General features: G+C 29.7%; 8 protein-coding genes and 1 long non-coding RNA gene across 13 annotated transcripts in view; 5 read left to right on the top strand and 4 right to left on the bottom strand.

Annotated features, from left to right (window-relative positions):
• Positions 1-29,832, bottom strand: part of LOC111686515 (flocculation protein FLO11) — a 49,847-nt gene extending 20,015 nt beyond the window's left edge. For all 4 annotated transcript variants that reach the window (XM_046953651.1, XM_046953652.1, XM_046953653.1 and 1 more), the window contains exons 1-2: positions 29,153-29,832; positions 8,329-8,694 (exon numbers count right to left, since the gene is read on the bottom strand). In XM_046953651.1, coding sequence (XP_046809607.1) covers positions 8,329-8,515 — 187 coding nt within the window. In that variant the 5' untranslated portion in view covers positions 8,516-8,694; positions 29,153-29,832. The remainder of the gene's footprint in view (positions 1-8,328; positions 8,695-29,152) is intronic.
• Positions 29,833-36,065: 6,233 nt separating this feature from the next.
• LOC111686704 (nucleolar protein dao-5) lies at positions 36,066-42,028 on the bottom strand. The gene is made up of 7 exons (XM_023449071.2): positions 41,820-42,028; positions 41,595-41,751; positions 40,892-41,533; positions 37,664-38,648; positions 37,484-37,601; positions 36,746-37,412; positions 36,066-36,663 (listed from the first exon to the last, which is right to left on the bottom strand). The coding sequence occupies exons 1-7, from the start codon at positions 41,886-41,888 to the stop codon at positions 36,470-36,472; spliced, it is 2,832 nt and encodes a 943-aa protein (XP_023304839.2). The 5' UTR covers positions 41,889-42,028; the 3' UTR covers positions 36,066-36,469.
• Positions 42,029-44,504: 2,476 nt separating this feature from the next.
• On the top strand, positions 44,505-53,053 carry LOC111686572 (peregrin). The gene is made up of 4 exons (XM_023448945.2): positions 44,505-45,835; positions 45,958-47,213; positions 47,287-47,720; positions 50,956-53,053. The coding sequence occupies exons 1-4, from the start codon at positions 44,728-44,730 to the stop codon at positions 52,631-52,633; spliced, it is 4,476 nt and encodes a 1,491-aa protein (XP_023304713.2). The 5' UTR covers positions 44,505-44,727; the 3' UTR covers positions 52,634-53,053.
• Positions 53,054-57,570: 4,517 nt separating this feature from the next.
• Positions 57,571-109,389, bottom strand: LOC111686666 (electron transfer flavoprotein beta subunit lysine methyltransferase-like). Of its 2 annotated transcripts, none has more exons than XM_023449035.2 (4): positions 109,260-109,389; positions 58,352-58,552; positions 58,157-58,287; positions 57,571-57,928 (listed from the first exon to the last, which is right to left on the bottom strand). In XM_023449035.2, the coding sequence occupies exons 1-4, from the start codon at positions 109,343-109,345 to the stop codon at positions 57,591-57,593; spliced, it is 756 nt and encodes a 251-aa protein (XP_023304803.2). In that variant the 5' UTR covers positions 109,346-109,389; the 3' UTR covers positions 57,571-57,590. The 2 variants fall into 2 exon arrangements, with proteins under 2 accessions (XP_023304803.2, XP_046809338.1); XM_046953382.1 differs by lacking the exon at positions 109,260-109,389 and adding an exon at positions 63,631-64,452.
• Positions 77,262-80,395, top strand: LOC111686553 (trichohyalin). The gene has a single exon (XM_023448922.2). The coding sequence runs from the start codon at positions 77,394-77,396 to the stop codon at positions 80,157-80,159; it is 2,766 nt and encodes a 921-aa protein (XP_023304690.2). The 5' UTR covers positions 77,262-77,393; the 3' UTR covers positions 80,160-80,395.
• Positions 90,390-91,879, top strand: LOC124420487. Its single transcript, XM_046953380.1, has one exon. It carries the CDS (start codon positions 90,491-90,493, stop codon positions 91,787-91,789), a length of 1,299 nt encoding a protein of 432 aa, XP_046809336.1. The 5' UTR covers positions 90,390-90,490; the 3' UTR covers positions 91,790-91,879.
• LOC111686564 (odorant receptor Or2-like) lies at positions 105,696-109,450 on the top strand. The gene is made up of 7 exons (XM_023448933.2): positions 105,696-105,992; positions 106,063-106,201; positions 106,262-106,529; positions 107,964-108,063; positions 108,123-108,224; positions 108,450-108,557; positions 108,871-109,450. The coding sequence occupies exons 1-7, from the start codon at positions 105,696-105,698 to the stop codon at positions 108,973-108,975; spliced, it is 1,119 nt and encodes a 372-aa protein (XP_023304701.2). The 3' UTR covers positions 108,976-109,450.
• A 12,708-nt stretch (positions 109,451-122,158) lies between these two features.
• LOC124421003 lies at positions 122,159-122,457 on the top strand. The gene is made up of 2 exons (XR_006941472.1): positions 122,159-122,204; positions 122,271-122,457. It is a non-coding gene; the product is annotated as an uncharacterized LOC124421003 (long non-coding RNA).
• Positions 122,458-137,824: 15,367 nt separating this feature from the next.
• LOC111686594 (growth arrest and DNA damage-inducible protein GADD45 alpha) lies at positions 137,825-139,414 on the bottom strand. Its single transcript, XM_023448967.2, has one exon. It carries the CDS (start codon positions 139,020-139,022, stop codon positions 138,483-138,485), a length of 540 nt encoding a protein of 179 aa, XP_023304735.2. The 5' UTR covers positions 139,023-139,414; the 3' UTR covers positions 137,825-138,482.
• Positions 139,415-144,179: the final 4,765 nt, after the last annotated feature.

The following is a 144,179-nucleotide window of genomic DNA, read 5'->3' as shown; positions in this document are numbered from 1 at the left end:
GTATATATAAGTTTGTCATTCCAAGTGTAACACCAATAAATATTCATCTGAGACCCAACAAAGTATATATATATATTCTGGGTCCTTATCAAATTCTGAGTCGATTTATAAATGTCCGTCTGTCTGTCTGTCTGCCTAAAACACGATCACGTTTTAACTAAGCAAAGGAAGTCAGCCAAATTTATCGAATATATTCACTATTATCCTAAGCAGTTTGGTATTGAAAATGAGTAAAATCGATTCACATCGGGAAAAGTTATGAATAAAAATTTAAAACAACCTCGAAAGAAAATAAGCATTTTTTACACATTCGGATGTAATTTTCTCGAAAACTACACAGAGAAAACAGATTCGTTGTGATAACCGAATTTGTTTCCAATCGAATTCAGTCGGTTCTAACAACTATCCCAAAATTCGATTGTAATTATTGTATAATTCGGTTAGTATTACTGAATATATCTTGTACACAAAAATTTTTAATTATTATTCGGTAATCTGGATTGAAATTATTGGTATTAGCAACTGAAATATTATTTATAGAAAAACAATTTGTGGATTATGTGTATTTGAAAATATATTTATTTTGTGTAAAGTATTTACAATAAAATATAAATATGTATAAACTTACAAAACGTATAAATATAAAATAACTTCTCCCCTTTTGCTTTGAGATTTTCATGGTAATAAACAGCGATTTTGCTCTTGATTCTGCTCAACATTTTCAAAGGAACACTATCTTTCCACGCCTTTCCGCTGCTGTAAAATTATTAAAAATTATAGAAAGATAACACAAAATAGATTATAAGATATAAAATACACCAAACATTACCTTTTTTATCCAAATTTCTGCATTAATTTATCCTCAAATGTAATTAGGTTTTTTTATATTATAAATTCGTTTTATTTTATTTATTTTTGTATACGTCAACTAAAATTACCAATTAATCGGTTGTGAACATCGAATTTGGTTCCTTTAACCGTAATTAAATTTTAAATAATTACTTCAATTGATAATTGGTTGCAGTGCTCAATATTTTTTACTTTCTACTGTTTTTCGGTTGTAGCGACTAATATTTGATGTTCTTACGTTTTAATCCTAAATAAAAGTCGGCTGCATTTACTGAATTGCCAAATGAATTTATTAACCGATACAATTCAGTTCAAATTATTGATTTAGAAATTGTTAAAACCACAATTCGATTAGTATTATTGTTTTTTAATACTGAATATAGAAAATCAGTTAAGTATACAGTTTTTCAATAACAGCGATACAATTTTAATTAGTTTAACTAAATATTTATCATGGTAACCGATTTCCCATCGATCTGTTTTCTGTGTGTTCACAAAATTTTACAAATTCAAATCTTATGCCAATAGAATTCATTCAGAAAAAACGTTTCTTGATCGGCCCATAATTAGACATAGCTCCCATACAAGGTCCCCTCCCGAAAATCACTTAAACGCACATAATTCATTATCAAAATAAGATATTCATATAAAATTTGGTACAAGTATTGCTCTCACATAAAGAAATATTACTGTGAATTTTTTTTCGATCGGTCCATAATTGGTCAAAGCTCCCATACAATTTCCCATCCCGAAAATAACTTAAAGGCGTATAACTAATTACTTAATTAAGATATCCATATAAAATTTGGTATAAGTGTTGCCTCATATCCATATAAATATTACAGCGAAAGGTTTTTCCAATCGGTCCATAACTTGTCATAGCTCAGCTCAGCCGAATATAGCACTCTAACTTGTTTTTTTTTTTGTGGAGATACGAGTACATAAATCCCTATTCGAGGTTTAGTTGTATAGGAGCTAGGTGAAATAGTGCTGTAGCTGTAGGTGAATAGTTCGTCCCTGGGAAAATACAATACCAAATTTTATTGAATTATCTTCAAAATAGCGACCTGTAGTTTAACTACAAGGTGTCAAAAAATTTATCTAAGCCGATTGCTATACCTTAAGGCAGGTGTATGACCAATATTATTGTGCGTTATAAACATCAGCACAAATTCAATATACCCTCTCCACTAAAGTGGTGTAGAGTAAAACGATCTACAAAATTTTTAAGTAGAACTTTAAAAAATAAAATTCAATTTCACTTTTTTAAATACAAATTTAAACGAAAAAGTACGTGCAAAGTGTATCTCATAAATCTTTATAAGATGATCATAAACAAAGATAAAAAGAAATAACATTTTATTTTAAACAAAATGCATATCAAGTATTAACAAAACTCATTTTACATTTAACAAAATATTTAAAAAATACACTTCATTGTAGAAAACGTAACTGAAATGCAATAAATAAAATGAAGTGAAATAAAATGAATAAATTTAATCAGGAAAAGTACCGTTTACAAAAAGTACTCATATATAAAAACTAACAAACCAAAACCTAAATCTTAAAGCAAATTAATTATGACAGCATGTATTACGAATGTATTAGAAAAAAATAATTATAAATAAATGCAGATAATATGCAGTAATTAGAATATTCACTAGTCACTACTAAAGCGAATATTACAGAATATACATACATATGTACATATGTACATATGCATGTGTTTAACTACAATAAAGTTAATTAATTTAAACATATTTAACTGTTTCAAGTTATAGTACAAAAACAATAAAACCGTTAATAGGCATAGAGGCGAGCATAACATAAATTAATGTTAACGTTTTTTTCATTATTTATTTTTAAACAATAAAAAAATTTTAGATTTCTTAAAACAAAAACCTTTTTCTGGTATCTAATGGGTAATACTTACACACACATATATATATCTAACAAACATAATTGAAGAGTATTTTTCTTCAACACATTTATGTTTAATAACTTTTTCCCAGTTAGCATTTTTTTGGAAATTTTCAATCCGAGTCAATTATGACTCTTCTCCACGATTAAAATGATCACATATTTTCGGAGAAAATCGACTCTTCGAAAAGAATCTTTGTTGAGTCCCAATTTTGATAATTTTCGACTAATTTTTTTATATATTTTGTGTATGTTGTGAATCATAGTTTCGAATCATATTTTAGTTTTTTGGAGCCTTTTGTGAGTATTTTTTAAGTAAACAAATACAATAATATAGAAAATAGTTTGCAAAATACACATATGTAATTTAAACTAAAATATGCAAAAATATGCAACAACAAATCGATGCCATTTTGTAACAAATTCTTTGATTCGAAAAGATAACTAGTTAAAATTGATTTTATTGACTACAAACATACATTTGCATAGAAATCCTTGCCCTAATAATCGCAAAACAACTCTGAAAACTATCATATTTCAAACACCAGGATGATCAATTTATGAATGCTATACATTTTATTATTGTTTTTTCATATAATCGGTTTTTTATCATATATTGATAACTTTCGAATAATTTTTTTAGGATTGCAACTTATTAACCACTTTTTAATCATTAAAAGGAGTAAAAAAAGACTCAGTTTACAGATTAATCATTAAACAATCTTCCAAATGCTAGCTGGGTTTTCTATGATTTTCTTCCAAAGAGGTGTGAGTGTGTAATTTGTGAGATAATGAACATTCTTTGTGTTCTAAAAAAACATCCGTAAATAGGTTGTATTTGCTAGTTTTCTTCTTTTTTGTGAAACCTTTTTATATGTGTGAATTTCAATGTCTAACCGCATGAATTCTATGGGTTCATTTCTCTTACACATTCTTTGAATTACCTTCGTATATGTAGAAAAAGTCAATATTTATTTAGTCAGATCAGAATAAAGAAATACCTGTAGCCTAAGTGGAAGTAATGTACCAAATAAAATAAATAGAGAAAAATTTCTTTTAATATCTACATACTTTCCCAAAACATTGCCAAAAAATACGGTATTATGATTTTGTCATTTCGTTTGTAACACCTAATGAAATTTTATGTTAAACTAGCTATTTTTATTTGTCTGTCAGATTCTAAAGGATGTGTTTGGTTTAGTTAAATTCAATATACATACATATAAAAAGTATTACCATGTAAATATTCCTGTTTAATTTAAATAATTAGATTTTGTAGTATTCACCATCGGCAAAGAAAAAACTAAACATTGATGACCTAATAAACCACTTTGGTCACAGCAATAACTTTACACTCTGCACAATTTGTGTGTGTGTGTTCGGGAACTTGTTTACAAGTGGGTCAAGTTGTTGCCTTTCCTAGTTGCTACTATAAGATCATATTGGAACAACAAACTCTTGAATAATAAACGATTTAAGACTTCTGTCTTTAACTAAATTTTATTTAGAAGTAACGAAAATTTTCTTTCAACAAATTTGATATACAAAATTAATGAACACTAGATTAAAATAATAACAAAATTTATAAAGTTATTGAATTAAACAAAGTTTACATATTAACAAGTTAACACAAACACACCTTGCCACAAAATTAAAAAAAAATTAAATAAATAAATATTTACAGTTTTTTTTTTTCAATGGCTAGGTTATGTCCATGTAGTAATATTTACTATTATCAGCTATTTTTAAATAGTTTCCATAAAAATCAATAATGTTAATAAACTTAGGAAAAAAGAACAAAACTGTATTACGAAAACTGGTAGTAAAGTTGACAAATACTACAAATGTATAATATACATATGCAAGTAAGTATTGACGTAAAATTTCAACTTCTTATGGTTAAAATTAGACAAACTCTATTCAATTTAAAATCAATATCTTTTGTGATTTATATAAAAGCAACCAAATTTTAATATGATTTTGTTTATGAAATGATTTTTTATATTTTATTAGAATTTGCACATTTTTAACCCTCGGCAGCTTTATTGAGGTCGTGGTGGACATCTATCGATTTTATATAATTTTTAATCATTGATCGTTAGTTTGCTATCTTAGTTAGTTAGTTAGTTAGTTAGTTAGTTAGTTAGTTAGTTAGTTAGTTAGTTAGTTAGTTAGTTAGTTAGTTAGTTAGTTAGTTAGTTAGTTAGTTAGTTTGAAAGGAGGATGTATACACATCAAATTCGAAGAAATACACCTAGGCCTCTATCGGGCCTGTTGTTCGCTCCTTAACCAGTGCCACGGGTGGGAATCGAACCCACCACCTCCGGTCTACCAGACTAGAACACTAACCACTAACCTACCGGAGGCCACAGTTTGCTTAGTTATTTTATTGTTCACCCAATAATGGTTTTCGCAAATGCGTTTGTTTGCTGAATATTTAGTAACATTTAAAAAAAATAGTAGTTTTTGAATATAGTCCATCAATATATCTTTAAAGAACGAAGACCAATTTGTAGCAATTTGTATATAGTTCAAAAAAGTCTGTAATGGTACTAAATTAGGGTCTTTTATGTTACATTCCATCAAAAAAAAATGGCTCCAGACTTTTGCTGTCCTCTCCACATGCTCTACATTCGACAGAATCCTAACGGCCAATTTTGTATAGATGTGCTCGTAATCCTGTGTGTCCACGCAGAATATGTACCATCATACTAACATCATCATACTAACATCAGACTTGCTTATTTTTGGGATATTTCTCGTCATATTCTCATCAGGGTCACCCCTAAAATCTTTTTGATTCAACCCAACGTTTCACTATTTTAAAAGGCCTTATGGGATTCTCTCACGCATATTTTTAATTCAGCGTTTGTTGCGTCGAATGGTTTTGCGTTTGTCGGATTAATGGTCGGACTTCTGCCTGGAAGCTTGTGTTATTATTAGGTGATATATTTCTTTATCCCTCAATTTAGAGCCATCCGTGTAACAAAGGATTCCGGCTGGTATTTGCTCTAGTTTTTCGCTTGACCAAGACTGGGATCAGCGTTTCAAAGTTTCCGACATATTCTGCATCTGGTATGCGATCAGGCACGTCCGATGAATGTGTATAACCATTCAATGTGTCCAGAATATATTGATGACGTTCGCCTAAAGTAAAGAGCAGTTCGGCTGTGTATAACCATTCAATGTGTCCAGAATATATTGATGACGTTCGCCTAAAGTAAAGAGCAGTTCGGCTGTAACCGCCGCCTCATATCTTAAATATGTTTCAATGGGTGGAATATCTAGCAACGTTTCCAGAGCTTTGATTGAATTAGATTGAGCTCAGCTCAAGGCCGTATTTGGAGCCTTCTCCCTTTTAAAGTAGGAGACAGGTCCTTTCTCAGTTAGGGCCCTTGGAAAGCTTTTAATCCTGGTAATTTAGAGTATATATGACAAAATGTCGTATGCCGCGAAATACCTTATCCATCAACATAAAACTGGTCTAAGGATTGGATAAGAGTATCAGTATGAACGTTATTGATTCGATGTCAATGCATACCTGTGTGTACAGTTTGCTATCGAAGCATTCACCTATGTAATAGACTACTTCTTTTAAAGCGGTTTCCACCAAACGTCCCTGTTTAAATTGTAGATCTTTGTGTGGCATACTGCTTTTAACCATACTATCGACTATCTGTTCCAAGGTTTTAAGTAGGAAGGACGTAAGACTTATCGTTCGATAGGACTTCATCTGTAAAAGTACAGGAAAAATGTCTTCTTGGCCTGCAGCTTTATAGGAAGCAAAGCTCTTGATTGCTCCTTTAACCACAGTAATTAAAATTTCTGTATAAGCCTCCCCAATTTCGATTCATCTATGTTTTTCAATATACCGGGTGAGAAATGAGAATCCATTAGGAGTTTCATTGTCTCCTCCATATCCGCCAGGCTCTTGCCCGTATCATCAACCGTAGATTCCGGTTGGACGTGAGTTTTGGATAGGGATTTTTTATCTAGATTCATGCGGTTCTTTAGTAAGGTACCGAACATGATCCAATTAGACTTTTAGACTTATTCCGAAATTTTATAGGCTTTGTTGGAGGCCGTTGTGTTTTAAATCTTATGTAGCGATGATCAGAAAAGGAGTGCTCGTCCAAAACTCTCCAATACTGAATTTCGTTTAAAATATCTTCTGAACATATAGCAATATCTAATACTTCTTCTCTGATTCTATTGGAGAAGGTAGCTTTATTACCTAAGTTCAATGTGCTCAATTATTTAGTATTAAGAAAATCCATGAGACCTTGCCTTCTGCGATTGGTGTTTGTCTTACCCCAAGCTACATGATAAAAGTTGGCATCACAACCTACTACATCCGATGTGGATAATCCTGTCGAGAGAAGAAAACAAAAGTTCTTGTGGCATAGGATACATGTTCTCGGTCAAGACCCAGCATCAGCTTAGAAAAGTTGAAAATTTACGTGATTTTTAAGTTTATCGAAAGTTTAATCTAATATTTATTCAAATAAATAGGTAAATATTTGTTTAAACTAAATTTAAATATAAAAATATAATACGTTTTTTACATTTCTTTTTCTTATATTTATCATACATAAGTGGGTAAAACTTTATTACTTTTTTTTACAAATAGCTTTTGAAAGCTATTTGCATATTTACACACCCAATATTGGCAAAAGAGAAATACATCATTGAAAATTTAGCATTAAATCGATGATAACAAAAAAAAAATACCGTGAATAATAAAATATTACACAATCATGAAAAGGCAAATATGGCAAACTACTTATATTTATAAAAGAAACTGTTAACCTATTAATATTTTTATATAAAATAATTTTATTTTTTTTTTTTCATCTTACAAAACTTACAAACACGCTTGTGAATCATGGTTATTTTAAACAATTTCTTTAACAATTTCTTTAATTTCTTTAAGCACGTACAACTTCTTTCAAGCTTTTATTTATGAATATCAAATACTGTATGCAGATTTTTTAAAGAAATACAATCTTTAAAAAAAACAAAACTGGGACATACTCGTAGTATAGTTTGATCTATTGTACTCGTATTGAATTTATGAATTTTTATAATTTCTAAACAAACATGTACAAGACACTAAAATAAATGTGACTTTAGAAAGATATAATAAAGAATTGTAAAGAATTCATATATTTATTACAATTGCTGCTTACAGAGAATTTGTTATGCTAAAAACATTATTTAGTATTGACAACACCTCAAAAAGAAACGAAAACACTTGTTCATTTATACATGCAGCTTATCTGCAATTGTTTTTGTTTTTTAACATGACAGAATGGAAATAAATAACAAAGTATGTCAGTTGCTCAATATGTGAAGTTATAAATAATGTCAACATATGGATAATGATTCTTATTTAGACACCCACCCAAAGAAACACTTTCTCATCATATAACATTGGTATAATACAGGGAAAACCCCTCCTAAAACATATAACCTACAACAGGGCTTATTGAAAATATAGTTTAATTTCAAAACTAAACCACCAGCAGTTAAAACAATTAAAAAAATATATTTACTTACCAGCAAAATTAGCCAACACCAGCACAATCAGGGTTATTAAAACAGTCATCATTTTTGATGTCGTCCAACTTGTAGAAAACTTTAATTTGCTGTTGCTGCTAATGTTTTCGCTTAAACGTTTCATTATTGAACTTTTAAAGTTGAGATTTTGTATAAAATTTAAATTTCGTTGAGGTTTTCGACGCATTATGTTTCTTTAATTTTAAATTATGTATTTTGTAACTTTCTTTAGAATTTCTTTTTATCTTTTCCTTTAACTAGTTTGAATAAAGTTTAACTTTTTCTATTTATTTAAGTTCTACTTTTATGTAATATATTCAACATATTTATAAATTTATTAATTAACAGTCCCCATCATTGGTCATGCTGAAATGAGAGGAAAGAGTATAAAAACAAAATTAATAATCAAAATAACAAGTTTGTTGCTTAATTCTTTTCATATCTTAAAAAAAAATAAAAAGTTTATTTCTTAAGTCTTTTGTTATTTTCTAAGAATTTTTATTTTAATTTGCGATAAAATGTTAAGAAATATGTTTTATGTTTATCAGAATTATCTGTGTGGTCATGAATTTTGTAATTTTATACCTAGTAGTAATTATAAATAATTCTACAGTTTTTAGCCAAGTTTAAAATGTTTCATCAAGTCAAAAATGTAACAGTTATTTATACCCTACACCATAACAATGGGGAGGGAATTACAAGTCGTAATTTGCATAAATTGTGATGAACCCATAAAAATTGGTACATTATTTCGAATAGCCCACATTCAACTCATATAAATAACACTTCACCTTCGTGAGAAGGCTATTTAAAGTCGAAGTGCTTTGCGTGAGTAAATGGCGTGTAGACCTATCTTACGGCAAAATATGAAACAACTCACCACTGCCCCTTTGTGTATCTTACACGCAGGTTGCAATTTACGTATATGGATGGCACGGTCCATATTCGTGCACTTTGCTCAAGTACTCGGGCTATCATCTCTTGCTATTGTAGTCTCGTTGAGAAAAGACAGATATCATGAGCAAGCTCAATTTATAACAACAATGTCGCTCAACACAATACTAGATAGCCCTGTTGTTTCGGCAACAGCACCTAGACGGACGTAATTGGTAGTCCGAAATACGGATTACATTAATTGACAAGACTTTATTTCAGTGGTCACAAAAACACACTGTGATAAATTGAGCATGTTTTAGAGTAAACTCAATCATGGAGGAAAATCCATCCCTCAAATCCATCAAATACCTCATTCTCTATATAAACACCAGAAAACTCAGCCTCGTATATGCAATCTTCCCGCGATTTGAGATACTACGTACATCCTAAAGAAACCTTAACTAACTGACCAGCCATGACAAAGTCCTGTGGGCAACTGGCCACCCGTTGTACCAGAGTATGTGGTTCTCTGATTTCAATTCATCCTTTTCAATTCATCCAAGGTCAAGCCAAAGATTGTATTGTATACAGCAGTTTTTAGTCCGGGAAGAATTGAGGTACTGGTAGCACCTCTTTACCTAGGTATTTCTGTACACCATGATGTGACACTCATCATGGAAACATGCCCCGGGGGGTCGTGAAAAGGGTTTGTCATTCCGTTTATAATTTCTACAATATAATTTACCGACCCTATAAAGTATATTTTTTGGATACTTATAGATAACGGAGTCGATTAAGCCATGTCCGTCTCTCTGCCTGTATGTCTGTATGTCTGTATGTTTGTTAAAATCAGTTTTTAGAGGACCCCAGAAATCAGCAAAATAGGCCTATAAATAACGAATATATGAGCAAAAATACGAGACAACCTCTGAAAATTTCATCATAATTTAAGGTTTTTTATTTATACTCGGACAGAAATTGCAAAAAAGTGGAATTTTTAGTGCTTTTTCGTTTTTCAAAGGTACTATTTGAATTTTTTCAATATTGAACCTAAATACATGAAATTAGGTTAGTAAAACCCGGATCAGCCGATAACACATGAAGGGAACATTTTGGTACTTTTTCGTTCTACAAAAGGTACTTTCAGAATTTCTATAATATTGAACATAAAAACATCAAATTAAGTATGTAGAGCCCGGATAAAGTGAGAACCCATAAAAGAAGAAATTTTGATAATTTTTGTTTTCCGAAATTGATTTTCTATAATATTGAACCTAGAAACTGAATTTAGTTTTAATAAAAATAAACACTAAAAAACACGAATTGTTAGTATAAATTATAAAATTCTATGAAAATAATAAAAGAATTTGCCTAAAAACAAACAAATTAAATACTGACATAAAAACAATAAGTAATTATATTAAAAATATTTCAAATGATTCTCTCAATTCTATTAATTTTTTTTCTATTTTAAAACATTATTTTATTAAATATTTAACAATTTCCAAGCTATTGTTTTATGTTTCTACATGATTAGCTTTAGTAAAGCATTAAAAATTTTAATATTTTGTTTTTTTTTCTATTAAATATTATATAAACCACCATTAACATATAAATGACTTTTTAACAGAAATATTTTTGCTTTTGTTAAAAATAATAGAAAAGAAAAACCAAACAATTTTCAGCGAAAGTTTTGTTTATTTACATGATTAATTTGCTGTTAACTGTGATATTGTCGACCTTTTGAAATACAAAATATTATTTTATTATATTTCACAAAATCAATATTTATTTTTGTTTGAAATAGAAATAAAAACAAATTTAATAGAAATTTATGAAAATTTTGCCTAAAACTGCGTGAGTGTTAATTTTGGCAAATAGTTTTAAAAGTGAAATTTTTTTGTAGAAAAGTGCTAAAAATAACTTGACAATTAAGTTAATTTCGTAATGATATTATACGAAACGTAAAATTAAAGAACATTTTGAAAGCAATTTTATTTTAATTGTGTTTTTAATAGTAAAAATTTTAGTTTTAAACGTTTTAAATAAATTTCTCACTAGAATAGCAATTATTTTTTGCAATTTTTATAACTCATTTTAAAATAAATATTTTCACTTTTAACAAAATTTCCAAAATAAAAATATTTCCGTTTATAAAATATAAATATAAAACTTTATTTCCTTAAAAGTGTTAAAAGAAATAACATTTTTTATTGTTTTTTTTATATTTTCGGTTGCATCATTAAAGCTTAAAATTTGGGAGATAAAAAAAGAAGCCAAATCCATATAAAATCTCTTAGAAACCAAATTAAGTTTGTTTCTTAAGTCTTTTGTTTCCCATACCCACAAGATATAATAAAGATTTTGCTTAAATTTAATGAAACAATTTATGTTAAACTACTTATTAACACTAAAACTAAGTAATAATAAAAAAGAGTTAACAAAAATAGTAGACAAAATGACTGAGAGACTGAATGAACGTCAAATGAATTGCCCTCATGATTAATCAACACAAACATAAACAATTCCCAAAACATTATTACAAAATCGATGAAAGCAAATGACGAAAACGACAACAACAATGAAACAAAAAAAACTTCAAGAGAATTAAATAAAAATTACATAATAATACTCATTCATACAAGTACGTAAATATGTTGGGATTAAAATAATAAAAAACCCAAAACACTCATAGTTGTATTTTAAAAACTGCCTGCAGATTTTTACAATAACAAACCCTAAAAAACACATTCGTAATGAAAATGATTCATTAAAAAAAAACAGACCAAAGTTAACAAAAATAAAGAGAGAAAAGGTTAAAAACGTATATCTTTTGACATCCAATTCCGTACAAACAAACCAACATACATATATATTTAACTACATGTAAAGGTTTAAGGTATTTAAGTTTGCCTTTTGTTAAACAAATTCAACAACAATTTGTATTTTAACAATGGAAATGACACGACAAGAAAACCAGTTTCAATTTCAGTTACAATTTTAAATTAGTTTATAGTTTAAAATGTTTTTTGTTGCTTATTTGGTCTCCACTGGGACCTCACGGCATAAATAAGGGGGAAGTGTAAAAGTACTTAAACATCAAGAAAACATAAGGTAATTTTTGATAATAAATGAAATGGAATGAAATGTTATTGTCATAGTTGGGTTACCGCCATAATTAAATTATCAAGAAATCTCCATTTTAATATAGAATTGTTTGTGTTGTCTTGCATTTATTATTATTTTCTGAAGTTGAATTTTTCAGTGTAGTTTTTCTAAATGAAATCCTAATGAAAAATGCAAGTTGTAAGAAATTCTAAATTTTGTCATATTTCGTTTTAATTGTTTTATGTAAAACTTTTCGAATAGTTTATCGTCTAGTCTATAGTCTAATCTATCCTCTATAGTCTATAGTTCAGTCTATAGTGTAGTCCATAGTCTAGTCTATAGTCTAGTCTATAGTCTAGTCAATAGTCTAGTCTATAGTCTAGTCTATAGTCTAGTCTATAGTCTAGTCTATAGTCTAGTCTATAGTCTAGTCTATAGTCTAGTCTATAGTCTAGTCTATAGTCTAGTCTATAGTCTAGTCTATATTCTAGTCTATAGTCTAGTCTATAGTCTAGTCTATAGTCTAGTCTATATTCTAGTCTATAGTCGAGTCTATAATCTAGTCTATAGTCTAGTCTATAGTCTAGTATATAGTCTAGTCTATAGTCTAGTATATAGTCTAGTCTATAGTATAGTATATAGTATAGTCTATAGTGCCGTTTCTATTAGGTCTCTTAATATAGTTTATAGGATCGAAATATTAATTTGTAGAAATTACAAACAGAGTGAAGAAAATAATAATAAACATACACTACTGTAATTTAAACTTACATTATAAAACCATGTAATATATGCCAAACTAAATTTCTTAGAATACTTTATCATTAAACTATTATCGTGCAACTGGGCCTTTTTAATCTACTACAATGTGCAAAAAAAAAAATAAGTAAAGAAAATTTTGAATACATTGTGGTATATGCGACAATAATTTTCTTTTTAACTTAATTTACAAAACTAAAATAAAAAACAAACTATAATAACAGACTTTCTGTTGAGTTTAGTTTTTTAACACAAATATAAAAATTCATTCAATGGAACAAAAGACACAAGACAAGATAAAAGAAAAATATTTATGAAAATAGAAAATAAAAGTGATGAAAAACATGCATATTAAAATTTTAACTTTCTATTTCGTTTAACCAACAGTCGTCGGTTAACAAGCGCCACAGAGTCAGTCTTTTAATCAGACGCTCTGTTTAAATAGTGTTGATCTGATTGTCAGTAAATATTAAAATTTTATTTACATGGTTTTTGTTTTTGGTAATTTAATAGTTTGTTTTAGTTTGTTCAATATTTTTGTGTATTTTTTTGTGATTTGTAGGTTTGGAAAAAATTTAAAATTCAAGGTTTAATCTGCAGACTGTGAATGATGAATAGACATTTATTAAACATCTTGTTGAATATGTTTATATGAAATGCAAATATATTTTTAACTAACAATTAACAAACAAACAATGTTTAGCATTTCTTTTTACAACAACTATAATCATTTCGAATTTTTGTTTATTCGTTTTAATAAGATGTTTATAACGAAATTAATTAAAAATATGTTTTGCTAGTTGAGTTTGTTTTAACAATTCTAAAGTCATGCGATATAATTACATAGGCCGACAAATTTTTAACCCTGTGCAGAATCTAAATTTCTCCGTCACATCATGAATTCGAGAATGAATTTGGAAAAAGTGTCATTTTTGGTTCTTTTTGAGACGTTATAACACGGCCAAATGTCCAGAATCCAAATTTTTCCGTTACGTATGGGATTTGAGATATCGTCTCCCAACGTTTCAAAAAGCACAATTTTGGCACTTTTTTAAAGTGTTATGAATCTCAGACAACTTTATTTACAAAATTCTAAAGTCCGCATTCCATTTTTTCTCATAAAAGTACTTGTGAATTATTTAAGAATCTGCTGTTATTGCTGAGATATCGTCTATTGAAGTGATAGAAGGACAGACATCGTTAAATCGAATCAGAAAATAATTTTAAGTCAATAGGAACTTCCTCATATAGGTGTAGATCCGTTATTTTTGTTCGTTATTTAAAAAGCCTATAAATACCATCACTCCGATGGTAAATTTTTAAGTTTTGGGTGAAGATATCTCGAAAATGAAAGAAGATGTGTAAAGTTCACAGAATATACTTTCAGATGGCATACTGCAACAAATAAAGTTGTCTTTGTAAAAAAACTCGAAACGATCCAAATGGTAATGGAGAAAATCTGATTAGCATGGCTTAATCCTTTAGAAAAGTAATACTATAACTCATGAGTATAAAGTATACCTCAGGGTCTCGACTTTTATTATATTTGGTCAGACTGTGCTACGCAGCAAAGCTTGGTAATGGATTTTATTTACATAACCACATACTTTTCCATGGTTACCACTTACGGTCTGCATTTTTTAGTACTGTTATAATGACTTATATATAACGAGTCGCGTAAGTACTTTATTTTAAGTTTAGCCAACAACTATTTAACTCCTTATTAGTAAGTACTTATTTAAGTAGTGATTTGTAGGTGTCATTAAAATTATGAGTTCAAATGCTAAGCTTCAATAGCATTAGTAAAAATCATAGTAAAATTTCCCAGGATATTTACACTTTTAGTTTAACTTATGTATATTAAAGTTTGAATTTAACAATTTCTATAATTGGCCTTGACTTGTCAATGTACGTATGTATAGATCCCATGCACATTACAAACATTAAACTCTTGATTGGAGTTGATTGTTATGTCGATGGAAACTACACCCCATACGTATACTCCAATAATTATTGGTCAATTAAAACTACAAAATAAAAAAAGTAAATTATTATTTTTTTAACCTTTCTTTAACGTTTGTAAGTATTACAAACAAATACAACAAATTGTATATAAATAATATTCAAAAGGCTTTCACTTTCATTTTGCCATTAAAAAACATCTGAACTCTCAGCTGAAGTGATCTCGTAATTGTGTTTATTTTTATATATTTCTTATTATTTTATCTTCTATTTTTGGCCAATTTTATTGTTTCGTACTCCAGCGTTGTTGAGTTGAGTTCAATGAAGTGGAGGTGAATGTATTTATAAGGCCAGACAAGATGGAGAGACCACGTACTCTCGTATGTAAGTTGTGCTTCTAACGAAATTTTGAGGCCAATGCATCTATGAATAGTTTAGTTTGTTCATTTGCAAAACTTTTTTTGGAAATGTTTTAAAACGTACTCGCTTACTATTTGCTGTACTTTCATTTTAAATAGACACAAAAAAAACTATTACTGGTAAAATGAAGTCATAAGATAGAAAATTGTATCCAGACAATAATGAATGGTACCTTTTTTTCTTTGCCATCCTAGATGAGTTTAGTTACTTTGATTTTTTTCTATAATGTGTTTATTTACCTGTATTTAAGTATATAATATGTAAAATGTAAGTACATGGTTGGGTATTAAGTAATTGGCCGGTTTTTATCTGGTTGTTATAGTTGTTGTTAGTTTTTTTTTGTACATAATGAAAATAATTGTTATTACATTTTCATTGTCGATTTGAAAGGTCTCTGAAAAAGGTTAATGGACTTTTTTCGTATTTTAATTTAAATTAAATAAGCTTTATATTATAGGATGATAGCAAAATTTAAAAAAGAAACATTTTCAAAAATTTATTTTTTTTTTAGTTGTTATAAATAAATGAAAAAACTATACTGCAATCTTAAATCTCTTAGTTTTTCTGAACTTTATGAAAATTTGGAATCATCCTATAGATCGATTACTGCACTTATTGTTTAAAATAGTATGTGTTTTTCAAAGTTTTCAAAGAAAAATCACAATATTAATTAAACAGTCATACATTTTTTGGATCACCAATTTGGATTCTATAAGATATTGTACAAGAAAATAAATACCTATTTTAAACTTAACAAAATTCCATAGAGTTTTATGGAGTTTAAGCTAAATTGTCAAATAATAATCAGGATAACTTAAAGCTTCTCGCTTACATATGTATATCAGTAGGTCAAACTTCCCAGCAGTTCGACGGGACAGTCCCGAACTGACCACTTAACCTACCACTTGTGGTGGCCCCTAGCTACATGACTACCCAGGTGATCAACCATTTTAACAAGGTCTTGTCTACGAGGAAGTCAATCGTCACTCTACACCCTACAAAGAAACAGTCAAAAATAGTCAAAGGGTTGGAAGTCAGTCACATTACTACCTATTTAACTGGCGCTACTTTTCTTGCTATAAAACTAGAACATTCACGTGTTCTAGGATAGTGACGATTTACTTTTATTTTTGATGAATGGCCCAAAATATGCGAATTGGAGCCAAAAAGTGGTAAGATATTAATGGAAATAAAGGTTAAAAATTTCAAGTGTCTACTATCTAGAATACTATGGGACATCAATGTGACGGTTGACCCGAAAGATATAAATTTGAGTCAACCAGATGGTGGCATATTAGTAGAAAGTAATAATCATGGATAAAATAACTACTTTCGGAAGTTCAATATAACGAAAACAACTTTTAAGAGTCTAATCTCTAGATTACTTGGAGACAGTAAAGAGCCGATTGCCTTCGCTCTCTCTCACAAAGGGGGTATTAAAGCTACAATTTTTCTGTTTTACATCATTTTGCATTTGTACTAAGCGTGTTTCTATTATTTACTTTTCTGAAGTTACAAATTTTTGGCCAAAATTTTGGATTTTCTCAAACTTTGACCGACGAGCTGCATGTGTGTCAGCTATCTCAATATTTGGAAAGGAGAATAATTTTGTGAGGTTAAGACGAACAAGATTTCGAATTTTTTTTAGTTTCTGTCGATATCAAATACATACCCAAAAGTAAAACGAAGTACTTCTAAAAGAATAACATTTATCACCACTTCAAAAGTTGCACTACCTTATGTGGAAGTGTTGTTTATTGACTTTCAAAGAAGCGAAAATAATCCAATTTTATTTTAAACTAAAGGTTTATTTTTTGTACTGGTTTTTTTTAATTAAATCAATTTTATTTTGGAGTTAATTAATAAATATGTAATTTATTTATGTATGTTAATATCATTTGACTCAAATTTGTTGTATTCTATAATACTACAATTTCACTTCCCAATTACTTCCAAAAAAAGAACATAAAAACTTTCTGAGAATGACTTCAGATGTAGTGAATTTGCAATCAAGTAAAAAAGAACATCGCTCCTATGACAAGCCTGTGTTTATATCATTACTTCTTTAGGTCTATTTCAGTACTTCCATGAAGTAAATTCTACTTCTTTTTCGCTTCTTTGGAAGTTCTTTTTTTTGCTGGTTAGTAATTAAAATAGATAGAAAAAGTAATAAACGATAAATATTTCCCCGGATGTAAGACAAAAAATATTTCAGTATATTTCGGCAAAATTTTACTTGTATGTATATTAACTCTAGTTTAAACTTAAACTTTTCTTTTACTCCATTTTTTCTTACAACACCAACTACAATTATAATTTCCCGTATAGCAAGTCTAGTAAAGAGATCAAAGTAGAAATATTACAATTTCTACGACATAGTAAATTAATTGACCTAATTGGTGTTAATGGATAAATTATTAAGATTTATGCTTTCATACATATTCGTAGCTGTTTATTTGCTAAATTATTTGTTTACTTCTTGTCAATTTGCCAATTCTGGTTTTTTGTTAAAAAAAAAAAAAAAACATTAGGACCTTGTTTTAATGATTCTTTATTTCTTTCATTTTTTATATTCATTTCACACATGTTTAGCATTATTTTTTCAACTTTAAAGTGAAAAAAAACACATTAATTTTGTATTCAACCTGCCACAAGAAAAGTATTTAAGCAACTTTCTCAAAATATAAAAAAGTAAAAATACTTTTTTTCGCTGTTGTAATTTTGTTTTTGTGTTTTTTTGTAAAAATCTTACACATACCTTTAATATGCAGCATCGCTAAAAATACAAAAAAAAGTAAACGCTAACACAGACGGTAATATGTAGATACATTTATTAGTACGAGTATCTGTGAGTATGAACAGTTTTTAGACGAATGAAGAATAAACAAAATCTTTTAATCCGCCAGTGAAACAAGTGAAGAATATTTTAATTCCACAACAACTGCAACAACAATAATAAAATGTACAACAATTTATTTAAAATGATGTTGTTGTTTAATATTGTAGAAGTGTAAGTAGTTTGTAGCTGGTCGTATTTATGTTCCAAACCACGTTGTATCCAGTAGTTTGTACTTGTATTTTAAAGATAAAGAGTGATAATGTTTTCGATTTTTTGTAGTTTATTGTTACAAACAAATAATGCATGCAAAATATTCAGGTAACGTGTGAATACACACTTTTTAGTTTAGTTTCGTTTAGTTTTTTTCTTGCAAAAAGCAAAAACGTTTAACAAAAACGTAAAAGTCAAAATTTATTAACTTTTTTGTTGTTGCCTCTTAACAATATTGATTGATGTGCTCTATAAAGTTTTTAGGGGATTAAATAAAAATTACAATTAGTTTTTTTTTTATTATTTTGTTGTAAATAATTTTCTCTTAATATTGTTTAATAGGTAGAATGGTCAAAGTAATTTTTAATAAAATGTTGAAAATGAAATATTGACCCAGTTTCGATTAGTGATAGGTATTTTAAAAGATGTGTATTTAAGTAGTGAATTTTTGTTTAAAAAACGGTGAAGTGTTTGTCAATTTGCCAATTTCCTGAGTCCCTAAAATAGTGAATATTTCGGGCAAGCTTTCGTAAAATGCTGTCAATCACAAGTCGTCCAAAGCTTTTATCAAAATCACACGTTAAATAGGACAACCGGAATTTAAATAGACGAGGATGTTATTAAATGAACAATACCTTTGATCCATACAAATATCCAGGACTGGACTGCAGATCTATAAAACAATTATCCCATTGGCTGCGAGAAATGTATAAATGGTCCTGACAAATGCATTAGATGCAAAAAACTTTCATTTATGATCATATCAGAACGGCATTAAAACCTCTCTTCTACCATATCATTTATATATATTGCCTATGCCGAAGACGTATCAAGAAAGCTGGAAAATGCACTCAAAATACTAAGTCGAAGGAGCATTGATAGTGGTTAGGGTGTAAATCCACCACTAAAAACTATAATGAAAAACCAACATCATAAGAAGACATAAGGCGTAGCATAAGAAAGTTATAGGAGTAAAATGGAGGATAAATGCCGTACGTGTACAATAAAGAGGGCATCGAACTAATTCTGTTTTATGAAGTTTTTTATTTAGTGGAAAGAGCTTTCCAACTCATTGACAAAGTTCAAAGGAGAATGTCGATCCTTATAACAGCATCAATGAGTACAACTTAACGGAATCCCTCTTTGCATTGCTTAACTACATTTCAACAGAATTGTTGGCCAATAATATGGCACTCACTTTAGCATTCAGATTGAATGCAATAAATGCATGGTTTTACATATGATATGGACATGCAGGGATAGAAAATCTACCAGACAATATTGACTATTGGATCCTCAAGTCCCTTTTCCCGAGAAACATTGGTTTCGTCACCTCGGAAAATGCGTAATTGGAGAAAGCTCCCCTCCATAAATCCTATCCAAGTAGGGTGGTATTTTCATTCCATAATTTGAAATCAGAACTATTTTTAGAATCAGCAATGATTGTAGCCCAATACAGGCCAAGATATCAGCTATAAAATGAAGAACAAACTGCCTCTGGCATCAAAATATGTTGAACAGAGCTATTCTAATTTTGTGCTCTCAATTCGCTGAGGAATATGACGGTGTGATATTTAAATATCGTAGCCGTATGGGTACGAGGACACGAGGAAACTGTATAGCTGAAGAGTTCGCGAAATAGGTTAAACCATTTATAGGTTGACCATTTATGTGGTACTATAAAAGTCCCTTCCTTTAAATATAAATACATAAAGAAATGAGAGATTGAGATGAAGAGAGACTTCATCTCAATCTCTTATTTCTTTGCCTCGTATTTTTGTATCTTACTACAACTCCTTGTTTTCCTAATTTGCTCTCTTAATTTAAATTACTGTTAAGAGACTCAATTTGGACGCCTCGGAGCTCTGGAGTATCCGAAGTTCGATTTAAATTAAACGAAACTTTATTAATATTTTTACTTAAATATTATTAGCAATTTTCATGACACGTTTCAAATCTTTCAAATATAGTTTTTGCTTTTTATTTTTCCTACCGTTAAAATGCCAGCAAATAGAATTTCATTTTAAATGAAACCAAAAATGGCACATTGTCATAATCTAAAATTTGAATGCCACATGTTTTTGTTGGAATTCATTTGTTGACTGAAGGCTGTTGTTTGTTTAGTTTGTGGCACATTTACAATGATTTCCACACACTAATGGCAACTTTTGAAATAATCCTGTTGTTGCAGTTATTTGATGACCAATTTTATTTTTGTTTGCAAGTGCGTCCGTTAAGAGTTGCAAGAAAAATCAACATAGATTCACATAAGAAAATAAGCAAAAGCGACGTTGCAATAAGAAAAAGTTGATGGACAGGTTTATTACGAGTATTGTTTGTCGGTCTATGTGTCCGTCTGCTGGCAACATTTTTTCTTTTATTTTTGAAATTCAACTTAAAGCCAAACGGATTTAAATTAAACTTGTGATTTTTTTTATAATTTTTTTTTATAAAATGTTTGTTATTATATATTTTTTTGTGTAAATCCTATGTAGGTGAATGTAATTTTAAAGTAAAAAGTCAAGTGTGTATAATGTTTTTACACTTTTGCTTATCAATGTAATAATAGTAATTATGTGTGTGTGTGTATCTAAACACTTCATTTGTTAAAACATTAATTAATAAAGTTGGCTAATTTAGGAAATATACGATTTCCCCTGACTTAAATTAGGACATTTCTTTGAGATTTTATTTTAATTTGTAATTAAACTGAAGAGTACCGAGGAAGTTTATTTATTTGGTTTGTTTTTTACTTCTTCAAATTGTGACCATGTTTAATATAATAAACACATTAATTAGTTTTTAATAAAACTAGTTATTAACTAATACATTAAGGTGTCCAATCCATATGTTCAAGTTTTAGCTAAATTAGGCTAATGGTTGACCAAAAACGCGTAACTAGTTTTCTTTAGTTTGACACTACAGGCTTACATATTTCTCATTTACTAGAAGACTGGCATTATCAAAAAAGTGGTTTCGAATAAAATGGCTTTGAATGTTTGAAGACATGTTTCTATTTATTAAATATCTAAAATATGCCCTGTCTCATCATACCTCCCCCTGGGGGCATGTTACCTTGGCGAGATCTCCGCCTTGGTGTTATTGCTATCCCGGGGTATAAAGAGGTGGCCAATACCTCCAATCTGACCGGTATTGAAAAATTGGTTACAGTCTACTGTTTGGCTTAGTCCTTGCATAGATTGCCAGAGGTCAGACCAGAGCACCGCATAATCTGGTAGTACGGGTGGCCAGTTGCCCGCAGGACTATGTCCTGGCTGGTCAGTTGGTTAAGGTTCCTTCGGGATCCACGTAGTGGCAGTGTTTTAAACCCAAATTCGCGGGGAGACTAAGTGCTGTTGCCGAGAACAACAGATACCCGCAGTCGAGTGACTTTGGGACTAAGCGTTGGAAATGAGTTGGTATTAATTGTATATGGTACGGGATGAATGTGAGGTTTGGCGGCCCTTACCCAACACGTCTACCTAATGGATGTGTCGTATGTTTTTCTCTTATGAATGTGTCGTATAAATGAGATGTGTGCTGTATGGATGAAAGGTATCATATACATTTGATACCATTGAATTTTCCCTGAACAGATATGTTCAGGGTTCACTCTGTTCATATCAGAATTACCTCAGTGTGTCCCTGTGAGTAAGAACAATGTCTACGGCTTATTGATGATCGTACTTCGGTCTACCGGTTACGTCTCTAGGTACTGTTGCCGAATCAACAGAGGCCATCCAATGGTCAGGAGATTAGATAGCTCGAGTACTCCAGCAAAGTACTAGTGCATGGTCACCGGTCAGAACCAATGTACAAAAATTGCCACCGGCGTTCTTCATTGAAGAACAAAGGGGCGATGGTAGACCGTTCTCAAGTCTACCCAGTGGTTGAAAAAGACCACCGTGGGATAAGGCCGTCAAGGCAGGTGCTCACGTTAAACTCTCGACATTCCTGTCTCATCATACCCGAAATATTTAAAAAGTTTTTGAGATGAAAATCTTTATTTGTTACTGTTAGACGCCACAGTACCACCACATTGTGTATTTTCTCCATGTATAAGCATTTTTCTCAAGTACTTAATCTATCTAACCTCTTGACCATTGCTGTCCCGTTGCATAACCTCTGGTACACAAAAACTTCATTTCCGTTTACAGCCACGCAGATAAGATGACCTCTGCTGATTTGTTAACAGCATGAAGAGACGAAGAGACATCGAAAAACATACTGTTGTAAGTTAGGTTTGATCGAAACATACCTAAACAAAGAAATTTATAGGTGTCATACGAACAATATAACATACAACCATCGTCATTCAATCTAGTGCCGAGAATACATTTGACGCTACCAGTTTAAAGCCCCATCAGACTACTAATACCTCTTTTTCTTCAGAATATAATTACACCTAGATGGTGGAATTTCATCAAGTTAACATACCCTGAGGGGGAGAAATATAATAATAACTTAGAGCACGATTAGACATATAAAATACATATCTTGAAAAAGTCGTATTCCGAATCGTAAGGCTTAAAGTCTGTATTGTTCTGATGGAGAGCAATATACAAATACCTTCCAAGAGGAAAATATCAGAAAAGGAAAATTAACCAGATAAATACAAAACCATTAGGCGCAATGCATCCTGAATTAAATATATGGTCGAGAGAAACATATAAAGCTATTTAGAATAATAAAATGGAAAAGATGCAATGAGATAACTCTGACGAGGAAAGGACTAGAATTATTATAATGAGCATTTAAAAGGCTATAATATTCCTCTAATACCGTTTTTCCGAATCGTTTTGTACATAGAAATCACCCTCCGACATTTTTTTCGGATATTGCCGTTATTAATCATAGCTCCCATATAAAGTCCTCTTTTAAAAATTACTTAAAATCACATATTTCATTGTTTAATACAGCTCATTATACCACATTTTGTTCGGATCGGTCCATAATTGGTCACAACACCCATATATGGACGATTTCCGAAAATTACTTAAACGCACATTGCCAATTAAAGTTATTGTTATATTGTATATATTATCTTAGGAGCTATATAGTTCCTCTTATTGTAGGAATAATAAAGCTTCTAAAAGAGCGCACAATGGGTGCTCTAGGTATAATTCTTCGATCTATACACTTCAAAGATTAGTTATAAGTTGTATATAATTAACACCTCTAAACATTCTATTAAGCAATTAAAACTAGACAGTAGTTGTAAATGTAAATCAGAGTGAAAATTAGTTAATTAATTAGCAAAAACTGTAAAAACAATACAACATTATATAAATGTGAATAATACAACTCTGCAAAGTTTTCCCAAAATAAAAATCTATTTAACACCGGATGTTGATCTGCTAATTGCAAGTTTAACCTTCAGTCCACTTTCTTACAAAGAAAATATTACACAACTTGTAGTAATAACTTGAACAACTCAAAATATAAATGTCTTTTACACTAATTAGTGGAGAAAAAGAAAAACCTCCCAATTTACATTCTAAAATACAAATTGATATAATGACAATTTTTAAGAAATTACAAAAAATTAAATTTAATTATCTTTTTTAAAAAGAAAAATCTTATATAATTTATACTATTTGCAAGTTAAACCTTGAAAATGTTCTTTATCTAAGAAATCTTTAACTATCTGCCGTCAGAGTTAAAAAAAAGAAAGAAAACATTGTACCATAAATATTTGAAATACAAAACAAAATTGTACATATTTATATAAATTACTTTTTTTTCGGTTCGCCAATGGTAACCATGACCATTATCAACAACCATCATTAAATTAATGTTCTTGTATTTTTCTTTAACATTGTCTTTCTATTTTCAAGTACACACTCAGGAGGAGCACAACACTCGCCGACAATCCAACTCACAGAATAAGGCAATAGCAGATGAATGGTGATCATTATCATCAGCAACATCATTAAATACAAATAACCTTGACGATATACTTATATTCTAAGTGGAGTGAGTGTCAGTATGTATCTATGTATGTAAGTACAAGTATCTTTTTGTTAATTATACTTATGTAAAAGAAAATAAACATTTCTTTTGGCCACTTCTCTTTGACTGTGAGTTAAGTTAAATTGAATTGAGCTGATCATGATCATGACCATGATCTTGCTTACAATAAAATAAGTTGATTTTTATACTAAAATATACAAGAACTGGCAATAAACATACAGGCAGACAGACAGACAAGTGTATTACAAATGTATAAATAAATAAAACAAGATTTATTAGCATTTGGTGCAACCAATATATAAAGATTTGTTTTAATTTTTTCCCTTTAAAACTCTTCAAGCTCATTACCTAAAAACTAAAATAAAAACATACAAAAACCAATAGTTTCAGATGTTGTTCTTGTTGGTGGACACTAACAAATACAGAAATACTACTCTTGAATTACTATTTTTGCCACCAGGTTTCTTTCGCTCCTATTCCATGGTGAAAATTGAGGCTACATACAAGTGTGACTGACTGACTAAGTGACTGGCAATGAAAAAGAAGAAGCAAATAAATACAAGTTTCTTTCTGTTCACTTTAGAGAGATGATCATATTCATAGTTTGTATATATCCGTGTTTTTGATTTCCATGAGTTATTTAATTTCCAGACTATTGCTTTAGCAAAAATAAAATTGCTTTCTATATAATTTAATACCGATTTAATGCGATGATATACATAATCAGAAAATTATTTGTAAATTCATAATTATATGCCACTGAATTATTTCATTTTCTTACAATTCTGTCATGATATAATTTTACATTTTTAAAACTAGTTTTAATAGGTTTTTTTGTTATTTGTTGTAATCAAAAATTAATAATCCAACACAATCTATTTACATTATGTAGTTCTATGTATATTTATATACTATGTATATCTTTTATATATATTCCATATCCTTATTAGATTCTTAGACGACGAAAGAAATTTGCCACAAGTATTCTTTATTAATTGGAATTGTTTGCGACTAAATTTGAGCAATATTGGTCAGAGATTTCAACTAGGACCTATTCTCGAAGATGCATTGTCTAAGTATAAATATATTAATATAGTAATTCTAATCGCCTAATCGGTTCTTTGTATGTAATCAAAATATAGGTTAAAGCCTTCGTAAACCAGACGATGAAATGTCCCAATAAATGCCCTACTCGGATCTCAAAGGTGATCTGACAGAAGACCATCGTAACTTGGATGCGGCAACTAACAACAGAGTGAAGTTAAGCATTGAGCAGGATATCATGATAATTGGAACTTTCTCGAGGAGTTAATGTATTTATAAAAATATTTGATTTTTAAAATAATCAACATCGGCCAAACAGAAAAATAAAATAAACAAGTAGAAAAGTATAGTCGGGCATGGCCGACCATATAATACCCTACACCATGAGTATATTTTTAAAATATTTACTTTTTATAAAATTTTTATTTTTTGTAAAGAAACTTTTATGTTGAATATTACCATAATTCCAAAATATTTAAGCCATTTATTGATAAAAAACTAAAATTTCTAAATAAGGCTTTATATAGGTCAAATATGGGCCGATCCTCGGTAAATTTGGGAAAAGGATATATTTCTAAATAACAGTTAGTTTTGTTGAGTTTCATTGCGATACAAATGGTTACAAGTCAATTTTAGACGTTTAAATCATTTTTTGAAGGGGGGTTTGTATGGGGGCTAGTGTCAAATATAAGCCGATCCTTACGAAAATCTGGAGCGTCATTTATACTTATATAAAACTTATTTGTGCCAATTTTTAGAGAGATAGCAGAATATTTGACGTAATTATAGCATAAAAAGTTCAAATCGGGAGGTACGGTTGTATGGGGGCTAGGTGAAATAATGGACCGATTTCAACCATTTTCAATAGGCTTCGTCCTTGTGCCAAAAAACATGCTTGGTCCAAATTTCATCAAATTATCTTGAAAATTGCGGCCTGTACCTTGCGCACAAGGTTTACATGGACAGCCAGCCAGCCGGACAGACGGACGAACGGACATGTCTTAATCGACTCAAAAAATGATTCTGAATCAATCGGTATACTTTAAGGTAGGTATTACCAATATTTTTGTATGTTACAAACATCAGCACAAACGTATAATACCCTCCCCACTATAGTGGTGTAGGGTATAAATATTATATATCAATGGATAGGAAATTAAGATAATAGATATCTTGTCTATGTAAAAATGTATTTTTTTTTTTTTTTGTAAAATAACATTTTTAAACGGAACTTGAGAACTTGTTTATAACAAACAACAATATTGGATCCATACCTCCAATCAACTCCATATTACTTTTTAATTCGATTTAACAATGTCTGCCAGTCTATAACTTCAACAGATGTTATGTCATTATGTCAGAAACTACAGCGGATTTTTTAACAATTCAGAAAGTTTTTTCATAGGACAAATTTAAAAAAGTTGGAATGTAAATTTTTTTTCAATCTTCAGTACACAATACCTTAAATCCTGGATTTAATAGAGAAAATCTCTCAATTCTTAAGGAAGATCACTGTGTTAAAAATGTTTCCGAAATTAAAATTTAAAAATTGAAGTCTGTAATGTATACCTAAAATAGGTTAGTGTTCTAGTATGGTGGTGGTGGGTTCGATTCCCACCTGAGGCACTGGTTGAGAAGCGTGCAACAGGCCCGATAGAGGCCTATTTATATATCAATAGTTTTGATGTATATACATTCTTCTTTCAAATTAACAAACTATGTTAACTATAATTGGAAAAAATTCTATATAATTGTTTGTTTAGATAGTTTGACACAAAAAGAGCCCACGAACATCACACAATTTTTTTTATTAAAATATAATAAAACAAAATAAATTTTAATAAAAATAACACTATAATTTTTTTAACATAATTATAAATATTTATAAAATTAACTGTTTTGTGATAAATTAAATGTAATAAAAAATGAATTTTAAACACCAATTTAAATAAATAAAAACTTTAGCACATATGTTAATATTTTATTTTTTTCCATAAAGTTATTCTTTCTTAGTTTCTTGAATTATATTCTAAAATAAAAAAAAAAACAAAATTTAGCACAAAATTCTTCTTATTATATGCAATTTTATTTAATTTAAAAAAGAATTTCCTCAGATGCAATGAATAATGGATGCACTTTAGTTGTTTTTCTCTTTACTTCACATACAATTTGTCTTCTTTTTCTTCTTTTTGCACTAGTCTTAATTTTTTCTTTATTCTTTTTATATTTTTTTAATTAAAACTTTAAATGTATTTTTTTAGTTTAAACAATAAGTTTAACTGGGGAGATATTTTTTAATTTACAAAAACAATAACAACAACATACATTCACATGATTTTTTCATATTTTTTTAATATTTATATATTTTTTGCATAAATAGTGGTGCAAAGTTATAAAAGACCTGGTATGTAGTTAATGGTACAGAGCAGAGTGATGAAGAGAAAGAGGGAGAAAAAAAAGAAAGTTTTTTTTTTTTGTTATATTAGCTATGTGTACACATATGAGGGCAAACTCAAAATTATTATTTTTCAATTGAAGTATCGTTGAGAAATTAGCTATTATCCCAAAAAGTTTTTGAATTATTTTGAGGACCTTATTTCTGAAGATTATAAAAATTCCTAAGAATTTTTGAAAATAATTTTAAAACTTTTTTGAGTTGTAAAGTATTTTCAAAATATAGGCATTTTAAGGTATCGAGAGATTAAACAATTCTTTTGAAGATTAAAAAACTATTTATTGCAAAAAAACGAATTACTAAAAAGTACCCAGGATATGATGATTTGGTCCAAATTCAATGGTTTAACATTGATTGATATCTCGAAAACCATGAAATTCATGTGCAAAGGAAATAGAAAATTGTAAAAAGTAATAGAGTTTAAAACTCCTTTTTAAAAATTTCGATGTGGAATTTTTTCTCAATATTTTGTCACCATTAAAGTGAGAGATAGACCTCGATATGTTCAAAATCGAACTTGGGTCAATTGGAGACTTTAGAGCACTTTGTTATATGATTGCCTTAATTTTTTTAATATACATATTTTGGATGGCACTGGTTAAAGTTTAAATTGGTACTGAAAATATCGTTTTACAATTTCTTTCATATGTAAAAGTGAAACTTTAGAAAACTGATCTAATACTTTCAAGATTTATGGCCCATTTTTAACCTTAGAACCAACCCATATAAGGTCTAAGAAGTTTTATAACAACTTAAAATCGCTATTTAAAGTTTCCTGAGGATCGGATCATAATTGATCGTACCCTATATAAATATAGATAATATATATCAAAAAAAATCACTCTTTTACATTCTATACGGGTCAGTTTATAATCCTGATGTTTATATCAATATATATAAATACAATTCAGCATAAATGTAAAGTAAATCTATTTATTGGGCATCTGTACCCCAGTAAAGAAGGTGATCTGAATTAGAACCACAATTTTTAGTTTTTTTTAAACATCAATCCGATCTCATACTAACATAAAATTATGCAATTTCCTTTAATGTTAAATATTTTTTTTAGACTGCCCTCGTATGTAAGTGTAAAGAAAAATATTTAAGTATGTAAGTTAGTCTATAGTATTTTGAAATAACTTTAAAATATTTTCATTTCAAGTTAAACACACACGTACAATTTTCAGTTTTAAAGTTGATAAATCCACGCCATTCATGCACTCCAATATTGCGATGTTGTATTTGTTGTAAGTATTATTGCGTTTACTCCATACACACAGACACAAATAAAAAAAAATTAAGCACTCTTATTCATATAACAAAAAAAAAAAGAAAAGAGTGCTCCAAGTAGATAGAGGAGATAGATACTTATTCAAGTAAATATGTAGAGAGTAGTTAAGTTGTTGTTTATTCACTTTTCATAGTGAACAAATACACTTTTAAGTTTAATACACAAACACTTAAACACTTTTATTATAGTAATTTTTACTTATGCTTCTTCTTTTACTTTTTTCCTTCTTCTTCTTTTTATTGATCAAGTATTAAATTACATTCTCTCAGATATGAGTATTATAAGTATTATGCACTTATACTCTCTCATTCACTAGTTACTCTTTTTCATACACTTGTTGGTGTTAATTTTTCATTTCTTTTTTGGTTTCTATCTTCTTTGCTTTCTTATATTTTTTTCTTATGTTGTCGTAACTTAAAACCGCCGGTTATTTGTTAAACGCAACTTGTTTTTTTCTTCAATTCTCTTTAATTTATTCTTTTTTATACTTTTAGCCGCGTTGTCTTACCACTTGTTGTTTGGAGGAAAAAGACGTTGTTAACTCAAGCACGGTTCGTTGTAAACTGTTGACTTGAGTAAATGTTGGCTGGAATCGGAGTTGAAACTGCCAATACGCTGGCAGTGTTACGCCAGAAGTGGTAAATTGAAATGTTAAAAAACAAGAAAGTGTGGTGAAATTCTTTTACTTTGCCTACTCGTTTTTAATATTTTTTATTTATTTCTCTTTATTGGCTTTGTTTTTGTTGTCTTAATTTTTAGCTTTTTTCAATGACTTTGAATTTAAGACAAATGAGCTTTTTTTCGTTGGCCATGATTGTGGTGGCATCTGTTGTTGATGTAATTTGCATATTTTTCTGTTTTTGTTGTTGATTATGAATAAATGATCGGTTTCGATTAGTAGAAATTTCGTTTGTTATTTTTTCATGTTTTTAAACGAAAGACTTAAGACACAAACTTGCATAGTTTTTGTTTGCTTGTGTACATGTGTGTTGAAACTGTAAATCTGTATGAAAGACTTAAGACACATACTCGAAATTTTAAATCCCATAAAATGTTTCAGACAAAAACAACAAAAACACATAAGTAATTTAACAAGTATAGGAAACCTTATTTATAATAAAATTTGTCATTCATCAAAGTTTTAAAAACTAAAATTCAAAATATTTTTGATATTTGTTTTTATTGTACAATATTAAAACGGGTGCTCATGCACATTTAATTCATTATTGTTATCTGCACAAACTATAGCGTATGTCAAAAAGTTAAAAGTCCTAAAATAAGTCTAAACTCTTAGAATATTAAGATTTATTAATATTACTTGCACCAAATACTGAGGGGCCTTGGGCATAGTGGAAAAATGCCGAAAATAAATCTGTGATTTTCAAAGTTCATGTTTAGAACTTAGACGCAAGGTCCATTAAAAAATAGTAAATTCTTTCTTTTGGACTCAGGGGATAACTTTTATCTATGAAATGCTTTATGACAGAAAGTGACAAGAAGATATCAGATTGGAGGTTTTCCCACCAACGGACAACGAATGTAAAATTGCTTTTCTTGAACACCTGCCTTGACGGCCTTATTTCACGGTGGTCTTTTCGAACCAATGAGTAAGCTTTGCAACGACTTACCACCGCCCTAATTGTGTATCTCACACATCGGTGGTAATTTATGTACATGGAATTTTCGATCCAGTATGCGTGTACTTTGCTAAAGTATTGGAGCTATCTTATCTCTTGCCATAGTAGTTCCGTTAAAAAAGTACAGGTGCCATGAGCAAGCTCAATCTAGCCCCGGCAAAGAATAACCTTATATGTCGCCGAGCCATACTGCTGAGAAGGACCTGTTGATTCGGACGTAATTGATAGTCCCAAACACGGATGATTTTACTTGACAAGACTTATTTCTGTGACCACAAAGACATATTGCGATAAGGAAACAAGTTTTAAAATAAACTTCAATGGAATAACACTAGTTCTACTAAAGAAGTTCTCTCGTAGAGCAACACTAACGAAAGATTATTGTTTTCATTTCTTCATGACATTGGACTTTTAACTGTTCTATTTTTAGGAATTGGCGTAAAAATTAGCAATCCATGAAAACTTACCAACTTAAGCATACTGAAAGTTTAGCTAATGGGCTGGATAGCACTGAAGAACACTGCCTTAATACTAGTGCTGAAAAATTATTTGTCAAAATACATAGTTTTATTTTTAATCGACACTAAAAGTGAAATCATTATACCGAAATCAAAAGACCTTAGAAACAAGTGCAGCCATTTAATACTTCTACTTTTTTCAAATTTAAAAAATTATTTGCCACAAAAAATCCATAAAATTGTACCACATACCTTAAACATATTTAACGGTATTTCATATTTGATACAATTCAAAAAATAACTGACATTAATCTTTTTTTATATAGAAAACTTTTCTTTTGTAATATTAAAACTCTTAATCATTAAGGTGTTATAATTGACGCCACTCTTAATGAAAAAAATAGAAATTAAAAATAAAAATTAAAGCACCTGAAGTTTAAGTGAGATACAAAATGAAATAAAAATCATATTAATTTAATAAAATAGAAACAGAAAATAATAAAGATAAAGATGAAATTGATATGTCTGATGTGATAGAGAGCTAGGCAGGCAGACAGACAGACAAACTTACAGCGAACTAAATAAATAAACAAGTGAAATAATTTCACTGGTCATGGTTGCGATTTTTAAAATACTTAAGATATTTATATATACTATGTTAGCTTACATACTAACATGTTCACATATACATGTGTGTACCCGCATAGAAGAATTCTTCAATGCGGCACAGTGGGTGAATTTTTTACTAAAATTTAATAAAACTGTTATGATTCCAGCGAAAACCTGGTAATATATTGTATTAACTTAACAACTAACTTTTTAATTTCTACTACATACCTTCAGCATAACTTAAAATAAGTCTAGTTATATCTTTTGATCTGATATTAGTACTAATTTTCGGTTTTGTAATTTTATGTGGTCGCGAGGTATCAAACTCAAAATTGTCACAGAACATAAAACGGTTAGATACAACTTGGAAATGTCTTTCTACTAGTACCAAATATTAACAAGTAGAAAAGTATAGTCGGGCATTTCCGACCATATAATACCCTACACCATGAGTATATTTTTAAAATTCTTATTTTTCATAAAGAAACTTTTATGTTGAATTTTATCTTAATTCCAAAGTATTTAAGCAATTTATTGATAAAAAAACAAAATTTTCTAAATGAGGCTTTATATAGGTCAAATATGGGCCTATCCTCGTTTAATTTGGGAAAAGGATATATTTTTAAATAATAGTTAGTTTTGTTGAGTTTCTTTACGATACAAATGGTTACAAGTCAATTTTAGACGTCTAAGACATATTTTGAAGGGGGGTTTGTATGGGGGCTATTGTCAAATAAGGCCGATCATTACGAAAATCTGCAGCGTCATTTATACTTATATAAAACTTATTTGTGTCAATTTTTAGAGAGATAATAGAATATTTGTCGTAATTATGGCATAAAAAGTCCAAATCGGGAGGAACGCTTGTATGGGGGCTAGACGAAATAATGGACCGATTTCAACCATTTTCAATAGGCCAAAAAACATGCTTAGTCCGGACGGGCATGTCTTAATCGAAAAATGATTATGAATCGATCGGTATACTTTAAGGTGGATATTGGACCAATATTTTTTTGTGTGTTACAAACATCATAAATCTAAGAAGTTATGACCAAATGAGGATCCCTTATTGTTCTTGGGTTTATTCTCGGTGTTTAAAATTGCCTAAGAAGTGGTTAAAGAAAAGTTTGATATACCCGTCGAAATGCTCTAGTCTTGACACTTTTGAAGCATATGTTTAACTTCCTTCTCTGTAAGAACTCTCACCTATATGTTTTTGATTCTGGGACTAAATAAATAATTGGTTTTATAATATTTTCTATAATATAATTTAAAGCCCGAAAAAAATAAAACTAAACCCTAAAACTGCCTGTGGGGCACATTTGCAAAATATGTGTAATGCTTGTGATGTAGAACAAAATTTGATTAAAATATAGAAAAAATCAGTAATAATTTGTTTTAATTTTTTTCCTAAGTTATGTTAAATAAACAATAAATATCTAGTTTATTATATTTTGTTTAGTGAATTCAAATATAATATAAAACATCAAAATAAGTTTTTTTATTTTTTAATTATTTTGGCTTATATTTATGTCAAATCTGTCACATCACCTAAGCGTATTTACCCAATGGATGGAGCGTTATCGCCGTTTTTGGTCAGTGCGTAAAGTAAGAAAAATATGTACATGATGTAAAGTGGTTTTAATTTGAGGCCGCCTCAAAAAAAGTGTGTTCCCCCTTCTAACTTACGCCTTCTAACCTAGCACACAGTTGTAAATTTTACCACTGTGCGCTATTGTAATATTGTTAAATTTAATACAGATCTTAGTAGGAGTTTAATATTAAGCTATGCCGAATAATCAATAGCCGCTATAAAACCAAGTGTATACATTTAAAGTGAATTCTGAAAGTGAAAGTAGGTACTTTTTTGAATCGATCCTTTTGTAATATGTTCTGCCAATTCACTCATTTAATAGATTTTATTATCATATAGCGATAGTAATATAAACATCAGAAAAATTTTTGGAAGAGGGCCTCTTATGGGACGTGAAACATATGATTTTTGTTGAATTTTATTTTATCAGCTGTAAACGTAATAAAAACTGATATTGACCAATTTTAATATCAAATAAACCAAATTCATATGGTATATACCTGATCTTACAAACAAATTTTAAGATTTAGTAAAGTTCAAAATATAGTTAGTGTAGGGCAACAGCAAGAATCTAAAAAAACAAATAAAGAAGTTAAAAAAGTGTTTACAGTTCATTAATGTGGTATGTCTTTGAAAAGGCAAAACATATTGGTTGAATGAGGTATTATAGTCAATCGCATGCTTATGTGGTAAAAACAATGGCAGAAGATTTTATAAGTCTAGCGACACCAAAAATGTATAAAAACTCAATCATTATACAAACAAACAGACAACATACTGAGATTTGTACAAGCGAACAATTTTTTAGTATAAATGTATGATATATTTCTTAAATTGTAAATAAAAAAATTAAAACAAAAGAAAATTAGAAGAAATCTTATTAATGTACTTCTTTGATTTTTTACTTCATACTTACTGTTTTACATTTTAGTTGTGATTGAAAAGAAATTGAAATTTGTTGAAAGTCTTTTTTTCTCACTTTATATCAGATATTCGTATATAAACATATGTATATGTACGTACATTCATACATACATACCGTGGTTCATATTTCTGTTTCTTCTTCTTAAATCAATGTATATTGTTTGATCTGATCGAATGACTATAGATCAATTGTTTTGTAGCTTTTGCTGATTGCTGTTTGATCGTTGGAGAAAATGTAATGACAGTCAATGAAGATTGTGGAAAAATCACATGGAAATATCAATTTTCATTTCGAATGGGAATTCAATATTCGTGGTAAGTTTAACCACAATGTAATTGGTTGTACTTCAAATTGCACCCTAAAGTCATTTGTCGTTACTTATTTTTTGTTTTTGTAAAATTTCCTTTTTAACAACTATTCCAAACAACTTCTGTTGTAGTTAAATGACAAATAAAAAAAACTTGCAATAATTTTCTTTTTTCATTACAATTTACAATTATTACAATCGCTTTTTGCAAACGCCTATTGAACAATAGGGTGTCCCGTGTACTAAACACGAAAAAATTTAAAAATAATTTTTTAAAGATCCTCAGTTTCCTAACATCGATTGATTATCTTGATTCACAGTATACAATTTGTAATTTTGAAAAAAATTCCAAAAATTACACTGATTCAGGTTTTTCAGTCGTTGGTAGGCAACTGAGGATCATTCCAAAAAAAATATTTTTTATTATTGTTGTGTAGTACATTAATAAGCAATAATCGAGTGGTTTTTCTACATGAAATTCTTTAAAAGACTGTTACTCGGGACACTCTATTGAACAATTATGTAATTTCAGTTAGACATTGCGAACATTATATACCCTACATCAGTGATTTTTGGAAGGGTTAACATAAACAAAGGAGTCAACTACTAAAAGCGAGGAGGAAATCACTGACTCGATTATCTGATGGATAAATAAACATTTACCTTCTGAATTAATTAATGTAAATGTTCAACTTTTCTACGCTGATAAAGGATCTTGCCCGATAACATGTAACTTATATAACAAGAACTTATATTTTCTCCTCACAGGAGACCTATGGATTTTATTACAGGGCTTCTAAGGGACAGTTCCTCTTGGGATGTCATTGGCGGAGTTATTCCAACTTTAACATCACACAGATGTCAGAAGGGATCTTCGTATATAGGAGGAGAACATACGAAGGTATGTGAAGGATCCATTAAAACATTCCTCGCATACGACAGCTTTAAACGACATTCATAGACACGCTATCGATTTAGCGGTCGCAGGAAAGCCCATGAAGAACGCCCATAGCAAATACAAAAGAAAACCTGCTGCGGGAAAAACGTAGTTCAAGCTTAATGCCTACATGTGTTCATGATACCTATAACATATTCAACCCTACTTTACTTCGTCCAATGGATTTATGGACACATCCAGTTAAAATAATACTTCTGAGAAAAAAATAGAATACAAATTACTTACTTAAGGTCGTCTTATTGAGTTTAGACACAAGTATTCCAAAAGTTAAAAAAGCGGTACAACAGGGCGGTGAAATAAAACTTCCACGGGTAACATTTATTTAATACTTGAAATATTTTTTATTAAACAGAAAATGATTTACAAATTCATAAACAATGTACAACAAGTACTACACAATTAAATGAATTATGCTGTTTATTCCTGCATACGAATGTATGTATTTATATTGATGAATAAATGATGAACTATAAATAAATTTGATAGTGACATCTCTTAGTATTTCACACAAAATCCTTTAACTTCCAGAGGCATTAATTGATCTCTACTGATTTCTCCAACACAAATCGACAAGTCCTAATTCCAAATAAAAAACATAAATTTGTTTAAACATTTTATAACGATGATCAAGGCTGATCTCCGCAAACAAAATAAGAATGAACTTAAAACAAAGATAAACGAAAAGAAAATAAAACGCATCAGTACGAAAGTATGACTCAGTATTTGGGCAGTTCTGAGTAACGTGGTGGTGTAGACCACACAGCACTCGAGTTTCGTTTCAAGTGACGAGCATCTATGTTGGGGAAAATTATTTTTAAATCAGGAGTCATTGGTTGCACAGAGAAGAAACTGTCAATAATCGCCGATGGTATATACTCCTGTTTTAACATAAATGGACCACGTACATGACCTTAAAGAGAGATGAGAAAGATGACAAAAATGATATTAGAATATATACACGATTAAGAAAAATAATACAAAAATATAATTACTTCTACTCCAAGTTGGTGGTGGTGGTCGTTTGTATGATACTTTATCTTCATCATCTGTTGAATCATCTTCGTGCAACATTTCAAATGTATATTTTGAGGATGTTTTTGGTGGCGGAGGCATCATTCTCTGCTTGGCCAACAGTTGCTGTTGTTTCATTTGCATAAGCATTTCACGTTCTTTGGCCGCCTTCAATTTGGCAGCTTCTTCTTCCTGCTGTTGACGCAACTTTCGTTGTATTTCTTCCAATTCACGTTTCTTCTGTTCCTGTTCTTGTTGCTTCTTCAATTGACGCTTCTCCTCACGCTCCTTGGCTAATTTTGCCATGCGTTCAGCACGCTCACGCTCCTTGGCCTCCCTTTGTTGAGCGGCTAACAAATGTTTCTGCTCACGTTGTTTTTTACGTTCTTCTGCAAGATTGTGCAGGCCTTTACGGAAATCATCGGCACTATTTTCACGTTGTAGTGTTTTTGTTGAAGCTGCTGAATTACTGCGTTGCAAACTTGAGGCGCTGGCAGATTTAGGCATTGGCAATGCTTTCGAAGCACTTGTAGGGCCTTTCTTAGCGATAGCACTATTAACAGTAGCAATATTTGAAGATTGTGTAGGGGTAAGAAAACGACCCAATGCTGGTGCTGGTAATTTACCAATAACTGGCGTTGTAGCAGACTAAATGAAGTCGTGATAAATTCAAATATATTGTAAAATATTTTGGAAATTAAGTTTGAAATATTACTTACCGTTGGTGTAACATTTTCCTTTTTAGTACGCAATGGTCGTTTCGATTGTTCAGTTGCTGCAGCTGCGGCATTTTCAAATGCTTCCACACGCATTTTCACGGGACTTTGAGCCAAAGGACTAAAATTAATTAAGCCTTTAGATATCTACATGCATTAACAGAAGAAGCTATTAATACTTACTTGAATAATTCATTTGTACGTGTTGGCATTTTATAACCAGCAGCTTTAGCTGAAGTCGAAGTTTTCGCTGCTCCTTTCGATTTAGATTTAGCTGATGCTGTTGACACTTTTGGTTTTGGTTGTAAAATTGGTTTTTCCTGTTCATCTTCTTCCGTCAAAAGACTATCGTCATCGTTAGGTATAGAGGAATCTTTAGCAGTTTCAAATGAACGCTGGCCAATCGCATCATCATCTTTAGTCGATTTTGTCACTTGGTTAACATCAAAGGTGACATCCCCTGGAGCACCAGCTCCCGAAAGTTTATTTAATGTAACTGTAGAGTTTGGATTTGAATCCATAACAAATGTCGTTTGACCGGGTGCCACTTGAAATGTTGTTTGAGCTGGATTAGTACAAAATGTTGCATCACCCGGTATGGGACCCAAATTCATAGTAGCATCATTGGCCGGACCAAGATTAACTGTTTCATTGACAATACCACCAGTAACAGTTATAGTAGCATTATTAGTTTCCTTTGAATTACGAGAAGGTGGAGTCTCAACTGCGTCCTCATATATAGATGCAGGACGTTTCGATTCTTTAGTTGGTGAAGTTTCCATATTTTCACTTCTACCCAAACTACCTTGACGAGTTCGCGAAGCGATTGGCGAAGGTTTAGGATCAAGATCACTAAAACGTTCAACTTTAATGGGTTTGTGAACGACATCCTTTTTCTTGCGTCCTTTCTTGGCTGGTGCAGCAGTTGTGGTATTTGTAGTTGACGATAATATACTGCTGGCCATTGAAGTCTCTTCCATAGTCGTTGTTGTTTCATTTTTAGATAAAGCCATGGGCAATGGCAAGGCATTTGGTGCTTTAAAAACAGATTCATCTGAAGGAGACTCTGTTGGTGGTAATTCTTCTTGATTACACAAACTGACTTTTTCACGTTTAATTTTAATGCGTATTTCACGAATTTCACTTTCCGTTGATTCAGTACTTTTTTCTGTAATTTAAATAATCCGTTTTATTAAGTTTTTCATAATGGTTTTAACAATTTTTACTAGCTAATTATTAAAAGTCTTGTAGTTAATTCTAAAATTTATTTCTTTTCTGCTTACAGATTGATATTCCACCAAATAGATAATAATTCAAATAACCAGCCAAAAATATTTTTTTAATAGAGATTTATAATTTTACAATAATTACCTAATTTTTTGTTATATTGGCAAAATAAAATCCCTTTAGAAATGTCAATGTAGAACTATTAAGAGCTAAAAGTGGTATATCAACCATAAAACGAGATGAAAGGAGAAAGTGTTCCCGTTTAAAACAGGGAATGATAAACAATAAATAAAAAAGATCATGACATCTTTTATATACAGTATTGTTCGAAACCTCAGCAACTTTTTTTGGCATTGTATACAATGTGCTATAATTTCTTTTTTAATTGATTTATTCAAAATTATATAATTGATAATAATAATATTATGTGTCTACATTATACTAACAACAACAAAAGTTTAATTCCATTTTTGGCCAACAAAATGAACCATAGGATTAAGTACATTGAACAGAACAACTTACTTTATTGCGATTTTCAGCATGATAATGAACCAAAACCTTTGGCAAAGTTGATCTAAGAGTAGTTATCGAGTTATGGGACCCAAACTCATTGATTGTCCATCAAAATCTCCCGACTCAAGTCCCTTAGAGATGCTGTTCGGCATTCTGAAACGCTGGGTCGAAACTCGCAGTTTTAGAAAACATTGCAGCTTGCGAATGGCTTAAAATCCGCTTGGGATTAATTACGAACTATACTAGTAACTAATATATTCCATAAAGGTGTTTGGAACTCAAAAGGACCAAAGATTTTCATAGGAAGATCAAAAAGTTGCTTAAGTTTCGAACAGCTATTTATGGAGTTAATTCAGTTATTATTTTCTTGTAACTCACAGCGAAATGGAATTAAAATTTATTGTTGTTATTATAATGTAGACACATGTTATTATTATCAATTATATAATTTTCAATAAATCAATTAAAATAGAAAATATAGCACTTTGTATACAATGCCATAAAAAGTTGCTTAGGTTTCGAACAATACTGTAAATATTTTAAACAAAATCCTTTAACTTTTAGAATTATTAATTGATCTCTACTGATCGATAAATCCCAATTCTAAATAAAAAACATAAAAACTAAATAAATTAGTTTTTATAACGATGATCAAATTTTACGACCAGTAGAATGGTGAAAGTGTCCCCGTCAGCCTAATATATACTTAACGAATATAGTGAGAATCAGTTCACAAAATTATCCTGAGTGTTATTACCTTTTTCTACTCATCATACACCCGAACATCTATAGCAATATACACTGTATTCCAATTATATTGCCATGAACTTAGACTACTCATTCCTCTGCGGGGATGTGAACTCATCCTGAAATATTGACTATACCATGCATCAGTCCTTAAACCTCAAACAAAATTACCCTCATCTAAGGGTCTTAAGGGAACATTTATTAACAGGAAACATTTTCAAAACATGTAATCTAGATAGCGTATCCTATTTACGACTTATCAAACTTCTAAATGTTAGACGGACATAATCAGATTGGAATGCAAAAATCCTAATACGCCTCATTATTTTTTTAATATATTAATTCTTTATACTGCAATTATTCCTGAGTTGATGCTTTTTCATAGAAAGAAAACATACAGCTAAATTGAAAATAAAATGTACAATATGTTTGTTTCAATATTTGTCTATTTCCAGCTTTTTGGTTTAAGGGAATACAATATTCCCAGCTGTTGGACAGTCTAAACATTCTCAGTTTGAATGAAACTAGAGCTCTTATACGTAATTCTGAGACGCTCCTCGAGGATATTTGTCAACTGTCAGTTAAGTTGAAAAGTGATTAAAATGCTGGATTAAAGAACAAAAAAGTATTAAAAATAGTCCTCGATTCAACATCCCATCCAATTAGCATGTTTAATATTACTAAACTTCTATTTTATATCACCATTGGCTCAATGGGTTTAGATAACATAAAAGTAGTTCTTTCTTTTATTAAATATGTGCCTTATAATGCAATGAAAGTGCAAGAAAACTTTTGTATTTGTAAAACTAAATTATGTAAAACCTAGGTAATGGAATTTACTAAAACTCCAAGATTATACTTATATGTTGTCGCTAAAATAAATACATATGTATCAAACTTTATGAAATATAAAATCTTACTCACTTTTTTCCTTTGTATTATCATTGACATTTGCAATCGATGGTACATCTTCAATATCAGAATTTACTGAAACAATTGAGGGTTGTTTTCCAGGCAAAACGACGACCGAATCGTCGGATTTTTGGCTAGATAATGAATCCTTAACAATTGTCTCATTACCCGAAACTGCTGATGATGTATGTTGTACAGTTGCTGTTGTATTAATGGTGGCTTCATGCATTTGTGAAGCTCGTTGTTCATGTTCTAATTTGATTTTAACTTCGTCGATAGTGGGACGACGTAATTTTTTATGCAAATTTGGCTCCTTAAGGTTCTTTTCAGATTTAAGTTTTGCTGCCCGTTGTGGACGCCGATTGAGCGTATCATCGGCAGAGGAGGCGGTAGGGGCAGGAGGTGGTGGCATAAGATCAGTAGCATTTGAATTTATGTTTTCATTAGCAGCTACATTTTCTTTGTCTTCAACATTTGTTGTTATTGTTGCATCTAGTTTTCTTGGAGCCGGTACAGGCGCTTCAACTTCATTCTCTTTGTTGGAATTTTCTATTGCCTCTGCTGACGCTAATAGTTCTGCATTAGATCGCTTACTTTTTCGTGAAAGCGACTTTTTATCATTTGTATGAGCTGGGGCCTGTTCTTGTATTTTTTCTATTTAAAAAAAAAATAAATGAAATCAGCTATAAAATTATTTATTAGTTGCTAAACCTACCTTCTGTTTCATTATCTTCACATAATGAAGTCAGACGTTTGATACGCTTTTTTGTCTGTTGTGGTGACGCCACTGGTAAATCTTTTAATTTTTCCTTATTGGCTGTTGTTACAGCTGCCTGACCCCACAAAATCACACGCAGTTTCAACAGAAATTCCTTTAAATATAAAAATATTTTTGATAATTATCAATTATACTCTATTGGCATTTTTTTTCTTTGCCTACCTCTGTCATTTGTTCCAACTGCATGGGATACGTTTCAGTCAACTGTAGCAAATTATTTAAATCTTCCATGATTTTATATTAAATAATTATTGACAAAAGTCACAAAGTAAAATTATTTTTTAACAAACTAAATTAAGGAAATAAATAAAAATTTTTGAGCCAGGATAAGATGGCGTTGACTGAATTAGAATCCACTTGAAAGACTTTTTGAATTATTTAACCGCCATATTTAATAATTTGTGGATGGTGGATTAAATGGAAACAGGGTTGTATTATTAGTACTAAAGTATTTTGTAGTAGAGTTGTATTTTTTAATACAGGGTTGTAAGAAAATTACAACATTCAATAATTTATAATGTTTTTTACAACTACATAAATATATTTGAAATAAAACCAGTATCAGTATTTTACTAGTTTGTAAAAAAATTAGTACTGGCTTCCAACTATAACTTTCCTATATTATCTTAAAACTACGTTCACAATGATGGAGTACTTCATCATATTGCATTTCTATTCCTTTTATCTTAACAATATTTTAAATTTGACTATCTTGTTTTAATTCACGTTTCGTTTTAATTTAAGTGAAGTACTCAACTTATGGGCTAAAACATTATTAGTAAAATATTAATTCAAATTTTGTATTAAGAAATTTTTAAAATTATATAAGTATGTTCTAATTAAATATGTGATATTTTATATGAAAATTTTCACATATTTATTAACTTTACTTTTTTCAAACAAAAATGCTTTCAGTGTGTAATTGGTGCCCATAAACTAGTACATTTAGAACTAATATTTTTCTTAAAATTCTAGTAATAGTAGAGTTTTTAGACAATTAACAAAAAATACTATTAAATTATTTATTTTAAACTTTTCCCTATAAAAAATAAAAACGTGTTTAATAACAAAAAATGTAAATTTAGGTTAATTTTTATTATATTACAAATATGTATTTAGAAGTTGTTTAAATTAGATACTCTAATAGAAATTTAAAATTTTATTTTATTTATCAAACAAGAAAATTTATAAATTTTTATATATATGTATATATATAGAAGTAAAATAAAATCATGACCCAATTCCTATTTTTTTATTTTTTGTTTCTGTTACTACAAAGTAAAAGAATAATTAAAATTGGAAATACTGTTTATGCGATCTCCTTGACTTAATAAAATTTTTGATAGTTTTATATTTTTTCTAGATTCTTTATATTATTTTAAATCCATTTAATATTAAATACAGGAAAAATAAAATACATAAATAATTAATTATATCCTTAAATTTTTTAAATTGTAAAAATATGTTCAAATATAAATTCGATTAAATTTAGTTATTAAAAAAATATTTTTCGTAAAATTATTGTTTTTCAAAAATAACACAAGGTTCTGAACACATTTAATATAAATATTTTTGTATTACAAATATTTTTCTGTTGAAAATAAAAATTCGCTTGATAGAAATGAAAAATCCCACATTTTTTATTACAATAAATATTTTTATTACAATAAATATTTTCAATAACATCTTCACAAAAAAAATTAAAATTTTTTTATGAATATGTACTTGATTTTACTTAAAAAATATCCAAATATTTTATATGTACATGTGAGTTATTCGATGTTGTTTAAATTTTTTTTCAACTGTTAAAAAAGTTAAAAATTATTTTAAACTTTACTAATAAGTATCACAAACGACAAATTTGTTTTTGATTAAATTGAAAAATAAGTTAATTATTTTTTATACAAATGTATAAAAAAGCAAAACCGAAATGTTTTTTAAATAATAAGTAAGTTTTAAATATTGTTTTAAAAGTATTAAAATACGTCTCTGTATAAAAAATATTATTTTGAAATATTTTTATATTATTAGTAAGAAAATTAGTATGTTATACACATAAACATCTTGATGAATATATAATTTTAAATTGTGCTATTAATTTGTTTTTCAATATTTGCAAACTTAATATTTAGTACTTAAAATTATGTATTATAAAAATACAAATTATTATATTTACATATTTTTTTTTTGCCTTTTTTAAGTTTATTTAGTTACATTATTTATTTATTAAACTTTTAATATATATATATATAATATATATATATATAATATATATATATATATATATATATATATATATATATATATATATATATATATATATATATATATATATATATATATATATATATATATATATATATATATATATATATATATATATATATAATATATATATATATATATATATATATATAATATATAATATATATATATATATATAATATTGTTATTAATTAATATAATTGTTATTAATAATGGGGTTTTAAATTAAAGAAACGAAAAATATTTCTAGTATTTTGATTGAATTAGTTTGAATATGTATTTGCAAAACTCTTAAGCGTCTTGGCCAAACAAAAACTTGTTAACGTGAAAAATAAAGGAACATAGGTAATTCTAAAAGTATTTATAAATTAATTAATTGATTATAAAAATATTAATTTATATATATTTATTCCCTTCATTTTTCTATTTGTAGCAAAATACAACTCTACATTTAAATGCTTTGTATAAATTCTTATCGGTTATTGGTTACTCAAAGTTCACAACACTAATGACTTTAGCGCCATTAATATGACAGCGAATTTGCGTGGAAAGAAGGAAACAAGAAGAAAAACGTAAATTAAGTGAATTAATAAAAATTCTACTCCAAAAAATTCTGATTTTTCGAATGAAAAACACAAACTATATGAATAAAATGCAAATTTAACAAATAAAACAAAAAGCAGCGTATGCAGCAATAAACAACAGTAACAACAAATAATTATACACAATAATTTGACAACAAGAAAACTGCAACAGCAGAAGGAAGCAGCAGCAGTTGTACGAAAAAGAAAAACACACACATACAATGGGACTTGACTTCGATGCGTTGGAATATTGCAAAAGTGTGAAAGTAAAACAATCACAACCGCCATACGCGTGTCCCGTACCAAAATGTGATCGTAGCTACAAGTCGGTAATTGGTCTGCAATACCATTTGCTCAACTATGATCATGACAATCCACAGCCACTGACACCGGTTATCACGCCAAACCGCAAGAAAGCCCGTCCGCGTGGTGGTACACATTCGACACCAAAAGGTGGTGCTGGAGCTGGTGGAACAGGTGCAGGTGATGATGAACAGAACGGCAGTAAAGGATGTAATAATCGCAATATAACAAATCCTGAATCCTTAGTCTCGTACAATGATGAAGAGCAAACAGTGACGTTTAATATAGAGGGAAAAAGTGTACGTTTAGGTATAAATGATCCGTTGCCGTTTATTGAGGAGGAAGAATATGTTGAATTAGTGGAAAGGGGCTGCATAGTAAATGCTGATGCTCCGCCGTTAGAAGAGAATGCGCCATGGGCAAAAGTTAAAGTGCCAGAGGCTCGGTTTCAAGAAATTCCAGATTACAATGTACCAGATGCACCACCTAGACCCTTAGCCTACTATCGTTTCATTGAAAAGTCGGCCGAAGAGCTTGATGGTGAGATCGAATATGATGTCGATGAAGAGGATTCCGCCTGGCTTGAGTGGATGAACGAGGAACGTGAAAAAACCGGTCATAATGCTGTTAATATCGATACAATGGAACTGTTAATGGATCGTTTAGAAAAGGAATCATATTTTCAAGCTGCCGCCAACGGTACAGCTACTGGAAATGAGGTTGACGACGATGCCGTTTGCTGTATTTGTATGGATGGTGAATGTCAAAATACAAATGTAATTTTATTTTGCGATATGTGTAATTTGGCCGTACATCAAGATTGTTATGGTGTCCCCTACATTCCCGAAGGACAATGGCTGTGTCGGCGTTGTTTACAATCGCCAAGTACGCCGGTGAATTGTGTGCTTTGTCCCAATACGGGTGGAGCATTCAAACAAACAGATAGGGGTCAGTGGGCACATGTTGTGTGTGCCCTATGGATACCTGAAGTTCGTTTTGCCAATACGGTATTTTTGGAACCAATAGGTAAGTACGATTATTTATAATTTAAATTTTTTGAACATTTTAAATGGTTTGAAGCATTTAAAATTATTACCTATTACATTCCTTAGAGTAATTTTAATTTAAAAATAACTTTTTACATTCAGATTCCATTGAAACCATACCTCCTGCTCGCTGGCGTCTAACGTGTTACGTTTGCAAAGAGAAAGGTTTGGGCGCATGCATTCAATGTCATCGCAACAGTTGTTACGCGGCTTTTCATGTAACCTGTGCACAGCAGGCTGGCCTTTACATGACCATGGATGTAAACGAAAATGCTGCTCATAATGACTCTTCTGCGCATGTTCAAAAGTATGCATTCTGTCATGCGCATACTCCTGATCACGCCAAGTCGAAATTGAATCTTAAAGATTTCGAAGATGCTCGTCATAAAATGAAAGAGGCACGTAAGGCGTTGGCGAAAAAGCGTTCATCGGCACCAGTGGTTCTTATACCGACTATACCGCCCGACCGTATACAAGAAATAGCAAGTATGGTACACATGCAAAAGAAAAAAGAATTTCTAGACCGACTCGTCGCCTACTGGACGATGAAACGTAAATATCGAAATGGTGTGCCGCTCTTGCGACGACTGCAGTCGCAAGGAAATCACCATGGTGTAATACAGCGTAATGGCATAGAGGGAAGCCCCGATACTTCGGAATTATATCGCCAATTGAAATATTGGCAATGCTTGAGACAAGATTTGGAAAGGGCTCGTTTACTGTGTGAGTTGGTTAGGAAAAGAGAAAAACTTAAAGCGGCGTATGTGAAAATATGCGAACAAGTGGTTATGTTAGAAGTAAATCCATTAGAGGCAGTTCTTACCAAGCTCTTAGATGCTTTAGAAGCTCGTGATACCTCAGAAATATTCCGAGAACCTGTAAATACTAGTGAAGTACCCGACTATTTAGATATTGTTAGTCATCCAATGGATTTGGGTACAATGAGAGCGAAACTTAAAACCTACACACACCTCGACCAACTGCAAACCGATTTTGATCTTATGATACAGAACTGTTTGGCCTATAACAACAAGGATACGGTTTTCTATCGAGCTGGTATACGAATGCGTGACCAAGCCAATCCATTGTTTCAACAAGCCCGAGAGGCTCTGGCCCGTGAAGGTCTCTTAGATACGAGTCAAACGGACTCGACGGACCATGTCGAAAAAGAAATTGAAGATGAATTGCATCAACTATTGGCAGCCACGCCATGTGAGGCTATTGTACAAAAACTCCTTATACTGGCAGATAAATCTCAGGTTTTAAAGAATCCCACGTATCGCACAAAGAAAATCAAGCAAATCCGTTTAGAGATCTCGCGCATGCGTAAGGCAATACAAAAAGCAAGAATGCAAGCTGTAAGTACATAACTGTTTAACGTACATTGATTTCTAATTTTAAATAACATTTTTTCCATCTTTAATTATTTAGCGCCACAATGTCAGCGTGGGAGCCAACTCACAAACAGAAGAAGATGAAGAAATGGAGGAAAATCATAATGTAGAAGATATGGATGTCGATATACCAACGCCCCCCGTTAAATCTCATACTATCAATCTTCTGCAGCAACAAGATAAGTTTGTACAATCAACACCAAAACGCAGTCGAAAAACCGCTCGAAATCCGCCTCGTTCTCGTCAACAACATCATCCTACGCGTCAGAATCATCATAATCTCAGCGAAGATGACGATGACGACGATGACAGTCTTCACAATCAGGCAAACGGCAGCGAAGATGAAGAAGATGGTGATGATACAATGGGCGAGGAGTCAAAAGGCGCTAGTAATAATACAACACAAACACCACCTTGTAGTCCAGTTAAAAGTCTAAATAGCAGCGCATCACCTGTGGGCGTCAATAGAAGGTGAGTGTGTATTGTCTATTGTCTCTTAACATTGTTGGTAAGTTCATTCTCATGCATCTAATAACATTTTATTTTAATTCTTAGTTATTTATAGTTGTAAACCAAATTTAATTTGAATTTGGATTTACGTTATACGCTTCTTTGGAAATGAATTTTAGAATTTTTCTTAAGAATATTAATTTACTGAATAAGGAAACTTTTGTTTTGTTACACAAAATTAGTCTTAGATTGACCAAATATACCGAAAGACTTAGAAACTTTCTCAGTAAATAAACAGTGAATTTAAACTAGTGGTTTTATTTTTGTTGAAAACACGGGTCAAAAAAAATTTGAAAAATTCGAGACCCAGATTTTTTTGTCAGAGTTTCTTCATCAAATTTTTGATTCGGAAACTGTTTATACACTTGACACTGTGTTATCATAAGACGTTAAAAACCTATTACAAATAGTTAAATTCGGTAAATAGTTGTTTCTAGCCCCATACAACTGGAGCCTTGAAGAGGTCATGCTATAAATATTTATAAAAATGGTGTAACTAAGTTTAATTAAAGTAAGTAAGCTCGAATTATATTATCGATTTTCGTAGTGATCGGTTTTCATTTGATCCTATCAGTTATAGATTTCTCACATTTTCTTGAGAATGTTTAGAATAATGTTTAAATAGTTTGCATTTTTTAATTTTTATTTAATGAAAGTATAAACTGAATGCATAAAATTCATTAGCTATAGAAATCTCATAAAGTTCAATATGTGGCATGTGTAGATTAGTTACTTATGGTCCTATCTATTTTATTATAGAATAGAAAAACTATTTTCTCTTGAACTTTCATATTTATTGTTAAAATTCCTATAGTTTTAATGAAACGTATGTCGTTAATCAAGTTATTCAAAATTATGTATTTATGATGCGATCGAAAACGATTTCGATTTGACATATTTCTAAATATACAAATGCAAGTTTGTATCTGTATATAGATAGATAGATAGATAGATAGATAGATAGATAGATAGATAGATAGATAGATAGATAGATAGATAGATAGATAGAAGATATATAAATAGATAGATAGATAGATAAATAGATAGATAGATAGATAGATAGATAGATAGATAGATAGATAGATAGATAGATAGATAGATAGATAGATAGATAGATAGATAGATAGATAGATAGAACGATATCCGATGTTCATTTTCAGTTTCAGATTCTTTATTAATTGATTGCGACATAGGAATTCTTCCTATAAAGAAATTAGTAACCAATTTTGGTTAATAAAGCTACAGCTAAGTTGATTATATATTCCTAACATTTGAAACAATAGCACAATAAATCAAAAGAATTAATAATAATTTCTTTATTAAAATCTTTATGAAAAATATTTTTCAAATATATATCAAGCCAATAGTTCGTCTAAAAGAACCCGTAAATGTAAAAATCTCAGTTTCATCTAAATCGAATTATTTCAAATACCTAAATAAATAAATAACATACATCATTGTGTAATGATTTGCAGGGTTGTGTAATTGCAATAGTATTTTTAAAAGCTTTTATTTGTTTGTTTTAACTGAATTTAGAACTAGTTAATGGCATTCACGAATCCACCCAATGATAAATCAATACTATGTTCGAAAATTCGTAGCGGCTTGACAAACATAGTAGAATTTTACTTTTGTGCAAATCTTTTGTGAAGTGTATGAGGGTGTTTTGTGTTTGTACAAAAGCTTGTGGTTGGCTTGTAAAAAAACTAAAATTTTTTATTTTTACGCAAACATATTGAATTTTTGTGGTTTGTAGTGTTTATATTCATAAATATCCAATTTTTTACAAAATTTATATTTCGAACATGATACAACCATAGAAAGGTAGAATCATTAGGGAGAGTTGTCAATTCTCTGCCAAGTCAAACAAAAAAGAACAAAAAATGAAAATCACGAATATTATGAAAAAAATAAATAATCTCAGCAAAAATTGTTTTAGTTCCACAACTAGTTCTAGAACGCATGATTATAGCCCGAACTCGTTCTACTTTGGCGTTGAGACCAATGATTTTTGTTCTAAATTGTCACCTTTGGAGCTGGTTCTGAGTAAACGTTATGGAGTCGACACTTGTCCTTTGGAACGGTTCCGGAACTAGTTCTTTAATCAATTTTGTTCGAATTTGTCAATTTTGGAACTAGTTCTAGGGGAGCTTTACAGAACGTATACTTTTAATTTATAAGTAGTACATTTTTTCAGCGTTTTTTGCTCGAATATTTTAAAATTAAGTCTAATTTTGAGAAACTGTTGAGGAATTATTATTATTGTACCATATTTTTTAGAAAAAATAAAATTTATCTGTTAAACTATTTCTTGTATAGGATATAAGAAACTATTAGCAAACTTCCCCGTATCCCGGTACAATTCAATTAGGGTATTTTCAATTCCGTATAGTTCAATTTTATGCAGAAATAAAGATATGAATTTTTAATTTTTTGAATTTTTTTCAACTGATTCTATGAACTAGTATAGTATCAACGTATAACTAATGTCAAAGAACTAATTCCTTGAAAACTCAATAGAAGTATTTTAGATCCATAGCAATGTTCCGAGGAACGGATTCCAGTAGTAGTTGCGACATCACTAGTTCCAAGGTTGTTATTTAAGAATCTGAAGTGGTTTTCTTTGAATTCGTTCTATATCTAGTTGTTTTTAGAACTAGTTCTAAATTTTTTCCTGAGATTTTTTTCAATTAATATGTATTAAATGTGTTTATTTCACTTTATTATATTAATATTTAAATCACTGCCAAAAAAAGGCCATAAAAATTACTTCTTGAGAATGAGTTCATATTAGTAAATTTGGAATCAAATAAAATGTCATCCCTCGTTAAAAGTGTAAGTTGTTGTTATAAAATATAGACTGCGGCCGATACTGTCACAATATTTGTCCGAGTTGTCCTGGAAACCTGTTTCTGCAATGGTTTGTTATTAAAAATGTCTTGTTGTTTTGGTTAGGTTTGTTTTATAATTCCTTTGTTTTAATAAGGTTGATTAGTTCCTTTTTAAAACATGTTTTTTATGTGCCAATACTGATTAACAGTTATGTTTCATTTGCTTTAAAACATCAAATGATATGTATATATATTTGTTTATATTTAATATTTTAATTTCCCTCATTCATGACATCACTTAATTTATTCATCTTGAAACGAGATAAAACAATTTTTAAATATTTCTAACGCACATGCTATTACAGAACTGCGGTGCTGTTTACACGTAAAGCGCAGGCCGCACTTAAACGACCCACAGAGACGACAACGACCACTACGACTACAACTCCCGTTAAGGAGGAAATTCATAACTCTGCCATATCAACGCCAGTCTCGACAATGGGTTCTCTCATAACATCTGCTAACAATGCTGCGGCATCTGCCGTAGCTCCAGCTTCTCTTGTCTCCTCAGCCTTATCGTTAAGCAATAAACTAAGTGGTGGCCTTAATCAACTGACGCCGCTGTCGGCCAGCATTAATCAGGTTTCTGCAACCCTGTCATCAGGAAAATCACCGAAGCGTAATGCACGTCATAAAAGATTAAACGAAATGCGCAATAGTTCTTCAATGTCACCGAAAAAGTCTCCAAATCGGACAGGTGCGCCACCCGGATCTGTTACTGGTCTATTGGGATCGACAACAGTAACAAACACTGCAACTTCGTCAATTTTAGGAGCAGCACAACAATCAACATTGCTACCATCAGCATCAGCGCCGCCAACAATAACACCTTTAACGCCTGCAACTAACTTAAGTAGTTATCAACATATTCCTGATAAATTTCGAGTTTATCGTACGAACAATGAGCGTGATGTTAGCGAAAGTGATGATGATGACATGAGTGATATCTCTGGTAGTCCATGTAGTAGTTGTTCTGGTTTTAGTGTAAGTGGCAGTGGTTCAGATTACGACTCAAGTGACGACGACGATGACGAAGAAGATGAAGATGACGACGATGAAAAGAGCGAGCCAGAGGTGGAAGAAAATAATACCCGTGACAGACCAGACATTGAAATGAATGATAGTACTACAATAGGAGCTGATGATCAAGCCAACAATGGCCAAGCCATGAGTTGTAGCGGTGATAGTGATGTAGGAAATGTTGATGCTGATTCCGATACTCAAACACGAAGCATTACCCGGCGAACACCCACACCTTTAGATAAACGAGCACGTAATACAATACGTTCGAAACAAAGGCGGAGATTAGCATCAGCCCAGCCCAATGCAGACTCAACGCTTGCTCACAATACCTCTCCTGCTGTTACAATGGCTGCTAAGACGGCAACACGTTCGTCCATTAAACAACGAAACGCTACACCCACACCAAATAATGTAAATAATACAAAGACACGTAAAAGTCATAGTGTAGCTTCGGCGGAGGCGGCCGCTTCAGCTGTTTCAGCTAACAGTAATGGTAAAACGAAAGTGAACAATACAAATAATGAGTCCCCCGACTCAAATAGTACGACACAGCATTTGATAAAACCTCCCCTTGAGCCGTTACAGCTGGTCTGGGCAAAATGTCGCGGCTATCCTTGGTATCCAGCCTTGATATTAGATCCAAAAACCCCTAAGGGGTTTGTTTATAATGGCGTGCCATTACCTGCTCCTCCTACCGATGTTTTAGCTTTGCGCAAAAACTATCCTCACGATATGGAGGTATTTTTAGTTTTATTTTTCGATGCCAAACGAACTTGGCAATGGTTACCCGCCGTCAAACTTGAGATACTAGGCATTGACAAGGAATTGGATCAACAGAAACTCGTTGAATCCCGTAAACCCACAGAACGTAAAGCTGTTAAGAAAGCCTATCAGCATGCTTTACATTATCAAAGTCAAGTTTCCGATTTAGAAGGTCAAGGACCGGATCCGATTATGTGAAAGTTAAATTGTTTAAAAATGGTGGCAGAAACGGAATAAGCAACACTTACACAGACACACACACACCCACAAATATAAAGAAAAACACATATGCCTCATTTTTTTCTATTTTACCGCTGTGCTCTTTTTATTAATTATTATTATATTATTGATTTATTATAAATATATACATACCCACACACATATAGATTCATTATTATACATATACTATATATAATAATGATGATTATTATGATGATGATATACATAGTTGATGTAATTTTCCCATTTATTTTTAATATTTCTTAATTTGTTTTCTTAAATTCTATTCTATTCTCTTCAATAACTATTATATATTTAGTTGATTTCTCCTAGAATTAAAACAAACCTATAAATAAGCTCTCATTTAGTTTTTTATTTAATAAATGTAAAATATAAAGTGTCTTTGTTTTTTATTAAAAAAATAAGAAAATATAAATTTCTAAAAATTCTTGTCTTTCTCAATTCAAGGCACAAATCTAAAAATTAAAACAAAATGATGGAAAGAAGATTTATATAGAAAATTATTGAACAAACTTCTGTATGTATTTATATAGCATGTAAATTTTCTATATTAGAATTTTCAATATTAAAATATTTAAAGATTTATTTGTCCATTTCGATAAAGAAAAGAAACAAAATGTTGTTGCACTTTTATTTTTATTTTATTTTTTTCTACAAATAATTTGTTCTAAGTTTTATTAATTGTTTTCTGCTTTTATTTGTAGTTCGAATATCTATAAATATTTTTGTTTTATTAATTCTATTATTACTTTATTGGTATTCTATAACATTTGTATTATAAAAAAACACAACGTTTAAGTAATTCTATTTCTTTATTTCTCTTAGTACTTTTACTATTTTTAAGATTTTTTTTGGTAAATAAATATGTACTAATTACGTTTTCCTGTTAAATTACATTTGTTTCTTAAATTTTATATAAAAAAGAGAAAGGTCTGTAAAAATGGTTGAAAATCATTTGTTTTGTTTTTGCTTAACTTTTTTTCGAAATTTATTTTAAGAATAAAAACTATTTTCATTATTTTTTACAATGAAAAATGATTTTCTTTTCTTCCTCATTTTTTTTAGTTTTGTTGGAAGGAAAAAGATTTTATTATAATTTGCAGTTTGAAACTAAATTTTCATTATTTTCTGTATTCTGATTCCTTTTTAGAGGGATCTTGATAATTATAGAATTATCCATTTAAGATATATTTTGGGGCTTAATTAAATGAAAATTTGATTCTTGATCAGGAAAGAAATAGTTATATTAAGTCAACACAGCGAATATTTATATGAAATTCGTTTTTAAAATTGTACAAAATTATATGTATTCGTGGATTTTAATAAAACTGTCTGTCTACAGAATCTAAGGTTTCAATTTGTGTAGATAAATTTTAAAATAATCCTGATCAAAAAGTGTGCAAAATTCTGAAAAAGAAAAACATTTTGTACAGGAATTTGAAGTTTAAACAGTTTCGCTGCTATTCCTGTGGAAAAACTTTGTAAATTAGGTCGTTACAGTATGAGCATCCAATGACCGTGGATATGAAATGAATTTGGGGCTAAAATTTTGCATTTGACTTTAATTTTCTAAATTCAAGAAATATGGAATATTATTAAAAAATTGAAAATAGTGTTTTCATTGCTAAGGTTTATTTTTGGGTTGAATCAATTACGGGTCAGATTATCGTTCTGTGAACCTATTTCCAACATAATAAACAGCATTCTAATCAGGCGATTTTTAAACCTTAAAAAGCATAAAAGCTGAAAGTACTTTAAGAAATAGTTGGCTTTTCTTTTTTAGTCAATATATAAAATTCAAAAATTAAACTTTTCTTCTAATATAAAATTAATTTTTAAATTTGTTTAATCTATTATTACTTTTATATTGTTTAAAATGCCCTCCATTAGTTTAATTTAATCTTTAGTAGTATTGTTGAAAAAATATTCAAAATTTCATTCTTAATAAAACTTCAAGAGCTATTAGTCTTATTTTTAATTGTTTCTTTAAATTTAAGGGATCAAAAAATTTGATCCCTAAAATAAACAAAAATTTTTGTCTTTTAATATCAAACATATTCTTTTATATTTGCAGATTTATAAATGTATTTCAAAATTTAAAATTCTTCAAATTTTGGCGCTAAATTAAAAAATTAAAATTTTAATTTCAAAAACTCATTTTAATTTAAAATAATAAAATATTTTCTTTCTAAATTTATAAGAAATCAACTGTAAGTTATTTTGTTTATTAAAACTAATTAACATTAATCTAACATTAATTACTTATAAGTCTTATATTATAAAAATAATATTAATATAAAAAATGTAAACAAATTAATTGTAAAAGTAAACATTTATTAAGTTTTAAATGTTTCCTTTTTTGTTTTTAACTATTTTTTTTGTTTGAAATCTTTTTCCGTATTTTAAAAATTGTGGTTATTTTATTTCACACAAAACAAAACAAAAAACTAATAAAATCATTTGTAATATATTATTATAAAAAACTATAATAAATTAGAATTAAGCTAAGAACATGTTTAAAAATACAAAAACATTGTAGTTGTTTATTGATTAGAATTTAACGTAAATACTCGTGAATAAATAAAAAAAGAAAAAATATTTAAATATTCACAAATAGTAAGAAACCAATTGAAATTTGATTATTAATTGTAAAATTTACATTCAAGATGCTCTTAAAATGCAAGAAAATAAAAAACAAAACTAAATGTTAACGATATATTTTGTGCTTTTTTATTGTATTTGTAACTAGCCAAAGGGACCTGACCTAAGCGTTTGGATAAGTGATCCTAATAATGTGTTCTTTCATAATCATTTACTCGAACTAGTTTAGAAGTTTTAAAATTAATCATGTAATTGAACCTATAGCCCTAAATAAAACATATTTTTGGACTTTTGTTTGGAAATATATTTTCCTAGACCTCAGTGTAAGATTAAAAGCACTTTTCTGGAAGTTGAAGAATTGCAGCAATGAAAAGCTTTTCTAAAAGTAATTTCGAGTTACAAACTAGTAAAGTGCTGCTATTGGCTGGTTTCTGTAGGACATGGTCTATCCACTTCTATTTTCGTCCTGTTATTTGCTGTGCAATGGTATCCCCTTTCGTCACGGGTTGAGGTCGGTATTTCCTCAACCCGTTGGATACGTCATCTTCTCCTCCTTTTTAACCGACGTCACACGGCCTAAAAAACAAAAATGTATTACTTAGGAAATAATATTGTTGTTGATTATAAAGTTATTGTTATTGTTATTGTAGCAGCCACCGATTGTCGTTCCACTTCGCACCAGAACGACTCGGAGTTCAACGAACAACGACCAAGGATTGTTAACCCAGCCACACACCGACTTTACACGTATAAAGTTATTTGTCGACACTGTTGCCTTTGTTTTCTCCTTGTTTATTTCCAGGCCTACATTTTTAGCAAATACAACCAGGTCGCTTAACACACTTAACATACTCAATATTATATGCAAAATCCAAGTCTTCCAATCTTTTGTTGAAAGTCCAGATAATTCCCCTTCAGGGCATGGGAGAGAGGGGCAGCACTGTTTGACTCCTACATTGGCGTTTTATTAAATCAAATGCTTTTTTTAAATCAATAAAAACCAAATAGAGTGGTGTTCGGGATACTATCAATTGTATTAACCTGGATCGTCTGATCCAGACAGTTTCTATGTGGTCTGAATCCTGCTTGTTCATCCCTAAAGAGCTCTACGATATTCTGCAAATAATTGATGTCATACTTTATAAACTATATTTTAATCATGCGATTACATATTTACTTTTATAAACCAAATATTTCTTTACAAATGAAAACCCAGTTAAAAGATAAAAAAGAGAAGTAGAAAAGTGATTGCAAATAACATATTCGAGGTAAATCAAGATTTGGTGAAAAGAATAGTAAAATTTTCATAAGCGTGTCATTAAGGGAATATGTTATATAGGATTTCTACTGTTTCTAAAACTAAGATTTAAAATAGTTCAGAGCTGCCAAAAATTAATAATGACACGCTAATGTATTTATGATGAATTTTATTGCGACACTAGTCTTTTTAAGCGAATTGTAGACATTATATTATTTTGTACCCTACACAACTTTAGTGGGGAGGGTATATTGGGTTTGTGCTGATGTATGTAACATACAAAAATATTCGACCTATACCCACCTTAAAGTATACCAATCGGCATGGAATCGTTTTCTGAGTCGATTAAACTATGTCCGTCTGTAAGTCTGTCCGTTAGTCCGTCTGGCTGTCCATGTAAACATTGTGCGCAAGGTACCTATTGTAATTTTCAAGATAATTGGCAGAAATTTGGCACTCGCGTACTTGTTTTTAACTTTGTATGGAGGCTAGGGCTAAAAGAAGCCCTTTCATTTCAAAATTTATCAGGGTATTTAAGGACAGTATGAAACAAAAGCCCTTCTCGGGAGAAACCTAATATACCATACCACTAAAATGGTGTCGGGTATAAAAAGTGCAATAAATAGGCATTGTTACTATAAGATATCTAATAGGTGTATTATAATATATAATGGCAGCCAACCTTTCAATAAGATGGCGAGATGATAGTTCCCTTATTTGATGAAATTGATGGTACCTTGGAACTACTATGGCTATACTTGATAAAAACCATTTAAAAACATATATCCGATATTTTGTTCAAGTCGAATGGTCACATGAGTACACTTTATCAATTGCTAAGGTGCTTTATGCAGCCTCGTATGGATCCTTATAAAAATAATTGCGAATATATCAAATGCATCTTCTCAAAAGGAAACTTATATATTGTATGAATAGCTTTCGGTTTCCCTATCCCTACCTCTACCTAATTGGTCTTTACCGTTACACAATGAGTGATCTATGATTTATAAGTTAAACTAAATAAATAAAATTGCAATATAACAATGTTCTTAAACTTTATTGAAATCTCCAAACATTTACATACTTAAAACCTCTATTTTCAATACAACAATTTTCAGTTAGTTCGTATGTGGCTAATTTTTTCATAAAATTCAAACGATTCTCCGTTAAACCATGACGTCCGGGATCACCAATAAAAATTAATTTACCCTCACTGCAACACTTGTGCAACCATGGCAAAAGAATTTCAGCAATTTCTTCGTCATAGAAAAGGTCACCTATGAAAATGATATCTTCGGAAATATTAGAACCAATTAAATTATCACTTGAAGTTTTTAACTTTTCTAGACTTATTCCATTTAATTTTGCATTGAGCAGAACAGCGTAGCTGGCAGCTAAAATAAAAGAAATCAATATTAATAATATTATGGATGTAGGATGAGTTTATAATTATTATAAATATAGGTTGGTTTATGGGGATTTTTATCAATTATGGATCGAACTATATCGAAAGAGATCAGTTCTTTAATAAGATAATGAGAAGAGAGGAAATTAAAAAATATTTAATCTCTCTAATAATAAAGTGTTTACTAAGTATTTGGACCTTTCCATATTATACTTACCATCATCAATATCATTGGCTACAGCATATTTTGCATTTTTCATTATGGCTGCTATAGAAGTGGCACCACAACCACTGCCAACATCTAAAACGGACTTGTTCCTAACAACATCTGGGTTTTCCAAAACAAATCTAAAATGCAATAGATCATTTAAAAACATAAAAATTTTAATTTATAAAATTGTACGCTAATTACTTGCTTAAAGCTTGACCTCCCGGCCAATAGAATGCCCAAAATGGATCATTATCAAATATACGATTTTCCACCTCCAATTGGGGTTCGTGAAAAAGTCTACATTCAGGTGTTATTAAATGCAGTGATATTTCCGGTGTCAAATGTTCACGTGATATTTTTGTCTCTTTCAATATATTCTCTTCGATTTGTTTGTTTTGTAATCTAGAATTAATGAAACAGGGAAATGTAATTGTTAATACTACAAATCGTAGATGTTTTTTATTGTTATTTTAAAATTTAATTAAATTTATATTAAAAAAAAATCTTGTTTATTTGTTGTTCAAACGCAATAACAAACAATATTGAAATACTCAATAGACGTACTTAATTTGATGGATTGTCTTGTTGGCTGTCTGGTCAGTAATTCTCGAAGTGCGTATTTTGTAGTAATTATTGTTGTTTTGCAAATTTGTATAAAAGCAAAAAAAAAGTAAGATCATTATGTGATAATGACTACTATATTACAGCCTTTTGATAAATATGTAAGTACAGTTGCATATTATTTATATAATTATGTATTATTACATACATATTATGTGAAAATTTGCAAAGTAATTTTTAATTCGACCTAGCCTAGTAAGGCTAATTGAGACAAACTAACAAATCTGGTATGCATAAAGATATCAATGGCAATTTTTTGGTTTATTGAATAATTTTCCCATAAAAAATGTCTGCATTTATTAAAAGGTTAATATTTTTATAAATTATTAGAAAATTTTTACTGTTCCCACGGTTAAAACCGAGTTTCCCATGGTTAAAACCGAGTTTCACCTTACCCATCTTAAAATATACCAAACGAACCAGAAACACTTCCTGAGTCGATTAAAGCATAGGCGCCGATGTATGTAAATCTAGTAAACAAATCTAGTAGTTATACCCTACACCACTTAAGTGCAGAGGTTATATTGGGTTTGAGCTGATGTTTGGGTATAGGACAAATATTATTGTACGTTACATACCACCTTAAGGTATACCAATCGGTAATCAAGCTACAAGTAACAATTTTGAAGATAATTCAATGAAACTTGGCGCATGATCTTCTATTGTACCAGGGTTGAAGCCTATTGAAAATGTTTAACATCGGTCTATTATTTTTCCTAGCCCACATACAATAGAACCCGCTGAATAGGGCTTTCAAACTCTAATTAATATACTCGTATTTCGACAAAAAGATGCACAATCAAGTTTTGTATTAGCATTGATGGCTCGGATGAATTTTGTATTGATAAAACCTCCTTTGACCCTAGTCCCTATATACAATGGAGGTATGTATTTTTGTTATTCCTAATATGCCATCGATTTTACATTCCGTTACGGAAAAAATAGATCAAAACTAAAATATATTCGTTAAAAGCGCAATTTTAATAGTATTTATAATTTGTTTTAATTGTGAATTTAATCCGATTTAGCTAAATGTTGTACGTCGTTATCATCTATAATATGTGCTCAGTTAAATGGTAAAAAAATTACCTGTCGATTTCTGCCTGAAAGCTTTCATTCAAAACATTTAGTTGCGAAGTCTATCACTAAAATTGAATTGTTAAATGTTTGTTACTGAGAAGAAACCCAGTAAAATATTTATTATTTCAGAACATTAGTTTTCGACAACAATATGTTTATTATGAATTGTCCAACTACTTAATTTAGCAGTTGTAGGTAACATATAGTCGAGCATACCTGTCAATATTCATTTACTATTTAATTATTTGTGTAGGAATAAATAGCTACATATTAGACGTACGTTATAAGTGCGAATAATTGACCGTAATTAAATATTCATTATTTTATTTCAGACACTTTGATATACAAATTGCAATAAAATGTATTTAATAAAAAAATAAAAAAGTTATTGATTGTTTAAGATATATGCAAAAATAATTATACCAATTTAAGACCGACTGTAAGATAGCCTATGCTAGATACACAATGATCTTACAATGATGTCAGAATATGTTTAACAACAGAGTCAACTTACAAAAATTTTAAGTTCATAATTACAGATCTTATGAACATTTTCTGCTAACTTTTTAAGATACATGGCCGTTAAAACGGTACACCTTAAATAAACTTGTGAACCTTAAATAAACCTGATCCACAAATTGAGGACGAGTTCACAACGATTTCAGAAATAGGTACTTCATGGTGTATTAAATATTATACACTGAATGTAGAATCACCAATTATGGACAAATTTTTTTCAATCATATTGAGTTAAGAAATATTTTATAACATAAAAGAATCTAGAGGTGTATTACCAGAACATTACCTCTCTGAAAAGCTTTTATTCAGTTTATTCCAAATCACTGATATAACTAAAGCACAACTTAAAGCTTTTAATAAAACTTAAAAGCCTCCTAAATCTATAAAAAAATTTAGTAATTAGACTTAGTAGTAATCACTTTTATACATAGATGGGCACTTTGCAGTACCAGTAAAATTGCAGTAAAAATAAGTTTTTACTGTTTACTGAAAAAATTTTCAGTATTCAGTAAAGTTTTACTGATTACTGAAAAAAATCAGTATTCAGTAAGTTTTTACTGGTTACTGAAAATATTTTCAGTATTCACTAAATTTTACTGATTACTGCAAAAAATTGCAATTAATTTACTGGTTTCTGCAAAAAAAAAATGCAGTATTTTACTGATTACTGAAAATGTGTTTACAGTATTCCGTACAATCTAATAATTTACTAAAAATTATATTTTCAACATATTTTTGAATATAAGACATATTTATAATCAAAAGTAGCTATAGTGCGATAAATTTTACTTTTTGGCATTGTCAATCTTTTCAGAAGACAAGAACTTAGCTATGTACAAATTAATATAATAAATCTAAATCTTATATTATTTTGTCAGCCAATAAAAAGTTGTTGGAAACAATATTATATTTTGTAATATTACATTATTAATAGAAAAGAGAGTAAAAGAGATTAATATAATAATAGTTGTTTGAAAATTTTAGTTAAATATAATATTTTTTTACTAATAATGCATTTTGGTTGAAAATTTTACTGATTACTGAAAAAAATTTCAGTATTCAGTAAGATTTGCATTACCAGTATTTTTTACTGTTTACTGAAATTTTTTTCAGTATTCAGTAAAATTTTACTATTTTCAGTAATCAGTAAAAAGTTACTGAATACTGAAAATTTTTTCAGTAACCAGTAAAGATATACTGAAATTTTTTTCAGTAACCAGTAAAAATTTTCTGATTACTGAAATGTGTAATGCAGTAAAATTATACTGCAGTGTGCCCATGTATGCTTTTATACTAGATTTTTGAAGAAACTCTCTATTGGGTAAAACAATTTATAGAGGGGTTAAGACTGATTTTGATCGCGATAATATGTAAAAGTCAATTAAAGACATTTTCTAACAGGGACTTTATGATTTCTGCATAACTTATCAATGAAATTACGACTTTGGTTCGATATAGTAAGCATTTGTCAAGTTATATTGAAAATTGGTAGCGTGTGGTGCTAAATAGTGTCTGATTTTAATACTTTAATGTAGTTGTAGAATCATTATATTTGAGAATTACAAAACTTGAGCATAAACGCACAATACGCTACTAAACTACTGTTGTAGGGTAGATGAATGGCACAGTGCTTTATGTGAACACCTGCCTTGACGGCCTTATTCCACTTTGGTGTTTTTCATCCACTGGGTAGACTTGAGAATAGTCTATCATGTGCCCCTGAATCCCTCTACTTGGCTAAGACGCTTCATGTATAAGCACTTTGCTAAAGTACTAGTGCTATCTAATCTCTTGCCATTGTAGCCCTGTTGCGGAATGACAGGCAGCATGGGATTAATTCTTATGCAAACTTTGACAAGGAAAAAGCAATCACTCAATCTTTCGGTATACCGGAAGGTGACCACGCTTTTGATCTCATGGAAGATTGAAATATCTATAATGAAATATTTATAATGACCCATTCCAGTGCATTCTTTAACCTCAAAAAGCCCGCGCAACCACACTACTAAGATTGATCTTTTGCTTTGGCAACAGCACCTAAAAACGTAACCTGACAATTACCCAGCATATACTGACACCCCACTACACAACCGGTAAGAAATGCCGATCGGTTTCAGGAATCGAGAATATTCTTTGTACACAGATCTGTGTCATTTGAATAGAGAAAACCCATTAGGTATAGGATATATTAGTATTTAAACCAACATTATCTCCCCGCCATTTTGGGTTTAAACCACAGCCACTACGTGGATCTCGAAAGAACCTCAACCAGCCAGGACATAATCCTGCGGGCAACTGGCCACCTGTAGTACCAGATTATGTGGCGCTCTGTTTAGACCCCACGTCAAATCATAAAAAGAATAGCCAAGAAGTGAAGTGACATCACTAGTTTATATTCCCGGCAGACTAGAGGTACTGGTAGCACCTTTTTACCCTGGGTTTGCTATAACACAAAGGAGGATATTTCATCAAGGTAACATACCCCCGGGGGCTTTGAAGAGTACAATTAAATGACAACTTTGTACTTATATTTTTATAAAAAGTTGTTATTTGTCATTCTGTTTGTAAAAACGATAATGGGTCGTTAGCCTCTAAGCTGTTTTAAGGGTTATAACAAAGTTGAAAAACGGGATGCCAGTGATTAAAGAGCAATAGTTCGAAGAAAATATTTTAAAATAGATTTAATTAAAATTCAATGTAAAATACACTATTTTTACCTTTATGAAAAAAACTTGATAAACAGTTTTAAATTTTTATGTTGAAAATACTATATGAATAACATTCTTACATAGATCAATAAAAAAATGTTTCACATATTTTTTGAAATCTGATTTAATGTTTTTTAAATATTACATATTTTAAAATTATAATCGAATACAAATTTCCAAAAGTGACGAAATTCAACTCCGTTCATTTAAAGAAACTGAAAGATACACAAAAAATTGTCTTTGTTGCTAAGCGCACTTTTTGTTCACAATCAAAACTCAAAGTCCACCAACCAAAAAACTATACAGTTTTTTTATGGCAACAGTATTAATTATGCGAACGCACTTCTGGGTATCAATCAGTGGCAGTTAAAGACTACGTTCGTTTAACCACATAAGTAGCTGAACTCATGCTCTAAAATACTACATTTTACACCTTTTTCTTTACTTTTCAAATACACAAACAAAATGTTTTACTTACCTTTTATGGTAAAAACTCGTGTGAATATTTCAATAAATTTTTTAAACAATAATTCTTCTTTGTATAATACATACATACATACAAACAAACATGCATACATAATAATTTATTATTGCAAATTTAAAAAGTAATATCATTTATTATTAACATTATAATTAGTTTAATGCCCGTGTATTAATACCGATTTGATTTTAAAAATAATTCTGAGAATTTCCGAAATAAATTTAAACGTCTGAAATCGAAATTCCGATGATTCACCTACATTTGGGGGGCGACTTTAACAACCGGTAATACAAAATAAAACACAGTGATGAGTAAAAGTATAATGAAAATTACAATCTCAATCTGAAGTTTGAGATTTTTAATAGTGTAACTATAATATTGGGTGTTATTTGAGGTTCGATCCTCCAACATAAGTATTCACTTTACAATTAATTCACATTATTATACATAGTATGAAATAATCTTAATTTAACTAAAAGAAGAGCCACTATTGAAATAGTGCTCTAAAATTATTTTTGTAATGGTATTAAAAAAGGACAAACTTGATTATGTTCGGATCAACATAACCAGCGCAGCCCACATTTTTTTTCTTCTTGATACTAATAATATGAAATTTTATATGTTAAGTACAAAATATCACTTCAAAGTTCAAAATGATAAACTTTGATCACTTTTGCTGATCACTGTATAATAAAACATAAAGACATACATAAATTCTCTGCATAAATTTAGTATTCAAATATTTAACTACCATCGTCGCCGTACTAATTCATATTTCAATATGGTCTTACTTGAACTTTAACAATACAAATATGTATGTGTGTGTGTCTGTGTTTATTTTACCTAAAACTTGTGAAAACTTACTTTAAGGTTTTTTGGAGCGTTTAACTAGTACATACAGTACTTTGAATATTTATAAGAAAGATTTGAATATTTTATAAGAAACGTTGTTTTCATCACGTGCGAAATTTATTGAATGGAATTCAAGTTTTACTACAATTGTACTAAGAAATTTAAATTTATAAAAATCCCCACAATCATTGATAAATTTTGAATGGCATTAAGTACGTAAACGTAATTTTGTTATGGTTAGTTAATATTGATATTTATTAAAACAATTGTTTAAATTTTTTTCAACTGCGGAAACTTGTTTGTGAATCTAATTAATTGGAATAAAACAAAAATAATGACGATAATGTTGAACGCAAGCGATATTAAATGACAATGAATCATTTGTAATAAGAAGTAAAGCATAATTTTGCGATCTTTTTTCACAGACAGATATTTATAGATAGATAGATAGATAGATAGATAGATAGATAGATAGATAGATAGATAGAAGATAGATAGATAGATAGATAGATAGATAGATAGATAGAGAGATAGATAGATAGATAGATAGATAGATAGATAGATAGATAGATAGATAGATAGATAGATAGATAGATAGATAGATAGATAGATAGATAGATAGATAGATAGATAGATAGATAGATAGAGTGTGATAAACAACGGTACAACAGTCTAAAAACAGATATAAAATATGTAATTCTCACTAGGACATTCTCTAGAAGATTAGCGACTCCGCGATTTCCCAGTTTTTTTATAGCTTTTGTCCCAGAGTTGGTAGCTTTCTGGTCAGCGTCTGCAATCATGTTATAATCGGCAGTTGCCTCAAGTTATAAGTAGATGAAAGGAGACAGATAATCCACAATGCAAAGTAAGATTAATGAAAGTAATGTTACAATACAGATTAATGAAAGTAAAGTTATAGAGCCGTCTGTAGAGAGGAATAAATAACATCTGCTAAAGCGGATAAGAAACGTGACAGGGACAGGGATGAAGGAAGGCCTTAAAGCTCGACTCTTAAGAGATATATATTTTTTAAAAAAGGAATAATATAATGAATAATACAAATGAGATATTTACTCAGAGAATTCTTTACGAAAACTCAAACAAGGCCCGGGTCTTTATACTCTATTAAGATAAAAGTTGAATTAAGTAGATAATAGTTAAAAAAGTCAAATGTAAAAGTTAATGAAAGATTTAGAGGCAATGTTGTAACATCACTGAATGAGGTTGTTATGGTAAAAACACTTAAGGAGGGGCCTATTTTCCGAGATTTGCGAGCTTTAGCTAAAGAACTAAATTTGTCAAATCTAGTATTCTTGTCTATATAGTAAAATCGGGTAGTTAATCAAAAACAACAATCCTGTGAATATTAATAGAGTATATATTTAATTGTCCTATGTAATGCAGATATGTCTCATGTTCGTTTTCTGATAATATTTTGTTCCATCTCCATACATTTGGGTTAGTTTAAGACTAGTCCTTCATGGAATACTCTTTGCTTGATATGCACTTTAGTCTCATTGTTTTTTCTTCATTGTATACATTTATGTACATTTTAATCTCGCGCAATTTTTGTTGAAAATTTAAAGCAGTTTTTGATACTGCATCATTAATCATTGCAGAATTTAATTCCCTAAACCACGCAATAATTCAAGAGCAAAAGCCTTAAACAAAGACTATTTGATTTACTCAATTAAGGGTTAATAAACCGTTCTTTTGCAATAATAAAACGTGCATCTTTAAATCCATTTATTTATCAACTTGTTTTAATACTTTGCGTCATAAACTCTAAATTGGCAGATTAAATTTAAACGCTTTCAGTTTTAATTCAAACTAATTGATTTGCTTTTGAATGTTTGAATCTAAAAAAATTTTGTTGAATTGAAAATATACACACATAAATTAGTTGGCAGTTATGAAACAACTTTTTTGTTTTGGGTTTTTTTTCGCATTTTCACAAAAATACCCCAAAAATGCGGACCTTTAGTAAATGTGGTTTTTGCCTTTTCACAGCGAAACTTAATAGTCGCCACTTCGACCATAAAAAATGCATAAAATTCTTATTTATCTCTGAATGGAATGGAACTCGTTTGTACTCTGATGTTTTTCAGTATGTACGGGGCTTAATCGGAGAGTGTGAGTACGATAACGACTGATGCTGGCTGTTTGGTCTGTTGGTACGCATTGTGACCGTTTTCGTTTACGTCAATTGGTACCAAGTTTTTGTATTTCTTTTTAACTGTTCTTGTTGTTGTCAATGTCGTTGTTATTGGTTTCATAAACTTGTTTTCAGTTAATTATTATTGACCCTCCTTTGTCTTTGGGATTTACCACATTCATCGGCAAATGATTTTGTATATTTCTGATAAAAATTAAAAAAATAAAACGGAAACTTTATTTATTCTTTGTTTTGGCTTTAGTTTTTATTTGGCCAAAATAGTATATTTTTGGAAAAAACGTGCATTTATTTTTATGCTTTGTAATGGTCTTTACTAAATGAAGACTTTTGGTAATGAATTCTTAGAAACAAAATTGGGGGAATTACCTAAAAGTGAAACCTTTTGAAATCTATTGGGTTAGGTTAAAATTAATTTCGAATTGATACATGTGGAATTAGTTTTATTTGTTTTAAGTTTTTATATCCTACACCACCATCAGTGGTGATAGAAGGTACATATAACTTTGTCATTCCGTGTGTAACACCAAGAAATATTCTTCTGAGACCCAACAAAGTATATATATATTTAAGGTCCTTTTCAATACTGAGTCGATTTAGCTATGTCTGCCTGTCTGTGTAAAACACGCTCCACAGTGGTATAGGAAAAAAAAAGAGGGAAATAATTCGGTAACTTCTAAACGGTTAATCCGATTTTAATGAAATTTGGTATGCACAAAAAGGAGGTGTTGTCGAGTTTAGGTTTTGAATTTGAACCTTATAGGCCAACCAGGGGCCCGGCGGGGGTCCTCAAATTAGGACACCTCGGCTATGTTAAATTTTTAAAACGATCTTATTTCTTCATTTGAGTTCCGTATATAGAATCTTCTCATCGAGCACTATAAAAAATGTCGTAGCAGTAAATTATCTCTTATAGTTTAGGAGATATTCGCATTTGAAAATTAAAATTTTAAAATTTTTACCGTCCTTACTTTAGTTTTTTGATAATAGCGGGTCCAAATATTCCCGATTTTCGCCATTTTTTTTTATTCGCTTAACAACAAGTCTATATATCAAGCAGTGAAAGAATTATGTAAAAATCATGACTGAGTCCAAAGTTATAGGCATTTTAATTTAAAAAATTAAAAAAAGGCGATTTTTTGCCATTTTTTGGGGAAAAAAGTATCTTTTTCTTTTTAAGTTATCTAAAAAGTTTCTAAGAAGATGTATATAGAATTTATACTTTTTGAAAAGCTGACTTTACATAAAATACGATAAATGAAACAAAACCTAAAAATTTTTGATACCGAGGGGACCAGGTCCATCCAAAAAAACCCTATTTTTTATATAAAATTCAATTTTGAGCAAAAATTCTCAAATCGCATAGTCGATATCAAATTATAGTGACCTGTTTTATATGACCCAATATGTTCTTAATCATTTTGTAACGGGTTTCGATAACCCCGCCCCTGGTATGGATATAATAGGCAAAAAACCAAAAAATCCCATTTTTGGGATTTTTTAAAACTTTTTTGGGAATTCCGGGATTTCTAATAAGAAAATTCGAAATTTTTATTTAATTTTGGATTTTGAGTAAAAAAAATCTACCTAACTGTAAAATTTCATCAAAAAATATTCATAAATAAAATTTTTATTGCAATTTGAAAAATTTGTATCTTCGCAAAAACTGAATAAAAAACATTTTTTAATTTTTTTTAAAAAAGTATTCCGCGAATTTTTTAATTTTCAAAAATTATATACAGTTTTGAAAAATAGACAAAATTACCTTTCCATTGATATATAACATATGTTTTTAAGTGACAAATTAATTAGGGAAAACTCAACATCTTTTAGATAATAAACCTAGTACTATTATTTTCATCCATACATTTGTTAGGCATGTTTTACTACCTAAATTTTTATGAATTTTTACAGCCACTTACGATTAATCTTTTATTCTTTATCCCTAAAAAAAAATAACAAGTATTTATTTTATATAAAAATAGTCTTTATTTATTTTTTTTATAAATTAATATAATTTTGTAAAATAATCGGTATCACAGTAGTCCATATCTAAAAGATAAAGTAAATCTTTAAATTCATGAATATTTTCAAATGCTAACGTTTTGTAGCAAATCCAACGTTTCCTTATAGTAGATAAAACAGGATCAGAAGATAGAATCAGATTATTAAAAATATCTTCATTTTGAGACTGCCTAGAACACTTCCTTGAGCTAAACTGATGAATATGCTTAAAGTCTCTATTCCTCGATTCTTGGGGTTCTTCTGTAAGCTCTCCTAAAGGCAGAATATTATGTTCTATGATGACCTTTCCATGACATAATATCTTGTGAACTGTAGGTGTCATTTCTTTCCAGGGATATAATTCCAAAAGTAATTTAGAAACTTTTGTAGAATACTCTCCAAATTTTGTTGCGTTCACTTTATGCTTGCTATTTATCGCCATTAGAATAATATTGACCTTTTGCAGTAAATCCATACTAATTCCGGTTATTTCGGAAGTAGTTTCAAAATGTTTAAAAAAACGTCTAGCGGTATTACCATCGTTTGTGCTTCCATATCCTGTGAGTGGTTTATCAATATTTAATCCCATCCGCTTTTTAAATTCCTCTTGAATTCTTCGTTTCTCACTGGCTCTCATTTCCATTAACTCCTTATTGTTATTTGCACTTTTGTTTGCATTTTCCGGTATGCTTCTGTACTTTAAATCATATGCTAAATGTAGAAAATGTTCCAGAAATCGTATGCGAGCATGTAGGGGGGATATTCCAAATTGTAATGTTTCCTCATTTATTGATCTTTGCTTGGAAATATTCGAAAATTCTGATTTTTTATCACCACATATGTAGCAGTACCAAGTAGATGATGTTCCTGTAATGGCATTTCCAACTTTCCCATCAATCATTGTAAGTTTTAAATCATAGGACATGTTAAACGAATAATTTTCTATTTCGATTGTTATAGGTTCCAAGTTTTTAATTCTGCTTCAATACGATTTATCAAATCTTGCGTTGTTGTTTTGGATTCCTTTATATACTCAAAGCTTATTGGCCTACAAAAAGCTTTGGATCCTGGAGTCGAATTCTTCCAAATATCATCGAAACTGGTTGATGGAGAATCGCTGTCAGCATACTTTCGAATTCTTAATGGAACTAGCGATGCCATAAATACACTTTTATACTCGGAAGATGATTCACTTGTGTTGATTTGTTTATATTCCGAGAGTGCTGATAATCCATCACATCCCCACTTACAAATGAGTTGAAGATCACAAGAATTTATTTTTTTTAGTTGGTCTGAAGAAAAGTCAGAAGCAATCCTTAAAGCAGTATTTTCGAGTAGAGCGCTGAGTCCAATAACAGCCTTCCGATCAGTTATTTCAATAGGAGGTGGTATAATGCTTTTCTTCTTTTCATTTATTTTGTCATATGATGGTAAAACATCCACTCCTTTTTCAGATAGCGCCTTTCTTAACGTTATGTAGTTATCACGACTTAATCCCAGCTGCAACATAAGCGCAATAGCTTCTTCCTCAGTGAACGTTGTATCAGATGATGGTGTGGGTATACTCTTTACAATTCTTTTCAGTCGTCTTGGTGATGCGGTTGGAAGAATATTTGCAATTTTTATGGCATCCAAAGGCTGTTTTTCTTTTCTTAACATTGCTTTAAAAGTGTCCGAAACTTCTTCGTTAGATAAGGTTTCTAGTGAAGTTGATAACCTTTTCCTCTTAGATTTTGAGCTCAAATCCTCATACTGCTTACAGGGAGCACCAACAGTTGATACGCAAATAGCAACTTCTACACATTCATCCAGCCAATCAGAAAATTTCGATCGAAATTTAGCAATGGAATACCGAACACTCTTCAGTTTTATATCAACTGATTTTATAAAATTTTCAATTTTACATATATCAGTTTTATCCACTTTATTTTTATGTGCAGTTTCAATATATTTCAATAAGAAGTTCACTTTATCTTGAAAAGGAGCTGAAGAGTGTTCAAATAAAATGGAGCACAAATCATTTTTTTTAGTACGATCGCCATGGTTAGAAAATTACAAATAATTACAAACAGATATAAACCTGTCTTATATATTAATTACAGGTACTTAAATTAAATTATTTTTTAAAGGGTTATGATATTCTACCTAATATGTCTAACGTATCCTTATTAATTTGTCACTTAAAAAACATTAGGTAGGCATGTTATATATCAATGGAAAGGTAATTTTGTCTATTTTTCAAAACTGTATATAATTTTTGAAAATTAAAAAATTCGCGGAATACTTTTTTAAAAAAAAATTAAAAAATGTTTTTTATTCAGTTTTTGCGAAGATACAAATTTTTCAAATTGCAATAAAAATTTTATTTATGAATATTTTTTGATGAAATTTTACAGTTAGGTAGATTTTTTTACTCAAAATCTAAAATTAAATAAAAAGTTCAAATTTTCTTATTAGAAATCCCGGAATTCCCAAAAAGTTTTAAAAAATCCCAAAAATGGGATTTTTTGGTTTTTTGCCTATTATATCCATACCAGGGGCGGGGTTATCGAAACCCGTTACAAAATGATTAAGAACATATTGGGTCATATAAAACAGGTCACTATAATTTGATATCGACTATGCGATTTGAGAATTTTTGCTCAAAATTGAATTTTCTATAAAAAAATAGGGTTTTTTGGATGGACCTGGTCCCCTCGGTATCAAAAATTTTTAGGTTTTGTTTCATTTATCGTATTTTATTTAAAGTCAGCTTTTCAAAAAGTATAAATTCTATATACATCTTCTTAGAAACTTTTTAGATAACTTAAAAGAAAAAGATACTTTTTTCCCAAAAAATGGCAAAAAATCGCCTTTTTTTAATTTTTTAAATTAAAATGCCTATAACTTTGGACTCAGTCATGATTTTTACATAATTCTTTCACTGCTTGATATATAAACTTGTTGTTAAGCGAATAAAAAAAGAAATGGCGAAATCGGGAATATTTGGACCCGCTATTATCAAAAAACTAAAGTAAGAACGGTAAAAATTTTAAAATTTTAATTTTCAAATGCGAATATCTCCTAAACTATAAGAGATAATTTACTGCTATGATGACATTTTTTATAGTGCTCGATGAGGAGATTCTATATACGAAATTTTTTTTAAATCGGAACTCAAATGAAGAAATAGGATCGTTTTAAAAATTTAACATAGCCGAGGTGTCCTAATTTGAGGACCCGCCGGGCCCCTGGTTGGCCTATAAGGTTCAAATTCAAAACCTAAACTCGACAACACCTCCTCTTTGTGCATACCAAATTTCATTAAAATCGGATTAACCGTTTAGAAGTTACCGAATTATTTCCCTCTTTTTTTTTCCTATACCACTGTGCGCTCACAATAAAACGAAGCAATAGAATTTAACCAAATTCTCCCAAATTGTTTTTCATTTTCCAAAGTTGTTTGGTATTGAAAATGAGCAAAATCGGTTCACATGAATCAAATGAATCAAAATTTGAAACAATCTCGAAAAAATAAGCATTTTTTACACATTCTGATGTGATTTTCTCGAAAACTATGCAAGATAATTCCATAAAAATCACCTCCGTCGCAATGTCGATAACTTCGCAAAATTTTACAAATTAAAATCTTAAGTCAATAGAATTCATTCAGTGAAAAATGAATGAATTTTATTTTTTGGATCGTTCCATACTTGGTCATAGCTCCCATATAAGGTCCCATCCCGAAAATCACTTAAACGCGCATAACTCATTACTGAATAAAGATATCGATATAAAATTTGGTATAAGTATTGCTCTTATATACTGAAATATTCTCATGAAAGTTTTTTTGGATCAGTCCATAATTGGTAATAGCTCCCATACAAGATCCCTACCCGAAAATCACTTAAATGCGCATAGCTCATTGCTCCCATACAAGGTCCACTTAAACGCACATAATTCCTTACTTAATTAAGATATCCATATAAAATTTGGTACAAGTATTGCTCATATACGGAGAAATAATATTGTGAAAAATATTATTACGAAATTTTTTTCGATTACACTATAAAATTGTTTTATGATCGGTCCAGAAAATCACTAAGATTCACATTATTTATTACCAAATAATTATATATATACAGAATTTTGAAATGTTGTCTTTATATACATAATTGAACATAGTTCCCATACAAAGTCCTTTTACGAAAAATTCTTAAATGCATATTACTTATTACCAAATAAAGCTATTGTATACAATGGAGCTAAAAATCTATTTCAAGATTTGTTCATAACACGTATTCATAACACAACACTTAAACACACATTACTTATTACTAAATTACGATATAAATACAAAATTGTACTGAAATATAGTTTTTATGTACAGAAATTTAGCTTAAATATATTTTACGATCGATCTATAATAGGTCATAGACTAGGCCCAGCCCCTAAACAAGCTTTAATCATCAGAAAACTTGTTTCTACAAATATTTGGTAAATTAGGAAAGTATTAAAATTAAAGTAATTGGGGGAGGGATCAGCCGAATATATCACTCTAACTTGTTTATGTTCAGAACTCCCGATTTCAATTTTCCAAAAGTTAAAAAAGCAAAAACAAAAAATACTTGTATTTTTAAACTAGTTATAACTGTTAAAACTTTTTTTCCGGGATGTCACTATTATCGGAGCTATCATGTATTGTTTAAAAATTTGACATTAAAATCGAAGATTCGAAGATTGGTTCAAAATTTTATTAAAGCTTTTTAAATAATCTCCAGATCAAGACAAATTTGAAAAATATATTTGACAAATATAATGTTTTGTTTAGAAATTCTAAATTAAAATCGAACATCTGAAGTTGTGTTAAAAACCATTCTTAAATCTTCAGATCATTAGGTTTTTAAAGTTATTCGAACCTGTTTTCCAAAAATATTAATAATAAGTCTGAATTAATAAATCTTGATTATTTTCAGAAAATTCGAAAGTTTTGAAATTTGTTAATAGTTAAAAGTTTTTTGTAAAAACAGTTTCGGAAAGTTATAGAATGTTGATGTTATTTAGATAAGATTAAAATTTCCTTAAAATCGGTTTAATAGTTTATGTTTGTCTTTTTGCTTAATAATTACCCATTATACCTACTGAATATATTTATAAGAGCATATGGACTATTTAATAACTTTTATAATAGTTATCTGTCACCTGTAAAAAAGGAAAACTTCCTATTTAGGTATTTGATAGCAACTGTTGGCAAATGGATTGAATGGAATGTACATTTAATATATGGATTATTTACAAGTTTTTGCATTCATATTTACCAACAAACATTGCGTAAAATCATTAAGGTGGCTCAAAAAGTTTTGGATTCTTTCGTGAGAACACAATGTTAAAAGAATACAAAACATTAGTTGTGTCTACAAACTCATTCCATGATGTTACTCAGTCTACTCAGTGGGTAGAACCACGAAGATCCTATGGGGTGATCCTGATGAGAGCAGGACGAAAAATCTCCTCAAAATGAGCAAGTCTGAAGTTAGTATGATGGTACGTATTCTGAGTGGACACACAGGACTACGAGCACATCTATGCGAAATTGGACGTGCGGATTCATTCGTCGAAGTTAGATCCAAGTATATTGGAAGTGATGTTATTCCGGAAATAACATTCCTGACTAACACTGATTGAAAGATTCTTAGGAATTACGTTCAGGAAACTGAGTTTCTGAACACTGAAAAATATGTTTTTTTATTTTTTCATGGTAAGGAGCGCACAACAGGCCTAGGTATATTTTTTCGGATTACATTGGTATATGTATCATTGAACCTCTGATCGTTCTCCTCCTCATTTACCATACAAAAATCCTACAAAAAACCACCAATAACTTTATTAAGTATTTATCAATACGGGGGTTAATATATAAGATGGTAACATTGACATTTCTAGTTCACCCTAATGTTCATGTTTAAAACTTAATGTAACTGTACCTTTTAACTTGTTTATTTTTTAAATCTTAGGTTCGTTTTAAGTTTATGTTTATTTAAACACGTTTCTTTTGGATGCATGGAGGAGTTACTTGCATTAAGGTGACATGGTTGTGTGAATATCTAAAAATACATACTATCATGTATTTAAATGGACATTCGGAGTTGGTAGACTCTAAATGACCTTGATGGATTTTTTTTGGGGTAAGGAAGAGAATAAAACAATTTTAAAACAAGTAGGAAAGTATACTCGGGCATGGCCGACCTTATAATACCCTACACCATGAGTATGTTTTTAAAATTTTTACTTTTTATAAAGAAACTTTTATGTTGAATATTATTCCAAAATATTTAAGCAATTTATTGATAAAAAACTAAAATTTCTTAATGAGACTTATTATAGGTCAAATACGGCCGATCCTCGGTAAATTTGGGAAAAGGATATATTTTTAAATAACAGTTTTATTGAGTTTCATTGCGATACAAATGGTTACAAGTCAATTTTAGACGTTTAAGACATTTTTTGAAGGGGGGTTTGTATGGGGGCTAGGGTCAAATAAGGACCGATCCTTACGAAAATCTACAGTGTCATTTATACTTACATAAAACTTATTTTGCCAATTTTTAGAGAGATAATAGAATATTTGACGTAATTATGGCATAAAAAGTTCAAATCGGGAGGTACGGTTGTATGGGGGTTAGGTGAAATAATGGACCGATTTCAACCATTTTCAATAGGCATGGTCCCTGTGCCATGCTTGGTCCAAATTTCATCAAATTATCTTGAAAATTGCGCACAAGGTTTACATGGACAGCCAGCCGGACAGACGGACGGACATGTCTTAATCGACACAATTCTGAATTGATCGGTATACTTTAAGGTAGGTATTGGACCAATATTTTTGTATGTTACAAACATCAGCACAAACGTATAATACCCTCCCCATTATAGTGGTGTAGGGTATAAATATAAACTATAAACACATGTCTATGTGAATAATTCAATACCGTACGATGAGTATTTTTGGCAAGTACTCATCAGTATAGATTGCAATCCACTATTCCTCAACAAAAATAAAACGAAGTACTTTCAAAAGAATAACATTTATCACCACTTTAAAAGTAGCACTAAGTATATTTTTTACCTTCTGCGAAAGTAATGTTTATTGACTTCCAAAGAAGCGAAAAGAATTATTTTTTTTAATTGAAGTTATATTTTTTGTACTGAAATTTCTTGAATGCATGTAAATTTTTTATTTAATATTTGATATTATTTTAATCAAACTAGTTCTCCCAAAAAAAGAACATAGAAATTATTTCCTGAGAATGACTTCAGATTTGATTTGGAATCAAATAAAAATAACGTCCCTCTTATAACTTCTTCTACTACTTCTTTAGGACTTTTTCAGTACTTCCATGAAGTAATTTCTACTTCTTTTTCGCTTCTTTGGAAATGCTCTTTTTTGCTAGGTCCTTTTATAAAAATATTCTGCAAGTCCAATGCAAATTATTTTCAGGTTGGTGTCATGATCAATATTATCAAGTATCACTGTGTTTAAATAGGAAATTGTTTATTATAAATTAACTTCTTATTGAAAAGAGAAGTTTCCTACCTAAAAACCAAAGTATACATTTCTAAATGATTAGGCTGTGCTGAATACTAATCTGATCTTTATTACACATCTGGTTTTTGAGATATCGTGTCCAGAAGATTGGCTTTTTATTTGTAAAATCTGTTATGTCATCATAAAGCCTAATCCTTAGACTTTAAATAAGTACTTTTAGATGATATATCAAATATGAATAAAATTTTGTTTTTGATGTCAAATAGGACACGATATATCAAAAACCTGAAGAGATGGAGAATTTTCGAGTCAGATTTGGATTATCGCAAATAAATCCTAAAGAAGTTATACTTCCGTCTATTGGTTTTGAGTTTTCAAGATTTTGGTAATCTATATTTTTTGTTCTAAGTTGGGCAATTATATTATCATCATTTTTTTTATGTCAATTCACCGCTTTAGACATATAAGTTACCGTCAAAGACCGATGCTTTGCGAAATATAAAGTCTTGGAAATTGTGAATTCGTCCGCGGTACTCACATGAATAGTCCATAAATAATGGAAATAAAAAAATGATGACATGATTATTTCAATAATGCCATGCCATAAGCAAACTGTAGGGTACTTTCAAAGAAGATGCTAAAAATGCAACTATTTTTAGATTTAAACAGTTTCGGTAAGATAGTTTACTGTAATCGAAAATTAATTTGACACCACATAATATTGTGAAGTATGGAAACTAGATGTTTAAAACCACAGAAAACGTTCCATCAAATGCTACTTACTTGCCTTAACTTTAAAAAAAGGGTTCAGAAGTTTAAGTATATTTCGTTGTAGTATGAAAGTCGTAGAACAACATTTTTTGTCATTTATATTAATGTTGCAGTGTCAACAGATACAGTTAAAAACGTCTGCTGTTAAAAACAAAATTAAGTTTAATGTTTCCGCTTGGTTATCCTGTCAGGCTACAATTACACATAACGGAGGAGTACGTATGCCGTTGTTTGGTTGGTCGCACAGAGATCAAGGTCGATCATTTAGAATCTTTTAGTAGATTCTCTTTTATATTTATTTCGTTTTAATGTTCTGTCCCTGTTAAAATCGAATGACTTCCTTAAATGCGTCTGAACTATAAATAGTAAGGTGAGTGCAGGAGTTGGACACAGTTTCCAGTAAACTTCTTACGAGGCATCATTCACCATACACATTGAGTTGCGGGTTGGTTGAAAGAAGCAGTGGTTTAGAAGTTTTAACTTAAATTTAATTTTATATCAATAACATGTGGTTATATTTGTTAAGTATATTGGCCATAGAAAGTGTTCAATCGGTAGCCATTGGCTATCCGTATCGTTCATTATGGACCTATAATCCTGCTCAGGGGCAGTACGCACAAAAAGGTGGATCTCTACAGGGTTATTTGCGCTATTTGGATAATAATGGAGCTGAAGCTTTAGTTGGCTACAATAACGCTCAACCAGTTTATGCTGTACATCAGATTAAGTACATTAATAGTGCTGCTCCCGCGCTAGAAACATTTGTGATCAATAAGTCAGACGACACTAGCAAAAACCGTGAAGCATATCTTCGTGCTGCATCTCTGCAACAATATCAAAACTTGAAACGTGACATTGATGCCTTAAAGAGCGAGGGTAAAGAACCTACTGTGGACGCATTGCTGAAGTTACAAACATTGGAAAAGATAGCTTTTGCTTCCGACTTCTCACTCATAGCCGAATTACCAGAGGTGAAACGTATTCTACAAGAAGTCGAAGCCAGCATCAGTGGGGTATACAGGGAATCTGTGCAACAATCCTCAAATCAACAATCTAATATTGAACAAAACCAAGGAGAGATTAAGACTTATATCGGCAACTCGAATATACCTTTAGTAGCCATAGAAGAAACACCAGAACAAAAACAGGCCCGTGAAGAACATCTGAGAATTTACAATGAGCAAATTGCACATTTGAAGCAATTGGAATTGGAACATCAGAAATATGTTCAAGAGACTTCATTAAAATCAAAAATTCCACAATCGCGAAATGTAGAAAAACCAACTGTGGAGCAAATAGACAATAGTAAGGCATTGGCAGAGTTGGAACGCGCCCAGCAAGAACACTTCCGTCTATGGAATGAAGCAAAACTACGTGCCGAACAAGCTGGTAATGAAAGTGGTGAAAAGAGTATTACCGAAACAGCTAAGAAACAACAGATCTCTGCACTGACAAATGACCAAAATATTTATAATCCTACTAAAAATATTCCAAACACTCAAATATCAGGAACCCAAAACTTGCATACTTCTGTGGACAAAAATGTAAAAAGTTCGATTTCAAGTTTAGATTCAGCCCAACAACAAGTCGTTGACACACCCGAAGTTTTAAAAGCACGCGAAGAGCACTTGCGTTTAGTTGATCAAGTTAAATTGCAAAATGAACAAATCAATCAAGATTTAGTTGGCAATGAGAAGGCAACTGTTGCTCAGAATTTAAAAACTTCTATTTCCACAGCTGAGTACTCTAACGCTCCACAAAATGTAGTTGATACACCTGAAGTAGTACGCGCACGTGAAGAACATTTACGCATAGTCAATGAAGCCATTCAAAGAGCAAGAGCCAACGAACAAGAAGAACAAAAATCACAAAATATTTATTCAATTTCTGAAAAGGAAAAAGCTAAATTACACTCAGAGAACAACAGTCAGAATATTCCCTCTGCACAATCTCAAGGTTCTTCTCCATTATCTAACTTCCGAGTGGAACAACCTTTGGTAGTCGAAACTCCTGAAGTTGTTAAAGCCCGCGAGGAGCATTTACGTTTAGTTCACGAGGCTAACTTAAGAGCACAATATGTAGAGCAACAGGAATTAAAATATAAATACGAAACACAAACTCCCATCTTAACAACACAATACGAGCACCAAAAATTGGTTCATAATCCTGCAGCTGCACAAATTATACAAGAAACACCAGAAGTTGTTAAAGCACGCGAGGAGCATTTGCATCTGGTAAATCAAGCTAAACTTAATGATAAACGCATAATTTTCCCTTCAGAAGAAGAGCAGCAGTCTGCTTATGCATCAATTGTTGAAGAAACCCCTGAAGTACAACGTGCACGAGAAGAACATTTACGCATTTTCAATGCCATCAAGTCACATGCAGAACAACAACAGGCTAATGAAGGTGGCCGAAGTTTTCCTAGTCCAGCTTTATTGCAAAATCCACAAGAACTTGCAATTGCAGAAGAGAGTCTCTTAGAATTAGAGCGCTTGCGTGAAGCAGAACGTCTGCAAAAGGAACAGCAATTATTAGAATTGGATCGCATACGTGAAGCTGAACGTTTAGCTGAAGAAAAGAAACAAATGGAAGCGGAACTTATACGCCTTAGGTTAGAGGAAGAACAACGTTCGGAAATGGAAAGTTTGTTAGAAATCAAACGTTTGCAACAGGAACAAGAAGAACTTAAAAATGGCGAATATCAAGAAATAATAATACAAAATGAGTCGGCTGATCAACAAGGCCTAATCGCTATAATGCCAACTACACAACCGCTTTCCACGAACATAGGACAAGTACGAAGCCAACAAAGTTCAGAAGTGAAAGGACAACAAATCCAAAAATATGGCCAAAATCCATTTTTAAAACTTAGCTCTGCCTCAAGTGAATCTGCAAATCGCTTAGAACACTCAGCTAGTCAAAGCTCTTCCATTCTCAAAGCCACTCCAGTGGAAAATCCTTCTAGTAGTACCCCAACCACTTCCACCACCTCTAACAGTGCTGCACAATCCAGCGATAATACACTGCCAGCAACTCGTTATGTGCCCTCTTCCCATCAATCCAGTGGATCCAAGCATCAATATGTCAAAGATGATAATATTAAACACAAATATCATCACAATACTGCTAGTCCTCAACCGGCTGATACTGCTGTAGCCTTTAGTGCTTGGGAAAAGGCAGCCCACGATCATTTTCGCGCTCATGAGTTGGCTTTGGAACAATTACGTTTAGCAAGACTTCAGAATCCTTCAGTTAAAGATTGTAATTAAAAAATTCCTTATAAAGACTACAAGATCATGGCACTTGTTTAATAATGACTATGGATAAACTATAAAGCATAAGTTTACTGAATTTATTCTTTTTTTAAGTTTTTTTTTTATTGAAAATTTTTTGTTAAGATTTAAAAATGTGAAATTAACGATATTAACTTTATTAATTAAGTATTATACTAAAAATGAAAAAAGTAGACATTAAATGCAAATTAGTTTGAAAGACTACAAAAAAATAAACATATTGATTTTTTATTAAATAATGTGGTTTTAAAACTGCTTAGATAAATCAATGAATTATTAGCCTAAAGATCCAAAGTTTGACTTCTCGCTTTCGTTTACCTCTGCGGTTTTCGACAATGTCCGAGCTGCCATTTTTTTTGGGTAGACAGATTTCGTCTAATTTTTTGGGTAGACAGATTTCGTAAATTTTAATATAAGAGATTTAAGATAAACATGTATGTATGTAGTTGGGCAAATAAAAATAATGCAAAATATTTCACAACTCTTCTTGTTCTCTTGACATCAAAATCAATTTTTGAAAAAAATACTTTTTATATAACTTTAGAAAAGACTTCATTAAATTTATCTTCTTTCTTCGTTAAATTTATCGTTTCAGACATACATATATCATCCGATTCGTGTCTAACGAATTTTTTTCTTTTTATCAGACGGATCACCAGCTTTGATCGCATAATAACTTGTGACATAAGAAATATTTGAAAAATCCTATCGAATACCTTTTTTTTGACAACGTTGCAAAAGAAAACTTGTAAGTTAGACATTTTCTAAACATTTTATTGACAACGTTGCAAGATCTGACCAGCGTGTACCACAGCTTTAAGTGTCATTATTATTTAAGCTGCCTTCCAAAGATAGAAATTTGTGTACATATTATTGGTTCAACGTTTAATAAAGTTTCGATTTCTGCGATCTCTTTTGATAGTTTTGATGCTTGCGATATTTTTTACTTACAGTAAGTAGAATCTATTTAGAAAAAGGAGATCTGTTTAGCCAATCTCGTCTACATCTCCACTTTTCAAAACAATTAGACCTCACACTGTACTGACTGACTGCTTTTATATTTATCGTATTTCAATCAAACAGTCTTGACGAAATTGCAATATGTAGTTCATTATCTGTTTATTATATTTCAATTTTTACATTTTATATCAAAATTTTTTGATAAATCGGAAATCTTTATAAGATCAGTTAGATGACCGGGCAATATAGAATCTAAATGGTTTATGCGAACAACTAGAGTTCTGTACAGCTGTATGCCTTTGAGATTTTCTAATCTGGAATCCTAGTATGTGTGCTTAAAGTTGTAGTCACCAAATGCCAGGAAACATTTTCCGAAAATCTTGAAGGGCTATGTATATTAAGTTTATAGTCAAATCTTCAAACCTGTAATTATAATCAAAGGAATGTTGTCTTACATATAATCTTTCATAAAAATCATAAAATTCTGTATAGAGATTTGCGCTCATAACAAACTTATGTCGAATTTCAGCGCTATACTCGTATTTTCAAACCAGTAGTAAGCTTTAAAGTCATTTTCTGGAGGAGATCATATATGAACCAATCCTCATAAATTTTGATGGAGAGAATTTGACTTGTATAAGACTTATTTATGCCGAATTTCATTGTTATACTTGCATTTCTAAAACAGTTATGACTATTAAAGCTGTTTTTTAAGAAGCTATATAAAAGCGTGGATCGATATTGCCCCATTTTCAATACCAAACAACACTATAGTTCTTTCCGTTCGGACTCTATCGTGCTTTTAAGAGACATACGTATAGACATGGCTAAATCATTTTAGTGATGAGTAAAAAAAAGTAAAAACAAAAAAAAAACATAAACATAAAAATATTTAAATATCATAACAACGGATATGTTTCACTATTTAACAATATGCAATCGCGTTGATAAAAACAAACTTTTCAAATCATCCAAATCAATTGAAATCTTTGGCAAATATAAATTATAGAAAAAATTTATAAATATACATGCATACTAGAAAATTTTATGGTCTTGGAATAGAAACTCAAATCAGAGAGTAAGCTACCAAAGGTGATAAATGAAATTAATTGACGTCTTTTCAATCTTTATCAATATATATTCCCTACATAGCGAAAACTGAGAAATTGATCTGAGTATTATAACGAATAATCGTCGTTCGGTTAATTGATTAATTTTTGACGATTAATCGTTCGAATAAATGAAAATTCTCAATTTTCAAATATCGTATAAACGATTATTTCTACAACCAGTTTTTTGGGAACATTGTTGTGTTCTTAAGATGTGGTGGTTTTAGATTGGCAGGATCAAGTGGGTTGGTTTGTCAAAATAACAAAAGTAAATTAATTAAAGTGTTTGTTTTGTAACCGGCAGTGTTTGCCGTTGGCTACGCTATTGCTTTTGCCGATCTTACCTTAATAAGGGCAAAAGGAGATTTTCTGAATAAAATTCAAGGCAATGTAGTTGCCGATTTGAGTCTTAGTCTTAATCTTATTCCATACATGCACTTATTCTAATTTCGACAGTTGCAACTTGAAGAGTTGACCAATCAGGTTGTCTTCAAATTGGGGAATTGAGTGACTTTAATAATGTCACTCAAACACCAATATGATCCCTTTAAGCATTCGTCACATTTCATTCAAGTGCAGCTTGATCGATTTTGTTTATGTTTGGAGTGTGCGGTGTATGTGTATGTACGTGTGTGTGTTGATGTTTTTGTACAGTGGTGTGTAATGCAAGAGCACACTACACCCTCGCCCTTAAGAGAAAAATTAGGGGATTGATTTTTCTAAGTACATGCATGGTAACAATCAATTTTATAATATTTCTTATAAAAAAATAGTTTTACAATTACATATATTTCTCTTTATATATATAAATCTTAATATTAAAATTAGTTAGTAAAAATTTCTGATAAACTTATAAAATAGAATTAAATGGTTTTAATTGATTATTGTGAAATAGTTTGGTTTTTCCATTATAGTCTATTGAAGTATTTACTCCATTTCTACTTATAATTCTATATGGACCCTTATACGGACTTTGGTTCTTCTTCCTATTTTCTACTTTTAATAATACTAGATCACCTACTTCTAAATTTAACTTATTTTCATATTTATTATTTAATGTTCTTTTTTCTTTGGTTTTGTTAATTATATTTTTGGCTTTATCTAATGCGAATTGTAATCTAACTCGTAGCTCTTGTACATAATCATCATAATTGTAAATTTTATTTTTGTTTATATTAAAAGTATCAGATGGCAAGCATGGCAATTTACCATATACTAATTCAAAAGGTGAATAACCTGTATCTATATGAGGAGCTGTATTATAAGCGAACGTAAAATATGGAATCCATTTGTCCCATTCATAATCATTTGCTGTTGTCAGCAAAAATTCATTAAGAACTCTATGGTTTCTTTCAACTGAACCTAACGTTTCATGGTGGTATGGTGTTGAAAATATTTGTTTAATTTGAAGTAATGAGCATACATTGCTCATTAACTCATTTACAAATTCTGTTCCTCTATCAGATTTAAGTACTTTAAACTGTCCATACTTTAGAATAAATTGTTCAACTAGTGTTTTTGCTGTAGTGAGTGCATCTTTAGTTGACATTGGGTGTGCAACAACAAATTTTGTTAATTCACATTGCATTGTAAGTATGTATCGGTACTCGTTTGAAATACGAAGAGGACCTACAGTGTCGATTGAAATCACTTCAAAACTATTGTTAGGTGTATTTGTTTGTACAAGTGGTTCTTTAATGTGTTTTGTTTGTTTGTTTTTACTACATTTGTCGCAATACGATACAAATTTCTTAACCATCCTACTCATATTTTTCCATATGTATCGTTGTTTTAGTTTTATAATTGTTTTTCTTATTCCCAAATGACCTGAATATGTCATGTTGTGGAATTCGTCAATCAGTTTATATTTCAATACGTCGTCTGTAATTTTTATTGGAGGCTTAAATATCAATATTTTTAATTGAGGACTTTTATTATTAATTTTTATGTTCTCATAAATTTCCTTAAATTTTTCTTTTGTATACAAATCAAATATTTTATCTTCATTTGAAAGCGCTAATTCTTTTATATTTTCTCTATTCATTTTAGATATCAGTTTCCTCAGAATCGAATCTAGTTTCGCTGAGTTTTCGCTGAATCTTGTATGCATATAATTATTTTTGTTTTCAATATTTTGGGTTCGAGATTTCTTCATATTCGAAACGGGTTTCGTTGAATTATCATCACGACCTATGTGCACAATATTATTTTCTATATATATATTCAAATTCTCTACATTCTCAATATTATTAAATTGCAATTTGTTTATATTTTTGACGTCATTAATGGAGGTGCATTCCCATATGTGAAGTTGATCAGGCTTCTGAGATGTGCATTTCTCCAGTTTATTTTCTTCTACACGTGTATTTTCTAATTCATTAACATCATTTCTCTTATCTAATTCTTTCTTTGCCTCATTTTCTTTATTCTTCATGCCTCTTGTTGTTACTAAAACTTTTTTTGTTTTTCGTCATATTCCTGTGGTATCATTTGTTTAAGTACATCTGAGTTAATTTCTATTCTGGAAAGTGCGTCTGCATTTGTATTCATTTTGCCCTTTTTATAGACAATTGAAAAATCATAGTCACACAGATCTAGTCTAATTCTAGTCATTTTTGATGAAGGATTCTTATGTGAAAATAGTGAAATTAATGGTCGGTGGTCCGTTACTACTATAAATTGTCTACCATATAAATAAGGTTTAAAGAAATTTATGCCCCAATGGATTGCTAAAAGTTCTTTTTCTATTATAGGTTTATTAATGTCGTGTTTTTGTAAAGATTTACTAGCGTATGAAATTGGTAGGTCTTGTCCAATGTCTCCTTGTGATAAAACTGCTCCTAGTGCGTAATTTGAAGCATCTGTGGTAAGTATGAAAGGTCTGTATCTGGTAAATTGGGTATTGTAATATTGGTGGATTAGTTAATTTTTCTTTTAGTGTGTCAAAAGCACTTTGACATTCATTGGTCCATTCGAATTTAACTGATTTCTTTAATAAAGAATTTAATTGTTTTGCAATATCTGCAAAATTTGGTATGAATTTTCTATAATAGTTACAAAATGCAACAAATCTTCTAACTTCGTCTGTATTTTTGGGTATAGGGTAATTTTTGACTATTTCGTATTTAGATGGATCTGTTCTTACACCGTCTTTAGTAATAAGATGACCCAAATAAACTACTTCTGGTCTCAAAAAACAACATTTTTGTGGATTTAGTTTCAGATTATATCTATGAAGTCTATCAAGAACCTTGACAAGATTTTGGTTGTGATGATTTAAGCTGCAACCATATACTATTATATCGTCTACGTACAGAAAAGCTTCAGAATCCAATCCAGACAATGCTATTGTAAGCATTCTTTGAAAACTATTCGATGATACTTTCAAACCGAATGGGAGTCGTTTAAATTGAAAATGACCATGTGGAGTGGAAAATGCTGTAAGTGGTCTTGAATCCTTTTCAAGCTCAATTTGGTGAAATGAACTAGTCATATCGAGCGTCGAAAACCATTTTGCTCTTCCCAGTTTGTCCAAGACATCTTCTAATCTAGTTAGTGGAAATTTATCATTGACTATTTTGTCATTCAATTTTCTAAAGTCTACTACAAGTCTCCATTTCTTTTTATCCTCAGTATTATTTTTCGGTACTAAAAGGAGTGGAGCATTATATGGACTAACTGATGGTTCTATTATATCCTCGTTAAGCATCTTCTGTACTTGTTCATTTATTATTTGTGTATGTGAATGTGGAAGTCTATAATTTTTTATATACACTGGTGTATTATCAGAAGTTGTGATATTCTGTTTATAAAAATTATTTACTGTTAAACTTTCATCATCTAAATGAAATACATTTTGATATTTTCTAAAAATTTCTATTAATTGTTTTTTTGCATGTTCGTCACTATTGTTTATGTTAAGTGTATTTAGTATTTTGTTAAAACGCTCGTCATTGTTTATGTTATTGTAATTTAATATGTCATAATTTTTAAGTGGGTCAGTCTGGAGTTGAATGCCTTTTAATGTTACAGTAGAGTTCGTTGTATTTAAAATTTTTATATGTGTCATTCCGTTTTTGGGTGCTATCGAATTACTTAAGAAAATTCCGTCTTCTAACTCATTATTAAATATGACACTATCCTCATTTATATTTAATTTTACTGGTTGTATAATTTCTGTTCTTGGTGGTATTGTTATTGTTAATTCACTATATGTTTTTGTTTGCATAGGCAAAATTATTGTTGTATTGTTTACAAATAAAGTTAATGTAAATGTTTCATAATCAATTTTACAAAAATATTTCTTTAAAAAGTCTCGACCAATAATACCATCAGTTTCAATTGGAAAATCTGTATCTACTAGTTGAAATGTATGTTTACATTCTATGTTTGTTAAATTTAGATTAAGGTCAATAGTTCCTATCGAATTTATTTCCTGATTTGTGATACCTGTTAGTTTACATCTTTCTTCTGGATAATATTCTTCATTTTCGAAATATTTGTTCATACGGCATAGTGATATGTCGGCACCTGTGTCGACAAGAAATGTTAATGTTTTATTTTTGTATGTGACAGTAATGAAATTTGTATTATTTTCAGTTAATTTAAAAATCCTTAATTTTGGCTTTCCGGAATATTCTCGTATTCCGAGCCTTCCATGTTTCCCGTGTCGTTTATTGCACGTATATATCTTCTGTCTCTGTTAGTGCTGTTATTATTATTATTATTCCTAGTTGTATTATTGTTATTTGTGTTGTTAAAATTGCTTTTCCTAATATTTGTGTTACTGTCATTATTTGACCTAAAACTGTTGTTATTGCTACTTGTCCTGATATTATTGTTTTGTCTGAAATTGTTGTTATTTGGTCTGTAATTGCTGTTATTCTGTCTATAATTGTTGTTAATTGGTCTATAACTATTATTATTATTATTATTAGACCTATAATTGTTATTATTAAAATTTTGTCTATTTGGTCTAAAGTTATTGGTTTGCCTATAACCTCTCTCAAAATGCATAATAGAGCTTGGGTTTGTTTTTTGCTCATTTTCTAATTCGAGAGCAAGTTCTGTTGCTTCTTGAAGATTTTTGGGACGTGCAGCAAAAATTGCTGTTTTTAAATTGTCATTTATGCCCCTTTAAATGATTCAAGGGCTAGCTTATTATTCAGGGTAATTATTACATTTTTCTCCGGTTCTGTGGCATCATTTCCCAACTCTTCAATTCCTAATTTATTAAGGTTATCTATTATATCAGTCAATCTGTCCCTGTAGTTATTTACCGTTAAATTTCTTTGGTACAAATTGTTTAACCTATCCTGTAGTTGTGGAATTGTTTTGTTATTTCTGTATCTTTGCTGTAAAGCACTCTTCAATGCGTCAAAAGTCTCAGGCACAGCAACAACACCAATAGCCGTTCTAACATTTGAAGTTAGTTTCGCATGGAAAACGTACTGAAGGAAATCTTTTTTAGCTACTTCTGATAATGTCTTATATATGAGATCACCTGTCACCATAAAACATTCTAGTTCGTTGAAATTTCCTGAGAATAATGGGAGAGTTTTGGAAGTTGTTTCTAAACTAAATGCCGCCATGATGAATTCCTTTTCTTCTTGCATTTGGGCCTTGTTTAAAAATTCTATTATTGTTTTACATAAATTATTAAATTCTATTTTCAGTGCAACTGTATTCTCAGTGTCACCTTCTATTTCTAATGCTGTCTGAAAACCTTCTTTAATATCTTCTATAATATTTAATTTTTCCTTTATGGTCTTTTTTTGTATATTTTCTATTGGGACTTTTCTTTAGATTTGCCCAAATATCTTTTAATTTTTTCACAAATTCCTCCATAAATCATATTTTTATTACTACATACTACTACACATATATATATTTTCTATTTATTTTATTACAAAAAAATTTTTTTTTTTTTTTTTTTATAATCTTTTATATATCTGTTATAGCATTGCTATTAACAGTGTTATTATTAACAGTAGCCACCTTTTTCTTGACATAATCTTTAAAATATTTATTTATTCTATATACTATGAATATAATAATTGCAATTATTATTAAAAAGAATTGTTTATCAATCTCCTCTTTATTTTCTGATTGATTATTGTTATTGATTATATTCTCTTCCACTGTTACCTCTTTACTTTGAGGTCTTCCCATTTTTTTTTATCTCTATCTTAATTTTATCTATCTCTGTCCAAATTTCTTGAGCTTTTTCCCATGCAATTGGGTTTTGCTCGTCTCTGACAATTCTAAGGTTTTCTGCTAATTTCTTTCTTAACCTGACCAGACGTCCACCTCTCTTTTTTTTATTCTGGTGTCTATCTTTGGGATTGTTGTCAATTTGTCATCTTTTAACTTTTCCTGTCTTCTTTTATATTCCTCCAAAGTTAGTTTTTGAGGTCCTAATCTGGCTGGGACGTATTTAGGAATGTCTTCTGTTATGCCCAAAGGTACATATTCTTCCATCTTAATAAGGGCAGGATAGAGATTTGCACGATCGCCATGTGGTGGTTTTAGATTGGCAGGATCAAGTGGGTTGGTTTGTCAAAATAACAAAAGTAAATTAATTAAAGAGTTTGTTTTGTAACCGGCAGTGTTTGCCGTTGGCTACGCTATTGCTTTTGCCGATCTTACCTTAATAAGGGCAAAAGGAGATTTTCTGAATAAAATTCAAGGCAATGTAGTTGCCGATTTGAGTCTTAGTCTTAATCTTATTCCATACATGCACTTATTCTAATTTCGACAGTTGCAACTTGAAGAGTTGACCAATCAGGTTGTCTTCAAATTGGGGAATTGAGTGACTTTAATAATGTCACTCAAACACCAATATGATCCCTTTAAGCATTCGTCACATTTCATTCAAGTGCAGCTTGATCGATTTTGTTTATGTTTGGAGTGTGCGGTGTATGTGTATGTACGTGTGTGTGTTGATGTTTTTGTACAGTGGTGTGTAATGCAAGAGCACACTACAAAGTACATATTTCTAATAAGTTTTTCAGCAACAGTTATAGTCGAACTAGTGTTCAATGAAACGTATGAATTCTAGAACTCGTTGAAAATCTTAAAAACAGTTTGTACACAAAAAAGTAGTTAAAAGTTTTTGAGTCGAAAATGAAATCTTTTTTAATTTAACTTCTTTTTAATTTTTTCTCTAAGTGAGACAGGTAAATAATATAGGTAGAATGTACAGATTCCTAGCTTCCATTTGATACCAATATTATCATTATAAAATACATATAAATATTTTAAATATTCGTTTGTAGTCCTTTAAACTTTGAAATCCTTTTATAAGGACATAAAAATCGGAGTACGCAATTCTATAAGTGGAATCTATTTTCACATAATTATCAACTTTTGTATGTGTGAATGTTTTTTTCAAAATTGTTACAGGGTGTAATATGAAGAAAATTATTGTAAAAAGCAATAGTAACATCCAGTTCCCTTTTATTCGAATAACCGAATAATTTTTAATTATCCGATTATTAACCGGCTAACGTAAAACCTCAAATAATTATTTGACGAATAAACCGAAGAAGACAAAAACCCGAATAATTGAATACCCTACTAATTATACAAGGAGCCTGGATACCTACAATAAATAGTGTACAAAAATAATTTAACAAAAATTTATAAGAGTGTAGTTTATTTATTGTCTCTCCTGTAAAATTTAAAAAAATGTTCGATAGGACCGTTTGCGTTTTAGGTGACGATATATACTTTGGCCTCTGAGTTAAATATTTGTTTGCTTGTGTATTTAAACAATTTCTGATTTCCTGTGAATATATTTAATTCTTTAGCAATTTAATAAGTATTAAATTTCATTCATCGCATATTAATCGGTATCACTGTAAGAAGATACAGTTAAATGTCCCCAATTAACAAACATATCCATATATACACGTTACATTATTACATAGCATCCTGTCAAGCTAGTAGTTGCACTTGATTGGTCGCCTTGTTCAGTTTGTCGCATAGAGATCAAGGTCGATCATTTGGAATATTTTATTTAGGCTAATTATGTTTAACAAAGTATGTATGCTTCTTTATTCCTGTTCTGTTATAGTGAGAATCTTCTTTAAACTTCCTTAACTGCACTTGACTATAAATATTGTGGTCACTGCAAAAGTTTGTTACAGTTTTGCAGCATCTACTATACAAGCGCAGTTAAAATTTTTCAAAAAAAAAGTATAAAGTTTAAATTTTTAAAAATTACAAAAAAAAAATATGTGGTTATATTTATTCAGCATATTAACAATCGGAAGTGCTCAATCGTTGACAATTGGCTATCCATTCCGATCACTATTGGCTCATGATTCTAGGCATGGTCAATTGAAAGAAAAAAATACAGCTACCCAAGGATTTTTAGTTTATTTGGACAATAGCGGAATTGAACGTATAGTTAGCTATAATTATGCTGAACCAGTTTATGCCATACACCAAATCAGTTATATAAATAGGGAAGGTCCCATACTTCAAGCGTTAGGACCAGCTGAATCCAGTGATATCAATAAAGCTCAAGAGGCACATTTTCGTGGATGGTCCTTACAACAATATCAAGTTTTAAAACGAGAAATTGATCTGTTGAGAGAAGAAGGCAAGGAGCCTTCAGCTGAAACATTATTGAAATTCATACCATTGGAAAAAATTGCTCTTACAGCGGACTATTCAAAAATAGCGGAGCTCCCAGAAATAAAGCAAATACGAGAAGAGCATTTGAATATTTGGAAACAGGTATCTCAGGGGAATGAACATAAAATTATAGAAAACCAGGCTAATGACAAAATTGATGAAATAAAAAAATCGGATGTTCTAGATTCAAACGCTAAAACCAACATTTCACCAAATGATAGTGAAAATAAATTCATTATAAATCATACAAACATAACTAAATTATCGGATGAGATGAAAACTGAAAAATCAGAAATAAGTTTTGCTACTAAAATCGGCACTGAAAGTGAAATCGAAAGAAGAGCAGCATCTGAATTGAATGCTACAGATTTGAATATATCCTCGCCAGAGAAAATACCATATAATATAGGAAAACTCATGGAAGATATTACAAATGAAACCCTAACAGAATCTAAAGAAAATTTTCCATCAATAGAAGAGCCCAACCAAAAGGAATCAAGTAAAGTGAACATTGATCAAACATTAGTAAAAGTACAACCACTGCAGGTTCTTGACACACCAGAAGTTTTGAAAGTACGTGAAGAGCATTTAAGTCTAGTTAAGCAAGCAAATAATGAATATAATGTTCAAAAGAATACACAAAGTGAATTGGAAAAACTAATTTCGACAGCTCCTAAAATTTATGTGCCTCAACAGGCTGTTGATACTGCTGAAGTTATGCGGGCTAGAGATGAACACTTACGCATTGTTGCTGAAGCCATTCGAAGGGTTAAATTGGCTCAAGGACAGCAACAGCAGCAGGAAATTACAACAAAACCGTCCAATATAAATGATTCGAAGGAAATGGAAAACTCAGAATTATTCTTAAATTCAGAACAGGATTTACAAATTTAAATATGTGATTACTTTTATGACAAAATTTCGTTAAATTGATTATTGTTTATGTTGTGGTCTAAATAAATATAATATTTTATTAAAAATCTACTGAAAATCGATAAATTTTAATTAAATTGATACCTTTTGAGATCAAAATATTCGTAATTGTAGGCGTGGCATACTGTTCGGACCCATCTACTAAATACTTTTCTCATTTTGAAGAATTTACTTCCTAAATTTCATATTTTGATTCCATGACTGGTCAAAAAACAAGCTTTTAAGATGGTAGCGGTTCTAGAGGAACCAGTTCTAATGAACCCCTCGTGAAATTTTAAAATTACTGAAATCAATTCCATGTTTATCGTACTTCAGATATTATCATATGCCGTAAAATAAAGAGGATTTCGAAATGTTTTCTCATATATAATTATTAATTGTTTAATTAATTTATATTGAATTTTATTATCATACTAGTTGCACCCACTGAAAATTCGTCCATTTTTTCTAAATGTCAAAGTTTTTCATATAAAATTTGTAGATTCTAGTTCTAATAGTTTTAGATATACGAATTTTTCTTATACATTTTTATGGGGGTTCCAAGCCCCCGGTGAAAGTCCGACCTTTTCCCCTAAATGTTTAAATGAATATTAAAGTTTTCGAGCAAAATTTGAAGAATATACTTTTATTACTTCCTATTTGATGTCTCTAATTATTATATTTTCTCAGATATAATGATTTAATATTTTCTTAATATGGGGGGATTGGAATGTGGCACGCTTACTATAACAACTAATCCCATTTTGTCCATAAATATTTATGGATGTCGAAATTTTCCATAAAAAGTTTTAGGCTTTTAATGAGGGTTTAAGTTAATTATAGACTGAGCTCTTCCGAATAAAAAAAATTAAAGGAACATCTTTTCGGATTTTTATAATTTATAAACTAATTTCTTGTTCTGCTTTTACATTATACCATACGTAATATGATCTGTCAAAATATAATGTAGAAGAGAACGGATGGGATAGTACAAACGTAATATGTAATGAAACCATTACACATTGAGAGAAGATACGGATGGGAAATTCGATAGTCGTATAGCTCTCTTTATTTTTTGAAATAATTAAATATATGCTTGTCGCTATAGATCAGTGATGTATGTAAACACATACAAAAAGAAAACAAACGGCTGTTTCCATTCTAGCGCTAATTTGGAAAGGATATCATATATATTTTGCTATTGTTAAATTTCTGAATGGGACCTTATATGGGTGAAATAATGGACCGATCATTATAAAATTTGGTAAGAAATTAATTGTTCGTATAAAACTTGTTTATATCGCATACTGGTATGTTTTTACAGTTATGACTGTTAAAACTGTATTCCGAGGGGTCACTTGTATAGGCTAGACCGATATTGCCCATTTTCACTACTAAATAAACTGCAGAACAGAAAATCGATTTCAATGAAATTTAAATTCACCAAAGGAAAAATTTTTCAAAAATCTCTATCGGTTCATGCTGTAAGTGCAATTGTTATCTTAAATGTTTAATTTCACAACGAATGTTTAAGTCGGGGACCAAAAATACTTTTCTAAAATATATAGAAGCTCCTGAATCCGAATAAGAATGTGTTTATCACATCAGATTTTTGTAATATATTAGTCTAAAGTTTAAATAAGAACAAAACCCGCTATTCGCTATATTTGGGACATCATATTCTTGGGTTTCAACTTTTTTTTCTATTGTTGTCTGTCTGTGTTATTTAGTCAGTCAGTGACTTGGTAACAAATAAATATTAGTTTATAATTAGAACTCAAAAATCTAACAGTTTTTACAATGTAAATAAATCTAATCAATCTATAAAAATTATTTTCATCATACAATTTGGATAATAAACATTGTCTGTCTAATATGTATTTACATTTACCAAAGTCCCTTAGAGTCGGTACAAATAAGTAAGTATGTAGGTAAGTCACAGTATATTTTATGATTACAAACAAAAAAAATGTGACAAAATGTCAATCAACTTGAAAGGTTGGAATATTTTAATAAGCTTCTTCATGTTTCGTTGTTGTTTTATGTGATTTTTGCGATAAGAAATCATGTTTTCATTTGATTTTATATGTCACTTGGAGATATTTACACAATTCTCCATATTGAAGTGTATTTCATTTGCGAATCGTATGATAATTGTGGAATAAGAATAAAAAACTGTTAAACAGAGATTCATGGTCACGTGATTTGGAGTAAAGACCTCTTTTATTTATTTATTTATGCATGTATTTTATTTTTTTTGTACTAGTATTTGTTTTGGTAATTTTATGATCGTTGACTGATTGTTAATACAATGTTTTTTTATGCCATATAAAATACCTAATTAATTCAAAATATTTTTGGGATGAGTAGTTTTGTTTTCAAATATTTTCACCATTTTGAAATTGCAAATTTTATTTACGCTGCATTCCTGTTATCCTTCACCGTTAAATTTGCAATACATAGCATTTAAAAAGTTCATTGAACCACGGTTGTTCATCTTTGTTTTTCGTTTAAATTTGAATCGATTGTTTTTCAATCATTGTTTTGAAATTATGTATATATTGTGAATGTAAATTATAATATTCTAGATATGAACTGCTATAACTAACCTTCACCTACAAACAATTTTACGCATTATTTTTAAAAATTTTTTAAGCTACGTTTTAATTTTTCGCAATCAAATTCGGAATATGCGAATTACAATAAACTGAAATAACTCAACTTAAAAAAAGGTTTTAGACCAAGGTACTATTGGACAGTAGACCATACACAATTTTTCAGTTCTATTGGCCAAGAGGTGCCGGAGTTAAAGGGGTCAAAGTTGGACATTTATGTCTTTCGTTCTAAACCACTTTTTGTTGTTTTGTTTTGAAAACAAACCTATAATAAACAAGTAAGAGTTCTATATTCGTCTGTGCCGAATTTTATATATCTCTCACCATGACGTGACGTTAAAAAAAACAATCAGTACCAAAAAGTCCTCTTTTATCGGTTATTACTTACACCGGTCCTACATGCTTAATTTCATGTTTCTAATTACAATTTTATAGAAAATTTAAAAAGTATCTTTTGAAAAAGAAAAAAAAGTGCCCTTTTATGGGTTCTCGCCTAATCTGGGCTCAACATACTTAATATCGTGTTCAAGGTTCATTATTAAAGAAAATTCAAAAAATATCTTTTTGTACTGAAAAACTACCAACAAGTCCATTTTTATATGTTCTCATATAATCAGGTCCCTATATATCTAATTTTATATCTCTAGGTTCAATATTACAGCAAATTCAAAAAGTAAAAATTCCCGTTTTATTGGTTTTCACCATTTGTAGAACGAAAAGGTACCAAAAAGTTCCTTTTTATGGGTTCTCACATAATCAGGGCTCTACATAATTGCATGTTTCTAGGTTCAATATTATAGGAAATTAAAAAAATTACCAGCATCTCGTATGGATGCTACGATTGCTATGGAACGATCATGCAGATGTCAAATTAGGAAATTGATTTGTGTAGTTACAAACATAATCTCGATGACGTAAATTTTTATAATAAACTAAAATTGATGACTCTAAATCAGAAGTATGATCAATATTAAGTCAGTTTAAAAAAAAATTAGCAGAATGATCTAATACACACTGAAAATACTCATGTCCAATTTTATCGAAATATTATCATTAAATAATGAATTATGTGGTATTCAGTGGTTTTCAGAAATACACATTTGTTAAACTTTGATTGTAAATTTGAACTTATTATTTATAAATGGTGCTATGGGAGTTGTGACCAATTATGGACCAAATGCACACATAATAAATTTTATTCCAATTGCTTTATTAATTAATGAAGTACGTGCGATTAAGTGATTTGCGGAAGTTGACTTAATTATATGCTATGACCTATAGTGGACCGACTGTTCATATTATATTTTCATGTTCACAATTTTGTGTTGATACCGATATATTTGAGAGAGTTATTAACAATAACCTAATTTCCGGGAATATGGGGCTATATGAAATATTGGATCAACATACTTGATCTATGATAGAAAAATATGTTGTGTATCAAAATGCAGCGTAATATTTTTGTGAACCGTTTTTGCATATTTTTTCCAAACCAAAATGTCTGACCGTTTAAATATGAATGTTAAACAGATAGATAGATAGATAGATAGATAGATAGATAGATAGATAGATAGATAGATAGATAGATAGATTGATAGATAGATAGATAGATAGATAGATAGATAGATAGATAGATAGATAGATAGATAGATAGATAGATAGATAGATTGATAGATAGATAGATAGATAGATAGATAGATAGATAGATAGATAGATAGATAGATAGATAGATAGATAGATAGATAGATAGATAGATAGATAGATAGATAGATAGATAGATAGATATATAGATAGATAGATAGATAGATAGATAGATATATATATATATTATTTAGACAGTTTCTCTTTGATTAAATCAGCATGTTCACAAGTTAAATTGTTATTTATTGATATATTCAGTAAGTCATTATAATCAAATTTAAGTAAAACGGATATATATGGAAACATTGCCATATAGGTCTAGATAGATAGATAGATAGATAGATAGATAGATAGATAGATAGATAGATAGATAGATAGATAGATAGATAGATAGATAGATAGATAGATAGATAGATAGATAGATAGATAGATAGATAGATAGATAGATGGATAGATAGATAGATAGATAGATAGATAGATAGATAGATAGATACATAGATAGATAGATAGATAGATACATAGATAGATAGATAGATAGATAGATAGATAGATAGATAGATAGATAGATAGATAGATAGATAGATAGATAGATAGATAGATAGATAGATAGATAGATAGATATATTATTTAGACAGTTTCTCTTTCATTAAATCAGCATGTTCACAAGTTAAATTGTTATTTATTGATATATTCAGTAAGTCATTATAATCATATTTAAGTATAACGGATATATATGGGAATATTGCCATATAGGTCTACACAAGCTTCAATTATTGCGGAACACAAATTGAAAAACCCATTTCGAAAATTTGAAAATTCCCTACAAAAAGAAAACTATTTAATTTATGTCGATTAAACAATTTGACAGATGTTGTTAATTGTATATAAATTGGGTTTTCAAATTGTATGAATCACAGCTGGTCTATATTTATATATAGTACTTAATACTTAGTTAATAAAATATAATTTATAATTTCAAATAAAACACCTATTACTAAATATTAGATTAGTGCACACAAATTATATTTATGTACTCCTATATATTATGAGATGTATTCATTACTATTGATAAAAATAATTTGCACTTTGTGATTACAATTCAGAGATAAGGCTCACTTTTTCCGTTAAGGGAGGTGTGTCTGCAAATTAAACCTAATAGAATGATGAAATTCTATGCCAATTTTTAAATAGGAACAACTCAAGATAATTACTTGTATTGGTTTTAGCTGACTTAATAAATACTCTACAATATGTGAATAGATTTTAGAAAAACACGTGATATTAGGGATATGTTTAATAAAATTATTTTATCTCAAAAACAATGATTTCTGTAATATCAAAGCCAAAATTAGAGGTTAATTAATAGCAGATAATAAATAAATATAAACACATTTTATAGATCTCTTGAATTTATATTAAACTTTTCCGTAAATAATTTTAAATATGAATATGATAGAAATTCCCGATTTATTCTGTACATCCATTCATCTGATGCAATAATGATAAAAAAGTGGGTGTTTGACCTTATTCTTCAAACATTACAAACGTCATAACAAATCTATATGACAATTGAAAGAACTTTTATAGAAACCTTGTCCTAAAAAGTATTAAAAACGCAATTGTCTGAACAAATTGCGTTTTAACTTTTGAATATGTATTTAGCAAATAGCTACTGACATTTTTATAGAAATTGTGTTTATTCTGATATTTACAAAAGTACTTCTCTTTATTTTAGTTATAGTTTAATTTGAACAATATGGTTTGGACGACCACTTTCTTTGGCCAAAACTATTTATTTTGAAGTTACATTTAAATAAAACTGTCCATCTGTACGAAAGTAAAGATTTTAGAAGTTATACAAATACATTGATTCTAATTTCTTGACAAACGTGTAGAATGCGAGAAAGCGTAAAACGAGTGGTATTCCAGCTTCAGAATGCCGTGCTATACGGATGGTTCTAAACTAGAGGAAAAAGCGGACCTGCGGTGATCAAAATTACCAAATAGAACAAAAATTTGGAAAATAATATATAATAATGAACAAAATTTTATTTTTGGTCGGGAAAAATTTGGAAAAACTTACATTGAAAATTAATGAATTAAAATGCTAATAAAACCTCTTTTCACTTCTTCTTCATTAGCATTTTAACTCATTATTTTAATATGATGAAGTCATTGGAGGCAAGTACTTCTACGCTCGTTTACAAATAGGGAGTTAAAGAAGTATATTTTGCTTACATTACCGAGTTTTTCCTGGGTATATATGAATGATACATATTTGAAAGTGTAACTCACTGTGATTTCTTACTTAATTTTAAAACAATAAGAAAAGTTTACTTTTCTTTAAAAGTTTGAAAAATAAATAATTTATGAGTACACATTACATTTAGCAAAAATACTGAAATATTAATCTACAATAATGCTGAAATGTTAATATTTGTTGTCCTACTTTGTTTTACTAACAACAGTTATAAATATTAAACCGTTACAAAAATTAACTATTCACTTGTGCTACTTGAAAACAAACTGCATAAATAAATAGTTTAAAATGTATAAAGTTAGTCAAAATAGTAGGATTTTTCAAAAGTTTTCTAGTTTAATTGATGTAGATGTATATGACAAATTACTTGTGTAGAAGAGGAAGCTTTGTAAACGGCTTTGAGCTGGGCTCAGCCGAGAGACCTCAATGTTAACTTGGCGAAGACGGAAATCTATCATTTCACATAAGAAAAATTCTATGTACACGGAGCCTGTTTTCTGGACAAGAAGATACCGGTGACAGAGTTAAATACTTAGCCATATTTCTTGACCGGAAATTTAAATGGAGATACCAAATAGAGGAATTTAGGAGAACTATAGGCATGCAATGGGGTCCTTTTTGTTACACATTAGCTTTATAAAAGTATAATAAACCCAATTCTAGCTTATGCTTCAATAATACGATGGACTTCATTGGACAAAATGTGTAATATGTATCAAACTACTACAGGAAGTTCTGCGTACATGCTACTTGGGTATAAGTGGTGCTGTACCCATACATATTCCACCGATTGAAATATATTTAAGATATGAGACTGAATTTACAGACGAACGGCTCATAACTTTAGGCGAACTAGCCAAAAGCGGTTATAGGACATGTTACGTGTCTGATCTCAAACCAGGCACAGAATATGTCGAAACTTCAAAACTCTGAACTAAGAACTAATATCAGTTGCTAAATGGATGGCTAAACATTGGAGGATAAAATGGGCCTTTGAGTTTTGTATTGAAGACCCAGAAACACAAATATACCACCGTTTAGCTAATCACAACACAAGCATTTAGGCAGAAGTCCGGCATTAGAATAAATATGGGGCCCACGGAGATTAATACATTTCCCGACAGATCGAAGGCAGCCCTAACTGCTTTCTGTCTCAAGTGACACAGTTAAATCTAAAACCATATTGGATTGTAAGAAATCTTTAACTAAATACTCTTCCAGGGCAACGATTTACATCATATGGGTACCAGGCCCCATGCCGAAACTACTTCCCTGTAAACATTATTGAAGTACATTATCCGTTAAGTAGTCATATGTAATACAGGCATGGATCAAGTTAATGTCTTTTGAAAACAACATGGTCCATGGTCCCTGCATAAAATAGGACCATGTTGCGGATCACATACTCCAATAATTTTACCAAAAGAGTACTTTTGGGATTGCTCTGACGAATGTATATATGGATAACGTGGTCCTCATCTATATGCAGTTCTAGTCTTTAAAGAGTACTCCTTACACACCTGTGCGGGATAATCTCAATTTTTAGATTGTTTAGTCTTCTAAACGTACATTTTATATATGCCGATTCTATAAGGAATAGTGTTACTATTAAGATATTTGTGAGGTAAAAGCAACATTTGCCGGTCCGGTTGAATGGCGGTCTAATAGTAGAAAGATTTAAACAAATTTTAAACAGCTATGGTCTTTGGTAGAACAAATTCAAGTCTATACATAGGGCCACCGAGCGAATTTTACTTTAAACCAAATAACAGTCATATTTTAATGGAGATTCAGTGTAGTCGAATATTGCTCTTAGTTGTTGCTATTTGGACTATTCTTTTACTCTAGATTTTAGATGATCGATACACCATTATATAAGGGTGTTGTTAGTCCGATTTTTTACGTAATTTCCTTGGTTGCTTTAATCTGTTAATATTAGTAAAATATAATTTTTAATTTAAAAAACTCATTTGCACTAGTCTTTACTATTTAAATTTATTTTTAAATTTAAATATTTTTAAAACTAAAACGAATACTGTTACTAATTGAAATTTAAAGTAGAACCGTTAACTCTTCACATAAGTTACATAAAAACAAATCGTTTTTAAAGAAATCTAGAGTAAAATTCAAATCATACGCATTCAATTAACATCTTAATAAAACTCATATAATCAACTACACTTGATTTTTACAGCAAAGACTGTGTTCGCAAAACAAATTTTCATTTTTAAAAATTTTGTTAAGAAATTTATTTCGCTTTGAATATTACGACCTATTTTAAGCCAATTATGGAAAGGGTTATGGCTTCGAAGTTTTATAACATAATAACAAATTATATGTATAAGAAATTTTTCGTGCACAAACTTTATTTAAACAATAAATCGTTTAATTGTTGTATTGTCTTTTTATTCTATCGAATCTTACAGAGATAAAAATAAATCAATAATTCAGCGTAACAACGCAATTGTCGAGAGAAAAAAGAAAGAACAAAGAATAAAACTACGTAAATTACCCAAATTTGTATGAACTCCATCAAAAATTAATTCAATTTGTTAACTCCGATGATGTAGATACATTTAAATGGTTGAGGTGGTTCGCTGACTGTCTAAGTGAGTAGTGGAGGTGGTATTTGATGAAACTTGTGACGACACACACATGATAATGTTAAATTGTTTTTGTAAACAAAACATTATTGTAGTTTTTTGCAGTCACAATATTAGCTTTTATTTAACATTAAAAAAATCTGTACAAAAAAATTTAATTTAAAAAAATCTGTTGCCAACTATTAAAATTGACGTAATAATAATTTATTTAAAAATTTTTAGAATTAACGTGGGATTTTATGACGATTGTTGTTATTTGTTATTGTTTGTTAACAATTTTTTTTTAATAATTTCAGACCTACCTCACACTCAATTTGTGGTTTTCAAAAAACAACAACTTAGCTAAATATTGTTTGGAAAAATTTTATAATTTTTTTTTTTTTTTTGAGATAAGATAAAATTAATGATTACTAACTAAAGTATTCGTACACGTATTTGTATAGTGAAAGTAGTTGAAATAATATTTAGTAAAACTTATAACTTTTCCGTGATTTTAAGAAAATTGGGGGGGGGGGGTTTTGGTGTGTAAAGTTTTTGAACTAATTAAATTTTTCCAAAATTCTATTATCAATATATGAAATAATATAATATAAAAAATAAATAGAATAAAACGATATATTTCGAATATAATTCCAAATGGTTTTAGAAATCAACTTTTATACAACTGCTACAGTATTCAAGTATTTCATACAATATTCAGTTTAAGGAGAAAATATTATTACGAAATTACATAACCTAAATCTGATACCGGGAACCGTTAAAAAGTTCACATCCGCGCAGAGTGTATTAAAAAATGTTTTTATTTGAAAATAATGCATTATATTCACAACTGTTAGAAATATCACATCTTTGGAGCTAAGGATCATACAGGACTCATATTTTTGACATCGATTTCTGAAATAATGCAAAATTTTATAAACAAAATACATAAATTTGTGTAGTTTTGGAACTGTGTTGTTACCTTTTATAAATATTGTTCAAATTCAATGCAATTTCATTTGTGACTTTATAAGATCTCAAAAAAATTTATGAAATTTCTTTATTAGGACCTCTTTAGCATTTTTGAAACATGAGGAAGAAAGGAAAATGAGAGTATTTTGTCTTATGAAACTACTTAAAACCCCCAGGCAACACCGGGTATAAAAATCTAGTATTTTATAACAAAGAATTTCATTGAATTACAAGGTTTACATGGAGCGACGGAGATAGCTAAATCATCCCTGAAAATGATTCTAAGCCGATTTGTATACTTTAAGGTGGATGTAGGACAGGCGCGAATCTACGTGCGAGGAGAAAGAGGTGTAGGATATAATAATAAATTATGGAAAAATAATAAAAAATAATTTCTCAAAAAAAAAAAAAACAATGTTTAGCTTTTTAAGAGAAAATCTACTTTCGAGTGAGCTGGGCTCCAAAGTTCAATACATATCAGTTTATTCGCACAATAAAGATTTCTAAAATAAGCCCAACATATCCATATATGATCAAGATCTTCGCTTAATAAATATTTTGTAAATAGCATCATATTTTCTATGTTTTTTCGAATTTCGGAATTTGGATATAGAAAATGAGAAAATTGGTAAAGCTACTCCTATAAAAACATTTAATCTTTGTATGTTTATTGTTCCTTTATATTTTTCCGTTCAAATTTTTTATTTTATCATATTTTCACTTTCGATCTGTTACGAAAATGATTTTCTAACAATAAATCTGATGTATTATATGTATATCTATAGAAGTATAATCCAGAAGGGACTGTGGTTTCACTGTTGGAATCTTTAAAAAATACACATATATTACAAAAGTCATCGGGAAAATCTCCAAACCTACAATCCTCTTAGCACATTTAATCCTGTTTAGTCCTACGCATAGAACGAAAAAATGTCTTTATTGAGTATAATTTTGTTCAGTAGGTTTTAAAATTAACTCGTGATAATTCTTGAATGAATTCGATCGACTTTTTCCAATTAATTAAGTTTTTCTAACACTGTACCGCTTTTAAATCACTCTAATGTACATATTATTATCAATATATGAAAATTTGTGTACTCTAATATTTGAAACATATATCATTTGTTAATATATATTTAAATCAATAATAAAAAATTTAATCATTTATGGGTTAATTGTTTGCGTAAAATATAAGATTATAACCAATACAATAGAATGGACGTGCTAAATAATGTAAATAATGTCACGTTTTAGAACACAAGATAACAAGTGTCATGCGGATTACTTCAGAATTGTAGCAAAAAATGTGATACATACGTTAAAAACATGCGTATTTAATCGAACTTTTTTATATACATAGATATATTCATTTATTCTACTTTATTTCTTAAAAAAACAAAACATCCTTTTAGTTTATTTAATTTTAAAGCATACATAAGATAGGCGTTTTAATGATTGTGTCATTGCAATATATAATATTAGACCGACTCGCACTTTTTTGAAATAAAATCCATGCTTTTGTAGCGCTCTCAAAACCTAACTTGCTTTGAAGAATGGTGATTCCACAGAGATGATTGTTCGTGTACTGGAACGGTTAATATGAATTATTAAGAATTATTATTTTTTTTATTAATAATCAGATTAGTTTATCTAAAAACAAGTAAAAAGTTGTAGTCGGACGAGGCTTACCCTACATCTGGATACAAGTTTTCATAATGAAGCATTTTAGTTGAATTGTACCTTGCCATTGAATTGTACTTAAGTCATTTATTGTTTAATAAATGTTGTGGATATTTAAGTAAAATTTTGACGGGGCCTAGGGTCAAATGGGGCCCTATAATTATAAAGTTAATTAGGATCATCAAGGACCGAGGTAAAATAATGAACCGATATTAACTTTTTTCAATAGTCTTCTTCTACAGTACCATAAAAATTCATGTGTCAAATTTCATTGAATTACATCCAAAACTGCTACCTGTAGTTTGATTACAAAGTTTACAAGCCCTATTCAGGGTTTAGTTGTATGGGGACTAGGTGATATAATGGACTGATGTTAACCATTTCAATAGGCTTCGTACCTGGGGCAATAGAATATCATGTACCAAATTTCATTGAATTATCTTCAAAATTGCGACCGGTAATTTAATTACAACGGACAGATATATAAATTAACTCAGAAAATGATTATGAGCCGATGGTTATAGGACCAAAATTATTGTGCGGTACAAACATCAGCACAAACCCAATATACCCTTCCCATTAAAGTGGTGTAGATTAAACTTGCAGTGTTGCCATACGAAACTACAGAAAATGACACTTTTTTTCAAAAGGTACTTTTTGAATTTTCTATAATATTTCTATAATAATAATAAAAACCTAGAAATGTGGAATTAAAAGTATTGAATCGGAATTAGGTGAAAACCCATAAAAGGAAACTTTTTAGTACTTTTTCGTTTTTCAAAAGGTACTTATTGAATAACTTACAATATTTAATCTAGAGAATTGAAATTAAGTTCGGAGTAATAACAATATTTACCTGTATAAGAGGACTTTTTGGTATTGACTGTTTTTTCAACAGAAAATTTTGGTTGTGTCAATTACGGACGTTAGAGATGTTTGTTGTCATGAGCTCCGATTTAAACGACATTTTATAACATTAGGTGAGTTCATATTCCCTTTGTAATTTCTACAATATAATTATCTGACCCCATAAGTTATACAGAAATATATTCTGAGTCGATTTAGCCATATCTGTTTTTCAGATACTATATCAGCTATTTAGGATTTAAAATTATTAGAATTTGTTCAGAATTAGATATAACTCCCATACCAACATACGTATATGCACATCGTGTCCCGTGGTCAATTTTTCTTTAAAAATGCCTCTTAAACGATGCGTTTTTATGTACAAAATAGGGGAATAATAAAAATATTTTGTTCCGGCTCAAAATTGTGAAATTTAATATTCCTATTTCAATAAAAATATTTTGCACAAATTTAACTGAGGCCACGATTTTAAACTGAGGACCGTCAAAAAAAATATATTTTACTCGTGTTCATGCAATTCTTAAAAAGACTGTTCCTCGTGTACATTGTACATTCTTCCGGAAAATAGATTAATTGTTAATTACCACAAAATTTGAAAAACATATCTAATATTATTACAAAGTAGAAACTGAATAATTGAGCCATGTACGTACCAAAATCAATGAAACAAACATAATTAATTAACAAATAATAATAATAATAATAATAATAATAATAATAATAATATCTGGCCCATAATTGGCCATAGCTTTCATATAAAGTTCAGTTCCAAAAATCACTTAATCGTTTTTAAATCACGAGTTTGGCATGGGGATAAAACTATACTCGAAGTTGGTACATACATAACATATACGTCTATAAATTATTCCGTGTAATTTTTTCTTCATCAGCACATAGGAGGTCTAAGCTGTCATATAAAGAATTTTTACAAATTTTAGAAGTCAAAACGGGCAACACCAATAACATGGAATAAACCTACTAGCATTTCAATACAATAGCAATAATTGCCGTACTAAATATAAATATTTAATGTGTATTTAATTTGATTAAACTAATTGCAATTTAACAAGAATGTTAAATTGTTTTCTAGTTTATTGTAATAACTTAATAACATTATAATTATCTTTTACTCCACATTTCAACACTTGCAAAAATTCTTGCAAATATATTAACATATAATTATTTAGAACCCAACATTCCTTTTTTTCATTTCATCAATTCAAAATCAGTGGTCGACATATTAAGTTTATTTTACTATTGGATTCTGTAAAATGTATTACAATTTACCGTTGTTTTATTGTAATGTTAAAATCTGGAGATATATCGGATTTATTGAATACGAAAATGTATATCGCATCATACCAATAATGATTATTGTACTCTTGACAATAATCTGTGAATTCCTTCATTGTTTCGTAGTTCGGCAAGATTTGGGTTTTTTAATTCTGAGTCTATTTATGGTGGCGATTTTATTAAATTCATTTATACGAATTGTGATTGTAATGAAAAATCATAAGAAATTTATTAAATTTATGAAAGTTATTGAAAGTTGGTACAAAGAAGCTGAGGTAGGTGTAAACTTTGTGTGGGTAGGCGTTTGTAATAAAAAATTTAATTTTTTTTGCAACTACATTTCAGTTAACTAATGACATTGCCGCTTGGTCTATACTAAAAAAACTGCCAAAACAAACAGAAGTTATTTCTAAATTCGGTTTAATTTTTGGTTCTTTTGGAGGCGTGGTCACTGCAATAACTCCCCTTTTACTTAGTCACCGTTGTAAGTTTTGAAATTTGCACAGTCAAAGAATTTTTATAATATTTTTTTTTAATTTGTTAGCCCATCCTTATAGTGTTTATATAATCGGTTTGGATGCATTAAAGAGTCCTTTATATGAAATTATATATTTTGTTCAAATGTTCGTTTTAATGCCGTTTATAATTTGTACTTATATTCCATTTACGAATCTGTTCATAACTTGGCTTATATTTGGCATACATATTTTACAAGTTTTGCGCAAAAAATTTGAACAGCTGCCGGGTGGCAACGATCCAGATCAATTGAGAAGTTTGAAAGCATTAATAAAATATCATAAGAGGATTATAAGGTAATGTAGTGAATATATGCATAAAACTTTGTTAAAGTTCTGTCAACAAAATTTGAAAAAAAGTAGAAAAAGAGAAACTTTGATCTACGGATTTAAAACTGTTGGACTTGTGTAATTAAAGTGATCAGTCTTAAATTTAATTTCAACTTTATTATTATACAATAATTCGCAATCAAAAAATGTATATAGATAAAATTTGGTACAGTCGCCAATGGCCTAATCACAAATATGTTTATTTGAATTATTGAGTAGAAATCGTAATTAATATTTTGCTTAAAAATGGGATCATATTTGAGCTAGACAGCTTAGAAAATTTTACCAATAAATTACTCTTGATTCCAGTCCAGCTATAGGACCTAATTCAGTTTATCCGAAACAAATAAACTTTCTAAAAATATTAGAAACAGAAAAAAACGGGTATTTATGGCCCAAATTTCCTTTATTCTTATTTTAAATTATTTAATCGGAGATCATTCTTATTTAGTCTGGTGTCTTTCAAGTCCCTATTCAGATATATTTTCAATTCGGGGATTATATTAGTAAACGTTCGTCACTTGTAGTACTTGAAATCGGTAAATTTTGTACTTCGCGTTGTATACTTCGCCGCGAAGGCAAATAATGGACCGATTGTTCTTTTAAAAGCTGTAATGATACTAATCTGTCAGTACAAAATATTTTTGTGTGATTTCCATGGTGTATGCAAAAAATGTGGTGGATAGTTTGTGCCAGTCCACACTAGGAAACTTTTTTTGGTAAACTTTTTATTTTGCGTGAAAGAGAAAGAATATCATCCATCTCTCTCGCGGTGCGGAGTTTCTCGAACTAGGAAACTTGTTTTATTATTCTTCTCATTCGTACAACAAATCAATGCAATTAACACGTAGTTTCTGAATCATATGTTTCTATGTGTGAACTTTAAGACCTGGTTCACACTGGGAAAATTTTTTGAGAAACTTTTGATATTGTGTGTGAGAGAAAGAGATGGTTGATATTTCTTTCTCTCACATACAAAAATCAAAAGTTTCCCAAAAAAGTTTCTCGAACTAGGAAACTTGTTTTATTATTCTTCTCATTCGTACAACAACAAATCAATGCAATTAACACGTAGTTTCTGAATCATATGTTTCTATGTGAGAACATTAAGACCTGGTTCACACTGGGAAACTTTTTTGAGAAACTTTTGATTTTGTGTGTGAGAGAAAGAGATGGTTGATATTTCTTTCTCTCACACACAAAAATCAAAAGTTTCCCAAAAAAGTTTCCTAGTGTGAACCAGGTCTAAGGAAACTTCAAATGAGAATTATGAAAAAGTTTCTCAACAAAAGTTTCCCAGTATGGACCAGGTCATTCAGTATAAGATTGTTCGCTACTAAAGAGTCAAACTAGAGTTTAAATAAAAAAATAAAGTATTAATTTTGTCAATTGTATACTTAGATATGGCGAAAGTTTGGAAGATTTAGTTTCACACGTTTGTTTTGTCGAATTGCTGCTATTTACTACAATGTTATCCATTTTACTGATATGCCTTCTATTGGTAAGTACTTTAAGTTTTCTATTTGGACATTGTAATTAAACACTTACATATATTTATAGGTTGATGATATAATGTTCCAAGTAGCGACCGTGGTTTATATCATTTGCATTCTATATGTCCTATTTTTATCATACTGGCATGCTAATGAATATTCATCGGAGGTGGGTATTATAGATTTATACTAGAGAAGTTATTTTAGGAAGTGATTAATCTCGGTGGTTCCAAATTTATCTGGATTTTATTCCAAAATTATTACGATACACCAAAGTCTATATTTTTTAGTTCCTTATATGCTATTGATTTCCTTAATATAATAGCTCACGTTTACATTCCTTATATATCAGGTGTATATAAATAATTGAAATATATTCTTTATTGCAATCCAGAGTGTAAAAATTGCCGATGCTGTTTATAGCATTGATTGGACTAATTCAAGTATCGAAGTGCGAAAATGTGTTTTAATATTGTTAATGCGCTGTCAAACGTCATTAAAGGTGAGTTAAGTCCACTTAAGTATTTTTCATTAGGAACGATGCATTTTTTTAGTACCTTAAAGCTCTGGTCTATGCCAACAGGGTTTCAACGTTGAAGAAGCTAATAATCAACATTGAACATGAAATTTTCTGGTCGATTTCTGTTATCGTTTAGTAAAAAATGAAAGCGGATAAATTCCCTAAATGAAGGTATCGTATGTACCACTAACCCACAAATCGTTTAAATGAACTAACAAAATACATCGTTCCTAATAAACACCACTATATAGTATGTTTTATTACAAATAAACTTTTTAAAATATTTTACAATTAGATCTCAGCTGGCGGTATGTATCCCATGACATTGGAGGCATTTCAGGTACTTTTAAATGCCGCATACACCTATTTCAATATGGCTCGTGGTTTTATGGCAAAATAATGTATATTTTAAAGGTATTCAGTTGACTGCAACATTTTTATGCCATGGAGATGATCACGTATACAAACAATTTTAATTTTATTAATTTTTTTCTCTCATATCAAATCATTAATTATATTTTTGCCCCTTGGCAATATGTTCTATGAATTCCTAGACTTTTTATATTGTTATAAAACTATTGAGTCATTAGACGTTCACAAATTCATACAATAGCAAATACAACCGTAATATAAATTTAGATACAATATAATATGTATACATTATAGTAGATTTTTTTAACTTACCCGCTCGTCACATGAGTGCCACGGTTAAAAACACGCCCCCATGCAGTAGAACCAATGTGAATTCTATGGTATATTTGACGTAACATGTTTTTAATTTAGTGAAATATATATTTTTTTGCAGAAATCTAAAAAAATAAACAAAAATAGGAAAACATCTTAGAAACGTAAGCAAAAACACAGATACATATAGTATGCACAGATATTTGTTAAAATTTTGTTTAAAAATAAAAGAATTCAGTAAATTCATAAATTTTTAATTTCTTTATATTTCTGGAATTTGTTCTTTAGGTAATTTCATTAGACAGTCAATGAACTGCTCACATGTCTATATATGTATGTAGTATAATGTGAGTAAAGTATGGGAATATCTAGTCAATGATATATGAAGAAGAATTAGGAATTGATAATGTCTTATATAGACGTTTATACTACGTCATTATTTCACGTTAGTCATATAATTTTCATTATTGTTTTTAATATTGAATCATACAAACTATATCGGGAAGATTTTTTGTTGCGGCTTCTAAGCCTTGATTATTTTTTAAAAGTTTTTCAATAATTAACCCTTTTGCTATATAGGATCCATAGGGAAATTTAAAAAAGTTCTTCAGGATTAAAAATTAAGTAACGAATATCGGACAAACCATGACATATTGGTACTAGTCAATATCATTTATTAACCTCAGAGGGTAGTTAAAAACTATTTAAAACATCTATTGATAAGTCCAGTTTAATATTTAATTTTTAATCATGGGCGTGTAGGTTGGAGAGAACTACTCTCTGCGGTCGACGCTGAGACACATGTTTGTGTTGATAAAATAGCAACGATTGAATGCGTTAAGGCCGTTGTTCGTAATATTTGTGATTTGTGTTTGTGAGTCAAAAATTACAACTGTATTTAAATTGCTATCACAGCGAGCGGAGTGATCAAACATGAACCATTGCTATGTATACTCGGTTGTTAGATCTTACAATGTTGGTAGTAAAATGTGTAATAACAGTGTAAACTTACAAATTTTGTCTTCCAATATTGTTAGTAATTTCTTTTCTGACAGCGCAGCAAAAGAAATATTGTATGTTCAGACGATTGTTAGACATTTTCTAAACATTTTATTGACTTTATCACTGCATTTTGCTTAATTTTCAATTAATTGATTATAACATTTTTGTTTTAAAAGATTTTAAAGTGAAATCAATTTTGTAAAATAAGTAAGTTTTCATGTATATTAAAACATTTATTTTTTACAGGTCATAATTTCCTAAAAAAAAGGTAGTTAATAGATCATAACTCTAGAGAGCAATTTTTCTGACGCAAAGTCTATTAATTTGTGAGAAATTTATGAATAAAACTTTTGATATGTGTTATTGGTTGTATTTTTATTTGTAATCTGTAGACTGATAACCGATTAACTGATTTTATTTAAATTTTTACAGTATCTTCTATAAGTTCGAAAAAATCATACACAACTTATTGTTTCGAAAGTTTTAATGGGCGAGGCGCCACATTAAAAATAAGTATTAAAATTCGAATATATGTATAAGAAACTTTAATATTTAAATTATGCACGGATAACACTGACATCCATATACACATTTTGAAAAAATATTGGCGAACTAGCAATAGTGGGCGAGGCACCTTCCATTTGAATTAAAAGCTAAACTTCTAATATCTTAAAAACTTTAAAAGCTAGAGTCACCAGCTTTTGTATGATTTACTTCACTTTTAATGTGAATGTTTAGAACAATAAAGGGCGTACTAGGAATGGTGGGCGTGAATTTATTACTACAATTCGTATATGTGGAAATTTTTAACTCTACAATCCTTAAATTTTTGATGATGTACATTGGGAATACTCGTAGATATTAGGATGACCGGCTCGGTTTTTCGTTTTGTGAAACTTTAAATGTTGTTTCCGAAATTAAGTCACTGTCATATAGAATTCCTATTTACATATATAGCACTAGTTTTGATCTGGTACACAACAAATTTAAAGACAAATTATGGGCTGATCATTGTAATTTCAGCATATTCAGAAAGAATAAATAGTATCCCGATATTTTTATTTAGTAATGAATGTGTTTACGTTTACGATTTTATCGGAGATTGGTCTTATTTGGGAGCTATGACAAATTGTGGACTGATCTGAGAATTATATTATACCATTTCCATTAAGAGCTTTGTGGCTACTTAATGGAATATTAATAAAATAATTTAACATTGTTGGGTCTAAGATGTATATTTTCTGGTGTTACACACGGAATTACAAACTTATATATACCCTCTATCAGCACTGATGGTGAAGGGTATAAAAATAAATTTAAAAAAAAAGCAAATTGTTTGTCTAAACAAGACCACAAAACATGACGTTTTTGAAAAAATATACTGCAACATATAATTTAATTATTACTGATGTGACGTATTATTTGTTTGTTTAAATTGCAAAAACAAATATATATAATTGAATGCTAAATAGTGGATGACGTTAAAATTAAATTTCATAAAAAAATTTAAAATGAACATATTAGAGGTCTGGCTTTTATTTTACAACACAATTCCATTAGACCACATCTGTACACTGAAAATAATTCATGCTTAACTTAAAAACAAAAATTCATACATAACACGAAATATTATTTAATCAAATATATTAAGAAGCTTTAATTTAAAAAGAAAGAATATCATGTGGATAACAATTTGTTAACTACTATTACAAAATGTATTTTCAAATAAACAATAATTTTTTTAAATATATACGTGTTTTGTTAATTTTAAAATTTTTATTCTTAACTTATATTTTACAAAAAATATATAAAATAAATGAATATTTATACCTTACACCACTTTTGTGGGGAGGGTATATTGGGTTTGTGCTGATGTTTGTAACATACAAAAATATTCGTCCACCTTAAAGTATACCAATCGGCTTAGAATAATTTCTGAGTCGAATAAGCTATGTCCGTACGTCTGTCTGGCTGGCTGTCCATGTAAAACTTGTGCGCAAGGTACAGGCCGCAATTTTCAGGATAATTGGATGAAATTAGGCACACACGCTTCTTTTGCCTCAAGGACGAAGCCTATTGAAAATGGTTAAAATCGGTCTATTATTTCGACTAGCCTCCAAACAACCGTAACCCCCAAATAGAGCCTTTGGGCTTATAATTAATTTAAATTATCTATTATATTAACAAATGTCGAAACTTAATTTTATAGAACTTTAAATGACACTAGCGATTTTTTTAATGATCGGGCTTCATTTGACCCTATCCCCCATACAAACTCCCCTTCAGAAAATGACTTAAAGTCAAAATTCACTTACAAACACTAATAACACTTTTGAATTCTACATAAATAAGATTAAAGAAGACTTAACTCGCCCTACCAACATTTTTAAGGATATGGCCATATTTTACCCTACTCCCCTTTGAGCCCTCTTGTAAAAAATATCTTTTTTTTGCCAAAAACAGCGTAAAAATATTCCGAAATGAAGTTGAAAAACAAACCAAATGCTTTATTTGTCAAAATAGCCCCCATTTTTGACATACATACTGCTGGTGTAGGGTATCATATGGTCGGCTACGACCGACTATACAATCATACTTGTTTTTAAATGATTTTGCACTATACCAAAATATTTCTAACAATTTCGTTTTTACTACGAAACAATTTCGTAGTGCGAAATATTTCATACAATGAACGATATTTTTCATATAAATTAGACATGGATTATTTTCAGTGTATGCACATCGAAATAAACAATTCAATATTGAAGGAGGTAAAGCAAAATATTTAGTATATTTCTATTATTTATTTAAAGTCTCAAAATGTAAATACAAAATTGAAATACTACTTTTCTGGCTTATTGTTATTGGTTCACACGAAAAATTTTTATTTGGAAATTTAAATGCTAAAATTAAATTTGTACTTTTTTCATGTGTTATCAATAAAAATTAGTTTTTATTAAAAATAGCTGGAAAATAAAAATAAAATATGTGATTAATAAAGTGTAAACATTTTCTGGGAAAATTTTATATGTAGTACAAAATAATTATTCTAAAATGGATTAATTTTTATCGCTGTCTATTTAATGTATGACAAGAAAATGTTTGTTTTTCGCAGAAAATCAAAATAATATGTTTAGATAGAAATATAGAAAGTTATATATAGGTTTGGTTGGAATTTTGCTATTTATAAAATATATCTATTTTGGGAAATTAAATGCACATTAATTAAAAATCGATAATTAATTTTGAAAAAAGTTTTAATGACAAAATTATTAGGAATAAATTTTAAAGTTATTTTTAGCTTAAATTCAAATTGAATGCTTTTTATTAATTAAGGGACTTAAGCACATGGGTAAAAGTTGCAAATGGTAATATGTGATTAGTTTAATTGAAAAAGGAAAAGATTTTAATAAACAAATTTGGAGTTTTATTTATCTTTGTATTGCTCACCAGCGAAAAATTGGTAATGTCTTGTACTTACCCAATAAATTACTTTTCGATGAATACTACATGGGTCTTTTCAACTTAGCTTGAATCTAATTATAATTTACAAAAAATATATTTTACTTTTCAGCCTTGATATATTTGTCCAATTCGCAATGGGTTGCATTGTAGTATGCCGTAACATTTATACCCAACACCACTATAGTGGGGAGGGTATTGTGCGTTTCTGCTGATGTTTGTAACACCCTAAAATATTGATTCTAGTATACCAATGGGCTCAGAATCACTCCCTGAGTCAATTTAGTTCGTCCGTCTGTCGGTGTGTCCATGTGAACCTTGTGCGCACGCTACAGTTCGCAATTTTAAAGATAATTTGATGAAATTTGGCCATACTCTTTTCTTGGTTAAGGGATGAACGCTATTGAAAATGGTTGAAATCGGTGCATTATTTCGCCTAGCTCCCCGAATCGGTCCTTTAGACTCATAATTACCTTAAATGTTCTATTATGCCAACAGAACGATAAATGACACTGATCGGGCCTCATTTGACTCTAGCCTCCATACAAACTCCCCTTTTGGAAACGTCTTGAAGGTCAAAATTCACTTATAATTTCTAATATAACGATTAAAATCTACATAAATAACATTGAAGTAGACGTAAATTCCTTTACTAAAATTAAAAAGGATAGGCCCATATTTACTCTTACTCCCCTATGAGCCCTATTGTAGAAAACAAGAGGGCATCAATAACACGTAAAAATATTCAACAATACGGTTAAAAAACAAATTAAATGATTTGCTTTTTCAAAATTGTTCAATTTTTTAACTAGTCTAGTCTATAGTCCAGTCTATAATCCAGTCTATAGTCTAGTCTATAGTCTAGTCTATAGTCTAGTCTATAGTCTAGTCTATAGTCTAGTCTATAGTCTAGTCTATAGTCTAGTCTATAGTCTAGTCTATAGTCTAGTCTATAGTCTAGTCTATAGTCTAGTCTATAGTCTAGTCTATAGTCTAGTCTATAGTCTAGTCTATAGTCTAGTCTATAGTCTAGTCTATAGTCTAGTCTAGTCTAGTGTATAGTCTAGTGTATAGTCTAGTCTATAGTCTAGTCTATAGTCTAGTCTATAGTCTAGTCTATAGTCTAGTCTATAGTCTAGTCTATAGTCTAGTCTATAGTCTAGTCTATAGTCTAGTCTATAGTCTAGTCTATAGTCTAGTCTATAGTCTAGGCTATAGTCTAGTCTATAGTCTAGTCTATAGTCTAGTCTATAGTCTAGTCTATAGTCTAGTCTATAGTCTAGTCTATAGTCTAGTCTATAGTCTAGTCTATAGTCTAGTCTATAGTCTAGTCTATAGTCTAGTCTATAGTCTAGTCTATAGTCTAGTCTATAGTCTAGTCTATAGTCTAGTCTATAGTCTAGTCTATAGTCTAGTCTATAGTCTAGTCTATAGTCTAGTCTATAGTCTAGTCTATAGTCTAGTCTATAGTCTAGTCTATAGTCTAGTCTATAGTCTAGTCTATAGTCTAGTCTATAGTCTAGTCTATAGTCTAGTCTATAGTCTAGTCTATAGTCTAGTCTATAGTCTAGTCTATAGTCTAGTCTATAGTCTAGTCTATAGTCTAGTCTATAGTCTAGTCTATAGTCTAGTCTATAGTCTAGTCTATAGTCTAGTCTATAGTCTAGTCTATAGTCTAGTCTATAGTCTAGTCTATAGTCTAGTCTATAGTCTAGTCTATAGTCTAGTCTATAGTCTAGTCTATAGTCTAGTCTATAGTCTAGTCTATAGTCTAGTCTATAGTCTAGTCTATAGTCTAGTCTATAGTCTAGTCTATAGTCTAGTCTATAGTATAGTCTATAGTCTAGTCTATAGTCTAGTCTATAGTCTAGTCTATAGTCTAGTCTATAGTCTAGTCTATAGTCTAGTCTATAGTCTAGTCTATAGTCTAGTCTATAGTCTAGTCTATAGTCTAGTCTATAGTCTAGTCTATAGTCTAGTCCATAGTCTAGTCTATAGCCTAGTCTATAGTCTAGTCTATAGACTAGTCTATAGTCTAGTCTATAGTCTAGTCTATAGTCTAGTCTATAGTCTAGTCTATAGTCTAGTCTATAGTCTAGTCTATAGTCTAGTCTATAGTCTAGTCTATAGTCTAGTCTATAGTCTAGTCTATAGTCTAGTCTATAGTCTAGTCTATAGTCTAGTCTATAGTCTAGTCTATAGTCTAGTCTATAGTCTAGTCTATAGTCTAGTCTATAGTCTAGTCTATAGTCTAGTCTATAGTCTAGTCTATAGTCTAGTCTATAGTCTAGTCTATAGTCTAGTCTATAGTCTAGTCTATAGTCTAGTCTATAGTCTAGTCTATAGTCTAGTCTATAGTCTAGTCTATAGTCTAGTCTATAGTCTAGTCTATAGTCTAGTCTATAGTCTAGTCTATAGTCTAGTCTATAGTCTAGTCTATAGTCTAGTCTATAGTCTAGTCTATAGTCTAGTCTATAGTCTAGTCTATAGTCTAGTCTATAGTCTAGTCTATAGTCTAGTCTATAGTCTAGTCTATAGTCTAGTCTATAGTCTAGTCTATAGTCTACAGTAGTTTTCCGATTTAACGAACCCATATGTTGTCAGGCCTGTTCGTAAAATTGAAAAGTTCGTTATATGCAGTACTAAGTAAAACGTGGGTTTTTGGTAGGAAAATAATTAAAAATAGGTACATAAAATATTTTTTAAATGTATTTTATAAAAATTAATTCTTTTTTTATAAAAATAGCACAAAACACAAAATTCCGAATCTTATATACCCACCTTCAAACCATATTTGTGTCGAATTTAATCGCTGCATTTTTAATTCTGTCATGAGCTTTGAAGTTATTTCTTGAAGTTCATCGCTATACTCGTATTTTTAAGCGAGTAATGAGCATTGTAGTCAATAGGAAAAATTAGCTTGTTCGTTAAATGCGATGTTCGTAGAATTGAATGGTCGTTAAATCGGAAAACTACTGTAGTCTATAGTCTAGTCTATAGTCTAGTCTATAGCCTAGTCTATAGTCTAGTCTATAGTCTAGTCTATAGTCTAGTCCATAGTCTAGTCTATAGTCTAGTCTATAGTCTAATCTATAGTCTAGTCTATAGTCTAGTCTATAGTCTAGTCTATAGTCAAGTCTATAGTCTAGTCTATAGTCTAGTCTATAGTCTAGTTTATAGTCTAGTCTATAGTCTAGTATATAGTCTAGTCTATAGTCTAGTCTATTCTATCGTCTAGTATATAGTTTAGTCTATAGTCTAGTCAATAGTCAAGTCAAAAGTCCAATCTACAGTCTAGTATATAGTCTAGTCTACAGTCTAGTCTATATTCTAGTCTAATAGTCTTGTCTATAGTATAGTCTAAAGTCTAAACTATAGTCTTTATTCGAACATTGCACATAAACTCCTGAAATTTGCGATTAGATCCATTCTATAAATTGTTGAGAATTAATGAACTTCCGCCTTATAAACTGGATTTCTGTTTTCATAGATGCAAAACGCTCATTTATTTCATCTCAGTGTATGATATCTAAACTGATTTGAACATATTAAGGATCGGTTTATTATTTCTCCTACCTCTTTAACATATTTCTCAAGTCTGCATTGTAGAGACCAGTATACATTTCGGAATATTTTCCAATATAAAGACAATGTGCAGCAATGGCTCATTTATAAATTTCATATTTATGTATGTTAGATCGACATATTTTGTATAGAAAAAATTGGAACATTTATTCTATGGAAATTTTGTGTGGTTAAAGTGATCGTTTTATAAACAACCTAATCAAATGTTAATCACTGAATTGATAAATTTTGTTTTGACTAATCGTACCATAATTTTATTATTCTATTTATAGAAAAAATATAAAAAATTGGTGATTAAAGTTTTAATTAGAGCTAAAAATAAAATATTTAATTAATGCTATAAATAATTCTAGCTAAAAATACTACATCTTAATAACAAAAATGATCGATCGAGAAAAACAAAATATATATGAAAATTTTCTTTTGAATTTTAGTGTAAGTGATCAATTTATGTTAACGTTAATTAATAAAACAAGTTAAACAGATTTGTTTAAACCGGTATTTTTCTGTTTAATTGTCAAACGTTTTTCTATAAGGAAAAGCACGTGTTATTATATGTGTATTTCACACTGCGTATAAAATCCCATGATTTTAAGTCAGTGGAAACAAATTTTACTAATTAGTTAATTTTTTGTTTATTTTACTAATTAACGTTAATTTTCAAAAATCACCTTGAATTTCACAAATTTTCTTAAAAAGAAATATTTTTACCGTAAATATTTGGATGTGTGTTTTTGGGGCAATCTAATAAAAAGTAAATCCCCTTTGCAAACACGAAAGTGTAGTATGTACTTACTACTAGTAAGTATAAATTAATAAACTTATTTTACCCGACCACTCAAAGATAAACATTTCATTTGTTTATCAATTGTTTTGTATTAGTTCCAAGAAGTTTATAAAATTTTAAAATATTTTTAGAATACAACAACTGCGAAAATATGAACAAAAACAAATATATTTTCAGACACCTTTTATGGTAATAACACAACCGCACGGTTCAAAAGTTGTTTGTTTGTTTGTTTGTTTATTTTAGTGATTCTTGAAGTATTTTTCATAAAACAATCAACTCAGTTTAATGACTAATTATAACTCTATAGTATAATATATGACTAAATTACTGTATAAAAATTATTATTTTAAGAGACCCTGCCATTGAACCTATTAAGTAAACAAATCATACATGTTTCTTGCTTGTCTGAAGGGGTTCCAAACGAGACACAAACATTTGGATTTTGTTGTCTTTCTTTAAATTGATAAATGGCCCGGTAAGGTTTTGTTATCTGAAGAACACTGCAAAGAAGCAAAACATGCTAAAATAATGTCGTGATAAGAGCATGTTTTGTTTAAGTATTTTAAATTGTTTGTTGTGTTTTGTTTTTTTTTAATTTAGTTAAAGATTACACAGAACTAAAATGTGAGTGTGATTTGCAAATTATGAACGACATGTGATTATGCAAATGATTTTTTAATGGAAATTTATGTTGTTTTTCTTTTGCAATAAATTTCGATAGTAACAGTTCAAATCAATATGCTTCGGTTTAACTTGTTTCTAAATATTTCGATTGTGGGTTGCTATGGCTGGTTGAAGGGGTTTTTTAATTTAACTTTATATAAACAATTAAAAAATGTAAAACATATAAGAAAGTAACGATAGACGGGTCACCAATTATTGTCATAAGAGTTAGGAACATATTTTAGAAGAAGTTTTTTATTTAGGCTTGATGAAATCATTTTTGTATCGATTTCAACTATTTTAGTATGGTCCACGGATTTAAGACTGATTAATATTCTTTAAATGGGATGCTTAAAATTTTTTTGGTTATTAAAAACATCAGCATGCCCAGTAAATGTTATGTGTGACCAACCGCGAACTTAGCTCCTGCATTTAGGAAGGAAAATTTGTTTTATTTTGTAATATTTCTTTTATATCTTATTACATTTTCCAAAATTGTTTCTTAATTGGATTAGGGGATAAATTTCCTACTTTCCTCCCCCATTGACTCTATCCTGTTTGTGAACACGCAGAGAAAAAACATGGTTATGGTAACCATGTTCTAAGAGCAATTATTTTTATGGTTAAAATTATGATTCTCTAAATATATTATGGTTATTGTAACAATTTTCAAATAACATATTATGATTATATACAGTTGATAAAATATTTTATCATAATATTTTTTATTTACCATAATATTGTTTGTTATACATAACTATATTAAGATCCAATGTGATCAAAATATCGATAATAAGAGTAACTTTTTCTAATTACTTGTAATCGTTGTGGTAAGTACTTACCTCCAATGACATCTCAGCGTTAAAATAATGAGTTAATGTCTAAGTTAATTTTAGCATTTTAACTTCTTACTTGGTAATGAAAGTTTATAATGTCTATTTATAACAACTAGAGTACATAAAGGGAGCTCCGCCTCCCTAATCGAAATTAAATTAAAAATTCAGATTATAAAAATATATATGCATACGTATACAGATACAAATTTTAATATTTTTAAGATTATATGTGGCATCACTGGATTTCTGTGTTGTTTACATTTTTGTTTTGTTTCTAGCTTTGTTTGTTTTTTAGTTCAAGCCCACGTACGTGAGACTTTTGCTTCTATGTATTAGTAACAACTTTAAATGCTTATATCTCCTAAAATTCTAAACCGATTTTACTAATATATATATTGTGCACATCTGTGAACAAATACCTTTAAAATGATATAGGTTTGGCCAAAATCGGATGTATACTGTAAGAGTAAAAGGGGTCACAAAAAATTGTTTTACCTATTAATTATATAGATATAACATACAATGGTTTTATAACATATAACAACAAAACATATAATGGTTATTTGTAAGTTTAAATGGTTGTTTGTAACATAATATGTTTTCATCGTTACCATTATTTAGTTACAGAAAAATAATTATTTTTCAGTGAATCATACTCAAATTTATAATTGCCATAAACATGAAAATTATTACAGTAACAACAATATTGTTTAAATATAATTAAAATAACAATTATATGTTTTTGATAACAATATATTGTTACAGTGAACATAGTTTAGTTATAGTAACCATGTCGAACTATGTTTTTTCTCTGAGTGTATGAAGTCAAGATTCTATAAAGGTAGGGTCTGTTTTACGTCAATCTAGTGATGTTTTCTGACATTGACATAAGTGCGAAGTATATTATGCACTTGAACTGATGTTTATAACATCCAAAAATAGTGCTCCCGCTCTTACGACTTTGAATCACTTTCTGGTTCAATAAAGCAGTCTGTGTGTCCATGTAAACCTTGTGCGCACTTTAAGATACATTTTGGCATAAATCTTCTCTTGACTCAATGATGAATCCATATTAAAATAGTTAAAAGGGCTTTTGAACTCATAACTATGTTAAATGTTCTAGTAACCTAAGAAAAATCTCGAAAATTTATGACTGTCCGTTAGGGTTTCCCGTGGACCGCTTTTTAGGATGAATACCTCTAAAACGATTCGCTTTAAAGTACTAAAAACGAGAAAATTTTGACCTCAGTATAATATGTTCAAACAAGTTCTACTGCAAAAATTCCGTCATTTTGAACTTATCGTCATTTTTCTGTATTAGCTAAAACTTAAGACAATTTTGACACCCATTTCGATAAAAAGGCGAAAATAATTTCCCTCTCCAACCCAAAAATATTTTACAAAAAATTTAAAAAAATTTTTATTGCCTTAATCAGTTCAAAATTTTGGAATTTTTTAGACATGTTTACAAAAAATCTAAAATATTTAATTTTTTAAAAATTACACTGAGGTCAGGATTTTCAATCGCTGGTAGGGAAATGAGGATCATTATTATTTTCTGCTTAGTACATTAATACGCATCGATTGAGTGGTATCCCTTAGGGATAATCCCTACATGAAATTTTTAAAAATACTGTTCTCGGGATATTCTACTGTCCGTGTATACGAATACAAAATTTCTTTGAGAGATTTTATTAAAATGGTAAAACGATTACGAAATATTTAAATACAAATTGTCAGTGTACAACACAAATTTTGATGCTACATACAAGAAGGGAAAAAACAATCCATTGTCAATAGTGAGCTTACCACTTGTGTTAACTTTTAGACAACGGATGTGTGTAAAATTTAGATTTCGACAACGAATTGTTGTAAAGTTAACAACATTGTGTTGTCAACATTACATAATGTTGTCGTACTTATGTATATACTTTGACAACAAATGCCAATTTTGTATCAGGCTTGTATACTTTTTTCCCTCTGTGTAGGTACATAACTTTCGGCATATTCGATCGATTTTCAAAAATGTAGAATATTGAGTTTTGTTTAACAAATAACGACGCATAAATCTAACGGATTCATGGTCGTTAGAGCAATTTCTTGATTTTCAAACCATTTTGTTTACATTAGATATTTTGGTATGCATAGCCTTATTTTAAAATTAATTTAAAATCTAAAGTTTGAACGCATTCTTTAAAAAATCAAATACAGATCATTGCCCTACATATTTGAAATTCCGTCCTTGCTTCTTAATAATTGAAATATTTACTGTAAATATTTAGTTCAAAGTTAACAATAACATTCCAAAACAAAGTTCAAGATAAACATTTTATTTTTTAAGCATTATTATTCTACATAATTAAAAAAAACTCATAAAACTATTCCTGGAATGTACCAAAAACATTTGTTTACAAATACATAAATGTTTTAATATTAAATAATAAAATAAATTCCAATTAAAATTGTTAGAATTTTTATCTTATATTTTTTTCGTATACATTTCATTATACATTCTCTGAATTCGCACGTGATATGAAAGCGGATCGTATTGAGGGGATGTGAATTAACACATCTTATTTCCGATAACAGTGAAATACGTGTGAAAAAGTATCTTAATTTAATTTTACATAAATAAACTTTAAATTATAATTATTTTTTATTTTTATTTAACAGTTTGTTTTGTTTTTAATTTCATTAAATTCCAAACTGTCAACAACATCTTTTGAATTCTTTTGAGGCGAAACAAAAACAATCACTTTGGACTGAGTGGCTGGAAACCAGTATTTGACGCACATACACATACTCTCTCTCGTTAGCTCTCATGTACCGCCAAAGTTGTGAAGATTATTTCAATTACCAGTTCCAAATATGGATTTGTGTCGGTGTCAGTTATGATGATGTTGAAGTTGTTGTTGTGATTACTGATTGTGTTCCCACCAGCTAACGGTAAATGTCTGAGACGTCGTATATTATCGGTTACGTACTTACGTATGTGAATATAATTTGTATGTATGTGCAAATGTATAAAAAACATCTGCGTAAAATTTCCATAAATATTTCTGAAAAAGTGGTTTCATTCATACTGATCGATGCCTTTGCTGCGGTTCTAAAACCTCCCACCTCTCACTAACATACATATTTGTTTTATTTAGTCGTTTGTCGTTTTTTGCATTTCTTGTCATTTTTATTTAAATTTATTGTTGATTTTGTATTGTGTATTTGTGTAATAAAATAATTTCATGATGATTATAAACTCATCCAGAGTCATTTAATTTAAATAATTTTATAAATTGTCTGTTACCTGATTACCGTTACATAAAAACTCGAATATCATTTGTAATTGAACTTTAAACATAATGCGTCTTTTTATGAGCTGGCGACATTTTATCGGAACGTTTTGTTTTTATTGTTGCAATAAATAAAGACATTTAAAGAAATTCTTTATCAGTTACTCTATATTTTAATTGTCTAAAATGTTTTATTCAACACACTTTGTTCTTTTATCATTCAGGCATTTTGCGGTATATTTGACAGCCGCACGCTAATTTGCCAGTTGTTCAATTTGTTATCTGACTCGCTTGATCAGGTGAGCGTAGCGTACAACTTTTGAAAGGCATTCCCTCACATGCTTGTTTGTAATAGTAGATTAATCAATATGTTATTGGGTCAAAATGATTAGTTCAATTATTACAAGTAATATATAACTTATTTTATTTAATTAGAGGTGATGGCCCCAGCAGCTAGTGTTCAATTAATTATTTTTAAACTTATCAATCTATCAAACCAGCTCTGAAAATTATATTGCAAAAATAGAAACAATTAGCTACTTAAGTTCAAAAATAAAAAAAAACAGAAAAAAGTGTTACATATAGTGGTCTATGCTGAATCGTATATACCCACCATCAAATCTTGTTTAATGAAAATTATGGTTTTCGAAATAGGGTCTCCAATAAGACCTTCAACCGAGACCACAATTATGACCGAGCTCTTCCGTTGTAAATTTTTTGTAACAAAGCTGAGGATTTCAAAACTTTAACTCGAATAATCCTTGTGAATCTTAATGAAATAAAGAACGAACTCTTTATGAATCTGGGTATTAAAATACATATAGAAATTAAAGTTTTCTCATTTTAAAGTTAAAGCAAATATAAATCTTGTGGGCGTTGAAACATATTTTAGGTAAGAGGTGGCACTAACTGCCGAACGTCGGATAAATATGGTCGAACTGTACACAAGCGGTTATAGGGCACGTCATCAAAGTATACTGGACATATTGGAAGGCTATATATAGAATATGTCGAAAACTTTAAAACACTAATCCCAGATAGAATGTCTTTGTAAAGCGGGACATTAGAGCAAATACAAGTATAAGTCAGTTGATACACGGATGAAGACCCAGAAATAGAAAATACTATCATTAACCTTATCATAACACAAGCATCTAGACAAAATTCCGAGCAATAACGAAATGTGTAAATTGGATTATATTTAGTAAATATGGTCACTCAAGGGCTTAACATATTTACTGACAGCCAAAAGGGCAATTAGGACGATATCAGATAATAAAGTTATATATAATACTCTATATTGAATTGTAAGAAAGCTTTAACGAAATACTCTTCCAGAGGTAAGGTTTACATCATATGGGTACCAGGCCATTAGGACGATATCAGATAAGTAATAAGGTTATATATAATACTCTATATTGGATTGTAAGGTAGTTAATATGAAGAGCACAAAACCATTCGACGCTACGAAAGTTGAATTATAAATATAGAAATAATAAAACGATCTTTCACAAAGATCCTAGAGAAAGATTATCGAAATGAGTAATTTTGACTTTAGTATGATGGACACACAGGATTACGGACATAGCTACATACAATTAAACGTACGGATTCAGACAAATGTAGAGCAATTGTAGAGGACAGAAAGTGAAAATAAACGTTTGATTGGTGAAAATAAACGTTTAATTTTTAAGTAACTAAAAATATATATTCTAAAGTTTGATTAAATTTCAATTATGATATCAAATCTTTCCCTATTTTTAATACACATATGGCCTGCACGTCATTTATAAACGTTTTTTTAATATAGCCTGAAGAATATAATAAACTATTATGAAATTGATAAAAAACTAATTTTTAATATTTTCCATAAAAATGCTTGACTTGCTTAAAATATTTTCTAATCTAGAAATATTTTTCGGATGAATTTAATATTGATAAACCGATTTTTAAAGTGTCTCTTAAATTGTTTTTTTTATTCAACACAATAAATACGTCATAGAAATGTTTTATAGTTTACGAAATAAATTAGAGTCAATTAAAGGTGCAAAAATGGATTTAATAAATTTCTTTATAAAATTTAATTGTTTATTTGAATAAGTCTAGTGGTACAGTGAATTTCCATTGAACCATAACAAAAATTGTTTAGAAAAGACAGATGTTGAAAATGTCGTTGCCATCAGTATGTTTCTAGAAAAATACCTTAAAATATGATTCGAAATTAATATAATTTACTCCATAAATTTTCTTTAAAACGTGAAAGAAAATTTTATAAAATTATTTTTATAGGGATTTTCTACATAAGAGTACTAACAAGGTGTTACGTAAAGTGGTTTTAAGACCTTAAAAAGAACTGTAACAGAAAACAGGAGTAAATCAACGCGCCATGATATTAGTTATGCTTATATTAACATGAAATTGGCTTTTGATATTTCAACTCTCAAGAATTTTGAAATATTCTGAAACCCCGATAGAATTTTCTATACATATATAAAATTGAGACTTTTCATTCAACTAAATCAACTATGATGATAACGAATCATCCAAAATAAAATATGTATTTTGGACTTTATAATCGAATTAACAATTAATTAATAATAATAATTTGCTCTGCACAAATAATCCAATAAATCAATAATCAACTGAATCCCTACACAAATACAAGTATTTCTATACTGGAGTCGTTTAGCCGCCACCAAAGTATATGATCTTTCTTTATCTCAAATGTAATTTCCAAAATTTTCCAAAGCTAAATAAACGTTTTATGTTGTTTTTATTTTAGTTAATTAACTTTCTTAGTAAATATTTAATACACATACATAAATAATAATGACATTAAGCAAAGTAAAAAACCAATTAGTCCAATAGAATTAATTCAATTTAATAAAAACAAATAACAATTAATTCTCAATGTTTGTTTTTCCACTTGGAATTTTTCCACAATTCATATTATTCTATTACTTACTACAATTCTCAATTTAAAAGGAATCAATGAATTGTCAAAAGAATTAATCAAAATCAATAATCAATGGAAATTCTAAGACTATCGTGTGTAGCGTGTTCTAATCACGTTTTAAAATTGCAACAAATTTTCTGGTAATAACCGTTTCAAACATGTTTTAAACTATTAAATCACTTGTCATTAAGTTCGTGCCCATTTCATTAAAAACAACTTGCTTAAGTTTTATTGAGAAGTGAATATTTGCACTGCATTATTTTGTAATTTACGCCCGGCATCTTACGTGTAGACAGTCGAATGGCAAATATTACGAATGAAAAAAAAATCAAAACAAACAATTGTCGCAAAGTAAATAATTATCAGTTGGGGTTCATTAAGTCGACAGGTGGTTACCCTATTTTAAAGAAAATATAAACATTAAGAATCAGCAATTATTAAATGCTATCATATAAGGAAGACGATATCTCAAATGCCAGATGTGATGGAGAAAATCTAAAGTTTTCTATTTTTTTCAAATTTGTTCGTTCTGTCTGTGTTATTAAAGATTTGTATCCTGATGTTATCTGGGGGTTTCAATAGACATAAGTAGAGATGACAGACAGATAAAGCATAATTGACTATCTATAGGGATCCAAAATATATGTACCTAATTCATAGGGTTAGCAAACTTCTCACGAGGGTAAAGGGTATAAAGTCCGTAGAGGGGGAACTAGACAATTAGAATTAATTGGAATTTGTTAAATCCTAAATTATTTTAGTTGGCTTGTGATAAAAAGTATATGGTCATCTAAATTCTCCCCGAATGCCCGGCCCAGCCTTACTCAGCTTCTAGTGTAGTGTATATCATTTCGTTTGTAATATATATCCAAATTTTTAATTATTAAACCGGATATGCTTTCGAGAATTTTGTTCATTGAAATCAGTTAATTTATATAGGAAATATGATTACAATTTCTGCCCTTTTTCAATACCAAGAGATCAACTCAAAAAATTTTGCCCTGTCTCCGACTTAAATCGAGCCAACGGCAGAAAGATAAGAAGGCTACGTAAAAAGATTTTCGAGAACCCAGAATATTTATTAATTTTAAGCTCTGCAAGCAATAATTCCATGTGTGACAAAAAATCAATATTTTCCAATCGAATATAGAATATAGAATATAGACTTTCGATAGAATTTGTATTCAAAACTTCTCCGAAAAGGGTCAAAAATTGCATAAATTAATAAGACCGGAAAAGTGCTAAAAACTTTGGCCTGGATATAGCTGCCAAGAATTATGAATTCATTTGTAATCCTCTTTATAAAACCTGGTGGATTATTTGATTCTAAAATAATAAGATATTTCAAATCTAAAGAATACGTAACGTAGATTGTCGAGAACCCAGAATATGTATTAATTTTAGGTTCTATAACCAATAATGCCATGTGTTTTACAATCAAAACTTACTGAATATATATAGACTTTCGATCGAATTTGTTATCAAAATATGAACGAAAAAACTTGCATTATTAAAAAAAAAGATTCACAAAAAGTGATGTATAGATTTGTAATTCTTTATATTATTTGGGTCCAGAATATTAAGATATTTTACAACTATAGTTTATATCTAATATCTCATATTCTCAAAATAAAACAGCAAGAATTGGTAATTGGCTTACCTAATAACACATTTCATCACATTTCATCTCGGGCTTGTGAAGCGATTTACAATGACTTTTTTCTTGTTACTTGTAAGCGATTGTGGAAGGTACTTGCTTTCAATGGCATCATCGTATTAAAATAATGACTTACAATGATATAGTGTAAGTAATCCTTTAACCCTTACATAACAATGAAAGTTTTTGAATAATTTGAAAATTATTAAAAGAAAGTTTCTAAAAAGATAATCGAAAATTTTACATTAATATTTTTTATTCATTTTCCTTTAAACTACAAAAATATGCCACACTTCTATATGACTCATTTCAGTCAGTAGGGCATAACAGGGGAAATTCCTTGAAAGTTTTGCGATGTCGCGTGCTATAATGCTGAATTTTAGAGGCGTATGTATGTACTTTTTGTTTTTTTTTTACTTTTATTTTGCGAGTGATAAGAATGTTTTTAATATATTTTTTTCGTTCTTAAGAAGTACAAACATACATATTTGTGTTTTATAATAATTTAATTTTATTTATTTAATTTAATATTTAAATACAAATGGGTTTATTTGTTTACATGATCTCTTATCTGCATAAAGTTGAATTAAAAAATTTCAACAAAAGAGTACAAGTTCCGAATAAATTTCATTTTCCCCTTTAATGATTAAAACAATAATGTCCATTTAAACAAAAAAAGTTCATGGTAATTAATTTAATTTGGAAAAAATAAATCATCAAAATTAATCAATTTAATGGGGTGACAATATTTGTTCTATAATAATATATTCCAAAAATTGCATTCATTTAAAGTGTGAATATTTTGGGTTGGGTTTTTAAACTATAATGTGTCATGTTAAACATTTCCAAAGCACCTGTAGAACTAATTATACAAAAAAAATATATTTTTATACTTTAATACCAGCTATAGCTACTAGATATTTAAATAATCATTGTCTAAAGTTCATTTTCTTCTATAAATGACACGTCATGTCGACATGCCGCTTTTAGTTTTAGTTTATTCTCTTTTAGTATATTTTTTTAAATTAGTGGGTAGTACTATTTGCATGTTTAACGAATAGACTGACTCAGAGTTTGTCTGTCTGTCTGTCTATTGACTGAGATAGGTCAGTAACATTGTCGTTTTTGTATTGAAATTATTGAATTCTTCCGCTGATATTTTATTTGTTATGAAATACTGTAAAAATCAAGTTTTAATGTTTGAACAATAATGTAGGGACTTTGGTACCATGCTGGGGGAATACTCAACTCACATGCTGCTAATTAAATATTCATATATATTGTTGATTGAAATGTTGTTAAGTCATGATTAGAGACAATTTTAGGAAATTTTTGTAGACTTTAACTTTTTATTTGATGTTTTTGATTTGATTACCTTGACTAATTCTTAATTTGAATCTTAATTATCTTTTGTAAAATCCGTTATCTTTTGAGTGGTTTAAGATTTCAATGACTCTGCATAATTTGATTTTATAGTGCAAGATGTAGTAAAATAAATCGAAAATCAATATATTATTTATAATTCACTCATCCGATTGATATGGAATCGCAAGTATCCCAGAAACAGCAAAATCTGGACAATAAGGAGGGAAAGGCAAAACTTCGCAACAACATATATAATATGAACAGAAATTATACTACCAACGTAGATGTGTCCACAATTGGTCATAGCTCCCATTTAAGGTCCAAATACCAAAACATACATAGTTAATTGATTAAGCCCCGTTAACTCCACCTCCGGTTATCGCTTAACCGAAAGTTATTCTGCCGATTAAAATATTTTTTGTATGAAAACTGTCAATTTAACCTTAAGATAAAGAATAACTAGACATTGTGATATTGGGGGTAAGTAAGCTATTGTTGTAAAATTCGACACAAAAACATTTTGCCTGTATATGAATCACTTTACGAAATTGGCCATAGCTCCCATATAAGGTCAACTTCTGAAAATCACTTAAAAATATTTATTTCATTGAACTATAAAGTTATTGGGATAAAATTCTACACAGATATGTTTTTTGTACATATGAATCACTCTCCGGATAGGCACGTATTTGGTCATAGTTCCAATATAAACTCTACTTCCGAAAATTTCAGATTCCATAGTATAGCCTTTTTTCTAATCAAATACAAAGTGTTACCTTTATTTCATAGATTTGGTTTGGTGTTGTTTCTTCTGGATTCATATATTCCATCTTATACTCTTTGGATTATTATAATGAATTATTTTTTTGATTATTCTACGGCGTTTAAACAACATTGTAGTTTAAGAATTTCTCGGCTTCAATTCGTATGGTACCCAATGTTCCTTCTAACCAAATTACTTGAAGTAGAGCCCTGAACACGGAAGGATATCCACAACCAATTGACGTGTCCGATTGTATACCAGATACAAAATTTGTTAGAAACTTTGAAACACTGTTCTCAGTGAAAAACCTATGCAATCAGTTGTAATAATGAAACCATAGGTGGATCCACAAAGATCCCACTTACAAGAAGAGGTCGAAAAGACTTTTTAGAATGAGTATATCTTAGTTAGTATGATGATATGTATTCTGAATTAGGAATTCTTTTACCACATTACACAGTGAAATTGCTAATCACACATTTTTTTCTAAAATAAAAATTTCGAAAATAATTTCACTTTTTATAAATATTTTAGCTTACACTTATGAACAAAATTTTAAGAATGAATCTTTCCAAAATAGATCAATGCATTCGAACATCTACGAATCAAAGCTCTATAATTATTGTTATTCCGGTGATTATTTTTCAAGACGTAATTATTGTTTTCTGTTTAAATTTTTTAATATTGTTTATAAAATGTAGGTAAACAATTTTTGCGGGTCAATAAAATAAAATCAAGCGTAAATTTTTATTATGACGATGAGTGAAGAGCATAAGCACGATTGAACAGATTGATTTGATGTCAAAACGCAATTCACACCAACATACGAACGAGTGCGAGTACTTATGAATTTTTATTGTTATTTAATAATTTCCATTGTATTAAAGTTAAATTTAGTTTAAGAAAAAAATCGTATTAACTCTTAAAATATTTATTAGCACCAGGCCAGACTTCAAAAGTCAAACAATAGCAATATTATCATTCTATTTATCCATGATCAGATATATAATGAAATGTATAAAAAGCGGTTTAAAAAAAAATATTTATTTTATTGTTTAATAACTATAACTTTAAAAGACAACATTCCATTTTTTACTTAAAACATAAACTAGAAAAAACTTGTATTGTATTGGGGTTCTCCCCAATAACGATTCTTAATTAAAATTGTATTTTTATTTTTTTAACTTAACTTTATTGAGGTCTCTTTAAAAATACGTAATATTTGTTAAAAACCAAAATTAACTTTAGAATTTATGTATTTGTGAAACGAATCTAAAAACCACCAAAGTTTTGCATGCAAGTCACGATAAATAGTATGCACATTTTTGTACTCGTAACAATTATACAAAATTGTTTTATTTTTATATTTTTGGGTTAAGAAAACCCCAGTTTTTTTTTTTTAATTTATAATAATTGTATTATTTTCGTGTTCTTGGCATTTCAAAAGTAAAGGAAAATATTTTGATATTCAGCTTCCAGGGGATTTACATTTTTTAATCAGCTTGCAATGATTAACTTTCAGTTGTAATCCCCAAAATTTTAATATGTTTATTAAATTTTATAATAAGTAATTTAATAAAAATTTTATAGTAATTTTTATTAATATGTGTTTATTGAAACAATCGTATTATAAAAACTGAATGGACTCTGATCATAATTATCTTGTTTAATAAGTAATCTTAAGCAACTTAAGTTTATTTGATCTTCAAAAACAAGTATTAATTTTTTATACTTTTGATAACTTTATGCTAAATCATTGTTATTGATTCAAGTCCTGAAGGAAGGTTTCTTCAAAAAATCCCTATGGTGCTAATAAATATCATATTTATAACAATATTATTATTATAAAATTCTATATGGATTCGTTGTGATAACCAAATTTTTTCGAATGTTTTTTTTTGCGTAATTCAATTGAACCGACTGAATTGAAAACTAATTTGTTAATAACGGATCATGACTATTGTGAATTGTTTATATTGAAAATAAACTTTTGTTTAATTATACCCTTCACCACCATCAGTTACTTATTTCGTGTGTACCATCAAGAAATATTCATCTGAAACGCAACGATCTAGCTATGTCCGTCCGTCTGTCAGCCTAAAACATGCTCACGTTAAAACTAAGTAAAGAAAGTCTGTAAAATTCACCAAAAATATTCACTATTATTCTGAGCAATTTGGTACTGATAATCAGCAAAATCTGTTCACAACGTTAAAAGTTATAAATTAAAATTTCAAACTACCTTGAAAAATACCAGTTTTTTCCTAATTCTTGAATATTTTCTCAGAAAATTCCAAAAATATAATATGAATAGAAATCATACTCCCAACGTAAATTTGTATCGGTTCACAATTGGTCATAATTTTCATATATGTTTCAATTCGGAAAATCACTTAAATGCATATATTTCATATTTGACCAGTTAATGTTTTATCTATATATGAATCACTCTACTTTTTTCTGGATAGGACCGAAATTGGTCATAGCTATTTTATAAAGTCCCTTTCTGAAAATAACTTTAACGCATATATTTCATTAATTAATATTGGGGTAAATTTCGGCTTGAATTTATTGTGTGTTTATATAAATCATTATACGAAAAAGTACAGATTTCCGTCTTCTACGGTTAACATTGAGGGCTCTCGGTTGAGACCAGCTCATGGTCGTATTCAAAGTCTTCTCAGCTCTTCTACACAAGTAATTTCCCTTTAAAAGTATAACGACATTGCAGCTTATCTATCAGTTCTTTAACATGTAGTTTAACCAGTTACGGAGCCTAGGGATTGGATAAGAGTATCAGTGTACACGTTATCGATTTTAATGCCACCAGTGTATACAGTTTGCTATCGAATGTTTCACCTATGTAGTAAACAACTTCGTTTAACGTGGTTTCCATCGACCTTCTGCTAATATTTGAGATCTTTTCATAGTATGACCATACTATCGACTATCCGTTCAATGGTTTTAAGTAAGTCATATACACCGAAAGACTTATCGGTGGATAGGACTTAGGTGTCGCACAGTTAGGTTTCACTGTCTTTAGTATAAATATTATCCATGCATCCTGTTATTTAATTGAGGCAGATGTGGAAAGCAGTCCCGCCTCCGGCTCTGCTGCTGTACTTAGAATTAATATTTCATACATTGAAAACTAAACAATATGCTAATAATATCTTGAAAATAAAATAAATTTGAAAAGTTATGAATTCCCTATAATTTTCTATTCATTGAGAAAAATATAAATTTTACGAAAAGATTCCAATATGAATACGTGATTTTTGCACGCAAGCCATTATTTAAAATAGTGCAAATTGACTTAATAGTAACAACTTAAGTAAATTTATATAAATTTTTATGAATAAATTAAAAAAAGAATACATAGGAATCTTTTACTTCACAGATAGTTTTCTACGAATTAATTCCGTTTAATTGAAACGCAACAAATTATGTAAATACAAATAAATAAACAAATGAATGAATGTTAATTGGATTATTGTAAGTTTTTTTTTTGTTATTTTCTATTAAATAGAAAAAACAAAATTAAATATAAAAAATAAATTTTCCTTTAAATGATAATTAGAAAAGTTAATTTACAATTAATATTTACTCGCGATTGGAATTTTATGTTTTGTTTTATCGTTTGCAAATAATATTCTATGAAAATTATAGAGACAACTTACATATGTATGTATGTGAATGTACATCGTATCTGAAACATTTGTTATTGTATTATAATGCTATTCTAATTACAAATCCGGGAGACAATAATGGAAATCTAGAATTCTAGACTTTAAATATTGAATTTATTTTCATGTCATTTTTTATTAAATATTAAAATTAATTTTGTTGATTTTAGTATTTTTCAAAAAAAAAAGAGAAAATAAACTTTTAAAGTCACATGTTTAAAAAAAATGCAAATGTCGCAGGTGTCATATGGCCGAACAAAAGATATTTTGCAAATTTAGAAATAAAAACAAAATTTTTTTAATGTCACTTAGGAATTTTTCAAATCTTTTTTTAGATTCCATTATTTTTAAAATAAAAACTATATATAAATTGTTTTTCAATACAAATAAGTACATGACAAAAATTAAAAAAAAACATATATATTTTATTGTTAGAAAACATAAACAATGTTTATATATAAACGCTTTATTTTTTGGCCTCAACACAAAAAAATTATATTTTTATTGGAAATCAAGAATTTTTGGATGTCTTCTCTTCATTTTTATACCCTACACCTCTTCAGTGGAGAAGGAACAATGGGATTTGGAGCACTGTCACTGAATCAATCGATGAGAATTTTTATAAGTCGATTTGATCTCTATTTTACTAGGAGAAATCTATTGAAAATTCTTCTTAAAATAGCTCCCAGACCCTATACAACTGAACCCCTCGAATAGAGCTTTTTAACTTGTAATATACTCGTATCTTCATAAAAAGCGGCAAAACCAAGTTATACACTAGCACTTGTATTTAATTATGTACTTGTATTTCAATTGACCAAGTGAAAATTTGAATACAACATATTAATTTAAATTTCTTAAAACCCCCCTCAAAACCGCTCTAATTAGATATTGCGTAATTTTAATAAAGTATGAATGACTTTCTGTATTTAGATACTTTCGCTTGAATGCATTTTACTATAGTTTGAAATGAATTACTATAAAGTAATTAAAAAGCACGTACTCATGGTCAACTGCACGATCTACGTATATCTTTGATATGGCATGTGTGAGTCAAAGAACGTGTCTCACACATGTCATACAGTTAGTTTACGATGAATTATAAAAAACGTCTCTGTCGATGATGTGTGGAAAACCCAATTACATGTACAAATTACACTTTAATGCTAATAAATAAGGGCATTTCCACTTTCGTCAGAAAAGGGGTGTTTCGAGGTACACATTTTGTCCCCATTACTCTGGGTAACGATTATAAATACGGTCTTAAGGATCGAAATACTTCTAATTTTTTTTATCCATATTACTTGAGAAGAAAAGCTTAAGAAACCCTGAAATGGACTTAACCAAGAGAGCTAATTCTAAACACAGCGAAGACGAAAAGACGAATACTCTGCCAGTGAGTGGTAAGCTTACTATCATATGGTTACCTAGTCAATCGGGAATAGTCGGCAACGAAAGAGCTAATCTCTTTGCTTTAAAGGAAAGGGAACTCCTGAAATTTAGCCCTCAATTAAGAAATTACCGAAAGAATCCCATAGGCGGTTTTTTTTGATGAGAAAAAATACACAGCAGAAAAAAATGTCCATGTCTGTTATGTGGACCCTAGCGAGAAGAGGACGAGAAAGCTCCTCAAAATACGTATTCTAAGTAGACAAATATAGAATATGTGTAGAAGGTAGTAAAACTCTGAAACACTTTCTTTTTTATTGCCAGAATTTTGACACAATTGGATCCAAATAAAAGCGATATTATTGCGGATATAACATGCCCATCAAACTCTGATGGGAAAATTCTTAGGAATTAAGATCAGGAAACTCTGTTTCTGAACTTTAGATTATAATTCCTTAATAGAACACTGTAAACATCAACATTTTCTATGTAAAGAGAAGAAGATCGAACGAATATCTTTAGATCTGACCAATTTGTTTGACGTATTTAGTAGGGTTGACAATTATTCGTGTTTAAAATTATTTGAATAAAAACTTACAATATTTTTTTTACTCGAGTAGTCGACTAAATTTTAAAAATTATTCGATTATTAGAACGAATAACGAATAAAAGTTTTTATTCGAATAATTAAATAAAATATAAATAAAACTTGCCAAACACCTCCAAAATCTTAAGATACGGGTTTGCGTACATTAATGCACTTATATGTCAGTAACCTAGTTCAATCTTAACCTATTTTAAATTTCTCAGTAGATTTCAAAGTCGAAGCTGATAAGATTCTAAAACGACCTAGGCGTGCATCCTCCTGGACGTCTGTTGAAAACACGATAGAATGGCTAGAGAGTTGACATTTTGAACAAATATTTGTTTGTTTGGTATTAAAAATGGGCAATATTTGTCTACGATTTAACATAGTACCCATATAAGTTTCCCTTCAGAAAATTACTATATTGCAGATAACTGGCTTATAAATGCGCAGATGGCAATGGAATTCGAAATGTATTAATTTTTAAGGAACCAATAATCGATCCTACCTCTAATAAAGATCTCACCAGAAAATTACTTTAACTAAATTCTACATAAACAGGATTTTTTAGGAACTATCTGTTTCACTTATTTCAAGCATTTAAAAAAATCCATAGAATCACTTCTAAAACATCCTAGGGAAAAATTTTAGAAATCGTCCTAAAAACAACTAGTTCTAGAACGAATGCAAAGAGAACCACTTCAGATTCTTAAATAACAACCTTGGAACTAGTTATGTCGCAACTATTACTGTAACCCGTTCCTCGGAACATTGTTATGGTTCTAAAATACTTCTAAAGAGTTCCGATACAACTTCTTGGAATCAATTAAAAAAAGGTCAAAAAATTAAAAACATAAATCTAAAACGCATTTATATATTTACTTCTGCATAAAATTGAACTATAAGGAATTAAAGATAACCTAATAGAATTCTACCGGGAGACGGGGAAGTTAGCTGCTGGTTTCTTATATCCTGTTCAAAAATAGTTTAATAGATGAATTTTATATGAGATAATTATAAGTAAATTTTCTAAAAAATTTGGTTTCTCAAAATTAGACTTAATTTTAATAAATTCGAACAAAAAACCTGAAAAAATTAACTATTTTTAAAATAAAAGTATACGTTCTCTAAAACTTCCCTAGAACTAGTTCCGAGATTGACAAATTCGAACAAAAATCATTGATTAAAGAACTAGTTCCGGAACAGTTCCAAAGAACTAGTGTCGACTCCATAACGCTTCCAGTTCCGAAGGTGACAACCAGTGAGAACCAGTTCCGAAGGTGACAATTTCGAACAAAAATCATTGGTCTCAACGCCAAGTAGAACGAGTTCTGGCTATAATCATGAGTTCTAGAACTAGTTGTGAAACTAATACAACTTTTGGGTTGAAAATATTTTTTATAAATTCTGATTAAAAGTAGTAGATGTTTCATTTATAACAGATCTTTTGATTAATTATTTGTGTAGGTTTGGTTATTGAGGCATTCGGCCATTTGGCCGACTCACTTGTGTTCTAATGGTCCCGTTGTGATACCGGCGGATAGCGGAACCTGCAAAATGATTAACATCCGTGATTAACATGGTATTAAACCAGCCAGAGGCTGATATAGCCGCAAGTTCATGCAATGTTGGACTGACTAGAAACTCAGTCCTGGTATTTGCTAAGGCAGAGGCAGAGAAAGTGTTCTACAGTTTCCTCCGATAGAGGCCTAGGTGTATTTGTAAAATACTCCTAGGCCTCTATCGGGCCAGTTGTGCGCACCTTAATCAGTGCCACAGGTGGGAATCGAACCCACCACCTTCGGTCTACCAGATTAGAACACTAACTACTAACCTACCGGAGACCAAAAAAAAATAATAATCAAATATGGGTAAAAAGTAACATCAAAATTTTGTCCGAATATTCGATTATTCGACAAAAATTGTTCGAATTATTCTTTATTCTAAATTAGAAAGTTTGTATTCGTTTATTCGAATGACAACCCTAGTATTAACCCTATTGATTGGGCGATAGACTAAAACTTTTAGATCAAATCTATGTAACGCTTACAAATGATTTTTTTAATAATATTGATAATTTAACTGACAATACCTACTCTACAAACTGTAGGGTCTGCTATAGTAAAGCAATATTTAAAGGCCATGATAAAGTGTTCACTGTCAATTACAAGAAATATGTATTTAACCTTTTTGTAAATGAGTGTCTGATAATGCGTGTGGAATTTTAATGATATTTTAAATAAAAAGTACCAGTTTTTTCTGTTAATATTTATATAATTTTTTTTTATTTAATTTTTGTTTTCATTGATGTAAACTTAATTATAAGACAATGTATTTTTTTCTTTTCATTTAAATGCTTACGAAAAGCTAACATAACAAAAATATTTTTCTTAATTTTAATTATAAACAACAATATTTTTTTTTAAACAATATTATTTATAATATAATTTACAACTATTTGTTTATTTAAGTTTTATAAAATGTTTTATTACATTGTTTTTTTTTTACTTTACATATTTTGTGTTTGTTTTTTTTTTCAAATAAAGTTCAATAACATTATTTTTTCATGTCGTAATGTTGGCTTAAAAATTAATTAAAACTAATTAATAGTTTATATATTAAACAAAAAACTGTCTGGCTACCAGACGGTTTGTGTGTTTTCAATGTTTTCATTTTGTAATGAGATTTTTCTTGACTCGATTACTTTTAATTTTTATGATATTTATTAATGTTTAATACAATTTGTATAAAATATAATAGATTTTGTGTTAAATGCAGCTGTACTATTATAATGAATAAAATAGCTGTTTGTTTTCCTGGAGATTGTTTAACTAACTAAATTTCTAATTATTTAGTTGACCTTGTTTCTGTCTGTCCTCTGCCACTGCTGCTTGACTGCTCTTTTACTGCAAATGTTGCCGTTTTATAAAATGACTCCAGTATTAATTTGTTTTTTTTTTGTTTTATTATAAATTTACGTAGATTCTAGATAAACTGCCTTAAACGTCGGTTCAATATTAGTAGTTTGTTTTTAGATTGGTTTCTAACGGGAAATTATCCAAACGTTTCCAGCGTTTTATACTCGTTTCTCGGTAATTATGGGAAACCCAAATATCCCTTTTTATATAGGTTAGAGTAGTTCCCTTTTTGCAAAATTATGTCCAAAATTTTAGAATTATATTTAACTTAGACTAATTCACACATTGGGCAGCTGGACAATGGGTTTTTGGGGAGAATCCCAGTAGGCTTCACAGTAGTCCACCAAAAGAGATTCCAATTTGTTAAGACTCTCTTCGTTGTGATCACCAGTCCAGGTTTTTTGTACTAGACAGCAGGATTCAATGGTGGTTTTGCCAAGAATGCGGCTTAACTTAATGGGGCAATCCACCTTGATGACATAGATATCGTTTTCATAGCAAAAAGCTTCTAAAAGTACTTCATGCATGTGGGTAGCAGAGTCACCATCTTGGGGCACGGCCATTAAGCAAAAGAGTGAACCCTCGGCTGCCTTGGAGAGCACCTTAATGGCTGCTGATAAGCCTACAATGACACGTGACTCTGTTTGTGCCTTAAGCAAGGCATTCTTAACAGTGCGTCCAATTTTAGAGTAATCCATATTTGTATCTGTTAGATTGTTTGAGTTGAGGTTGCTGTTGTTGTGGCTATTGTTGCCAAGTGGGCCAAGGGGGCCTGCCATGTTGTGATAGGATTGTATCTGCATAGCTTCCACGACCATATTGTTGTTTTCAGTTAAAATTAAATGTTGCTCTTGAGTATCAATTTTTGAAATGATTTTTATTTCTTTGGTTAAAGCACTAGATACTTTTCTTGTTGTTGTTCTTATTTTTAGTAAAAGTTCTTTCTTTTTTTATAGTCTTTATTTACTTTTCTTGTTGTTGGTATTGTTTTTTTTTATTATTCAATAAACACTTGTTGTAGATTTCTTATCTTTACTTTGTTATTGTTGTTGTTGCAATTATCTTTTTTTTGTAATTGTTATGAAATTCTTTTCGCGCTTTAAATTTGCTTTGTCACTTGACGCGTTTGAAAATGTTGTGTTTTAGCGTTTGCTTTTATCCGTGTGTTTCAATTTTGAGTTTAAATTTCACAATGAATACCGTTGCTCTACTGGTTCTTGCTTTTATACCCCAACTCTCTGGGCGCATTTGATTTCCATTGAATTTCACAAGAAATTCAGTTGAAAATAAGCTTTTTGTTCAAAATTTCACTCTTTGGCGCTCTTAAGTATACACAATCAGCTCGCGCCGTACTCGTTTCACTCTTGCTTTCGATGTTTGTGGGGGATTTTGAGGCTCTCACAAAACAAAACAAAAAAAAAACAAATTCAATAGAATTCCCCATAATTAGCGTAAACTACATTCATTTTTTTCATATATAAAAAAAAAATTAAAACGTCTAGTATACGTTTGTTAAACAAACCAAAATTATTCTGTTAAATGAGCAGCGTTATGGTTTATTTGTTGTTGTTTAGTTTTAGTAATTCTCCCACAAAAATGGGGAGGTAAAAACCCAAAAATCGTGTTTTATTAATTCACTACATTACGATTTCCGCGTATTTTTTACTCTTTTCTAAATTAAATATTTGATTTTCAATTATTTGCAGAACAAATGAAATATGTAATTCTATTGCATTTATTATTGACTTACTTTTATTTCAGTTAATTTTATTAATTATATATTTGTTTTATTTAAATTGTTTTACTTATTTGCATAATTATTATTTTTTACTCTTTTCGTTGTGAGTTTCACCTGCTTTTTTGTTAATAAAATTTCTAACTTTTTATCTCTTAATTATTAATTTCTTTCTTACTCTCTACGCTCTTTTTACTCAAAATTATAAGACAAAAGTTAGTTAAACTTAAAGATAACGATAACCATAAAAATTATAATGAAATTATCAACTGCTACTTGCATGATCATGTTTGATCAAGTATTGTTAAGTCTGGTAAAGAATTGAATTGCAAATTGTAATAAAATTCGGGTTTTAACTCACTTAAGTGGTTTCCCTTTTCATATGGAAAAAATTTCTTAAAAATAAATTTCTTTGTTGGTTTCTGAAACTTTGTAAAATATTTAAGGTAGATCTTAAAAATCACTGATCAATTATTTCACAAGAATTGCATAATTAATACAAAACGTATCAAATGTAGAGATTGGAAATTTTCCAGCTACTATAAGTTTGGATTTTCGTTTATAATATTAAACTTTTGTTTTAAAATTTAGATCTAATAAATTAGTTAATCGTGATAGGGTAATAATAAAAGGTCTTATAAATCCAACTTTTTGTTATAGTTTGTTACCATTGATACTAGATCAAAGTAAATATTTATTACACGAGAAAATCTGTGTAGAAATTACGGCATACGATGAAATCGTTCGAAATCTCAATAGAATTTAAATAGAGATTTTACTCCATACCAGATATCATAATTTCAGTTATGGATTTTATAACTAATGTCACTTGACAACCTGTATTTAAAAGTGTTATCACCCTTATTTTTATAGAATTAGGAAAAGTATCTACTAGATAGTAGTATCGCAATAAACGCAAAAAAATTGCAAAAATCTTGCATTTTTAAGTCAAATTTCAATTATTCTCCAAAATTGTGGAAAAAGTCTCCATTTAAGAACTATTACTCTATTATACCCTGCAACTATTGCTGGATTAAAGTAATCGCAAAACTACACCCTTGAACACATTATTGAAGGACGTGTACTCCTATATGATCCCTGGCATGGAATATGTTTATTATTTTGAAAAGAACTTGGTCTATAACATTACATAGGACCATGTACTCTCATAAATTTAGCGGTTGATTTGTTATGTGATTGCTCTTAGTAATCACAATGTTAAAGGAGTAAACTTTTTCCATGAATTATGGTGTTTGTTTCTTGGACCAGTTCTAGTCCTTTGAGGACTAGAAATATATACGTGTAATATCAAATCGCTTTAAAGTTGAATCTACTCAACAAAAAACTTCTTTTAGAGGCACGGTAGCTTACAAGTAAGGAGTTAGGTAAGTACTTAGTACGATCGCCTGCAAATACTAATTAGATTTTATTTTGAGAGGATTCGCAGGTTTCCACAAAGTCTAAATACTTCTAATTAATGATTTAAATCTGATTTATTCTAAAAAAAACAATAACAAAATGTACTGCAATCATAAATAGATCCTTTAGATGTTCAAAATATGATTTATTATTTCGCTCAGTTTTGTGAATTAATGTGTTTATTTGTAACAAAATTAAAAATTACTCAGAAAACGTTCAAAAATGACTAAAATATGATTCGAAAATTACTCTAAAACAACCAGTATTTCGACTCACAAATGACTCAAAATAGATACAAACATGATTCGAAAGTGATCAAAAGTGGGACTCATAAAATACTCTTTAAGAAGAGTATGGTATCATTTTATTCCGACGAATGTATAATTTATGATCCGAAAATGAGCGAATATGTGATCATTTCAATCGTGCAGAAGAGTCATAAGTAACTCGAATGTGATCAAAAAGTTCAAAAGATTTTAGTTGGAGTTATTTATATGACTAGACTCTTTCTAAGTAATGTAGGGGATATGTAGCATTCATTGAAAAGTAAGTTATTGTGTAAATATATGTAATTACCACCCGGCTTCCCCGCCTAAAACATATTTATTTTTCATGTTTAATAAACAAAATAAGAAAATCAATATACTCTCTTTTTATTTTTGAATAAAAAGTAAGATCACATTTAACGAGGTCAGTCCTTATTCTATTCATCATACTATTTTGCATTTAACAATTACTTGGCAAAAATTTAACTTCATTTGCCTTCACCGCTACATCGTTAACTGTAGTTTTTGTTACTTATTCTATTGTATATTAACAAATAGTTAAATAATAATTATAATTACCTTAATTTTGTTGCCGATTCAATTTTTTTTTGGCCAAAATTAGATAAAGAAACACGTTTGAAATGATAATAAAATTTTCTAATTTTAGTTGTTCGATTAAATTTATTTATAAACAATTTTTTTATTTTGGATGCAAATTTACAAGCAGTTACTGGCAGAGATTAAATTAATTGTTTTATTTGTATTTCTTATCGTCAAATAGAAATTTCAAATGTATGTCAAAATATCTCAGTTTTCGAATAAAAACAAAGTTCAAAATATTTTGGTTCGGTAATATGAACTTGTACGTATGGACATGGTGTGATACTAATATTATTATTATTTAAGAAATTAAAAATATTTATAAATCTATTTACTTAAATCTTTTTTTAAAATGGGGCATTTGATATGAAGTTATTTATTTTCACTTGTATGTATGTGTATTTAGTTTTAAGAATTTGTAAGTGTTGATATTTATTATTAAGTAATAGTTGTAAAATAAAATGTTCTATTTAATAGTTGTTATCAAATTCTATAGAAATTGACCCTGGTCATACAAATTTGAAGAAAATTTTATTATAAAGAATTATAACAGTCACTTAGGTGAAAATGTTTAAAATCATTTTCTACAAAACACTTGTTTTCACGGGAATCTACCAAATAGTCACGTTATTTTCGAAAAATCGCATGTACTACAACAAAATAAAGAGTGCGAAGACAAACAAAAGACATTTCATATTATTAAGGGTATTCACAAAATATATTAAATTAGAATTCTCAATAAGAGATATAAAGGTTAATAAATTGTCTAAAGTTTTTTTTTTTTATTTTGAAAATTGCTTTTGGTTTTTTTATATTTTAAGCTCGTATTCAGGTTTTTAAATCCTTTACCCCTTTAATCTACATTTATTGTATTATTTTATCTGCAAACATGTTATTACTTTCATTGCAGGAGAATGCCCCTTATATTGTTATTATACAAACAAAAATTGGAATATTGCCAGTTTGCGACAGGTTGACTAAATGAAATTTATCAACAATTGTTGGCAACAAATTTCTAGTAAATATTATTTTTGTTTTGGATGCTGTCCCACATCTGCTAAAGTGCGATTTCAAGAGCAAGTTTTGTCTACTAAGAAATCATAAACAAATTTGACGTCAGTTTCAATAGATTGTGTTTTTTTTTATTCAGAGACATTTTATGAATATATAGAATTAGTATTAAGGAAAAAAGTCATTAATTAATTAAAATTTAAGAACTTATAAAATATTGTTAATTTCTACGTAGATATGAATATATTTTGAAGAAACACTAATGAGCAATGTTTGGCAGGGGGTATTTACAAATGTTTTATAGGATCGTAAAAGTGTTTAAAGAATAACTCAGCAAAAACTTAAATTTGAAAATTAAAGTGAAATTTACTTTCACAAAAGTATTTTAGTCATTATGTTAAAGCGATGAAAATATAGTTTGAGACAAGTACTTACTACACTCGCTTACAAGTAGGGAGTTAGGTAAATACTTACTACGATCGCCTTCAAATTAAGACCTTACTTTGTAGTAGTTTTGTTTGTCAGAAAAATATTGCTTACGTATTATTACGTATTATTTTTTCGTTGTAAGACTAAAAAATAAGTACTTACGTATATAGTTATTTGTAAGTCATTACTAGACTCCTTCTTAGTAATGCAGGCAGTATGTAAAGAATTGAAAAGTAAGTTCTTGGGATTATTATATGCAATTACTTATATTTCAAAAGTGTCATACAGTAGGTTAGTGGTTACTGTTTTTGTCTGGTAGAGGAGGGTAGTACACCTAGGCCCGATAGAGGTCTAGGTGTATTTCTTCGAATTTATTGTATGTATATTATATCGACTCTCTTGCTTTGTTTTATGATGATTCCCAAAATATTTTAAGTCTAGCGATGACCGTTCGTGAGCTGGGCCAAATTAAAAAAGGGTATTTTGGAATTATTTTTTTTATCATTGTTTTGTTT

Source organism: Lucilia cuprina, chromosome 6 (genome assembly GCF_022045245.1).
Source record: "Lucilia cuprina isolate Lc7/37 chromosome 6, ASM2204524v1, whole genome shotgun sequence".
NCBI classification, from domain to species: domain Eukaryota; kingdom Metazoa; phylum Arthropoda; class Insecta; order Diptera; family Calliphoridae; genus Lucilia; species Lucilia cuprina.
This window is presented reverse-complemented; position numbering and strand designations above follow the sequence as displayed.

Bases quoted from the DNA above. Each gene is read 5' to 3' on its own strand.
- LOC124420487 (XM_046953380.1), top strand. From the start codon at position 90,491: ATGTGGTTATATTTATTCAGCATATTAACAATCGGAAGTGCTCAATCG.
- LOC111686594 (XM_023448967.2), bottom strand. From the start codon at position 139,022: ATGGTCGTGGAAGCTATGCAGATACAATCCTATCACAACATGGCAGGC.
- LOC111686553 (XM_023448922.2), top strand. From the start codon at position 77,394: ATGTGGTTATATTTGTTAAGTATATTGGCCATAGAAAGTGTTCAATCG.
- LOC111686564 (XM_023448933.2), top strand. From the start codon at position 105,696: ATGTATTACAATTTACCGTTGTTTTATTGTAATGTTAAAATCTGGAGA. The intron at 108,225-108,449 runs GTGGGTATTATA...ATTGCAATCCAG, and splicing joins CTAATGAATATTCATCGGAG to AGTGTAAAAATTGCCGATGC. The intron at 108,558-108,870 runs GTGAGTTAAGTC...TTTTACAATTAG, and splicing joins GCTGTCAAACGTCATTAAAG to ATCTCAGCTGGCGGTATGTA.
- LOC111686704 (XM_023449071.2), bottom strand. From the start codon at position 41,888: ATGGAAGATTTAAATAATTTGCTACAGTTGACTGAAACGTATCCCATG. The intron at 38,649-40,891 runs GTGAGTAAGATT...TTTAAATTACAG, and splicing joins TGATAATACAAAGGAAAAAA to AAAAAAGTACTGAATCAACG. The intron at 36,664-36,745 runs GTAATTATATTT...TCTCTCTTTAAG, and splicing joins ACCACCAACTTGGAGTAGAA to GTCATGTACGTGGTCCATTT.
- LOC111686666 (XM_023449035.2), bottom strand. From the start codon at position 109,345: ATGTTACGTCAAATATACCATAGAATTCACATTGGTTCTACTGCATGG. The intron at 58,553-109,259 runs GTAAGTTAAAAA...CATTAATTCTAG, and splicing joins GGCACTCATGTGACGAGCGG to ATTACAAAACAAACAAATCG. The intron at 58,288-58,351 runs GTAATTAGCGTA...ATTGCATTTTAG, and splicing joins GGAGGTCAAGCTTTAAGCAA to ATTTGTTTTGGAAAACCCAG.
- LOC111686572 (XM_023448945.2), top strand. From the start codon at position 44,728: ATGGGACTTGACTTCGATGCGTTGGAATATTGCAAAAGTGTGAAAGTA. The intron at 45,836-45,957 runs GTAAGTACGATT...TTTTACATTCAG, and splicing joins GGTATTTTTGGAACCAATAG to ATTCCATTGAAACCATACCT. The intron at 47,214-47,286 runs GTAAGTACATAA...TTAATTATTTAG, and splicing joins AAAAAGCAAGAATGCAAGCT to CGCCACAATGTCAGCGTGGG.